At 35.4% G+C, this 129803-nt stretch overlaps 3 protein-coding genes across 6 annotated transcripts; 1 reads left to right on the top strand and 2 right to left on the bottom strand.

Moving 5' to 3' along the window:
- Positions 1 to 911: 911 nt before the first annotated feature.
- On the bottom strand, positions 912 to 1598 carry LOC144978167 (uncharacterized). Its single transcript, XM_078923911.1, has one exon. The coding sequence runs from the start codon at positions 1596 to 1598 to the stop codon at positions 912 to 914; it is 687 nt and encodes a 228-aa protein (XP_078780037.1).
- A 6754-nt stretch (positions 1599 to 8352) lies between these two features.
- LOC144980308 (pecanex-like protein 1) lies at positions 8353 to 91883 on the bottom strand. 4 transcript variants are annotated; one of them, XM_078927967.1, is made up of 41 exons: positions 91551 to 91864; positions 82915 to 83099; positions 81251 to 81423; positions 79482 to 79577; positions 76255 to 76774; positions 69585 to 69913; positions 68194 to 68394; positions 67713 to 67835; positions 60831 to 60887; positions 60470 to 60638; positions 60091 to 60221; positions 57719 to 57830; positions 56161 to 56499; positions 55585 to 55738; positions 53865 to 53897; positions 52888 to 53059; positions 52479 to 52589; positions 51109 to 51200; positions 50247 to 50386; positions 49176 to 49296; positions 44402 to 44500; positions 43836 to 43916; positions 42823 to 42973; positions 42401 to 42536; positions 40568 to 40745; positions 39512 to 39620; positions 38160 to 38289; positions 36958 to 37016; positions 36270 to 36485; positions 36055 to 36114; positions 35456 to 35649; positions 33526 to 33756; positions 33064 to 33164; positions 32372 to 32395; positions 27968 to 28115; positions 27258 to 27409; positions 26906 to 26984; positions 26476 to 26756; positions 23927 to 24027; positions 17050 to 17228; positions 13395 to 14588 (listed from the first exon to the last, which is right to left on the bottom strand). In XM_078927967.1, the coding sequence occupies exons 1-41, from the start codon at positions 91701 to 91703 to the stop codon at positions 14304 to 14306; spliced, it is 6405 nt and encodes a 2134-aa protein (XP_078784093.1). In that variant the 5' UTR covers positions 91704 to 91864; the 3' UTR covers positions 13395 to 14303. The 4 variants fall into 4 exon arrangements, with proteins under 4 accessions (XP_078784107.1, XP_078784093.1, XP_078784099.1 ...); XM_078927973.1 differs by lacking the exon at positions 43836 to 43916 and having other exon boundaries at positions 91551 to 91883; XM_078927981.1 differs by lacking the exons at positions 32372 to 32395; positions 43836 to 43916 and having other exon boundaries at positions 8353 to 14588; positions 91551 to 91883.
- LOC144980340 (mitogen-activated protein kinase kinase kinase 11-like) lies at positions 91825 to 113289 on the top strand. Its single transcript, XM_078928011.1, has 8 exons — positions 91825 to 93229; positions 100951 to 101131; positions 102045 to 102193; positions 103221 to 103396; positions 105811 to 106051; positions 107873 to 108013; positions 108592 to 108777; positions 110965 to 113289. Exons 1-8 carry the CDS (start codon positions 92503 to 92505, stop codon positions 112197 to 112199), a joined length of 3036 nt encoding a protein of 1011 aa, XP_078784137.1. The 5' UTR covers positions 91825 to 92502; the 3' UTR covers positions 112200 to 113289.
- The last annotated feature ends 16514 nt before the right edge of the window (positions 113290 to 129803 follow it).

Here is a 129803-nt window from a genome sequence, read left to right as displayed (position 1 = left end):
CTTCTGTGTTATCATCTTTCATTGATTATTATTGGGCTGCCATAACATAACCTCAACAATGATTGCTGTCTTGGGGATGTCCTGCGCGTGGACTGGGATCTGATGGTAACCGCGAATGAGGTCGACTTTTGAGAAGATTTTGCAACCTGATAGTCTTGCTGAGAGGTCTTGTATGTGAGGAATCGGGTAGAGATCTGGAGTAGTAGAACCGTTTAACCTGCGGTAGTCTCCACATGGTGTCCAACCTCCGTTGGGTTTAGGTGCCACATGTAGAGGCGATGCCCACGGACTGTTGGAACGACGTACGATTCCTAGAGCCTCCATGTTGTCAAACTCCGATTTTGCTACTGCTAGTTTGTCTGGTGCCAGACGGCGTGCTTTTGAGTGTACCGGAGGGCCCGTTGTGGTTATATGATGTTCCACAGAATGCTTTGTTGTGGGACATGAAAACGTGGGTGAAGTGAGTGCTGACCGTATAGATAACAGCTGAGTGAACTGATTCTCATCGTCAGTTGTGATGATTGAGATGTGTGGGGCTGTATGCTGTGAAGTCATGAGTGAGACTGAAGCATAGGTGCCGCTGTGCATTAGGCGATTGCCCTTCAGATCGACGAGTAGTGAATGAGCCCGAAGGAAATCTGCCCCCAAAATTGGTCTGTTGACAGCTGCCAGTGTAAATGTCCATTCATACTGGTGTGATCCTATGTGTAAGGACAGTTTACGTTGTCCATATGATTTGATGAGTGTACCATTGGCAGCTGCTAACGGGAACCCGTGTTGTCCGCGGCGAAGGTCGTTTGTTGAAGCCGGTAACACACTGATCTCAGCTCCTGTATCGATCAGAAAGTTGCGGCCAGATTGTTTATCATATGCAAACAGAAGGTTGTCCTTGGAGCCGGCCACCATATTGCTTATAGGTGGCCGGCTGTCCAGTTTTCCGACAATTTGCAAGGAGTGGTGCATTTTGTAGCCTGTTTGCCGAATTTTTGGTGGTACCAACACAAATCCGGGTCGGGTGTCTTACTGTGTTGATGGCGTGGTCCATCTCGTTTGTTGTGTTTGCCTCCTTTCATTGTTGCATTAATGGTAGCTCCGGTGGACATAAAGTGTTTGTCTGCCGCTTTGGCCAGGTCCCGGAGGGTCGGATAATCCTGTTGAGTTACCAAGGATTGGACTTCTGCTGGTAGTTGGCGTAGAAAAACTTCCTTAAAAAGGAATCCTGGTTCTTGTCCTGGAGGGACTCTGGCAAGCATTTTGTCCAATAGTTCGCTTGGTTTGGAATCACCTAGACCACCAATGTCTAAGATGCGAGATGCGGCTTCTCTTTCAGAAAGTTTGTAATTGTCAATGAGTCTTTGTTTGAGGGTTTCATATTTGTTAGTGCTTGGTGGGTTGGTCAGGATGTCGAGAACTCTGGTGGCAGTGTCTTGGTCGAGGGATGCTGTGACATAACTGTATTTAGTTACGTCAGCTGTGATTCCTTTAATTGTGAATTGTGCCTCGGCCTGAACGAACCAAATTTGAGCTCTTTGGGGCCAAAAGGTTGGTAGTTTGATGGACACTGCGTTGGCTTCATGGGTATCCTGATTGGTTGGCATGTTGAAGGAAGGGTGTGTTCAATCCTGACGTCGGGGTCACCACTGTAACTTTATTCAGTTGACAAAATTACTTTTAGGGTAACAACTGCAAAATAACAATAAATAACAAAATGTTACTAAAGCTCGCAACACAACATATTAACAATGTATAACACTAATAATAATATTAAGCTTTTATATAGCGCAATATCCACTTAACGTGCTCAAAGCGCTTTACAAGGGGTCCCTGGTCAACAGCAACATTTAACATGTAGGACGAGACATGACGCCTGTTAGGCGATATTACAATTTTTCGGACAAAGACAACGCTGTTAACGGCCAGGTACTCATTTTACACCTGAGTACGGTGAGAGAATGTGAATAAAGAGTCTTTTCCAAGGACTCAACTATGCGTCGAGCGAGGCTCGAACCCAGGACCTTCCGATCCGAAAGCGAGTGTCATACTACTAGACCACATAGCCGCACTACATAATAATACATAACAGAGAGATGATTTACAAGGAAAAAATATAATCTCCCAAAACAATAACTATGCATTGGACTTTTTCCCTCCCAGCTTGGATTCCGGCCAGTGCCAGGACAAAACCAAGTAATCTCATTCCGAGACAAAGACAGAAAGCATGTTGGCAAACAGGGGGATAGAAGTCACAGTATGTACCTCACTGCCCGCTATGGAAGGTCAGGATCCACACCCAGTGTTTTTACTTTATGACCAAGACAAAAAGAACCAGACGAGAAAACAAAGGGAAATAAAAATCCAATTGCTTCACCGTCCATCACCACGGTCTCCACCAATTCGCACAAACATATATAATATATAAACAAAACATAATACAGCGCATAAGAGAGAGATGATTTACAAGACAAAAAATATAATCTCTCCAAAACTCTAACTATACTTTTGACTGTTTCCCTCCCAGTTATTGTTTGTTTTTAAGGGTTTTACGGCGCTTGCAACACATCAAGGTCATATCAGCGCCAGTAAAAAGGAAGGAAATGGGATAGTAAAAAGTTCTAGAATTACAATTAAAGCACAAAAGAAAAGGTGAGACAAAGGGGAATTGGTTCAAATAGGGAACAGATGTAGATTCCAAGAACACACCGTCAAAGTACTTAGTTTGAGATCACCTAAAAGTCTCACCCAGACACAAGCACAGGTCCCAACTAAGAGGAATACACTCAAATGTTTACAAATCATATAACACAATATGTAAACTAAACATAATACAATGCATAACAGAGAGATGATTTACAAGGAAAAAAATATCTCCCAAAATCATAACTATATATTCGACTGTCTCCCTCCCAGCCAAGGAACTCCGGCCAGGGTCAGGACAAAACTAAGTAATCTCATTCCAAGACAACGACAGGAAACAATTGGAAAAAGGGTATGGGGGGATAGAACCCTCTCAGTTAGGGTATCCGGCCAGGGTCAGGGCAAAACCAAGTAATCTCATTCCAAGACAAAGAGGGACAGCTTGTTGGAAAACAGATGTAGGTGGATAGAAGACAATAAGTGCCTCCCTGCCCACTATGGGAGGTCGGGAGTGAATTTAAAAAAAAAAAAAATGAACTATACAAATAATGTTTCCTGATATTGGTATTAAATTTATTTTCTTTTATTTACATCAGTGTGGTAATGAATATATATTCATAAATATATATCATATGCAATACAATGGAAAAAATTACAAGAAAATTATATGGAAATAATAATAAAGATGATGGTGATGATCATAATGATATGCTGGCAAAGCACATGTGTAAGAGACAGTTGTAATATATAAAAAGAAAGAAAAAAGCATTGATAAGTATTTTGGGACAACATGATTGTAAAATCTACAAGTTGATTTGTAATTTATTTGAACAAGAATGCCTTAATTCTTCGATGAGCAAATTTTCAATCAAATGAAAATACTGAAATTATTGTAAGAGAACTTCATTGACGCATTACGCAATACATAATTGTAATTTGCCTAAACAAAACGCCCTAATGGTACAAGAATGGGAAAGCTTATACCAATTGCAAGAAGAGTCTTCAGCCATTTTATAAACTAGGCTTGTCCAATTCTCAGATCTCTCATTGCTGTTTACTTTGTGAGTTTTACAGTGCTTGTGATCCTTTAAATATCATTTCAACACCAGTATACAGGAAGGTGATGGGAAAGTCAGAGGTTTATGGACTAAAAGAGAAAAAGTAGACTTATTAAAAGCAATTTATCCGTGTGTCTGTTTTGTTTTTAATGGTTTTACGGCACTTGCCACACATAGGTCATTTCAGCGCTAGTAAAAAGGAAGAAAATGGTTTTTGTTTTTAAGGGTTTTACGGCGCTTGCAACACATTTAGGTTATATCAGCGCCAGTAAAAAGGAAGAAAATGGGATAGTATAGTAAAAAGTTCTAGAATTTAGACCTGCATGTGTGCCGACAATTGTCGGTTTTCCGACAATCACGGTCGTTGCGATCTCCCGGATCACTTATTTTTTTATTTCTTAAGTTATCTGATTGCGAATGACGTCAATTGTCGGAGTGTCGGCGATCCCCAACTCGACCAGCGGCGAGCAGTCAAGTGCCGACGAATGGGCGTCGGATTGCCGACAATATTGTCGGCACTCTCAAGCGCTCGTTCGGCAATTATCGGGAAACTTCGCTAGTCTCCGATTTGACCGCAACTCTTCACTGTCTGAAAAACGAGAAGTGTGTCGATATAATCGAGCTTGCGCAGTTCGTTAACTTTCGTTTTCATACTTTCGATATTCCATTCAAGTAACTTTTGTTTTTCAATTGAACCTTGCTACATTTCAATTTTATTCGCTCTATCTATCAACTTTCTGGATTTGTCGTTGTATATTTTACATTATTTTTTTGTTATCATGCCTGAACAAGTACGTGAGAAAGCCAGTGGATTAAAGTCTAATGAATCGGATGGTTATTGCTCTTTAGAGATAAGATCAATTATTCCAGGTTAAAAACTACTGTGGGGGGTCCGATTACGGTGGCAAAGGAAAATCATTCATGTCATAAAGAGGCATTCTCAAAGTCAAAGTCAAAGTGAGTAACACAAGAGAAAAAAAAAAAACAACTCAGTCGTTGCGGCTGTTTTCACTGCTGAGACAGAGACTCGTCCTCTCTCCAAGCTTCACAAGATTTCTTAACTCACTCAACCTTAGCCCTAACTGAAACTGATTCCAGTCTGTAGGTAGACAGGTGCCGATTAGCCATTGGACAAGTGAAGCGCAACTTTGGGTTAAATTTTGAATAACACAATTTCAAATAATTATAATCACTGTTGCCGTTGCATTATTTTTCACAGTATATGAACGGCTCTGGTATCATTTTAAAGGGCAGAGATCAAGATTTCTTTTGATGTGATAGAAATCAATGTTGACATATTGTATCAAAAATTATAATTTGATAAAAATAACGTCATTTTAAAACTTTTGATTTCTTTTTCAAAATTGAGATAGAAAATAATAAAAGAGAAGGCATCTAGATAATTAATTTGTCTGTGTCTATATCAAATTTCATAAAGATTGAAGAAGATGTTTAATGTTGACCACAAGTGACCAACCCTCTTTTCTCTCTGCTAAAATCCCGTTTTATTCAGTAGTCATCTTATCGAGAGGCTGTCCAGTGGGGGAATTCTCAATCAATTTTGAGCTTTTTGTAAGTGTAAATATAGAGTAGTATAATCATCATAACTTTGGAACCGTTTATCCTAGATCCAAAAATAAGGTATCTTATTAAATGGTTTTTAAAGGCCTATCTGTCTATGTAAAAAAAAAAAAGAATTATAAATTTTTATTTTTGAAAAAATATCGAACTACCACTCTACCTCCATGCTGTCCCTTCTCCTTATAAATTTTTGGTACTTTTTAACATTTTAAAATAAATATATTCGGTAGGACAATCCAAAAGAAAATGTATATGACTAAGTACTGAGTTACAAAATAAAAGATCCGGTAAGGCGATATGTGTGAAAAAGTTCAGACAATTTGGTCAGGACTCACATGCAGGTCTAAGAATTAAAAATAAAGCACCCAAGAAAAAGTAAGACATAGAGGTACTGGGAACAAATAGGAATCAGATGTAGATTCCAAGAGCACACTATCTTAGTTTGAGACCACCTATAAGTCTCATCCGGACACAGGCACAAAATCCAACAAAGAGGAATACACTTGAATGCTTACATTATAAATTCAAAATAACAAATATAATAAAAACATAACAGAGAGATAATTTACAAGGAAAAAAATATCTCCCAAAACAATAACTATGCATTTGACTGTTTCCCTCCCAGCTAGGACTCAGGCCAGGGCCAGGACAAAACCAAGTAATAACATTCCAAGACAAAGACAGAAAGCATGTTGGAAAACAGATATAAGGGGATAGAAGACACAGTATGTACCCCCCTGCCCACTATGGGAGGAAGGAAATGGGATCGTTGAAAAGGTTATCGTTTTACAATTGAAAGCACACAGGAAAAGTATGAAAAGGGGAATGGTTCAAATAATGAACAACTGAAGATTCCAAGAGCATACTATCATTGTGCATAGTTTGAGATCACCTAAGTCTAATCCTGACACAAGCACAGGCCCCCACTAAGAGGAATACACTCAAATATTTACAAATCATACGTTAAAAAAAAAAATACAGTACACAACAGAGAGATGATTTACAAGGAAAAAAATCTCCCAAAACTATAACTATACATTTGACTGTTTCCCTCCCAGCCAAAGACTTTGGCCAGCGTCAGGACAAAACTAAGGAATCCCATTCCAAGACAAAGATAGAAAGCAATTGGAAAACAAATGCAGGGGCAGGGGGATAGAAGACGCAGAAAGTACCTCCCTGCCCACTATGGGAGGTCAGGAACCCCACCCAGTGTGTGTCTGTCAGAGATCACATGTTTTTAAAAAAACTAAAATATTCAAAATCCAACACCTGCACTTACAAGTGCTTAAGAAATAGTCTGAGACAACTTAAACGGTCTAAAGCAGTTACAGGTACATCAGACTTGCAGGGATACACTCAAATGTTTACAACAGACGTATCAACTAACCTTGTCATACTTCAGGCAGATATTTTACAAGAAGGAAAAAAAGACACACTGAAATCTCATCCGCCCCACAGAAAAATAATTTTGGACATTAATGATGTCACTGTTCCCAGTGATGTTGTTTTTAATGTTTGTTTTTAAGGGTTTGACGTCGCTTGCAACACATTAAGGTCATATCAGCGCCAGTAAAAAGGAAGAAAATGGGAAAGTTTATTTTTTTTGTTTTTAAGGGTTTTACGGCGCATGCAACACATTTAGGTTATATCAGCACCAGTAAAAAGGAAGAAAATTGGATAGTAAAAACTAGAATTACAATTAAAGCACCCAAGAAAAAGTAAGACAAAGGGGAACTGAGAACGAATAGGGATCAGATGTAGATTCCAAGAGCATACCACCAATGTACTTAGTTTGAAATCACCTACAAGTCTCATCCAGACACAAGCACAAAATCCAACAAAGAGGAACACACTCAAATGCTTACATTATACATTCAAAATAAAAAATAATAATACATAACAGAGAGATGATTTACAAGGAAAAAATATAATCTCCCAAAACAATAACTATGCATTGGACTTTTTCCCTCCCAGCTTGGATTCCGGCCAGTGCCAGGACAAAACCAAGTAATCTCATTCCGAGACAAAGACAGAAAGCATGTTGGAAAACAGACATAAGATAGAAGACAGTATGTACCCCCCTGCCCACTATGGGAGGTCAGGAACCCCACCCAGAAAATGGGAAAGTAAAAAGTTATAGAAATACAATTAAAGCACCCAAGAATAGGGAAAACAAAAGGGGAATTGGTTCAAATAGGAAACAGATGTAGATTCCAAGAGCACACTATCAAAGTACTTAGTTTGAGATCACCTAAAAGTCTCATCCAGATACAAGCACAGGTCTCCACTAATTTTTTGTTTTGTTTGTTTGTTGCTTTAGGTCTCTTCCAACACAATTGAGGTTATATGAGAGACCGCTGAAACAAAAAAACAAGCAATCTAACAAAAATAGTACAAATGTCAATCAAAATCATAACCTAAAGATATCATAAGCTAAATTATAAATAACCAAGAACAAACAGGCAGAGGATTTACAGGAAAAAAAATATCCCCTGTCAAAAATACAATCACAAACCAAAGAAGCAGGATAAGGTAGTAAAGAGAAGAAGAAACGACATCACTATCGGATCGTACACCCATGCGAACATCATAGGTATATGATTCAAGGGTGATGCTCCCATCCAACCACCCGCGGTCCCCACTAAGAGGAATACACTCAAATGTTTACAAATCATATATAATATGTATACAAAACATAATACGGTGCATAAGGGAGAGATGATTTACAAGGAAAAAATATCATCCCCCAAAACTAACTAGACATTTGACTGTCTCCCTCTCAGCCAGGATATCCGGCCAGGGGTAGGACAAAACCAAGTAATCTCATTCCAAGACAAAGACAGAAAGCAAGCTGAAAAACAGATATAGGGGGATAGAAGACACAGTATGTACCTCCCTGCCCACTATGGGAGGTCAGGAACCCTGTCAGTAATTCAAGCTGTAGAATGAAAAGCCATTATGATGTTAAGAGGCAAATCTTCTTGAGTAAGATTTAACGCATTCTCAACTTTGGCATAATAACATTTTAAGAAAGATATTTTTCATTCTACACTTTTCACTATAAAGAATGGAAACACGTTTGATTTACCATTTTCTTTCATTATACTCAGCACAATACTTAAACAGAACTCAAACGTAGATATAAATAACATGGAAATAACATTTCATCGTGAAATAACATTTCATCGTGTCAATGGAGAGAATGTGAAATATACAGCAATTAAAGCATCATTCATTTCCAATATAAAGTATTTTGGTAACAATTTTACAATAAAATCATACAAAGCATGACAAACATATTGATAGATGAATGCTTTTTGTTTTTGTTTTTAAGGGTTTTATAGTGCTTGCGACAAATTTAGGTCATATCAGCGCCAGTAAAAAGGAAGAGAATGTGATAGTATAAAAGTTCTAGAATTACAATTAAAGCACCCTAGAAAAATTAAGACAAAGGGAGACACAGTAAGTGCCACCATGGGAGGTCAGGAACCCCACCCAGGCAGATAACGTTAAATAAGCAACCAATACTTAAAACAAAGTCTCCGTAGCATCCACGCCGACCTGCCTACTTGAAATTGGAAAAAAATCATAGTTTTTAGTGATAATGACATAGTAGACGATTATTACTACCTTTAAAAATCACCAATTTTAATTTGTCCTTTATATGTTAATGCAATGCTATTACTCCTTTTTATATTGACTCTAGCACCAGAACTTCGTTTTCAAGAAACTTTATTGAATTTAAGACATTAATATAGTTCTAATGTTGGAGCCTAAAATTCCTAGTTTGACGAAATTTTCGTAATAGTATGCAGGTCTGCTCAGATTTCAGCAACTAAGACTATATTACAATTTGAAAAAATGAGAAGTATTCAGCAATCAATTTTTAACATTATCCCTCGTAAATGTCACAAGGGTATCTGAAATAAAAACCAATAGTAACAATATAACAGTGTTTCAACAAGACAAAATCAATATTGAATTTTGTTCACATAAATAAATCATTCGGTCAAAATCAAATCAATACAATACTATATTGATGAGTCATATATGATTCATTTAGAGCTAGGTCCTATTTTAAAACATTAAAAATTTTTTTTGGGAAAGGACAGTGTCAGGGAAATAAGATGTTGTTAAGAATATCTACAAACATTTTCATGAATTCTATGCTATATGCGGCTCAAAATGCTTCATTTATTACCCCCAGCAGGCCTTTGGGATTTCCATTTTATGTACTAATCACCTGTATTAGCAATTGTACTCAAATTATCCATTACTGACTTAAGTAAGGTATAATGTGTAAAGTGCCTTTCCAAAACACACAATGACACGATCAGAGTTATGCGAAAATTGTCACCTATCCAGTCACTAACCACAGTCAACATCACTTGAATGTAGCTATAAAATGGGACATCATAGTACTGAGCTATAATTTCATGTTTTAATTTTAGCTTATGTGCACTTGCAACATCCATGTGAACAAAGGGACAAAACTCACAACACATGACTTTGAAGTATCAGATTTTTTGACAAGTTGAGGGTCATCTTAATTCGAAGCATTAGAAGTAATAAAATGAAAAAAAGATTTTTGTAACTGTATGGCAGAACGCATTGACCTTGCTGTTTAATCTTCGTTTTGTAACTTATTGTTTAGATGAAAATGTTTGTTTTTCAGGGTTTTGCAGTACTTGCAACACATTTAGGTCATATCAAGCCAATAAAAAGGAAGCAAATGGGAAAGTAAAAAAAAATTCTAGAATTACAATTAAAGCACCCACGAAAAAGTAAGACAAAAGGGAATAGGTTCAAATAGGGAACAGATGCAGATTCCAAGAGCACACTATCAATGTGCTTAGTTTGAGATCACCTAGAAGTCTCATCCAAACACCAGCATAGGATCCCAATAAGAGGAATGCACTCAAATGCCCAAAATAACAAATATAACATTACACTAGAGAGATGACTTACGAGAAAAAAATATCTCTCAAAACTAGAACTATACATTTGACTATTTCCCTCCCAGTCAGGGACTCAGACCAAGGCTAGGACAAAACTAAGTAATCCCATTCCAAGACAAAGACAGAAAGCAACTCAGAAAACAGACATAGGGGATAGGAGACACAGCGTGACCTCATGCCCACCATGGGACGTCAATGACCCCACCAGGATGCAAATGTAATGCCAAAAATGAAACTTGAACTTTAAAAAATGAAACATTTTAAATTCCTGATTTAAAAAGCTGCACCACTAATTTAGTATTGGATATATGACAATTATTTGTTTAAGTAGTTTGTGAATAGATTACAAGAAATGACATGAGACTTAACAATATGAAAACACAATTTATTTGTTTTGGGAAGTTAAATGGAGCTTGCCACACACATCAGTAATTTAAGTAGCAGGAAAGATGATAGGCTTAAATAGAGGGGAGAAGAGGGGTAGATGGTAGATGAAATGAACCTTTGTACCTAGTCTGATACAAAAATCAATTCCTCAACTGGATCTTTGTCGAAAATGAAAATAATTTGTTGTTTGTTTTGTTTTTAAGGGTTTTACGGCGCTTGAAACACATTTAGGTTATATCAGCGCCAGTAAAAAGGAAGAAAATAGGATAGTAAAAAGTTCTAGAATTACAATTAAAGCACCAAAGAGAAAGTAAGACAAAAAGGGGAACTGGGAATAAATAGGGATCAGATGTAGATTCCAAGAGTATACCACCAATGTACTTAGTTTGAGATAACCTATAAGTCTCATCCGGACACTAGCACAAAATCCAACAGAGGAATACACTCAAATGGTTACATTATACATAATACAAAAATAACAAATATAAAAATATCATTTCACAAAACAATAACTATGCATTTGACGGTTTCCCTCCCAACCAGGAGTAATCTCATTCCAAGACAAAAACAGAAAGCATGTTGGAAAACAGATATAGGGGGATAGAAGACACAGTGAGACAGTATGTAATCCCTGCCCACTATGGGAGGCCAGGAACCCCACCCAGCCAGATAATTTGTTGTCTTTACTAACAAAATCTTTAGAACAAGCATACCAAAATTTGATAAATAAATACAAAAAACTTCTAACAGAGAGATGATTAACAAGAAAAAAAAAAAGAAGATTGTCTCTCATAAAAATGTATTACAACAGTGGCCATACCCAAATAACATGTTAAGGTCCCCAAACCGGGATGTTTTACTATCCAATGTGTACAAGAGTATTCATTCCATCTAAATGAAAAATACAGCGTTGAACCCTTTTAATGAGCATGACAAAATAGGAGGGAAAAAAAGTAGAGGAAGACACAGGATGACACTTGTTAGAAGTCTAAATATGTAGATGGCAAATGGACAGATGAGATATTTGGATTATTTAAAGAAAGAGGTATGATGTCAGAAAATATTGGAGAGGCCTGCAACAAATCTTGACATATTGATTGTTGGACCTTTTTTAGTGCAATTGAAAGGGCCAAAAGTTTAGATGCATTATCTATCATGGAGCTGAGAAGAAAATCACAATTGGCTCATTTTTAAAATCAAAAAGCCATTCAAACCCTCATTTAATCTATGATGTTTTCAAGACTAGATTATTGTTTTTTTTATGTTTTTAAGGGTTTTACGGCGCATGCAACACATTTAGGTTATATCAGCGCCAGTAAAAAGGAAGAAAATGGGATAGTAAAAAGTTCTAGAATTACAATTAAAGCACCCAAGAAAAAGTAAGACAAAGGGGAATTGAGAACAAATAGGGATCAGATGTAGATTCCAAGAGCATACCACCAATGTACTTAGTTTGAAATCACCTACAAGTCTCATCCAGACACAAGCACAAAATCCAACAAAGAGGAACACACTCAAATGCTTACATTATAATTATACATTCAAAATAAAAATAATAATAGATAACAGAGAGATGATTTACAAGGAAAAAAATATCATCTCCCAAAACAATAACTATGCATTTGACTGTTTCCCTCCCAGCTAGGATTCCGGCCAGTGCCAGGACAAAACCAAGTAATCTCATTCCGAGACAAAGACAGAAAGCATGTTGGATAACAGATATAAGGGGATAGAAGACACAGTATTGTATGTACCTCCCTGCCCGCTATGGGAGGTCAGGATCCCCACCCAGAGACTAGATTATTGTAACATAACGTAATAATATTAATAATAATAATAACAACAACAACAGCAATAACAACACATTATGTTAATGATGATGATGATGATGATGATGATGATAAAATTTATTTATATAACACTTTTTCTCGTCACAGAGTTTAACACTCAATAACATGCACATTAAGTTTTATATAAATAAACAGAGTATAATATGATTTAATAAATCTTAGAAGCATAATTTTCAAAATCTTAATAAGATTCTGAAGCTAATCAATACAAGCAAAAACGGTAAGCTATCCATGTGATCTATTCCATAAGGGAGACACTCAGGTGGTTTTTATAATATTAATGCACAATCACTCAGATAAAAGATTTATGAGAAATAAATATATCTTTCCAAATAACACACATACTAATATCAGACTGCCTCCCTCACAGGTAAGGACTCTTTTCAGAGTTTGGGCAAAACCAAGTTACCTCGTTCTGCAACAAGAAAGAGTGCAACTAAAAGGGGCAACAGATATAGGGAGATAAAACCCTGATGGTAACAACAGCACTCATTTATTTCCCTTGATCTACGATAGCATTAGTTACCTGGGACATAAAGGACCTCTGAGCCAACCACTACCACATCTAATACAGTCTTCTTCAAATAAATTACTTGTACATATGACAACCAAAAATGTATTGCATATAATCGGCCAACTTTACCAAGCAACAATTTCGAAACCAAATTAAATTAAAATAAGAGATCTGAAAAACATTTGAAATATGCTGTATCATTATTTGAAATTGAGTTTGGTTAGGTTGTCAGGAAAATAAACTTATGTCCTCTTTAATTAGTTTTTGGCCTAAGACTGCTAGGAATAAGAATCTTTTTACCATTCTGTGGTTTCAACAATATAATATGAGGTAGACTTGCAGAATACGAAATAGTAGGACAACAATTTCATATAGACATGTTATTTGTGATGGTCAACAGCTATCATTGATATTTAAAAAAAAAAACCCAAAACAACAAACCCAACAATAACCAAAAAAAAACAACCCCCCCCCCCCCCACACACACACACACAATCACCAGTCCACTCATTTGATCTTAAATCACTCAATAACCACAAATATGTAATTTGTACAGTGTTTATAATAAGAGCCTGTGGTAGAGTTCATAAACATTATTAATAAGCTTTATCAAAATACTTAGGTGAAATATGTAAACTTTGACAAATTAGTTTCATTACTTTGCTAAAATATTGTGTTGCTTCTTCATAACTTAAAAACAAAACTAAAAACCCCCAAAAAATTGATATCGTATGGAATGTAATGATAGCGTACCTATGTATGAAAGATGACATGTTGAAGTTCGGGCTTGTTTTGAATCTGGTTTATTGAGTGCAATGACAATGACAATGATTATTATATTTATACACTGAGATCCATGAATATAAATTAGTAAATGATACCAGCTTACAAGAACATTTAACAGAACTGGTACAGGAAATGTTTCACTGAGTTATGAACATCAATTGGCGACTTCCTATGAGCACTACTTTTGTATGTTTATCAAAAAAAAAAAAAAAAGCACACACTATATGGTCATGAAATAAGTTCATAAATATTCCATATCATCACTGTCTGACATCAAATCTCCACTAAAACGGACAATGTCGCACAGATTTGAAAATGAACTAAAAAAATTATTTAATTAATTAATTATTTCATTAAAGGCAATAAACAAAAAAATCCTATTGTTGAATTGTAGTTGAGTCTTTCCCATATCAAAATGTGGTTTTAAATTATGTAGAAAATGATTGTTTGAATAAATAATCGGAAATAAGTCCTTTCACTCTTCAATCCTGAAAGAGATTTCTAAATATCAACTAAGACAAAACACAGAGGCTCATCATACCTCAGCACCAAGATCAAAGACACCAGTCTCTGCAATAGGCACATAGTGGTCCTTGACCTGAATTAAAACTATGGTTTTGTCAACATGTGACCGTTTTGCTGGGTCTGGGTGCCCAGGGCTCCACCGATGAACTACTGTGCCTTCCATTCCTTTCTTGGGAGCCCAACCTTGCCATCCAGTTTTCCCTCCAGCTTTCCTCCATTCATCATTGGGCCACTGGACCTCCAAGTTACGGCGTCCATGATTTATTGATTCAAATACTTGGCTTGGGTCTACAATCTAAAATAAACCAACAAAAAAAACAATTTTTAAATAACACATTGGCCAATTATGAAAGTGGTATAGTCTTCTTGTTGTTTACTGCAATGATAGGATTAGATTACTAAGGTCAGAGGTCAAAACTACGTACTACAAAACGTGGCCACTATAGGGACTAATTCCACTATCCGGATGTCTCTATAACCCGGACAAAATGCTGGAACAGAGGTGTTTGGATTATGGAGATGACACTTACTGTGATCATGAAACTAGCACTTATCATGGCTTTCAATGATTTCATCTTGTTTGTCACTCAATGACAATTAATCTAACTCTCTGTGAAAGCAGTCTGTGTGAACTTATTAATTACTCTTACAAGAATTCTGTTCCACTAAAATAGTTGGTTAACAGGTGGTGATCATTTTATACTGCATTTTGATTGATTAATGAAAAGACTGGAAAAATCACTCTAAGATTGACTGCTTGAAGTCCATTTGAACTGGTAACATCTATGTGATTGTTTTGTTTTGTTTTTGAGGGTTTTACGGCGCTTGCAACACATTAAGGTCATATCAGCGCCAGTAAAGAGGGAAAAAATGGGATAGTAAAAAGTTCTAGAATTACAATTAAAGCACCCAAGAATAAGGCAGACAAAGGGGAATTGGTTCAAAAGAGAACAGATGTAGATTCCAAGAGCACACTATCAGTGTACTTAAATTGAGATCACCTAAAAGTCTCATCCAGACACAAGCACAGGTCCCAACTCAGAGGAATACACTCAAATGTTTACAAATCATATATACGAGGGCTCTTTCAGAAATAACCGAAAAATGCCCATTTCTCAGCAACCAGTGGAGATTTTTAAATTCTGTAAACGACAATGTATTCCTTATTTCCTTATGGATATTCCCAGAAATTATGAAGTGCATCATTTTGCACAATGAATTTCTAGACGATTTTAAAGATGGCGGCCCACCTTAAAACTTGGTCAAAGGAGGAAATCAGAGCTGTCATACGTTTTTTGAACGCCAAAAGTCTGAATCCTACCGAAATTCATAAAGAACTTCAGAGTGTATACGGTGAGCATGTTATAAGCCGTACACAAGTCTATCACTGGTGTAATTTGTTTGAAGCCGGCCATTCCGACTTGACAGACAGGGAAGGGAGAGGGCGTTCGATAACTGCGACGTCAGAAGACAATGTGAAGCGAGTTGATGAGCTTATTCGTCAAGACAGGAGGTTGAAACTTCATGAAATCGCAAGCAGTCTTGAAATTTCGGAAACTTCTGCCAATAGAATTGTATTTGATGAACTTGGCTACAGAAAAGTCAGCGACTGATGGGTTCCTAAGCAATTGACAGACAATCATAAAGAACAAAGATTGGACATCTGCAGGGAACTTTTGAGAAGAAGCAAGAGCTCACGCAGGGTTCACGGGCATACTGCCAACGCCGGCGGAGACTTTCTAGGGTACGATGTGACTTTTCTTGACCGCATAGTCACCGGTGATGAGACTTGGTTGCACCATTGCACCCCAGAAACAAAGCAAGATTCGATGACATGGAAACATCCATCCTCACCTGTCGCGAAGAAATTCAAAGTCATGCGGTCAGCAAAGAAAATAATGGGAACTGTTTTCTGGGACAGTCGTGGTGTTATTCTGTTCGAAACCTTACAACCTGGAGAAACAATCAATGCTGCAAGGTACTGCCAAACTCTTGACAAGCTTAGGGAGGCCATTCGCAGAAAGCGCCCAGGGCAGTTGACCAACGGGGTCATTTTGCAACACGACAACGCTACACCCCACACAGCACGAGTGACGCAAGGTTGGCTAGAGAAATATGGATGGGAGATTTTGCCAACCCACCACACAGTCCAGACCTCGCACCATCTGATTATCACCTCTTTGGGCCACTGAAACGTGAGCTGGCAGGAAAGCGCTTTGATGTCGATGAAGAGCTTGTTGACCATGTGCGGAAATGGCTACAAAACCTTGACGGAAATTTCTTCCGAGAGGGTATCTATTCCATGGTGCGGCGTTGGCAGAAGTGTGTCGACAGACTTGGCTGTTACATAGAGAAATGAAGGACGAGTCAAGGTATGAACACGTGCAAGAATTTTGTTGATAGCATAAAAAACGCGGATTTTACAGGCATTTTTCGGTTAATTATGAAAGAGCCCTCGTAATACATAAATAAAACATAATAGAGTGCATAACAGAGAGATGATTTACAAGGAAAAAAATAACATCCTCCAAAACTAACTATACATTTGACTGTTTCCCTCCTAGCCAAGGTATCCGGCCGGGGCCAGGACAAAACCAAGTAATCTCATTCCAAGACAAAGACAGACAGCATGTTGGAAAACAGACATAGGGGGATAGAAGACATAGTATGTACCTCCCTGCCCGCTATGGGAGGTCAGGATCCCCACCCAGAACATCTATGTGAGACAGATGATGGAGTATATAAAATCTGCTTACCCTGACTCTGTGGGGCCAGTTGTCCTTAACAGTGGAGTCGCTGATGAGGTTGGCAAGGGATGCTAAAGTGTTGATCTTGCTGGCAGATGAAGCAGTAGAGATGAGGCTTCCACGATTTCCCAAGGGCTGCAATGGAATATCCATTGTTTGACCCGTCAAACCTTGACGAGGTGTAGAGCCTGTTTAAAAACAAAATTCTTTCAAATGAAATATATAAAGTACGATATCCTCTAAATGTGCTCCGAGCACTTAACAAGGGGTCCCGAGCCAACATCAACACTTAACATGATGCCTGTAATTACAATTTTAAAATATTTTGTTGAATAATAATAATAATAATAATAATAATAATAATAATAATAATAATAATAATAATAATAATAATAATAATAATAATAATAATAATAATAATAATAATAATAACAATAATAATAATAATAATAATTATGAGGACGCCCTGAAATACAACCAGACCATTGGTTTCTTCAGCGCCAACCATACAGATACAGACAGATAATAATAATAATAATAATAATAATAATAATAATAATAATAATAATAATAATAATAATAATACTTTATTGCATCCCAAAAAGGAATTTTTTGTACAGACGTGTTATAATTTACACAGTATGATAAATAGATAATAGAAATATGATGTATATATGTATATAAATAAGAAGCGGTTTCACACCCACCAAATTCGCGACAAAATATGGGACGAAGCCGTTCCGTACATGTTATTTTAAAAAATTAATTACGACGCTGTTTATCAATGAATATGACTGAAAGGTGGCACACAGTTAGAAAAGAGGTCATTTTAGATTATGTCAAGCGACAAAACTCGTACGATTACCAGAAGACCGTTAAAAATAGATTTTTACTCTTTGGAGTACAATATTTCTAAAACTACAAAGAGGAGAGATTTTGTCGCTCATAAGGTTATATATGCACATTTATTCTATTTATATTTCAAATTTCATTGGATTATGATAAGTACTTTTCCTGTATTCTTACAAAACATCAACCCAATTTGCATTTCAATGAGTGAAAATAGGAAGACGGCCATTTTGCTCCCCCGTCGCGCGACACGAAAATGACATGAGCGAGGCAAGGCTGCCAGGTGGCCAGACTTTAACCAGACCAAATTCGACTTCAAAAGTGGCTAAATAGAAAATCATATGGCTTTCACTATTAAGACTGGCCCACTTAAAATGAACTAAATTTTAACAAACAGAAAATTGAATGGACTAGGATAAATGTCACTGGGACAAAAATAGATGAATAAAATTTAATAAAAGAAGCAAAATTATATATTTGGCCACACACGTGGCCATCTGGCAACTTGTTCGCGGTGACTGACGACACAAATCTCGCGCGCTTTTTAAAAATTAAGGCATTGTTTCATTGTTATGTCATAGGGATAGTAGATTAACTCTCTCTCTCTCTCTTTGTCTCTCTCTCTCTCTCTCTCTCTCTCAAATAAATACTAGAAATAACATAAGCCATGGTCTCACGGGACTGATTGATAATAATTTAGCAGGCATTTTTCGTTTGATTTGTATGTGTTGTAGACACAAAATTACACTTCAGAAAAGTTCAAAATGATCAATATTATGTATATTTTAAAACAAAATTATAGTTGACCCTAGCCATACAGCTCTAAAACTATTCAAGTTAGAACTTTTCTGATGTCTTCATCATATTTTCTGATAATTTTGCCATAAAATTGCCAAGTTTTAATATCTAGACCTGTAAATGAGCTCTAAAAAAATTGACTGAAACTCTTCGACAAACTGAAGATTCAATTATTTTTTTTTAAATAAGGCATCATTGGAGAGGAGAGTGATAAATACAATATATCAAAATTGTGGGTGTTATTTCTTACTGGAAGTATGACTGCCATAATTTGATGTAGAAGGAATGCTAAATAAGCATGTCATTCATATAGGTAAAGATGACCTCATCAAAGTCATATTCCTGCCTCTGGAATTTTTTTGACATAGAAAAATAATCACCATTATCATCTTTAACTTCTAGCCATGACCAATTGAATTTATTCCTCACGGGACTCACATCTTTATCGATGCTCGACAAGTCTGAATTGCGATCCACGAACAGCTCAGCCATTGTGAGAACATTAGAATAATGTAGCAATGAGCAAACTTGATTTTCAATCAGTAAATGACAGAGAAAAAAAAACTTAAATATGACTTCAGGCCAATACACTGAATTATTAAGTAGAAGTGTGAATTATCAAGAAGAAACTTCGGCAGGCGTAGCGGTAGCGGAAAAATTCAAAGAATCGAAATGAAGGTAAATCGCCGCAAAACAGCACGCTCGCTTGGGCTTGGGCAAAACAATGCCAGAAAACGTCCTGATTTGCACGGGAATTAATTAGGCTACTTACCATTGTTCCTTATGATCAGGTACTCAATCAGTGAAGAAACGGTCAACCAGTTTGTTTACAACGTGAGGCAATCGAAATGTGCTTGTAGCAATCTATCCTAACTTTCGATTTGAAGATGTCTACATAACGGACTTGCGGCATTCGCAATTTACTTTATCATAGTTTTGAGACTCCCCAGGTAAATGTGGTCAATTTTGGCTTAGATGAAACAGTGAAATTTATAGCTCGGTGGCTCAGTTAAAATTGGCTACAGTTGGGATCATGACGGTTTGGAAAGTGAAAAAATAATTTAACGAAGGATGTGTGAAAATACCCAAGGAAGTGTTCAGACACGCCTTTTATAAAAAGCGTCGCTTAGTCTTGGCAATATATACATCGTTAAAATAAACGGTCCCCATGAGCTATGCGTAGCGCTGTGGAACACTCCTAATTATTTTACGGTCATTCGACTACGATTTGTGAATTCTTTCTTTTTTTATTTCTTTCTTTCTTTCTTTCCTTTTTTAAATATTTGAATTTGACAAATTGACTGATTTCAGTTAATTGACTGAGAATTTACAGGTCTAAATATCTTATTCCACGTATTAAGCGAGATACAGCCACAAACCAGAATAAAACGCAGAAAAAGCGTCCCATATTTTCCGTATTTTTTTCTCTTTGTGAGTCATCCAAATAAATGACATCTTTGAAACTGCATAACTTTGTTATATATTAATGGATTTCCAAAATTCAAAAAGATTTTTACTCAGTGGAGATAGGGCTTTGATTTAAAAGGAGAATTTCCTACAAAGATAGAAAACAAAAATTTTCATAGTCATTGCTACTTCATATATGAATAATTTCAACACTGAAAAATAGTTAAAATTGTCAGTATAAATTGAAAATTGAAAAGATTGCTAAAATAAAAAAATTAATATTTACATTATTTGGAAGTAAAAAAGCGAAAATAATTATATAAAAGGATTATTGCTTGTTATTATAAAGACTAATACTGGACGGCAGAAAAGATTTTCGGTGTCTCTATGTTTTTGTTGAAATAGAGAAAGGGCGATCACTCCTTCCTGACATAATTACTGATGATCTTAGTGGACGATGCTGGTCATTTAATATTTTAGTTATTTTACTCATACAGAATTTCTCATATAAAAGATCTACATTGTCAACATCATTTAAATATCATTTAATACTTGAATTTAACACATTCGATTAGTGCTTTATCTATTCTAAGTCTGAATATAAAACAAGTATATAATTGGATGCTCAAATTTCTTACGGAGAGAGCACAGTATGTTCAATTAGGACAAAAATGTGTCTTCCTGTATAACTACAAATATTGGTGCTCTTCAGGGTTGTGTATTGTCCCCTGTATTATTCATGATATACACAAAAATGACTGTTGAAGTCAAAACCTGAGTGTACCTATAAGAAAGTTTGCATATGAAAATAAATCTCCATCAATGTCCCGAAAAGACAAAGGCACAAGCATATATTCAACTTGTGAGACCTATTTTGGAGTTATGCTTGTACTGCATGGGATCCCTACAAAATTAAGGACAAAAAAGCTATTGAAAACATTCAGAGATCAGCTGCAAGATTTGCCACAAATTGCCACAAGATGGAACCGGGGTGTGTAACAGCAACACTTAAACACACTAAGATGGCTAACACTCCAGTCTCGTAAAGAGAACGTGCGCATACATCTATTTCACCAAACAGTCAAAAGAAAACAGCCATAAACATTCCAATTTACATTAACAATTAAAAAAACAGATAGGGCAAGGTGGGGAATTTCACACCCAACTTTTTCAGTTTATTGTCATAAAGTTTCTATTGATGAGGTGAACACACAAACAGAATACAAATATCCCACAACCATTCACACTTGGATTCTGTACATATTACATGTTTAAAAAAGGAACGACACTTCATAAATTTTTTTTTTCTCTTTATTCACATATCAACATTTTGAGGCTATTCCACATCCATCATGACAAGCATACAAAAATGAGAATGAAACAATCAGGAACAATAATCAACGTCTGAAATTAACACAACATCTTTGTAGATTATGAAATGAGACCAATAGGCCTAGGCGGGGGACCCGATAGCTCAGTTGGTAGAGCACTCGATTCAAAATCAAAGAGACGGAGATCGATCCCGGGTACAGTCTCGCGATATAAGTAAGCAGTAAGTATCTTCTCCTATTTTACTTTATCGTTTCTTGACATGGTAACGGATGTTCCTCAGTTTAGGTTGTATAATTTGGCAGCACATTTGCAGCCCATCCCACCACGAGATCGACCGCTTTCGCCATATCTGCATTGTCAAACGACACCGTCTTTTCTTGTATTCAATCAACATGATTAGCCAATCTCTATAGAAAAATGAGAAAAACATGAACAGAAATCCCTTCTGAATCCAGCTCTAAAGCATGGGCATTCAGAAGTAACATCATCTGGGCTCACAATAAGGCTTATTATTCAAACAGGATTAATAAGCTACACACACCCAAGACTTTTGGATTATGTGATTTTCTAATACAAACAATAGTAAACTATGTCGGGGTAATTCCACACCCGCTTTATAACTATTTACTTGAAATGATAGCTGGGGTCTTTCTTTGTAAAATAAAACCATTGACGTAGGATTTTAATTAAATATTTTCACACAAAAATTCACTAGAAATTCGAAACCTGTAGGGTGTGAAATTTAGCTGGGGTCTTTCTTTGTAAAATAAAACCATTGACGTAGGATTTTAATTAAATATTTTCACACAAAAATTCACTAGAAATTCGAAACCTGTAGGGTGTGAAATTTAGCTGGGGCCTCTCTTTGTAAAATAAAACAATTGACATAGGATGTTGATTAAATATTTTAACACAAAAACGTCAATAGAAATTCGAAACCCGTAGGGTGTGAAATTTAGCTGGGGCCTCTCTTTGTAAAATAAAACAATTGACATAGGATGTTGATTAAATATTTTCACACAAAAATTCACTAGAAATTCGAAACCTGTAGGGTGTGAAATTTAGCTGGGGCCTCTCTTTGTAAAATAAAACAATTGACATAGGATGTTGATTAAATATTTTCACACAAAAATTCACTAGAAATTCGAAACCTGTAGGGTGGAATTTCTCTGACATTTTTGAATCTAAAATAGGCACAGCAACTCACCTAAGGCATCTAGAACAGGTTTGGGGGAAAGTTTTACATATCCGATGGATGATTAAACATTTCTAGCTTGAGCTTCAAAGTTGAAGAAAAGTTAACAACATTTTGCCATATTTGAAAACAATGAATGTTGCACTTACCTTCAATGGGCTTGTAAAAACTTGAAAAATTGTCAGAATTTAACAGTAACAAAAGTTGGTGCTTTTTGTGTTCAACCAGGAAATAGAAATAAAAAGCATTTAAAACTTTGAACAGTCGATTGGGTCTTTATGAATTCTTTCTGCGAAGAACTAGATATGTAATGAATGTGGGTGTGTAATTACCCCGGTGTGTAATTCCCCCACCTTACCCTACTCGACCAGGCTTCATCACACCGACAAATTCTACGTTTTTGTTTTTAAAAAAATGTTTTTAAGGGTTTTACGGCGCTTGCAACACATTAAGGTCATATCAGCGCCAGTAAAAAGGAAGAAAATGGGATAGTAAAAAGTTCTAGAATTACAATTTAAGCACCCAAGGAAAGGGAAGACAAAGGGGAATTGGTTCAAATAAGAAACAGATGTAGATTCCAAGAGCACACTATCAAAATACTTAGATTGAGATCGCCTAAAAGTCTCTTCCAGACACAAGCACAGGTCCCAACTAAGAGGAACACACTCAAATGTTTACAAATCATATAATATAATATGTAAACTAAACATAATACAATGCATAACAGAGAGATGATTTACAAGGAAAAAAATATCATCTCCCAAAAATATAACTATACATTTGACTGCTTCCCTCTCAGTCAAGGACTCCGGCCAGGGTCAGGACAAAAGCAAGTAATCTCATTCCAAGACAAAGACAGAAAGCAATTGGAAAACAGATACAGGGTGATAGAAGACACAGCATGTACCTCCCTGCCCGCTATGGGAGGTCAGGATCCCCACCCAAGACAAATTCTACCAGCCATTTGCAAGAACAAACACATACAAATACAGATTTTTCCCTCGAACAATACGTGAATGGAACAAACTACCACATGACATAATAGATATCACCAACCCAACATCATTTCAACGCGTTTTCCACACATACAAAAACACTGGGAGGATTTAATGATTTGAGTGACAAGATTAATGCGGTATGATCGGTTACATTTATGAGTATAAGATTTGCGGTGATGGGCACAGTGTGCATTTTGCATCTTAAGGTCTTGAACTTTAACTTGAAAACAAGAAAAAAAAAAAAAAATTGCATTGAAAAAAAAAGCCAGGTTACAAATAAAAAAGATGGGACACAATAAAAACAAACCTATTGTAGCAGCAGCCACTTGGTGACTCACAGAGTAGGGAAGATCATGGTCAAATGAGGCACTACCACCAGCACATGTGGCATCACAATGAGATCGTATTCTGCAGATAAATTAGGTTAAAACACACTGAAGAGAAAAATGCCAGTAGTAAATTTTCCATTTATGATTCTGTGTAGTTAATACAACAACACGCATTCCTCAACAAATACAGTGTAAATATTTTATTTCATCAGTACTTTTTTCCAGATATTTTCATGAATTTAACATCAATGTTTAAACCTCACTCCTAACTTTGTTACAATAAATAAATATCCTATATTCAAGGCTTTAATAAATTTGGTGGTTTTAAAGTCATGTATGTCATTGCCGTAAATTCTACCAAAAATAAAAAAAAGTTGACATATTTATCTGGATCTATCATCCTCTGAAATTTTCAATAATTGAATTTTACAAGAATCAGCCGATCTCATCACAGAACTCAATTTTTGTCTTGCCCACGTAGGGGGCAACACTCTAGATTGTATTATAGAACCACAAAGCAACAACTGGATCTTAAATGCAGTCGCACAAAATAAACTGTTTTCAGATCAATTTTGGATTGTATGTAAACTTGATATTCAAAAACCGCCACTCACCATACAAGAAACTTGAAAAACATCTATATGACAGCTATTTGCTCTGATATTAAAAATAATATCCAACCAATAAAAGATATCAGTTTCAATCAATTTGATGAAGAATGCATAAAAATAATCAACTCACACGCACCTGTTATAGAAAGAAAGTTAACCAAATACATGAATGCCGCCTGGTTTGACAGCAAGGTTAAACATGCAAAAAGAGATAAAAAGAAAGCAGAAGAAAACAAGCCAGCTGCAACACAAAATGGAGTATAAATAAAAAAATAATTCAGCTACGACATGTCTGTAACAACACAAAAAGATATTTTTATAATGAAAAACTTGAAAAAGTCACCAACTGTAAGCAACTTTTCCAGACCACAAATGAATTGCTAGGAAAGCAAAAATCAGACACCATCCCGAAATATTTGGAAACAAAGCAACTCCCACAAACGTTTCTTGAATTTTTAAAAAATAAGATAAAATCAATCAGAAGTAAATTCTCAGTACAAGACGCTTTTTCTCGAGGCGACACTGAAAATGATCAGACTCGTGTTCCCTTGTTCTCAAGATTAAAGCCAGTCACCAAAATTATCTCAGAATCTTCTTCAAAAACATGCGAGCTTGACACTATTCCCATAGCCCTCCTCAAAAAATGCCTGAATGAGCTCTTGCCATCAATAACCTCAATCTTAAACCACTCTCTGTCTTCCGGAATGGTCCATCAAAATTTTAAAAAGCAATTGTCCGACCCCGATTCAAAAAGCAGAATCTCGACCAGAATGACTTGAAGAACTATCGGTCAGTTTCAAATTGATCATTTTTGTCTAAAATACTGGAAAAAATTATTCTTGAAGAACACTTCAGCAGAAACACCATGGGCGAAAAGTTTCAATCTGCCTATAAATCATTTCACTCCATGGAAACTGCCCTCCTCAGAGTTTTTAACAATATCTTAAGATGTAACGACGAAGGCAAAATCGTTTTTCTCAACATGCTCGACCTAAGTTCAGCCTTTGATACCATCGACCACGAAATTCTACTCCACAGGATGAAAACACGTTTTGGTCTATTTTGTTTGTTTTGTTTGTTTGTTTGTTGCTTTAGGTCTCTTCCAACACAATTGAGGTTATATGAGAGACCGCTGAAACAAAAAAACCATAACCTAAAGATATCATAAGCTAAATTATAAATAACCAAGAACAAACAGGCAGAAGATTTACAGAAAAAAAAATATCCCCTGTCAAAAAAACAATCACAAACCAAAGAAGCAGGATAGGCTAGTAAAGAGAAGAAAAAACGACATCACTATCGGATCGTACACCCATGCGAACATCATAGGTATATGATTCAAGGGTGATGCTCCCATCCAACCACCCGCCGTTTTGGTCTATCAGGAACCGTACTAGACTGGTTCGAGTCTTATCTAAAAGGACGTAAACAATGTGTAAAAATAAGCGACTACACTTAGAGGAGAAAGAACTGCCATATGGCGTGCCAAAGGGCTCGGTCCTTGGACCCATTCTCTTCAGCCTTTACATGGAGCCATTATCCTATATTATTGCTTCCCATAACTTCCTGTACTGCTTCTATACTATTGTCCATTTCACGCTATAGAAACTGGGATAAACTCCGGCTCTTATGGTTCTGATGGCCTACTTAATTATGATAAATATGATGTGACTGAGGAAAGGGTTTGAGAATAAACTATTCTCGTTGTAAATTTTCTTCATTTAATATGCTATGCTCATTTTTGTTTAATTATTAACAATATATTAACAATATCAAAGAATCATAAATGAATACATAATTTGAATTCCAGAGAAAGTAAAATTTCTGTCATCTGCCTACAATTCTTAACATATCAATTTCATTAAACCCCAATGAATATCAAATAATAAAATACATAAATCAGAGAGACTGTCTACCTGTTCCATATTGTCGTGAAGAAAGACCGGACAGCACTAAATCTAAATTCTGAACCAAGTCCTGGGATGCTGGATAGTTGGTCATGGGTGGTGGCAAAGGAAGCAGTAAGGGGTGAAACATAGATAGGGTATCCGATTGGTTGGTCACATGATGAATTTATCATATTGCGCAGAGCCTGTTTAGCATTTTGGATACTTCCTCTTTCTGGATTCCGATTCCGCAGAAAGATTAATTCTTGTTGCTGTCCTGCCCACAATCCTCTGACACACTCTCTATTTACCTTTGTTAAGAAAGGATGAAATGATAAAAATATTTGAAACAGATCTTATCATTGAATTCAAAATATTTATATTCCTCTTTTTAATATCTTAAGGAAAAATTTTGAAATCTCTAATAAATAAAATAAAACAATGACTAAGAGATTCTTACCTTTACAACTCTGAAATTCAGGTAGCGTTTATTGAGCATAATAATCTTGTACTCATCTGTTCCCTCATCAAAGACATGTCTGGATTTGAAATATTTAAAGCGTATTAGTCTCTCATATTTTGAAATCTGAGCAGAGATTCATACATATGTAAATGACTATTTTACAGCACTTGCACTAATAGAACTTAAGAGCAAAAAAAGTAAATTAAGAAATGCATTCTTGTGCGTTGAACATTTGTAAAATTATATTATTGGTACTGAATTACAAGTATTATTTTTTACACGTGTCACCCAAAATTATTTTTTTTAATTCAATGAATGAAATCCTTGAAAAGTGTAGAAAAATGCCTACCTCAAAGCTAGGAGAGATGGAACATTAGAAAGCACAGCATTTCTCCAGGCAGGATCAGCCTCATGGGCAATCACCATGGTTCTTTCATGTTCTGTGATGGCTTGGTACAGCAGCTTGGGATCCATGTATTCATCAGGGCATTGGAAATGGTCCTGGAGTTACAAACATAACTATTTAATGTGACACAGGTAATAGGTTATTTGATTTTATCGAGACATTTCAAAATATTATCTTAAAATTTAAATACTTGACTCCAAGGCAAATTTCTCGTAACTTGTGACAAATCCAAAGTTATCCCTTTATAAGTAAATGTTTTATTCTCCTTATCATCAAAGTGATATGAGAAATAAGAATTGTAATATATTCACAATGGAGAGAGGAGAAAAAAAAATGAAAAGGAATTGCACACCAGCACTCCTTGTATGTGTTGGGTAAAGATCAAGAAAGATAGCCCTTGTTGTGAAAACAAAAAATCCCCTAAAAATCAATGCAAACTCACTCTAGTTCAAAATTAAACCAATACACTCATACACTTTTAAACCCCTTAATAACTAATTTATCCATTCATAAGTACACAGTCCAACACTATTTTTTTCAAGTACATGTAATGTACTGTAATTTTGAGATGTATAATTTTCTATCAAAATGACCATAGATAGTGCTATGGTAAATTTATTTGAGGTTTAAAATAGAGAAAATAAAGGGTCCACCTGGTGTAATTTGAGAGACATTCTGACAGCTGGTGCTACAACACGACGTATCATGTCCATATCGGCAAATACCCATTCATCTTTGGGAGACTGAATTCGGAAATCACCCTTGAACAAAGCGTGTAGTCCATACAGAAAAAAGTCCACACTGAGAGGGGAAATAAAACATAAAACAAACTTTCCAATAAATTATTATCTCCTTTTAAAAACTCAAATTTCTGCAAGAAAAATGGTATTGAATTTATAATATGATTTGAATTGCCCAATAAAGGTAAATCGAACTATTTATTTGCCTAGGAAATTTCATGTATGCTAAAAACAGACTAATGTATTATTTTCAATATACCTAAATACACCCATCCCCCAAATATGGATGAATAAATTTTGAAATCTTAGAAAAAATAATTAAAAACCAACGAAAAACAAAACAAAACAATACAAAACAACAACATCAACAACACATCTACACATTTGTCTGTGCTAACAATTAGAAAAACAATGTGAAACGATATGTTTCATTAAACCATTATCACGATAAAATTTACAAAATGTACATAGTAAAAGCACAAAGATGGGAAAAACTACCTAACTTAGGGAACTGAAAAACACTACTATGACCACATTAGCATGCCATTAATTTTTTTTTTTTTTTAATTAAAAAAAAATAATAGAGAATAAAATTTGAAATGACATGAACCCCCCCCCCCCCCCCCCCAACCTCCAAAAAAAAAAAAAAATACAAAACAAAAAAAAAACCCAAAACATTAACAAAAATCCCCAAAAACCTTCCCCTCCCCAAAGAAAAAAAAACCCATCAAAATAAAAAATAAAAAAATAAAAAACTAATAAAAATAAAACAAGAACTAAAGTTCAGACTTCCTAAATGTCAAGGAATCAATTAAGAAGAATTTTCGGTTTTCAAAATGTGACAAACATGTCCATATTACAGATAAATATGTTCAAATAAGAGAAATCTAATATCAGTGGATACAACATCAGAACCCGAAAATAGGATTATTCACATGCTATGTTAAGGCCTGGGCAGCATTGCGAGACAGGTGCTGGAATGGAACCAGAAGGGAAAAAGGAAGAGAGGTTACTCTGCAATAATGCGGCATAAGATACTGGTGGGAGAGAGTTGATGACCTACAAACTGCCCTTGCCTGAAGTGAAAGGGACAGGAAATAAAAGCCCTTTGCAATTAAGTTTCTTTTAACTGAATCCTTTAAAATATAAAGAAAAAGAAAAAAAAAAAAAAAAAAAAAAAAAAAAACCACAACACAGTATAGTCTCATAGAAACCAAAGTGAAAAACATTTTAAAAAAAAAAACAAAAAAAAACAAAACAACCTTTTAAACCTAAATCCGCAACATCATCTTGCAAACACTATTTAAAACCTGAAGGAATAGTATGGCAATATAATCAATGATATGAAATTGTGTACAAAATTGCAAAGTCATCATGCTGGAATGATAAAAAAATTAAACATCTATAAATAGTAAAGGGCAAATAATATGAAAAATAATAAAATAATTTCATAATGGATTTCAGATGAAGTGGGGAATCATACCACCCCTTTGTGTCAAATGGGCATGACCCAACAATTATATTATTTGAAAGGCGCGTGTAATAGCATTACTTATATTTGTGCTTGTGGAAGTTCCCTTGCAGCAATGAAACATCTCAGTAATCTTCTCTTAATATATTTGATGCACAATTCAGATGTGTAGTTCTAACCCCTTTTATATGTCCAAGAAGGATGCAGATCCAAATTGAACTAGATAAATCTTTAAAGCTACATTTGCTTTTCAAAGCGGTCCAATCTTTGTTACTGTAATAAATAATTCATTTTGCCAGAAAATTTATCTTTGAATTTACCCAACACAATGGGAAGAATGAGTAATGGACTGATTAACATTTATGAGAGATTATCAATTTCACATAAATCTGCCAATGGTGGTTTAGTTTTTAATTCTTGACCTTACGAGATAGTATTCTGTATCAGCATGACCCCCCACCCCCCACTCCATTCTTTCTTAAGCTATCAGAATAACATGACTCGACAAATTTGAACATTCATCCTAACATTTTCGTGTCAACAAAACAACACATTACAATATAATAAACCATGCTTCTTTCAAGATTACACAAGAAAATAAAAATTAATTTCTCAAATAAAGGGAGGTCTCAAACCTTATCATTGTTTATCTAATTAAGTACTTTCACACATATACTGAAATTGGAGAGGTAAGAAAAAATTTCAATTCGATCTGTAGGATATTCATTAACTCAAAATCCTTTGATTAATAATTCTATTGTTCAGTGGACACCATTTTCAAAAAATGTTCATTTCCTCAACAAAGTAAATTAAAATAAGATAATAGTATATCTCCCAGTTTAAAATGAAAAATAAATCCTGGCATTATTAAGCCCAAAGGTCTCTCACTAACCAGGTATCTCAACTATAATTTTAAAATAAATTCTGAAGCTTAATCCAAACGGAAACAAAAACCTTTTTCTTTTACCAATTAACTACCAAACTCTAGAAAGACGTATTAAAAAATTTGGCCAGAAAACTCGTCATTCAAATATCGATCAATTTAAATGAACCTCATCTTGGCAAAAACTCTAAAACCTTGGACTAGAATTGATATTTGAAGGAGTTTTCTGGCTAAATTTTTTAATATGTGCCTTTCCAGAGAACAGCAATTAATTTGTTAACAAAGAACAGTATATATGATTGAATGACACTCTTGTGTCATAAATAAATTAAAAGTTTTAAAAGGTTATTACAAAAATTGCATTTCAAAGACATATTCAGGGTGTGTTACGACTAATCCAATCATCATAATCAAACAATTTTCAATGGCTTTAAAAACCTGAACTATTTTCTGCAACATCCATCTGGGATTTTAAACATAAATAGATCCTCACAATGACATTAAACTTGCCATTCCATCAATAAATATTTTCCAAGTTAATTAAAAAACCGACTCTTGAGTCATAGTAGTCATAGGATCATCATTTATGTTATCAATCATTCTCTGTATTTGACTTCATTCAGGAATAGATCGTGAAGTTTGAATACAGCAATGATAGGGTCATCCTTAACTTAAACTGCTAAAACGGAATAGAATAGAATGTGCAAAATTGATTCTGTTATTAATCTAGTAATTCAAATTGGTCTCTGCAGAGTGCTTTGAGACCTTATTACTATTACTAGTATCATTATTATTGTTATCATCACCATCATCATCATCATCGTTACTATTATTTTTCTAGTTATTATCTTAGCAGCTACAAATAGGTAGATATATAAATTAAGCGCTGATATAATCATAATTATGGGTGTTGCCAAGTTCTTATAAAAACCAAACATACAAAGAAGAAAGAAAACACAGTTTAACTCCTTAAAGCTAACAGTAATTGACTCCTAGAAAGAAAAAACAATAAACAACACCGTTTAACCCCTGAAAACAAAGAGTGTTCAACTCCTGAAAACAAACAAACAAACAAAAAAATATATAGATCAATGAGATACATAATGAATCAGGCAATATATACAAAGTGGGGGTTGTTTCTCAGTGTCCAATTCAACAGTGACAAGGCAGTATCAGGGATAGAACAAAGTCTCACACCAACTATGGTCTGCACCAACCAAAATGAAACTATAGTCTTTTATATTTTTCCATTTGTCATACACTGCTTCTAAATTGCAATGGTAGTTACATTCTCCACCAAGTTTCCTATACAGGATTTCAGATGAACATTATTACTTTCAATAATAGAACTGAATATATATTCATTATTTTGTTAACTTAAAAACATTTTCAATAATTTTTAGAAATATAATTTTTTTCAAAATGTTAAGCAATAAACAAACATCTCTACCATTTCGTAAGTGATAAAATTTTCAGCAAAGTTAACAGCTATATCATCATCATTATGATAACCATCATCAAAACCCTTAGTAAAAAGTAACAAAAAAGATGTTAAATTCTGATCTACAATAAACAAAACGTTTTAATGTCAGCTGCTCATAAGATAATCCAAATTATTAGCCAGCATTTATAAATTGAGAGTATAATTCAAATCATTATCTACCAAAAATATATCAGGAACATTATGCGACCGTCAAGATGAGGAATGATAACAAAAGGAGGCTTTTAAGAAAAAAAACATGCATTCAGCATTTATAACTATGGAATATAAAAATTCCCTTGATAGATATTGATTATAAACTAACATGACGATAATCATTTGTTTGGATTGAGATATCAATATACTAAATGATCAATCAATTGTTGGCATATTTTTAAAAAGGTAAATAAACTTGAATTTTTCATTTTGGTTGGTTTGGACAATGTAGCAATTTTTTTGGTAAAAGTACTGATGACAACTTACTTCATCATGTACTTTTGGTGAGGTCTGAGGATAGATGTAGGACTATTTGACAGGTGGTGACAGAGAAAATAAACACCTTTCGCTCCTTCTATTTTCATCTATATATCTTTCTATCCATCAATTCGTCCCCCACCCCCTTCATTAGTAATTCAAAATCATTTTCATGACCCTAGTTTCGTCACTCACACTCTTAACATTTTTGCCATATGTGTTAAATATGTATTTTGACAATAAAAGCATTGACATAAGTACTGATTTCTATGCTGTAGCAAATGTGCAGAAAGAAATACTTCTTGTGCTGCAACATTTTAGGAGAAATTACATTCAACATGAGGAAACCAGAACCAAATCATTGACTTGAGAATAAAGATTCAAGAATCAACTTTAAAAATAAGATTTTTTATTGTAGATTTGAACATTTTAAATGGTTGCTTGCAAAACAATCTAAAATTGTAAAATAATACGGTAATTGCACTTGAATAAATTTTTTATTGAATTAGGATAATAAAACATTTAATCGAATCTCTTAAAACAATGTATCTACCATTGTGATAAAATAATCTTTTTTGTCTTTTGCACTGAACCAAACAAACAAACAAACAAACAAAAAGCATAACATATTAAAAATTAGCATTATCATGATGTCTTTGAGCTTCATACAAAAGACTTTTTAAAACAATGAAATAGTTTACCTGGCTGAGTTCTGGGATGCAGCACTCAAAGCTCTCCTTCCCATTAGACTGAGAGCAAAGCAAAGGGACACTAGCCTGGATGATTTGCTGCAGTCCACAGACTGGGGGATAACAAAAAAATATGTTGATAAAAGTATGCTGTGAGTTTTTTACTAATTGACTGGTCCTATGATGGATATTTATATCAGCATACACAAAATAAAAACAAACAAAAAATACCCAAAACAAAACCAAACCACAGGAGGTATTTAAAGACATAAATATCAACATTACGCTTTAACATGACTTAATTTTACGGTATTGGTGCTTTATATAATTTCTTGCAGGTTTTATAAGCAATAAATATAACCTACTTAAACAAAAGTAAAAGTGAAATTAATATAAATAAATGATTCCTCTAAGTAAGATTAAGTTCTCTCTCAGAACAAAATATTGTTTCGGATTGTTATTAATGTTTCTCACCTTGTCCCTCCTATGTGCACAGCACTGAATCCAGCGCAGGTAAGTCTGACAGAAACTGGAGCGAGAGATACACTTGAGTCTAGCATCATAGTCTTCATCTATGTGGTAGTTGAAGGTAGGGTCCAAGTCTACATAACTGTCTTTCTCCATCCCCTCCAATGCCTGCTTCACTGTGGCATTGTTAAGCCAATTCTCCAAGTTTGGTGCACGCACAGTGTAATATATTATGCTCTGCCAAATTTTAAAGAGAGATATAAAATGTAGATTGCTAAATTGAAGATAATGACTAACAAAAAAAGAGAGATGAATTAAGCAACAAATTATTGGAAATGAAAATAAAATGATGTAATACTCTAGTGATCGCCTAAAAGAAAACAAATAAGAAAGAGTTTCACTGTACCATATAAGGTCAAGAATTAATTCATCCCCTGTCTGCGAGTGTCTTATATAACTTCTAACAAAACTATGCCAATTTACTATCAATTCAATCCACACTTTCTCCACCCTCACTAGCAGTCTCATCCTATTTCCCTAAAACTGCTTTCTTTTCATGAAATGTCCACTCAGCTTCTTACAATTATCCCCTTCCAGTTGGTTGTTGAAAATGGACAATTTGAATTGTCCAGCAAGCCGGTCAACAGCAAAGTAAGTTGAGAAGGCTCCCATTCAAATTACACATATCCATATGATGGGCCTTGTGACCCATTCCATAAGGTATCACAGCCTGTGATCTTTTCTCAAGCCCCAGTGCCTCCATGCCCTGGATCATGCTATGGTTGAGGTGTGAATCATGGCGACAAAGTTCTCATTGAATGGTGTATCATTGTCAAATTTACAGTTCAATTTCATTAAAAAAATCACGAGAGCTTAAACTGAGCAGGAATTAAGGATTGATTCGCATTACAATGTTGCATAAATGTGTTGTATGTGCACAAACATTTGCTTTGTGCATGTGTCAGAAACATAGGCCTAGTACTTTCCAAAAGTTCTAACGCATTCAGCTACACATTCACTAATCGGTTTACAGCAGGTTAAAAAAAATCTATAAACTTCATCCGAAATTGATCCCATCCCCTTTGCGTATGAAGCAAGTGCTCTACTAAGCTTGTGTGTATGTGTGTGTGTTGAGAGTGCATTATATGAGACTGTACCAAAAGGTTGTTTTCATACAATTTGTCAGAAAATATTTCAATACTAAGATATTTGGAAAAACCAGGGAAGATATTCATTACCACCAGTTTCCCTGGGTTAAATAATGAAAAAAAAACCCCAAAAAATCTAGCATCTAAATTATGGTAGTAATTACATTTTAAAATGTCGAAAAAGCGTTGACGAAGTATACATTTTATCCAGACTTTTTTAAATCTTTGAGAAAGGATTTCTGCCTAACTTTTGTTGCTAGATTGCCAATTTTGGTTTATCTTACAATACTTAACCCAGAGAAAATGGTGATAACAATATCTTCCTTAGTTTTTCCAGATAACTTAGTATTGGGGTAATTTTATGACAAATCTTACAAATACCACCAATTGGCACAGGCTCATATATATTTTGCAAATATTTTCATTCTTGGAATGACCGCACCAGCAGCAATATCATGTCTGTATAAATTTCAGTTGTAGAGTAATACATTATATTGTCTTGTATCATAGTCAAGCAATATTGAACATAGTCAATGACTGGGCGAGTAAACATGATCGGAAAACTCTGCACAGGAGATGTGAATGAGTAGGTAGCTAGCTTTGGACAATGACAGGCATCAACAAATCAATTTCAATTATTCATTATTTAAAAATCATGTATTACAGTCTAAATTCAGAAACCTGACATCTTTTAGCAAGTCTTAAAAATTAGGACTTAGACAAAAAGAGAATCAACAGACCATAAATATAGAGATATAAAGTGATAGATTTATCCATCCTCCACTTACTTTGATATAATAGGTGATTAGAGCTTTTCGTAACTCAAAGACTTGCAGTATTGTAGCAGCACTGTTGTCTGTGATACTGTAACCCTCAAGAATATACTTGGCTACAACCACCTCCCATGCAAGCCAGCGCTGACTGAATGCAGCTTTCAGTGACAGACAGTGAGGTAAGTGACCTCTCTCAAAGCAACAACATCCTGAAGATAGAATAAGGGTTATGGTTATGTTTATGACTACTTTCTAAATTCAAGCATACTCATTACTTAAAGGTCTGATGAGCACTGTTGTTTGTAACAATGATTTTTAACAAACTAAGTGATGCTATAATCTGTAGCAAGTTAGTTTTAAAAAATACAGCAGTACTCTGGGCCATTTACTGGTTCATTTCAGCAACATGATTATCTTTTTATAATAAATGCTGTAGTTCTTAACAAATCATTTACAAATGAGCACCTAGAAAAGATCCCCACATTCCATATACTAAAATATTTCTAGCTCAGTCTCTATCAAAACACTTTTATCTCAGTCATTTGAAACTTAAGCATAAATATCTACATCTTCCATCAATCAAATAACACTGTAATTGACCAATCAGTGCTTACCTTGATTGTCATCAATGCCTTCAGTTATAGCTTCAACCTCACGCTGCTGACAGTAGGTGCCTGAGAACAAATTAAACAGTAAAGTGAATATAGGATGCTATGCAGAAAAAAATAAAAATTAAAAGAATATTTACAGCAAAAAGAAAAGAATTGTCAACCCCCCCCCCCCAAAAAAAAAAAAAAAAAAAAAAACACTTTAAGAATAGAATTATTACCTCTGAATTCCAGGCCCCGGAGTTGGAAGGTAACTAGTCCATTGCCCACTTCAATGATATGCACCAAAGCATTGAGATAATCAGAAGCCATGATGAAGCAATCCCCCTGTGTGTAATTGCCCCACCTCCCCAACATGAGATCACCACACAGGCTGTGTTGAAGGGAGCGAGTCAGATGCTCATAGAAGATGGAATTAAGATTATTGTCATCAGCACCTGGAAATAAAATTTAAAAGAGCATGCTTGAACAGTACACGTCTACAAAATAATAATAATAATAATAATAATAATAATAATAATAATAATAATAATAATAATAATAATAATAATAATAATAATAATAATAATAATAATTACAAAAAATGAAAGAAATTTCAATAGCCTTCGCAATATTAAAAAAATCAACATATCTACAAAAAATGTCTTTCTGATCATTGGACATAAATATTTTTATCAAATGCATTGGAACTGCCCAAAAATAAAACCATGGAGGTAAACTATCAACATCAAGATAAAAGAAAAGGTTTCATGATTAAGAGAAAGTAATCATATATGCATTTTATGTTGGGATGTGCTATTAATTATTAAAACTTGTGCTATGCTAGACAAAAAATTAAATGCTTTCCATTTCTCTATATACATGTCAATACCACCATGGTGTCACTGGACACCAATAACAATCACATACCAGGATTGCGCTCTAGCTGAGATGCGAGCCTTGTATTGGTATGGTCCACTCTCCTTGTACTGAAATTGAAACAAGTTATAAAATAGTCGATCAACTCATTTGTCTTAAAATCACCAGTGCTGATGGTGACAAAATGTGAAAAAGGAGGAAAATTTTTAACGATTTCTCATAAACCCATTTTTTACTGCATTAACCCTCACCTTTGGGTGTTAAATTATCATTGATACTCAAGCTACCCTCTGGAGAGTGGGAAACTGCACCTGTTTGTTCCACCACACATCAACTCTCTCACTGCCAAAACAACATTGATTAGGGGAGGGGGGGGGGGGGGGGGGGGGGGGGAGAGAAGGAAGAAGAGGAAGTTCCTCTTTTGACTCCAAAATCGCAGATTTTCGTAAATCTGAGGAAAACCATCAGCACTAAATCATATTAAGTAAAACTTCAAAAAGTTGTATTTAACTCTGCTTGAAAGACCTACAGGCATTATTCTTGCCAGGATAAAGAAAATATAGAACAATCAAACACTGTAAATTTATAAGTGTATTCATATTTTCTTTGTCTACAGCTACCAAAAGTATGTCAAACGGCCATTTTTCATTAATCAACAGATCCCAGAGTAATCTATTTGTTTAGCCTGAAACTACTTAAAAAGTCACGTCCACGAGCAGGCATATAAACTCTGCCTAATTTACAAATGAAGAGATGCCATATCACCGATGGGCTCTCGATAACTCAGAGGATTGTGTCACAAATGATCTGAAAAATATTGATCTTTGATTCAGTCCAGCAAGCAATGATTGAGTAGCTGGGTTTGCAAGATATGGCAAAAGTACTTTGTGATCAACTAGTGCTTTATACAAAGGGTTACGACTTTGAGGGACTACACAACACATAAAAGAATTACCAGGAAAATACTTTTTAAGCAAAAAAAGAGCCTGAGTTAAACCATATAGTCTCATTCCAAAATAAAGACGAATCACAAAGAAGGGGACAACATATATAGGATAAAAGAGACTGAATAATTTAGAATCCCTTAGTATTATCAAACCATCTGCCAGGAAAGATCCAGTCATCCAACAAATATTTGATATCATTAAAAGTAATAAATACTAAGTTAAATATTCAGAATTCTCTGCAAGCTTTTTATAAATTTCATAATCTTTTTTTTTTTTAAAATCAAAAAATCAAAAATATTTACTTACTTGTAGTCTCTTTCCCAGAATTTCACCGGTCGTACATAAGAAGTCATAAATATAGCACTGCCCAAAAAAGGGCTGAGGGGTGTCGAAAATATCGCAGACACGCTGGCTTGTAGAAATAACATGGCACTATCTTAATGTGGAGTCAAGGAAACTATATAATATTATACAAGTTGGTTATGGCCCACTAAAAGAGATACAGCATTAAAAAAATACTGACTTTCTGACTTGTTGACATACGAAGTGTGTTTCAGAATAAGTTTACATTTTCTATAACTTCACTAGTAAATAACCTATAACTACCAAAACTTGAGACAATATGACGTCATATCTAAGAGACCTTGATAACAATTTCAAGTCTATTGGTTGTCGTGTCATGGCAAGTTTGTTGTACTTTTGCTTCTTGTCTATAACTTCACTAGTAAATAACCTATAACTACCAAAACTTGAGACAATATGACGTCATATCTAAGAAACCTTGATAACAATTTCAAGTCTATTGGTTTTCGTGTCATGGCAAGTTTGTTGTACTTTTGCTTCTTGTCCAAGTGTATTCAAAAGAAAATGGTAGAGCAAAGCACTGATGTAACCTTTTCACACTACGATGTTCGGGTTGTCATCAAATTTTCAACTCTCTCGGCAAGAAAGTGATGCACATCCGTTTGACACACATGGCCTGTCACACAACTTGTCAACTGTTAACTGAAACTATTACAGATTCATTTTTAAAGACAATCTGAGACCAGTGACACAAAAAAAAAGACCCACTTTGCTTGAAGGAGGCATCATTCTGCATCATGTCAATGCACCTGTTGTGAACGAGCTTCTCGAAGGCAACTCCTGGGTATTGTTGGAACACCAGCCCTTTTCACCTGATCTTGCTGCTCTGTGCAATTTCCATCTCTTCCCTAAGGTGAAAGAAATGCTGCGAGGTCAACAATTTGAAGATAAGGATCAGATTGAAGAGGTGATGAGGAATGCAATCATGGCCTATGACAAACAGTCACTGGTCACCATCTTTGAGTATTGAGTACACCAAATACGGAAGTGTGTGGAACTTAAAGTTTCTTTTGTTGAATAGCTAATTGATTAAAGTTTCATTTGATACTAAATACAAGGTTATTCATATCATGTGAGTATAGTGCAACAGGGAAACTAATTCTGAAACATACATTGTATGCTTATTTAGTACCTGCATATTTAACTAAGAGCAAGTTAATCTTAATCAATTGTATTGAATTGTGTTCCTAAAAAATACAATAGGCGACCAAGTCCATTCCACTGATAAAGTCCAATCACTTGCCAATGGATTGATCTATAAACACGTTACATGCATACCAGACTTTAAAGGATACGAGGAACACTAAGGGGTTGGGCAACAGCATGGAAGGCAGAACCCCATGTAATCTGCCATGGGGCAATGTAGGTGATAATGAAGTTCAGTTTGAGAAGGAAATCACAGAACTGGTGACACAAAAAGAAAAGTTAATAAAAAATGAGATATTGTAAAGATTTAAATTACATTTCATATTATAATGTATTGATAACGACCAAAAAAGGAGTTGAAAAGTGCTTTAAAATTGCTTTCTTTATGATCCTCAAACCTCAAGGAGACACAGACATAAAATAAGGTCAAATAGTTTAGGATTTCACTGCAACCTCCCCTCTCCCCCCCCCCCCCCCCAATTCTAGTGGGAGAACTTTTTAAACCCCATTCATATGAATAGATAGACCATAAGTCTACCGAGTTGGGAGGGTTCTTAATCCATTTACGAAATAAAAATGTTGTTTATCTTTCACCATCAAGAAAAAAAACCCCAAAAAACATATGCTTGGTATTGTGCAATACTTCTTTCATAAATAATGCTGCTAGGTAACAAAAAAAATAAATATTCGTGAGACATATACATGGATCATATAGAGTGCTCGACAATCAAGGAGCGCGAATTATCTTTATTATCTCATCTTTTTAAAAAAATTATCACCATCAAATTTGTTTCAGCTGGTGAAATGGCTTCTTCCATATATTAATTTAATATATATCTATATATATAAATATGGAGCTCGGATTATATCTATTATCTCACCTTTTAAAAAATATTTCTTAACTACAAATCTGTTTTAGCCAATGGCTTCTTCAGGGCAGCGAAAGGTATATATAAAATATCTCAAGTATAATTATGATCAACTTCTACAATATTGTTTCAAGCATTCGCTCTCAGGAAGTGAAAGTGAAAGTAGATTGTTGTGTAAAAGTAAGTACCATTGCTGATTTGAATTCTTTGAAGTAAAAAAGTGAGTAAAAATCCAAAACAAAACCAGATTATAAAACTAAAAGAAAACAGCCCCCAAATAATATACATTTTTTGAGGAAGAAAAAGAAAAAGAAAGGACTGTTACTTTTGACTCACCTTACAAAACAAAATGGAGACAAAGAAATAATCTATGAGGAACGTTTCTGATGACCATTGGAAATCAAATTTAAAGAATAAGTAAGTGAATGCAATGATGAGATATTGTCTTGGACTGTCTGAGAACGCTGACCTCAACAGTTTCATGCTACATATCAATACAATCAGAGGGCCACCACTGAAAAAAAAAATATAATTAAAAACATAACATTAGTTTTTGGCCTTACTAGAAAGCAGTCACCAAACCACAAAATCAATTTTTAAATCTTTAACCCATTGCGGCCCAAATCGGCCGCTCAAAAAACATCTCAAACAGTTCAAATCGCCTGATATCGCCCGCCAGGTACCCAGCATCTTTGAACCCGTAAACTAAAAACGTGTGTAGAACCACTTCTTTTTATTTAGAAAACGAAAGTAGAGAAAGAGTGAAAGTGAAACTAGAAATTTCCGATCGTTTTTATCTCAATTCGTTTGTCTGCTGTGATTTTTTAAAGTTTGTCGACCAAATCGGTTGTGGTAACGTCCTTTTTTTTAAATTTTTTTTAATTTTTTTTTTTTTGCTGGAATGGCGTTTGAATTCCTCAATTCTCGGGCGTGATCAACATTTTTTATTGGATAGTGACGATGATAGTGCTCATTCAGACACTGAATCAGACAATGAGGTTGAGTTGGATGCGTATTTTGATGACATTGATAATGGATTTCATGTGTTTTAATATTATTACATATTTTTCAACTTTAACATTTCTTTTTCAAATCAAAATATAAATCAATAGTCCAAAACAATACATCAAATTAAAGGCCATTCATTCTTCTTTCCAAAACAGCTTTTATTTTGTTTCTAGCATGCCTCACATGCTTGCAATGAATTTTTTAATGAAGTGTACGATGCAATTTGGAAGAGTTATCTCCCCTTGCGTGGTCTGCAAGAGACATTTTTTCAGATTATACCCGGCCAGCAATGGGTTAATATATAATTTCTTATTGAAACAATGTCGGATATGGGCTTATGAAGAATTCATTTCTTCTCAATTTAAGTTAAAAGTAAAACTATGTATTAGGAAAAAAACAAAAAGAAAGAAAGGAAAGTAAAGTATAAAATTTAAAAAAAAAACCCAACAAAATAATAATATGAGTGAGAAATTAAAGAAACAAATTACGAAAGAAAGAAAAAAAAGCAGTAAAGGAAGAATAGATACAAACTAGCTCAGTGTGGTTGATGGCAGAGCAGTCTTTTTCACTTAGCACATATAAAGGGTGCTGCGCTAAGTTCTGGATAAGAGAAGAGTGCTATAGCTTAATTAAAAGTAAAGACTACACCACAGTAAGTGTGAAATAAAATCAATGATATTGACTTATTTGAAACTTAACACTTCTGGAGTCCACATAGCTCAAATCATAGTGCAGTTGTTCTCAGAGAAGTTTTATCTTCCTCTCAGCCAAGTTGACATGGGTTTAACTCCTATCTATCGCAGTATTTATTTTTTCCTTTCTTCTATCACTTCTTTATTTTTATAATCATAGAATTAAGAGCAAGCTCCATCCCCTTTTCTGAACTATGACAACCCAGGTGAGTTGAGACAGATCAGATCTGAGAAGATAAAGTGTTGTAAATTTGTTTAAATCTAATGCTTTAGACCATTTTATCATAACTGATAAGCATTTCAAAAAATTGGAACCAGATTTTTAAATATTATAGAACAATTATTTGTATTTTCTATGACAAAACAACGACATACTATTGAGGTCTGCTGTCACTTTTTACATGAAATCTGTGACATTGTCATCAACAATAATAACTATGCCATTTGCACATATTTAGCAACTACTCACAAATTTCCAAACTTGCAAACAATGGTCGGGGTAGAAGTTGTTGCTGCACACATACAAATCACAGGGTAAATCATATTTCTTTCTATAAAACGAAGAATTAAGTACACACGTTCAAGCCACATCACTTTGGGGGCATCTAAGAAGTGAAAAAAACAAAACAATTCAAGTATCAATGTCTTAGGTTGTATCAGAGAAGTATATCAGATAAGCTTTGCACATTCATCTATGACATTATTGTACTTTTCTATGACAACTTAATGACAGAAAATTCTTAATGAGGACCTTCCATTCAGAGCAATGTCAAATGTAATCTTTATAAAAATATCTTTAAAAATATTCTATTTCTGTACTTTTTATCAGGATTAAATTCCACAAAGGTAAATAAGAAGAGAATTCTATATATTCAAATAATACTATTATACCTCTAACTTCAAAATCCATCCACTCTTTGCTGCGAATCAATGGATGGGAGCAGCACAGCCAAGGCATTTCTTTTCTAGTCTGTGGAATGATGTAGTGGACCAGAAAACCAAAGCTGGCAGCAACCAGATAAAGGACATCACTCAGGACAGGCTGCCAAGCAAACAGAGAATGACATAATTTGTTCATAATTTATCACAGAAAAATATGAAGAATTAACCATGTGATTCGTTTTCGCTTGTAGATCATTAAATATATGCCTTTTCATAAAACACATACATTGAACAAGCAGCTTCAGCTTAATTGAAAAAGGTGACCAAAAAGAAAGAAAAAAGACGAGATAATAACATTATTTTTTTTTTCAGATGATTTATCACAAAATATATCATTTTCAAAATCCCAAACACTACATTCTACTACAGCAACAATTTAGACTACATAATTGAAGATTGATACAATTTTTCCTCGAAAGGGAAAAAAAATTATGATCTTCAGTCATTTAAACATTGTCAACAATTTTTTTAAAACAACAAAAACAATAAGAACCCCCCCCCCCCCACCCCCCCCCCCCCCCAAAAAAAAAATCAACAACAAAAAACAAAATACAAAAAAAAAAAAAACAGAAACAAAAACAAAAAAAAAGTTTAAAGCCAGGAAAGCAATTCTGGAAAACAAAGGTTACGGGGTTATGGAGTATTTCAATTGCAAATGTAAGCAAAGCTATAAATGTTTAAAGATTTGCAAATCCAGTTTCACATCAATAATATTTTGCTTGCTTCTGGAAGTCATTAAAATTGTGATGAAACACTTTGGCAATTTATTTTCCCAAGTTTACATCTATTCAAGTGTAAAGTTTCATCTCATAAGACAAATATGTGATTTAAAAAAACTTATATTAAAGATAACTACATTCTGGAGTAATGGCAATCAGCTTTAGATTGACATTGCCAAGCTTTAGAACAAAAAGTATTGCAAAGCATTAAAAGCAGTTGGGTTAAAAAAAAAAAAGATCTACGTTTAAAAGGCATTTTCCTTCAACAATTAAATCATTTTCATCATGTTGATAACAGCTTTGGTTCACTTCAATAACAGATCTCTGAAATGCACAATTTATGGAAAAAAAATAATTCACAAGTATTTAACGACAAGTCAATAAACGATGGTCGCATTCTTTAGCTCATTGCTGAGATATAACAAATAATATTATGATATTTAAAAACAACATACAGCTAGCTGCCCATATCTCTGTAGTAGAATGAGTACAATCCAATGAATTATAAACGATGCTGCTGTTTTATTAAATTCAACACTTGCACAATATTGCTTTTGATGTAATTCTTTAGTTTCAGTGCATATTTATATAGCATAATTGATGCTTTGACATTGGAGGGAGATAAAAGACAACAAAGCTATTTGCTAAAAAGCTAAAAATAAGGAAAGAAGATTGAAAACAGTCAAACCACTTGTCAGAAAAAAACATAAAAAGGAAAAAAAACAAAAAATAAACAAAACAAAATGAATGAAATTGATGAGAAAAGTCTGATAAAGTTACTAGTAATAAATCACCATTAACAAAATTACCTGCAATGCTGGACTGGTGAAGGCCGTGCTTACATGTACAGCAAAGACCAAAATGGCTACTACAATCGACACAATTACATCAGACTGGAGCCGTTGTTTCTAAAGAAAGTAAATGCGAAGTACGACATTGATTTTGATATAAACAAATCCAAAAGATGTCAAATTACGTCAAGAGATCTTTTAAAGACAACTGTCTGTTTTTAAAGTTGGCATTAAATTTTAGCATTGGTTGTGCTTGTTGTCCCAACAGCAAGAAGAGGCACTGAAAAAGCTCATTGCTCTAGATTCTCTAGTCTGAAATCAGTTTGAATACCTATTTAAACTTGCATCTTTTGAAGACAATGTAAAATTAAAAAATTATACGAGTCTTACCTTGGGAAGACGAAGTATGATGATAATTATTCCGTCTCTTAATGCTGAAGGAGTCAATTGGAGGAAGCGCTGCGTCACGTGATCACTATTTAACTCCGAAAAAGCTGCCCACAACAAGTGTGTAGTAATGATAATACACAACTAAACTAAGTACTCTATGAACTTATCCCGCGATAGGTTACACATGTGTAATATATAGCACAATTTCACCGAAAAACAACAATAATACTCAATATAGAATTATAATCATATTAATAGTAAGGGCAAGGGAGGGAAGGGCAATTGACTCCTTCAGCATTAAGAGACGGAATAATTATCATCATACTTCGTCTTCCCAAGGTAAGACTCGTATAATTTTTTAATTATTCCGTCTACTTTAATGCTGATAGGAGCCACTTGGAGATTTCAAAGCAGGGCAGGTTTTGAGGATAGTACTGAATTTGCAAAAGATTCCGAATGAGATTCAATGGGCTTTTTATAGAATCGAGCAAAGGTAGACTCCCTTTTCCATCCTGCCGTATTAAGTACATGCCATATATCTACACCCTTAGCTGCTGAAGAACAAGATGCTGATCGTGTGCTGTGTGCTTTAAATATGTTAGTATCCACTCCTGACTTGGTTAGGATAAGTCTAATCCAACGTGACAGTGTATCCTTGGAGACTCCTAAGTGAGGGCTAAGGGTGCTAATAAACAATTTATTAGAAGATCGAAGTGGTCTAGTCCGTTTCAAGTATGCTCGTAGATATGTCATAACACAAATCCGCCTGTCCTCATTAAATGCATGGAGTGTAATAATTGTTTGAGGATTAGAAGGCGAGTTATGTTTAAGCAATTTACTAATATGGAATATAGCTTTGCTATCATGAATAGATAAACAAGATGATTCAATAGTCATGGCATGAAATGATTGGCACCTATGTCCCGTAACAAGAGCACATAGCATAAGAAGTTTGGCTCCTAACATAAAAAGGTTAAGATCACGAGCAGGGGAAAGTGATCTTAAATAATTTAACACAGTAGATATGTCCCAAACAGTAGTGTAACGGGCACGAGTGGGTCGAGAATGAAATACACCTTCATTTAACTGAATGGGTTCCCCCCATGTTATTAATGTAAGAAACAGCTGTCATATTATCTACTTCTACCCGAATGTGACAATTGGAAATATCTTTGCACAAAGATTGAAGTCCTAAATAATCTGCTTTTATTTCTAGAACGTTGATGTGATCCATCTGCTCTTCTTCCGTCCACATACCCTGTGTGGCAACATCATTCATAATTGCTCCATAGCCATGACCTGAAGCATCAGTTCTCATCACAAAAGAAGGGTTATCTATATGTAATCGTTTCTTACTGTGGACGCCTTCAGACTTCCACCATTCTAATTCAATAAAAGATTGAACTGAAACTTTAATATATCTATCAAAGTTATATACTTGTTTGAGAGCCTCAATTTTTTGACACTCAAGACTTCTATAGAATAAAGGTCCATATTCAACAGCAGGGAAAGAGGCGACTAACATGCCGATAATCTTAGCTAAAAATCTAACTGAGATGGAAGAAGGAAGGTTCTCAATCATACAAATAATCTGATCTTTCTTTTTATCACTTAAAGTCACTGACATATCCAAGGAACTGAGTACAAACCCTAAGTGCTCCATTTCTTGAGATGGGGTTAAGTTAGACTTATCTGATATTTCAAATCCTAACGAACGCACAATATTGGTCGTGTACTTCAAATTATGTTCGCATTCCTCATAAGAAGGGCCCTGAATATAAAAATCATCAATATACAAACTGCATATAATTCCCTTAAGATGCAGATGAGCAACAATAGGTTTCATGATTTTAGTGAAGATTCTAGGACTATCACGGAACCCCTGCGGAAGAACAAGGTATTGGTATAACGATTCATTATGAACAAATTTAAGAAATTTCGTAAAATCTGGGTGCATGGGCAAAGAATGGTATGCATTAGATAAATCTAGCGAAACCATGAAACATTTAGGTTCTATAAGTTGTAAACAAGAATGTAAAGTGTCCATTTTAAAATGGCGATAACGCACAAAGGAGTTGAGATGTTTTACATTTAATATCATTCGATACTTTTTCCTCTGCTCACCGGGTATAGCACGTTTCTCCCTAAGGAAAACATTATTAACAAAATCACCCTCCTCCGGTGTACATTTCTGGATAACACCATCCCTTTCATATTGTATTATCATCTCCTGTAAAGCTAACTTTTCATCCTGTTTAAATTGGATAGTATGAGCTGGTTTCATTTGAACAGGAGGGGACAAAAAATCAATTGCACATCCAGAAATACATTGAATAATAAAAGGATCAGAGGTATACATTTTCCAAGTAGATATAAATAATTTAGTTCTGCCCCCATGCAAATGGGTTACCTTATCCTTTAATTCCTCCTTTTGAATGTGTGTTGCTTGTGGTGTTGTTTGTGGTTGTTCCATGTCCTTGTATTCCCCCGAAAGGTGTTTGTCCCCCCTCCTTGACCTTTCCATGGTTGACCTTTGCCTAAAAAAGGAAACCTTTTCTGGCCATGGGACGGGTACGGGGAAAATCTCCTTGTGGTTTTTGCCACTCGAATAGAATCGTTCATGTCTTTAATCTTATCTTTAATGTTGCTCCCAAATAACTTGTCACTAACAGGATAGGAAGCGGTACAGAGAGCGTTGAGGTCATCTCTAATTTCACCGCGAAGTGACTGTCTTCTATAAATATCCAAACTATGAGAGGCATTGGTGAGCAAAGCGACTCCATCCGAAATATTTTCCAGTACTTCTTTGTTATCTCCTTTCACCATCTCCATAGCCCTGCAAACAGCAGTAATGCCTTTCATAAGCGATACCTGCACTTTCTGCAAGGATGCGTCCCTCATTCTAGAGGCAGGGGATATCTGTTTAAAAACCTCCTCATTGCATTGGACAACCTCTAGTCTAGAGCAATTTGCTGGCACTGGATATTTTTCAGAGAGAGCAGTAATCGTATCCTTGGGCAGACCGTCACATAAAACCTGTGTAACACCAGTTGAAACATTCTCTGCCAGCACCTTCCCTTTCACTTCTGTCCTGCCTACCACATTCTCGAAATATGAGAATGCCTGCTCCATCATCCCTGCATCTCTACTACTGCCTGGCACCATATCAACTGACCGCGAAAGGTCAGCATTACATTCTACATCTTTACTGCCTGACCGCGAAAGGTCAGCATTACTTACATCTTTACTGCCTGATCGCGAAAGATCAGACTCAATGTCATCATTACATATTGGCCGCGAAAGGCCAATATTGACATTAGCATCTTCCTCCTCCATTTCATTAAAACGGTCAAAGGCCTCCTTCATTTGGCTCACCACTGGCACCAATCCCATCAACACACTGAGTTGCTGTTTTATTTCATTAAAGTCCAGTTCACTGCTACCAACGCTACTACTACCAGCACCGTAACTGCTCCCCTCCGTTTTCTTTCCTTTACCTTTCCCCTTCACACCTCTTACACTTCCTTTCCCAACACATTCCTTCTCGCTCGCCCCGTCTTTCACTTCACCACCTCCTTTCCCTTTCTTATCGTCCGCTCGGCTACTCTCGATTGTTTCTTTCTCCATCACTGACTCGGAACCAAAAATGGCGTTCATTGTTTGTAAACAAAGGGACCGAGATGGCAGGCGATAAATAGGTGTTAAACTATTGTTTAAAATTGCACAAGTTTTACGAATATATACACTATCCAGATGAATGAATTCACAACATATAAATTGAACACAATTCCGTTTGAAAATATAGAATAATAATAATATAGAATTTAAATCAAATTGAAGTTGGTGGGCTCCAGTGATCAACGCTAAAGCAACGCTAAAAAGTGATCACGTGACGCAGCGCTTCCTCCAAGTGGCTCCTATCAGCATTAAAGTAGACGGAATAATATACATTGAGTGGGTGTGAAGATTCGGGGATAATTCTAAAAATGGCTGGTTAGGAGAGTGTTAAGCACCAGTAAAAGTAAGACAACAGATTTATATAAAAGAGAGAACAGGAGTAGATGATAGAAGACATGCACATATGTACCTGGTCTGAAACAAAATCATCACCTGACCTGGATCTTTGCAAAAAATGAAAATACACATGCATTATCACTAACAATACGTAACTAATACAAACATGATATAGATTAGCACATAAACATAATACATTGACAAATAATAATCTCATAAAAAATGCATGACAACAGTTGCCATAACCCAATGGCATGTTGTAATTCCTATCACCCTTTGTGTACATGAGCACTAAGTCCATTTAGATGCAAAATCATTGCAGATAAAACATGTGATAATAAAAAAATACATCATTGACAATTTTTATGACAATGCTGAAGACACTTACCAGGCAATTCTTAAGTTTTTCTGGAAGAGGATCTACCAGCTCTGTTGTAGTTTCAGAATTCGGTTCCTCTGGTTCTTTACTTTTAGTTTTTCCTTCTACAACTAGATCTTTCACCAACATCCTGGAGATTAAAAAATATGCCATTTACTATTCATGAAAGTCTTGTCTACTTTGAATCATCAAAAATGAGCTAGTTTCAATTCAATTCAAAAATTAGATAGATTTCACAACTTGAAAGAATCTTGAATATCTGATACCCCACAAAAATAAGACACTGTAATAAGACCCCGATCTATTCAAATCCTAAAAGCAGGATGGCAAATTTTTGGACATATACTCAGAATAGATGAAAATATACCGGCTAATAATACCTTCTTTACTCCATCTGGAGAGAAAAAGGTAGACCACTCGCATCAATTCACACCTGCTTAAATAGATACCTCCAAACACCTCTTATAGGTGTGCCACTGCTTTGCATTCTACTATCTTCATCATTATCTACATCATGATCACTAACCATAATATTACTTTTAGTTTCTAACTCACTTTCTTTGTTACCAGTATCTAAGTTGAGATCACCATCATCAGAATCATGTTCAATTTATTTCAAAACTGGTAAGAAAAACTCATCTGATTGCATCAATTTATTACAAAACACACAATAACAAAAAAATATCCCTGAAATTCATCCTCAAGTTGTAAAATGAACAGCTAGTTTCAGTTACAGTTGAAGTTACAGGAAGCAATACAGAGTTTATAATTGTATGTGTGCACATTAAGAAGTCAGTAGGCTCGATTCCCTAAAATTGATATAGCGCTTTAAGAATTGTCCTGAAATATTGGATTATGGCTTCAAAGGATTAAACTTTTCATAGTATTTTACATTCACTTTGAACAAAGAGAAAAAGAAAGAAGAAAGAAGAAAGAAAAAAAAAAAAGAGAAAAAGAGAGAGAGAGAGAGAGGAGAGAGAGAGGGGAGAGAGAGAGAGAGAGAGAGGGGGGGGGGGGAGAATAAAAAAAATTGCCAAAAGGGTAGGCAGCTCAGAATAAAATCCCCATGACAATAATCACCATAATACTCCAGGGTCAGCTGCTGAGCGGCTGAGGTGGTAGGATGCTGATACAATAAGACCACAAAGGATGGACATGGCCACTGTCTGAGCTGCCTCATTTAAATCTCCATCACATTTGTATACCCCTTTTCTGATATCCTGTGAAAGAAACATATTAACGAGTTATGGAATAAGGTTTCAGATCATTAAAAAAAAAAAAAAGACGCAAACAACACAAACATAGAACAAACACAAAACAAAACAAACTGTAGCCACATTATTTTGGGTCATGCCCAAAAAAATGCAGAAAAAAGGAACCACAAGATTTTCAAAATACAGACCTGCCAACCCTTTACATTCCAAAAGTGGAATCAGAACGTCAGAAAATAGGAATTTGAGATAAAAAATAGGAATCTGTCACCAATGGATAATTCCCTATAAAAATTACCACCAACCTTGTCACCAAACACATTATTCTGGAACAGCTGGCAAAACTACACATCAGATTGTTAGGCAATGGCATGGGGAAGGGGGAGCAATTAATTTTCCTACTGAGCTCCCTTTTGGCAATCATCAAAAAAAAAAAAAAATCACCTTTTTACCCTCCTCCCCTTCCATTTTTTTTTCATCATTTTTGAAAATCAAAATTTTAGAGACAATGGTGGAAGAGTGAAAATAAGAATGATTCCACAAGCAGAAAGGTTGGCAGGTATGAAAATACTAAAACTAACTATGGGTTATCCAATTTTAAAATTTCCTTTGATAAAGTACTGACACCATCTGGCAATTAGAATAGCACTTCTTGGCAGTAAATGTTTGATGCAATTAGGCAACTGATTGGAAGACATGAATTAAACTCAATTCCCCACAATGCTACTGACCTTGAGTGCAGCATAGGCAAAGCCATACAAGAGCACTACTGAAAGACAGCTGCGGCAAACACAATAGAATGATGATAGAAGACTAGTAGTTGCTGAAATTGAAATAAAAAATCATATACATATTTGCAGAATTATATATGAATTTTCTTTGGCATTAAAAAGTAATATTCTCTTCTGATTCATCAAAGAACATATGTGGAATTTATACTGTTTCTATGGCTTAAAATTAATTATGTGGGGCAATGAGATCTGTCGAGAAAAAAAATTATGATAGGCTAGAATCTCCAAAGGGTGACAAATAATTTTTAAAATCCATTGGATGACTTGGATATACTCTTGACACAATAAACCCGGAAAATATTTCATCCATATACCCATCACTGTGACACGCTTCAACAGTCGTAACATCACTTCCCTCGTAATGATGCATGGTAACTTAGTAACTGGCTCTAAACTATCGGAACAATGAAGGACGCCCTTATGAAATATTTCTCAGACGAGCATAAGAGCATATCCAGAGAAAAAAAAATAAATTATAAATCGGATTTTACACATTCTGATCACGAGACATATGAAAAGTTCTAGCCAGCATGAAGAATAAAAAGAACCGATTTTCTTTGTTTAGAACCACGATGGCCGCCGTTGCTGGGCAACGTGACATCAGACTATTGAATCCAATTACAATAATAGTTAAATCCTATCAAAAAAAGAATGAAATACACACCTATGAGCATGCACATACACACACATATCATGTTTGTTTTGTTTATTTGTTTTTAAGGGTTTTATGGCACTTGCAACACATTTAGGTCATAACAGCGTCAGTGAAAAGGAGGAAAATGGGATAAAAAGTTATAGAATTACAACTAAAGCACCTAAGAAAAATTAAGACAAAGGGGAATTAGTTCAAATAGGGAATAGGTGGTGTAGATTCCAAGAGCACACTATCAGTGTACTTAGTTTGAGTTCACCTAAATGTCTCATCTGACACAAGCACAGACTCCCCACTAACAGGATCACTGACACTAGTCTATTATCATCTACTTTCCCCATAAAAAACAAAACAAAACCCAGTTTATTTGCAGACGAGTTGCATAAAATATTACTCAAAGCTGCAAAACCCTCTAAAAACATTTATTTTTAACGTAAGAAATATCTAGTTTTTGATAAATAGGCCAGTCCTATTATATTACAAAAAAAAAAAAAAAATCACAAGAAAAATCAAAACAAAAAAAAACAGTCCTGATAAAAGCTGATAAAACAACAAGTTTGACAATTCATCTTTCATTTCTTGTTTTAAGCATGAAATGCTATCTTCAAACCATCAATGACAAAATAATAGAGTTCTTAATACAATGAAGACCACTTACCGTTTCCTCCAAAAACATGCATATCGATCTGTTCTAACAAATACATCAAAAATGTATTAACTTGAGGCAGGAGTCCCAAAGTGAAGAGAAGTGGGAAGCAGAGAATAAATACTGTTTTGAGAGGAGAAATATAAAGCACAATTTAAAATAAACTTTAAATGGGACTATGATATACATAATTAAGAGAACTATATTACTCCAATTATTTGTTGCACAAAAAAATGAGAAAGAAAGAAAGATAGAAAGACATAGAAAGAATGAAGGAAAGAAAGAAAAAAAGAAAAAAATAATAAAGAAAAAAAGGCCAAAAGTTTATACAACAACAAAAATCTTTTAAGAACGCAGAAATTTCCATGAAGGCAAATGACAAACAGATCAATGATAGTCAGGATGGATTACAACTACTTACTTGTAAGAAAGTTCCTAATGGATGTGAGAGCGGATGTTATAGTGAATGGAATGCCATACAAGTATATGGGGTCATTGTGTTCTGACTGGGTGCCCAGGTCCAGCAACAAAACCACAGAACAACATACACAAAAATAAAAAGGACGACTGAATACAATTATCCTGTTGTAACCCTGTAATAAAGAGAAAAAAAAAGAGGGAAAATAAAAAAAAAACAAAATCATGAGAACTTGGCTTTTTAATGGCTTTCTTAAAAAAAAACAAAAGAGATAAATTTCAAAATGTTTGTCAAAATCTGAAACTGAAGTCACTCTCATTGCACAATTTATATCTATTTGCACTGGGATTGAGAAAGGATTGGCTTTCGATTTCTTTCCCTTGCCCTTACCAAAAAATGTACCAAAAAAAAAAAAAAATAAAAAAAAACCAAAAAAATTGAGCTCTTAGAAAGGGCAAAATCCACTAAACATGCTCAAAGCGCTTTAGCTTTACAAGGAGTCTCTGACCAACAGCAACATGTAGAACGAGACATGACGCCCGTTAGGCAATATTACAATTTTTTCCCTGACAAAGACAGCACTGTCAATGACCAGGTACTCATTTTACACCTGAGTAAGGTGAGAGATAGTGAGTAAAGAGCCTTTTCCAAGGACTCAACTATGCGCAGAGTGAGGCTCGAACCCAGGACCTTCCGATCTGAGAGTGAGGGTCGTACCACAAGACCACATAGCCGCACACGAATTGATTCCAACCATAAAAGTGGTGTGGTCAAGTCAAACAACACTGTGGCCAAATAGTAATAATAATAATAATAATGATGATGATTATGATGATATTAATAATAATAATAATAATAATAATAATGATGATGATGATCACAACATTAATAATAACAATAATGATGATGATGATCAAATAAGAGTAAAAATAAAACTTTCCTCCTCTGGCAAATGGAAACATAACTTATTTGATACTTACATGCATGGGAGATGCTGCATCTGGCTGGACACTCTGTAAAAAAATGTTTAAATGTACAAATTTACAAAATAATGAAAAATTCACACATATTTAAAGTTTCACAGCAATCAACTTCCTCCACAATGCTTCAATTATTGCCATGTTGAATTACATGAAACCAAAATAATCATTTCAAACACTGCGGGTTGCTAGTTAGAAATACATTTAAACAGCACTTTTTTATTATTTACATTTTCCACCAATGATGACGACCGATCAGGTACATGAATATCTACACATTCAAAAGTGGACTAAGCATGTAAATTACCTTAATGACAATGTTAATAATAATAATAATAATATTAATGATAATAATAATAATAATAATAATAATAATAATAATAATAATAATATAATAATAATAATAATAATAATAATAATAATAATAATAATAATAATAATAATAATAATAAAAACAACAAAAATAATTAAAAAAAATAAAAACTCTTTATGTTGAAACCTCTAATATGGTACATGATTCCACATTAACCAAAACAAACACATGCAAGCGAAAAATGATGCATGTATGTCTCCTTGAGACCGGAATAGGAAAGAAGTTCCAGATGGATTGTTTTGGCAAACGACTATAACCATAATATTATTTTACTTTTGTTTGTCATCTTGCTTGAAGTTTAAGATCCAAAAATCTCAGTACTCTTGTTAGCGTTTATGAATTTAAGGGCAGGATTGCCAATTCAGGAGGCAAAAATTTACTGAACTTTTAGGCAAACACATGGCCGACCCTTTTCTGAGTGCTGAACTCCGTAAAAAGACATAATGTACTGACTTCATTTGAATTAGCAGGTGATTGGAAATATACTGAGAGTTTATAACTTCCATAAATATATTGAAAATTGGCAACCATGTATGGGACAATGGTTTTTCATAACAAAATAGGTCAATTTTGTATTCAACATCAAAAACAGATTGAAAAAAAATATTTGATAAAATAGCTTGTGAAAAGTATGGTATGCTAAAATAACTTCTTAATTGTCAGTTGTCACCTTTAAAAGAAAAATGTATGTATCGATTTGTTTTAATTTTGTCTTTTAGGGTTTTACGGCGGTTGTAACACATTTAGGTTATATCAACGCCATAAAAAAGGAAGAAAACGGGATAGTAAAAAGTTATAGAATTACAATTAAAACACCCAAGAAAAATTAAGAAACAGGGGAATTAGTTTAAATAGGGAACAGGTGTAGATTCCAAAGCACACTATCAGTGTACTTAGTTTGAGATCACCTAAATGTCTCATCCAGACAAAATATATGTCCTCACTAAGAGGAAGACACTCAAATGTTTATAAATCATATAAATGTAAGAGAAAAAATAATACAATACATAACAGTGAGAAGATTTACAAGGAAAAAAATATCATCTCCCAAAACTAACTAAACATTAAAATGCTTTCCTCCCAGACAAGGTATCCGGCCAGGGTCAGGACAAAGCCAAGTAATCTCATTCCTAGACAAAGACAGAAAGCAATTTGGAAAACTGCTATAAGGGGACAGAGGATGCAGTAAGTACCTCCCTGCCCACTATAGGAGGTCAGGACCCCACCCAGTCTGCATCAATGTACATATCAGTTGAATCATGTGAGAAATAACAGAATTGATCAGATTTATAATTACTCCTTGCAAGTTGTGACGAAGTGCGATGCTTACAAAAATATAAAACTTACCTTGAGCAGACTATACTGGCAACCAGCCATGATAAAACAGAAAAGAAGTAAGCACAGGTCGTGGTAAAAATTGGAACAAATCATCAACGCCCCAAGAGCTCCAACACACATGGCCAGTAAAACAGAGACGATATTTTCTATCACAGATATATTTCTGCGAAGTTGGAAGATGAAAAAAAATATTTTAAATGTGATAATTGAGGACATTGTGTAAATGATTTAGTGTATTAAAATTAATAACTGAACAGGGTGAAGGGGGGGGGGAGAGAGAGAGAGAGAGAGAGAGAGAGAGAGAGAGAGAGAAGAGAGAGAGAGAGAGAGAGAGAGAGAGAGAGAGAGAGAGAGAGAGAGAGAGAGAGAGAGAGAGAGAATGAAATTTAAATAAAATAGATATTGCACACTATAGTAAAAAAAAAAAAAGTAGATATTCATTATTATTGTTGGAATCATTTGCATTTAGCAAGATACAAAGGAATAAAGTTAAAAGTGTAAATTAATGATAAGCGTGATAAGATCACAGTAAATAAAAGGAGGGGATAAGGGCAACAAATAGAAAAAACAAATCTCCTTCTTTACCTGTCTAATGCTGCTAACAGAGCAAGACGGTCAAATCGAATTTTGACAAACTTTTTAAGAGGCCATAACCAAAACTTGTAGAAATGTTTTGATTTCGAACCCTTGTGAGCATTTCCATGAGTGGCATCACTATCTGTTGATGAATGAGATGCTTGATTTCTCCTTAGCAGAGCCTGGAAGTACGAATGAAGAGTGTCTTCATGCAGTTGAAACCTTCCCATACCAGATGTCAACTCCCACTCGAGATCGGCTTGTGAAGATGGATCAGCATTTAGCTGTTCTTCAATAACAACTGTTGAATTAGATGCAATGGATGGAAGAGATCCACTACGAAAAAGGCTGTTGAAAATCAAATAAGTATGTTTTAATGACGAGAAACCCCCCCCCCCCCTCCCCCCAAAAAAAACAAAAAAAAAAACAATATACCAAATATGTAGCAGTAATCCTTCCTAGCTTTATCGAGCAAATTTTATTCTGGTTTCTGAACAGTGATAATTTCTTGCTACCATTTAGATAGGACGTGTTTACACTAGATCTAATAGACCCAGATACCCAACCACTGATGCGTGAACAAGAGGTCAGAAAAAAAAAGTCAACTCAACTGAGATTGAACCCTGTTCTTTTGCTTGTCATGCAAATGCTCTTCGATAGACTGAGCTATGGGGACTTCCTGCATTCTATAGGTAGAAATTTCTAGGTAAAATGACAACTAAGGACTAATCTTGAGTGAAGGATAAGAAAGGAGAAACGTACTGACAGGTGTATCTTTTTAAATTTAAATTGAAGCAAAATAACTAATAACGGTCATACTCTGAATTCCCAAGGAAAAGGAAAAGTAGTCCTTCAGAGCCACCAGGCATCATGGAGTCGGAGTTTACTCCAATATCTATGGTGTGAAACAGACAATAGCAATTGCTTGCTACCCTTTGAATAGGACACTAGTTTATCACAAAGTACTTTCCATCAGATCTAATGGACCCAGCTACCCAATCAATCAATGCTGGGAGGACAGGGGGGTCAGAAAAAAATCTCAACTGCACCCGGGATCGATCTCAGTCCCTTTGCTTGTGAAGCAAGTGCTCCACCAACTGAGCTATCGGGATCCCCACTGAGCTATCAGGACCCCCAAGGATAGTAAATGATTATTATAGTACCATCTGATCTGCACCTGATTAAAAATCATGAATGCATCTGAGCTACATCTGGGTGATGGGGAAATATCCCCCTTGTTGTTTTAAATGCCTCAACCCTATCAAGGTAAATGAAAATTGAACAAATTTGATTGCCCATTCATGTGAACACGAAAGAGTTATATAACTGATGGAATTATTTCAATACATCTGAGCTATCAAATAAATTCCCAGTGTACAATCATGTCATATGAAAATTATTAAATGACTATGATTATCTTTCAAATCACATATAGATATAACTTTAAAACTTTCCGACTTGAAATATTTCAAGGGCTGATAGCAAAGAGTGGATATTTCTTAAAAAACTGGAGATATCCACTTGTCACTATCAGCCCTCAATTTTTATTCCAATTGCATATTCTTACCTATCATGTTCAAAATTTTTTCTGGAATCCCCGCCTGCATTCATGTTCATATCAGGGACACTGTTGGCTGCACCACTGCTGTTTTCACCAAATGTGTATGACATCCAATTTCCTGATTAACAAAAATAAAACATGTAAATTAGTTGAAATATAATTCTTCAGTGCCTTTTTGTTTTCTGGGGTCTTTTTGGTTTAAAAAAAAAAAAAAATTAATATTGTAATCCATCAGAGTCAGAAGGTTGGAATTCATTTTGGTTTGTTGTGTTAAATTTTATTGCTAAGTATTTTCCATCAGATCTAATTAACCCAGCTACCTAATCTCAACTGGGTTGTCACAACCTTAAGATTCAATCCAGGATTGAAGCTGGTCCCCTTGAATGTTTGTTTTACAACGCTTGCGACACATCTAGGTCACAAAAATTGTAGAATTACAATTAAGTACACAAGTAAAAGAGAGAGAAAGGGGAAATGTAAATATAGTGAACAGATTCAGATTCCAAAAGCACACTATCAGTATTCTTAGTTTGAGATCACTTTTAAAAGTCTCATCCTGACACCAGCACAGGATCCCACGAATACACTCAAATGTTTACAGAATATACCAAAGCAGAAAACATAACTAACAGTGTATAACAGAGAGATATTTTACAAGAAAAAAAATCACCTCCCAAAACTAACACTATATATTTGACTGTTTCCCTTTTAGCCAAGGGCTCCGGCAAGGGCCAGGGCAAAATCAAGTAATCCCATTCCAAGACGAAGACAGAAAGCAACATAGAAAACAGATATAGGGGGATAGAACACAGAAAGTGCCTCCCTGCCCACTATGGGAGGTCAGGAACCCCACCCAGCCCTTGAATGTGAGTTGATTACTCTACTAAAGACCCCCATAACACCAGTCCTTCAAAACCATAAAAACCATGGAGCTAGATTTATCCCATTTTCTGACGAGCTAATAAAAAAAAAGAAAAGTGTATTTCCACTGATATAACAAACCCAATGCCCTTCACAATGTTACATTTATTCTCCAAGCAAGCTCTATGGAACCACATCTCCATCACATAGGGTACCAGCTGCTGGTCAGGTCTTCTTTTTAAACTGACTCTCTTACAATATTAGTCACTGCCTATAGCCAGGTACTCATTCAAACCTAAGTCGAGTGAGGTAATGTGTGTAAAGTGCCTTAATGAAGGACACAACCTTGGGACCAGAATTTTCCATTACTACTGTCATCCATCCAGCCACTGTCTGTGCTAACATTGCTTGACTTTTGTGACAAGACGAGACACTATACTGCTGAACAACTCAGACAGCAATAAATTCTTGGTACCCTTAGGACAGGATGCTAGTCTACCACAAAGAACTGTCCCCAAATCAAATAGACCAAGAATCCTGATCACATTTTACACAATCTGGGATCAAAGCCTGACCAGGTAATTGTGTAAAGTGCCTTAATGAAGGACACAACCTTGGACCAGAATTTTCCATTACTATTGTCATCCATCCAGTCACTGACTGTGCTAACATTGCTTGATTTTGTGACAAGACAGACACTATACTGCTGAACAACTCAGACAGCAATAAATTCTTGGTACCCTTAGGACAGGATGCTAGTCTACCACAAAGAACTGTCCCCAAATCAAATAGACCAAGAATCCTGATCACATTTTACACAATCTGGGATCAAAGCCTGACCAGGTAATGTGTGTAAAGTGCCTTAATGAAGGACACAACCTTGGGACCAGAATTTTCCATTACTACTGTCATCCATCCAGTCACTGACTGTGCTAACATTGCTTGATTTTTGTGACAAGACGAGACACTATACTGCTGAACAACTCAGACAGCAATAAATTCTTGGTACCCTTAGGACAGGATGCTAGTCTACCACAAAGAACTGTCCCCAAATCAAATAGACCAAGAATCCTGATCACATTTTACACAATCTGGGATCAAAGCCTGACCAGGTCATGCACTCTGCCGTTAATCATAAAATCGAGATTTGGACCAATCTATTTTCCCTCACTATGCCATTACTCTCCGACTACCAAATACACATATGTGACCCTCACGCCTGGAAGCGGTTTTAAGTCAGGATTTGGAAAACTAAAAAAATTGGTTTTAAAGTGAAAATGGTCAAAATGATCAAATTTCAGTTTTTGGTTTTTGATAGTTTCAGAAACTATAATCATTTTTCTATATAAAAACATAAGAATTCAATATAAATAAGAAGGTTTGGACAAAAATAATGTACTTTTGATGTTCCTCTCAAAAGAAAAATAACAAAAACAAACAACAAAAAGCAAAGGAAAGACAGTTATACTTGGATGCATGAATATCAAATCACTGTTGCTAAACAGTTAATCCCTGACCTTGCTCATCTTGAAACCAATGCACAGCACCATCCGTTGTGTCATCATGGGAAGTGGCTAAATGACCATCTTCTCCAACAATGCGATTTAGAAGCTCTGCCCGCACATGTTGTGGTCTTGCCCTACGCCGCCTGTTATTGAAAAAATATTGGAAAAGAAATATAGCTTGGTTAGTATGCAGCTCTGCAATAATTCCACTATAATAAGATTAGAAAAAAATAATCTTAACTTAAAAACAAAGATTTTATTTTCCACAGCTAAAAGCTAAAATTTAATTTAACACTTTTGGATAGATTATTTTATAAGAGCCATAAAATTTTATGAAATTTTATCAAATTTCAATTTTTATTTTATGATAGTTTCATTAATCAATATTTACCTTGCTCTTCTATTAGTCGGACGTATTAACTGTGGATTGACAGGTAAAAGAGCAGAGAATTCTGTAGGAGTGGTTGATTTTCTTTCTTCCTCATGAGCAGAAAGTCGATGGGGTGACTTCTCTGAGCTGTCCTCATCCACTTTCAATTTCAAGGCATCTGGTTTATCTCCTGGAATAAGATGGATGGTTTGTTTTACTACACCATCACTATATCACAGAATAAATACGTGTCACTCCACCCTTACACTAATATGAATCTGATATAAAAATGATTTCATATAAGATGCAGTTTCGAACAATAAATGGAGTTTTATTGGGCATATGATAAAAATATATTTTTTAAAATTTAGTACTTTAATACCTGAGGCTGAATTGTCTTTGGTAGAATACGATAATTCTGGGTCATTGGATCTTGACTCTGGATTGTAAAATACAAATTGGAAGGCATGCAATCAATGCTGTATTGTGTTGATAAAACGAAAATATATAAAGAGAAATTTTAAAAAAATCAAAATTTCACAAACTTGATAATACAGTCCACTCTGAAACACCTAGGAATCAGAGAAAAAAATGTTACGATTAACATGTTGCAATTAACTGAAGTTGAGTTTCCTGTCCACTATTGCAAAATTTTCACTCTGGGTTTACATTCCTTTGTTCTCAAAATCTGTAAGAGTCGAAAGAGATTAGTCATGATGAGAGACAATGAGCTCTCACCAAACCCATTGGTCACAATGCACAGTTGTAAATCTCAAAATAAAGGAAACCACTCAGTCTTTCTTTACAACTGTCATTGTCTACCTGTTGTCTAGACTATGCCCAACCCCTTCGCCTTCTATCTAATAATCACAGATGACCTCATAAACCCATACGGCAAAGCCCCGTCCTCTTTTTTCTCAAATAGAGTGGTGACATTGTTCATTGTCTACCTGTTGCCCAGCCCTCTCACCCCCTATCTAATGGTCACAGATGACCGCACAAACCCATACTGCAAAGCCCCACCCTCTTTTGTCTCAAATATTGTGGTGACACAATCCTGTAATATTAAACCCCACCCACTCTTGATTCTTAAACATGTCATGGTTTCACATTTAATAAAATTTAATGGTGATATTTTGTTTGATTGATTTCTTTAATTAATTTGTTGCGATTAACCAAAGTTTGTTGCAATTAACCTTTTATATAGAATTAATTCAGTTTCTTGGGAAATATTGCAATTAACCGAAAGTTACGATTAACTGTGTTGCGATTATCCGGAGTGGACTGTACAAACAACTACAGATACAACCTTAGCATGTTTGCATGTTAATTTTCAATTTTCTTAACTTACCAACAGATAAAAAAGAAAAACAATTAATGCAAACAAAACCATACCTAGGTGAATAATTTGAACGCGATGTTCACAGTGCGTTTTAGACTGTGGTTGACAGAATTATGATCAATATCCAATCAAGACAGTTTTGGCACAGTGTCAATAATATGCTACACAAGTCAACACATTTTCTGAAGGATTATTTTCCAATTAAGAAGATTAAAATCTCAAATTATTATAGGTTTTCAAATTAGATTATTATCACGAAAAGTAACATTTGAAACATAATTCCCTTTTTTCAGATAATTTTGCATAATTATCAGAAAATAGATGAAAAGGTACATGACATGCATGTTACATTAAGCTAAAGATCTGATTCAGGCATGCCTACCCTCAGTTTCAAACTTCAGGAACATTTTACAAATAAAACTCAAGATGATGATTATGACGATGATAATGGTTATGACGATGTTGACGAAGATGGTGATGATGATGATTGTGGTGTTTTTGGTGGTGGCAGTGGAGCTGATGTTAAACGTGTTGACGGTGGTGGTGATGGTGAGAGCCGTTGATTGGTGGAGTGAGAATTCTTTTTTTCTGATTAGATTAATTGTGCTACAGACCAGTGATATATCAGGTGTGTACATTTGTAAAAAATTCAGTGACACACCAAACAGTTGACACGATGTCATATGGAAGACTTACAATCTTTAACCACTCAATTCGTTAAGATTTCTTATTTAAAGGTGGGCTGGACCAATAAAGTTGTTTACATGTTATTGTGACATTTGGATGTATTGAACAGCGGGCTGGGCCGATAATTGTTTACATAATAATGTGAAACTTGCGTGTGCCTGGCGTAGACTGGGGGAAAAAAAGACATTTTTTTTTTTGCTCAGTTCAAATACGGACATATCAAAACAACCAACGCCCAAACATTTTAAACCTTGATCTTGATTAAGAGACATTTGGACGTATCAGCTGGGCTGATAAAATTGTTTACATAATATTGTGACCCTTTGACGTGCCTGGCGTACAATGGGGAAAAAACATGTTTGTTTTTTTAATTTTTTATTTTGCCTTGTTCAATCCAAATACAGCTAAATCAAACAACCAACGCCCAAACATTTAAACCATAATCTTGCTTAAGAGATTTTTGGAACATAATGGAGGTTATCTTAATTTATCAATACAGTGGAATCCTGATATTGGAGTTGAATTTTAGAGTGTTGATTATATACGGATTCTTCTGTATCATTTAGCTTAAAGTTGGTTCTTTTTTAAAAATCCTGGTCAAAATGAAAATAATCTGTTTTCCCAGTATACTACACCTATGATATTTACCAAAAGTGCAGAGGAAATTTCAAAAACTGCAAAGGCCCATTGACATTATTACTCTACTCATCACGCAAAACCCCCCATTTAAATTGCATTTTGATTTTGATTTTCTTCCATCCTCACCAGTTCTAATCTATTGCTGTGATTGCTCTTTTGATAAGTGAAAGGCAAGTAGATAAAATTGTATGAATTAAGGAAGGAATTGTGACAAAAAGCAACAATAATATACTACCTATAAAGGGTTGATAAACACACACACACACACAAGTCATGGGGAATGAGTTGCTCCATGCATTCCCTCATCAGGGCAAATTGGACCAATTTTCATGTCATACCTTACAAGTTCACTGGTAGGTTTCCTTTTTATTGCTAGGACTCTGCGAGGCACTCGTATACATCTGAGTCAAGTAGGGCATTGCATGTAAAGCAGCTTATCAAAGGACACAATGCCGGGCCATAGTTTTGCGGTCAATGTAACCCTTTCCATCACTAACCAACATAAGCCGACGACACTGGGACATATTATATATTGACACAATTGATATAATTATAATAATGCTGAAAACTTATATAGCGCTATAACTCTGAGAACCAGACTCTGAGCTATATGAGACATGTAACGATCACACAGTGTTGTTTGTTAACAAGCAAATGTCAAGCACATCTGCCCAGATTGAAATGTGTAGTACGACTAACCCAAACACACAATGAATTGAATTGCCGTCTTACCTAAAGTAAGTATGAGGTTATGATTAACACCTATTGTATATTTTGATATAAAAAACGTGCTACGCCATATCATATGTTGTAGTGGTGGTAAGGATGATGTGGTGGTGGTAGGAATGATGACAGTTGTGGTAGTACTGGTGGTTCAGATAAAAGGCAGAAATACCATAATTTCAAATTTCAGGGACATTTTACGGATAAAACCTCAAATTTTAGGAACAATACATTGCACAATAGTAATGACTTCAAAAACAGTCACACATCTGATATCATGAGAATAATATGGTTACAATGGTGCTAGAAGTTATTATAAGTATATGTAGTTACTAATCTGCTTGCAACAACAGGGGTATCCTCACTCACTGTTTTAATATTATATTACTATTACTTGGATAACTCATCAAGATAACACGACCACAGGTGAGAATGACTGACCACAAAAAGGATATTTTTCTCCAACCATTGTGAGAGAGAATAGCTAACCAATTTCCGAATTATATGGTTTGTTGATGGCTGATGATTTTGTGGTGGGGGTGGTTGTAGTAGTGGTGGTAGGGGTGATGGTGTGGCGGTGGTGAAAGTTGTGGTAGTTGTTGCAGTAATGGGGTGGTAGGGAAGATGATGTGGTAGCAGTAGTTGTAGTAGTAGTGGTGGTAGGGATGATGAGTTATTGTAGTAATGGTGGTAGAAATGATGATGTGGTGGTAGTATTAGTTGTGGTAAAGATAATGATGTGGTGGTGGTAATTGTAGTAGTTGTGGTAGGGATGATGATTTGCTGATAGCTGTTGTAGCACTGTTGGTAGGAATGATGATGTGGTGGTAGTTGTTGTAGTAGTGGTGGTAGGGATGATGATGTGGCTGTAGTTGTAGTCGTGATAGTGGGGATGATGATGTGGCGTTGTAGTGGTGGTAGGGATGATTATGTGGTGGTAGTATAATGGTAATTTTTTAAATTTCCGGGACAAAAAGTATTTTCTGTATTTTCTGGAACAGCCATTATTTTTTTTACAAATTTTGGGACAAATCCGGAAATTCCAGGATGGTAGGCATGCCTGCTGATTGCGTGTTGTTAATTTGATGTTTTCAATTACACAGATTAAATGACTGCCTTCAAGTAGACTGATTAAAAAATACCCACACATCAAAGTTTGAAAAATTCAAGGAAATATGAGAAGAAAAAGTCCTGAATTTCGTTTGTCTAGAAGCAAGTATCTACTTTCCAATAATTAGGAAGGAACATGAAACAAATAGAAAATTCAGTTCATTGTGTTGAATGACAATGAGCTGAAGGTCATAAATATGATTTCTGAGGGTCAAACAAAAGAGAGATTGTACTGAAAGGAAACCCTCATCCTCTCTCCCCCCCCCCCCCCCCCCCCCCCATAGATAAAAAATACAACAAAAAACAAAAACAACAAAAAACAAAACAACAAAAAACAACAATAACAAACAAACCAACCAACACAGGACCTATATTTCTATTGAAAGAGGCATGAGAGAAGAGGCTTGAAATTCATATCAAGGAGTATAATGGGAAAAAAATTCCAAAAACAACAAAAAAAAAAAAAAACAAGAAAAAAAAACAAAATTAATTACAACCATTGCTTCGTCCCCGAAAGGTACAGAGTTTGATCACCCGCCGCTGCGCTGTGTGGCCTTGAGCAAGTCACTCACCCTAACTCAACTTGCACGCTGTACTGCGACTGACGCCAGGGTTATTCCAGTCTTTCCTTGGAATAGACCCTAGATAAAAATTTCCCCTATGGGATGAATAAAGGGAATTTTATTTATCTATTTAAAGAGAACTATTTTTATTTCATAGCCCTAACTAGTGCGGGGCTGTCATTGGCAAGCTTAAGGACCACGGTCCTACGGTCCCTGGGAAATGAAAACTGCAAGGACCGGTCCTAGGACCGGCGGTCCTTTTCGACATTGAACATTCCTGAGAGACCGTTTTGACCTTTGGGACCATGGGATCGTTCATTCTTGAACCGTTAAAGACCGCTACACGATGAAAACCGTGGTCTACAGGAGTAAAACACACGGAGTAGTCACACTCATTTCAAATTGTAACCTAATTAGAGAAGAGGGGTGATGCCTTCTTTATTTGCTCACAGTACTTCATTGTTACTTCGATAATTTAGCGTGAATAAAATTTGAAATTTATCCCCGTTAACGGAGATAATGGAATCACCCAAGGCGTTGATCGAGTTGTTCGTGGCGTTTATACACACACGCAACTCCTACCCCCCCCCACACACACACACATGAAAGGGCAGCGAGCATTGAAGAGTAAGAGAGAGACGTGAAGTTATAATAAGAGGGGGTGGATGCGGTAATAAGTAATAAGTAATAAGTGGGGTCGATGGTGACTTTTCGCCAGATCTAACAAACCCAGCTACCCATTCACTGCTGAGTAGACAGGGATTCAGAAAAAACTCGACTGCACCCGGGATCGATCTCTGGCCCTTTGCGTATAAAGAGAGTGCTCTATCAACTGAGCTATCGGGGTCCCCAAATATTCTATTGGACCTTTTAAAAATACAGACGTTATAACTGGTTTTTTTTGGACGGAAGAAACTAATGAAACTCATATTACTTGATTAGTTAAAACACCAAACGAAATTTTAATATTATTGTATTATTTTAAATGACAACAATGCGATAGAAAGGAGTGGCGACAAGAGATGGACAAAAGAAAACAAAAAATCAGACTTGCAACTTGCTAGGTTCGACACACACACACACACACACACACACACACACACACACATCTTTAATAGTCACATACATTTCAAACAATAACCCATTAGAGAAGAGGGGTCATGCCTTCATCATAGATCATTGTCATTGCGATCATTATGGTGTAGTAAATTTTGAAATTTACCCCGTATAATGGAATCGTCCAAGGCGTGCGCCTCCTGTTCCCCCCATCTCACACACGAAAGGGCGGTTTGCGGAGTGGAGGGAGGTGGTCGTCTGCCTCTATGGTCGTCTGTGTCGTTTAGTGTATGGCAAAGGGGGTGGGTGCGATTAATTAAGTGGGATGGGTGGTGATTGGTGGAAGATAGGCAAAGGACCGAGGCAACGAATCGCTGGGGAAGTAGTATGGCGCGAGACCGTTGAAAGGTGATAAGAAGTGAGGACCGCCGGCGGTCTTCCTCTTTGGGACTGGACCACGGTTCACAGCTAAAAGACCGTGGGACCGGTCCTCGGTCCGGTCCTCAGCGCGGCACTAGCCCTAACCCTTGAATTTTGGCTTTAAAAATATGTTAATGCAGAGGCCCCTAACTGAAGGTCTAGGTTGGAGGAATTAAGATACCAAAACAGAAGAATTTCTGGTCAAAAAGAGGAATCAACTTACCATTCTTGTAATAAAGGCTGTAGCAATTATTCCTTTGAAGTGAGTGATTACAGATATGGCAATTATAATAGACAATGTAATTTAACAATTACAAAAAATGAAGATGCTATTCTATTTACACTATGTGCAAAGGCCATATCACAATTATTGTATAAATAACATGTCAAAACTCAGTGTATGCACTCTTAACCTTCCTAACAAGAGATGGGGGGAAATTTTGCTTGTAGCAAACACACAAACATTCTCTTGACGGTCTATTACCCTCTCTATGAATAGTAATATGCAGAATTTTACAGTAAAGGGCAGAATCGTGGAAATCCTTCTGAAAAAGAGGAATGATTCTGTGAAAAGAGGAATGGTAAAATAAATTTTAAAGATAAAATAAAATTTTTACCTAGGGTCTATTCCAAGGTACGGGCCGCTGCCAATGCTGGATATCAAAAGATTTAAAAAGCTACATGTAATTTTCTTATTCATGATAATAAAAGATTGTTTCTTTACTTTTCACAAACTGTTGCAGCTCCCGCAGCTTTTCAGAGTGCTGTGGTTCCAGAAGGATTTCAATGAGTCGTTGACGAATTTCTTCTGGGTCAGACAAATCTGTGGACCCTGGACTTGTTGACTCTGCAAATCAAATAAAATAAAATGATTGGAAATGACATTTCTATGGGCAAGGACTTACAATTTTTTTTTTTAAATCATTTAAAAACATAAGTTGATATTTAGCCTCAGTCTCCTCCTCTCAAATCAGATCATGATTCCCCCCTTCTTAAATGTATCAGTTATTAAATACAAAAATTTGTATAGAGAAAACTGATACTATCATATCTCCATTATCATTGTGGTTTAGTGGTAAATTGTAAGGGCATCTCTTGTCCTGTATGACATATCTAGTGTTGCTGTTGGTCTGAGACCCCTTGTACAACGCAATTTCTGTTATCATCTAAAAACAAACATCACAAAGTTTCAAACGTCAACTTACCTTTAGGGTTTCCATTGATTCCATTCCCCCCTACCATGACCTTTTTTGGAATGGCACCCTGACTGCGCATCACATCTAGATCCTCTGCTGATGGACTGCTTGGTGTTGTCAAATCAAGTTCCTTCACTTTAAGACACACGATATTTGGATCCAAATTCACTGAACTGCTTGTATCTGTTGAATGTGATGCAGAGTCAACACCTGAATACCAAAATAAAAAGTTCACAAAAAGTTCATAATACAGAGAGATACAACAAGACTTGTAAAGAAAAAATATTGATGGAAAATGCACACCAAAAACCAAATCTGTCCCCTTCTCAAATATTTCTTTCTATTTTAAAAAAAAACAAATGATCAGGTACAGTCATGTCCAGTCAGAACATGGCCTGTATTTAATGAACATTTTAGCCTTGATTCTTCAGCAGATGTCAAGATAAGACACTTGTTGAGCTTTAGTAGATGTTGATTTACCCAGGAAACCTAGCTCTATAGATTCAACAGACTTGGGGAAAGTCATGAACATGTCAAGGTCTTGTTTTCAATGAACAACAAGATTTATTTGGGGATTAGATAAGGACTACATAACAATGTAGAAGGCATAACTATTTTTCCTCATATCCACATGAACGCTTTAAATACTATAGCAGCGGGATATGGCTCTGTTTATATCCTATGATATGTAATGTAATTCCAAGGGTCTTTAATAATAAAATTTCTGATCAACCTTTTGACCACATTGTGTCAGTCTGGGTGGGGATCCTGACCTCCCATAGCGGGCAGGGATGAGATTACTTGGTTTTGTCCTGGCACTGGCCGGAATCCTAACTGGGAGGGAAACAGTCAAATGCATAGTTATTGTTTTGGGAGATGATAATTTTTTCCTTGTAAATCATCTCTCTGTTATGTATTATTATGTTTGTTATTATTAATGTATAATGTAAGGATTTGAGTGTGTTCCTCTTTGTTGGATTTTGTGCTTGTGTCTGGATGAGACTTGTTGGTGATTTCAAACTAAGTACATTGGTGGTATGCTCTTGGAATCTACATCTGATCCCTATTTGTTCTCAGTTCCCCTTTGTCTTACTTTTTCTTGGGTGCTTTAATTGTAATTCTAGAACTTTTTACTATCCCATTTTCTTCCTTTTTACTGGCACTGATATAACCTAAATGTGTTGCAAGCGCCGTAAAACCCTTAAAAACAAACAACATTGTGTCAGTAGTGTCTAAGTTCAATAAGCATGTTGCAAATTACGGAATTAGGTCATTCATTAAGTGGGAACTATTGCTATTTACTTGATTTTCGATCTTACGAAAATTGACTTAAATTTTACAGTTGTAAATACCCTTGAAAAATAGCTGACAATGTCTTTTGCTGAAATAACAATATTTACCCGATGTTAGTGAATCAGTGTCTGGATCTCCTTGGCTATGCGACCACATGCTGTGGACAAATGGAGGAGGCTTTGAGGATTCCTTTTTACAAACTCTAGCAGAAGGAGATGAAGTTTTGGTTTGATTTATGGCAAGAGGCATGAATACTGGACTGTCCGGTCTTCCAAACTGGCTATGGGAGCTGCTGGTAGCCACAAGAGTAGACCCTGATGATTCTCCTACACTAGATGCCATCATTGTTTTATTATTTAATGATATGTACATGTCCTGTTCATCTGTACATGATGAAGCGTCAGGTATCTCAACTTCTCCAAAACTTGCATCTGACCTACAAGGATAACAGAAAACAATAATCAGAAATATTTAAAGGAATAAAGAAACAGTTTTGTCATTTGAAAAATTGATAACTCATGGTAAAAAAAAGGTTTTATTGCGTGAAAATAAAAATTTTAAATGCCATTTACAAAAACATGATTACAGATAGAAAGTGGATGATAAAAAAAAATAGATATCTTGTCAATATAATAATAATAATAATATAATAAAATAATCTTTATTGTCCAAATAAAAGGCAATTCATGTGAGGTAAACGATGCTCAAACAGTTTGTTCTTGGTATGAACATCAACACATTTAAAGTACAAACACAGACATACACAAACATACACGAAAGCACATTGTTTCTACACATGAATACAAAAGATATGAGCGTACATACATACATACGTACAGACATACATACATACATACATATACATACACACAAACAGACAGACAGAACGATACGATTTATTTGCTGGGACAGCAGATAACCATATTATAAATATTATGTCATTTTACTTGTATTGTGTAATGATAATGATGATGATTACGAAATGATGATGATGACGATGATGATGATAATGACGGCGACAATCGACACGATGATGATTCATGCCACTCAGCTCGTTATTTTCATTGGTTGTCTCATTTTTCCACAGAAGATTTGTTAATTTTATGGCGATTGGAATGAAGGTTGCCTTATGTCGATTTGTCCTACATTTTGCTTCTAGATACCGTCTTCCGGAGCGTAGAAGTTGGAATTTTTCGCTCAGTGGATGTATCTTTTTGTTGATAATGTTAAAAGCTTTCTTCTCAACTGCATTAATATAAGTTGTGTCAAGGCTTCTAAGGTCGGTGTTATTTTTGAAGCCTCTGAGGGTTCTATGTAGTTTGGATTTTTCTTTTGTTCCACAGCTGCCATACCACGTTGTGATGCCAAACGAAACGATACTCAATATTACACAGCGTACACAACGACAACAGTTTAGTTGAGACGGGATCCCGTTCCTGACACCTGCTGACCCGGTCACGGTGAGCGGTCAATCACCGAGAGGAATTTACCTAACGGGGATTGCCGTTTCACTCAATTTAACAATGTTTTGTTTTATTGTCTGTTAGACACCCATATTGAATGAGTTGAAATATCACTACTTGGTATAAAAGTTTATATTTTCTACTTTTACTGTGTTTTTTTATTTTTTCATAGTATTACTAGATTTCTCAATATAAGTTATCAATGAACGGTAACAAATTACACAAAAAATATAGCGGGTGCAACATTTCAAAAATTAGAGAAAAAAAAACGTTGCTATGGATTTGTCTGAATTTTATGTATTATAAAGAGAAGATGTAAATACTTCTCCTCACAAAAAACATATTTTTCCTCAACACAAATATATCCGCTACGAGCATTCAAACTCGTCAGTGTAGTTTGGGGCTGGTCTTTAACTGAATTGCGTTGATGACAAATCGCATTTTATTCATATCATTGATAATGCCGGATGCTCTTTTTTTTCCAATTTTGCTGTTGTTTGGTGACAGGTCTCTGTGCCTTGTTCTCCAAAAAGTCTAAGTCCAAACTTATATTGAGTGATGTGTGGTATGCACTGGTACTCAAGGAGGTGTTGTTTTGGGATTATTTTGTTTGGAAAATATTTTCTGTATGTATCCGTGTAATGTTTTATTGCACTTTGAATATATTGGATCGTGTCTGCTTTGATCGATTTTGTGTGTGAAATAAAGTTGTGCACATGACTATAGGCCTTGTTTATATTGTCGAAAATTAATCCAATACTGCAAGCGTCGTCAATGATGAGTGGGTCGTGGGTGCAGTTCTTTGTTTGTTGGATAATTGTAAGTGTAGACTTTTTCTTGTTAGTATTTGTGGCAGTGGTTGCCAATGAATGATCTGCTGTGGTAAGCCTGTTGTGTAATGTGGTATTCTGTCCAATTCAGAGGCAATAAGACCATCCCTGAGGGTGAGTGGCTCGTGCATGAGATTTGAAAGTCTCTCCTGCGTTTTGGAGTTTGTTGTTATATTCTACTCTGTCGATATCAAACATGCAAGTGCAACCCGTTTCAAGGTTGATTTATTTATTATTAGCGTCTTGGCAATGAGAAAATACAAAGAAGCTAATGAGTCGTGTGTTCAATGTGCTTTATAATGTGTACTTTTTACACATAAATTATGAGTGTGCTCCTTGCTTGTCCAATGCCGTGTCAGTCCCATAGACTAAAAGAATGTTATTAGAATAATTTGAACATTTAAATGGTTTCTTGCGGGCACGTTTCTATTTCTGTGTTAAACAAAGCATACCACGACATGTCCTACATAATGAATTCACTGCTTGGTTATGACTTGCAATTGTGTGGTCCATGCTGTAAGAGAAAATTCAAAATTGACTGAGCGATGTAAGCAATGATATAGTGAATTAATGAATAAAATGAGTTTTAAAACACTCTGTATTACTTCTCATATCCATGCATACATAACAGCGTACATAAAATTTGGAAAAAGAAAAACCAAATACTTCACCCAATTTGGTGAAAGAAAGGGGGGGGGGGGGGGGGGGCAGGAAAATTCTAACAAGCAGTTGAGCTAAGTTGAGGCCCAACACACAATGTCATTTAAAATTAAACATGAGCAAGATAATTCAAATTATGCAATTTAAAAATCAAATTAACTCATCATTGAAAAAAATAAAAAATAAAAATACAATTAACAATAAAACCGCAGCGAAATATTACGTTTCAATAACAAGGCTAAAGAGGTAATATCATTATTACCTGACCTACCGCGGAAGAATAATCATTACAAAATAATGAAAACTGAAGAGTAAATGAAACTTACCTCATTTCGTAGTAAAACTTGTGCCTTGTGAATCACACCAAAAAAAATTTGAAGTTTATAGCAACGTTTTTTTAGAATCCTGAGGTAATTACAAGTAATTTTATTTAAATGTTATAGAAAAATATGTGAATTTGAATCACGGCTTGTGGAATAAGTACTGGAGATATTGAAATAAAAATTGGACCGATGGAAAGAGGAGGTCTGCGAGAATTCTTTGCATTTGGGTGGAATTGCATAGTCACGAAGATCGTGAGGTTAATTGGTACGGAAATCATCCATTGGTATCACCCAATGCACGTCAAATCTACGTTCTGGGAATTGATATCGGCTGACCGCTGTTGACCCCGGTTACCTGTCGGGTGAGGTTACGTCGGCGCTCGGAACAGCGGGAAACTAAACGGTCAGATTTATAGTGCAGATTAGACGCCGTGATTAGTGACTTGTAGATTTGTATCATGGTCTTTCTGTTCACATTGAAAGACCTTAATTTTCTGAGTATGTACAAGTGCTGGTTACACTTTTTGATGACATTGTTGGTGTGTGTGACGAGCGATTTTCTTTCACTGCGTGATTTCTTTATCATTCGTCAGCGTCTCGTTTCAAAACCACTTCAAACCTAGTGGACGAGACATATAATTGATTATCTCCTCCAGTAAGATAACCAAACATGGACAGTCTTTCTCCAATAAAGCTCCAAATCTTTCTAACAGAAATTTTGGTCGTTAGGTGGTAAACATTTCCATTGTATAACGGAACACTCACTTTCAGCTTAAGGCTTATTTACCTGTTCAAATTGTCTGCCCATTGTATTCATGCCACCTGCTAATTACCTTTCCCAAACAAGTCTCCAACGTCCCTAGGCCCTGGGGTCTCGTCTCGTTCAAGAGTAGCTAAAATTACAATTAAGGTCTAGCTGTCCGGTAATTATCCGTTATTCTTTCTTACCAACGCATCTGGATATCATTGGCTATCTAAAACAGGAAATTCTTCTGATTGGCTATTCCCATAATTCAGACGCTCTTTTCCATTTCATAAAACCAAATTCATCTATGAATCTTATCACACACACGCTAAGAAGCCCAAAAGAAAAGAGCTATCTCTCCAATTTCAAACTTGTAAAAGTTTGTCTATCTCGGCTGGAGGTAAAATGAATTATTGGTTAACATTCAAAGTGGAACGAGATATTACTGTGAATTCAATTTAATCTAGCATTACTATTATAGTTTGTGTATATATTTTAATTGTGCTATTCCATGGATGTTCGTAAGTTGGAATACCTGTACAAAACTATATCTATATGTATCTTATTTTATAGTTAACAGTTGTTTATGATCTATGTTATTATTTCATTTATATTCAATATGCATATTGCTTGAATGTCTGTACCCCACCGCCAATCGCCGGCCACACATCATAACCTCAATTATAATTAATAAAAATAAATAAAGAAATACCAGGAACACATCCCTGTTAAATTCTCATCATGTAAGATAGCTCGACTGTCAGTTGATGATTAAAACATATACTAACTCCCATTATCATGAAGTTACTGCTTCTCCTTGCCTTTGTCGGCAAATAAAGGCTATTATGATGTGTCGCTCAAGGACGATTCGGTGGCGAAAGACAAACTCGATTGGCTCTAAGACCTTGTTGTTTCAACTCTTAAATTGAAGGTCCTTGTCCTGATCCTGAGTCCTGGCCATTTTCCTGGTCCCTTTCCGTGTCGTTGGAGCACCCAGTTGTGCCGAATCCCTGCATCCCAGTCCTTGAACAGCGGTAAACCCCTGATGTCAGCCTAACTACAACACACTGTTGTGATGTCCAGAAAACTCTGCAAAGCAGGCGCCAACCCTGGAACTAGCTGATACATTTGCCTCAGTCAAGCAAGCCGACGGGATAAAGATAAGCCAAACGGGCTTATACCATTTTCAAATGTATTTTCCACAGACACATATGATTATATCAAAGTAAACAAATAAATATATAATAGATTAGATCCACTCAATTAGAGCTATTCTTCCTGATATTAAATAAATACTTATTCTTTCTATCTTTTCCTGTAACAATCTAATTAAACTTTATGTATAGAATTGTTATTATTGCATTTGGGCGTTACTATTGTCTTGACTCACTTGTTATTAATACAATTAAGTTATAAGGGACCCTAAGGCAATTCTTAATCACCCCTAGATCAAACCTGAGCCGTTTGTGATATAGGTTGAGTGGTGCGGCTAGTAACGAGAGCCATAGCGCGCATACTAGTTCGAATCCAGACCATTGAGCTATCGGTTGGACTCGATCCCACAAAATTAACACGCAAGCCGCCACAGTGTGCGATTCAAATCTTAGACTGTTCTCTATAGTTACACCAAGGTATTTAAACGTTTCCACAATGTCAACCGCCTGATTGTTAATTTTTGTTGTTTGACTTGCTCTTTTTCCTACTTTTCTGTGATCAAACAGTTGCTCCTTTGTTTTTGTTACATTGAGCTCTAGACAGTTATCGGCACACCATTTGCTGAATTTACTAACTTGCTCAGTGTATTTAAATTCGGAAACGGAATCATTGAGCAGGCAGAGTCTTGCGGTGTCATCAGCATACTTGATGAGTTGGCAGTTATCAAAGCTAGCCACACAATCGGTTGTATAGAGGATGTAAAGTAGAGGTGAGCTTACACACCCTTGTGGGCATCCGTTTGAAAGAGTTTTTACTTCCACACTAAGATTTTGTTGGTAGGCAAACTGATATGGATCAAGTATGTGTTGGTCATATATAAATTGCAGCAGCTCTCTTTTCAGAATTTTTTCCAGACATTTCATAATAATTGATGTTAAAGCTACAGGTCTAAAATCGTTCAACTGAGTTGGTGGATTCTTTTTGGGTACTGGAATTATAGTTGATGTTTTCCATATAATTGGGATTTTCTGTTCATTTATTGAACGTTGGAAAATAGGCATGAAAGGGACAGCTAGTTGGTTGTTACAATTTGAAATGAGTTCTCCATTAAGTCCATCTGGACCTGGTGCTTTTTTCTTTTTACACAATTTTAGAATATTGATGACCGCCTCTTCTTCGATTTCTGGCAGAGGAGACGTATTTTTTGTTATGATATCAATTTTTGGAAGTACATTGTCAGTGGTGTCGAATCGACAGTAAAAGTTATTCAATTCCTCGATATTCATATGTGTGTCATTGTTAATATAAATTTGAATTAATTGACCCATCTTAAATTGAAAAGAAAGGTAAATGTTCTTCATACAGATGGGCTTAATCCAGATGATTTAGTATTCTTAATTTCCAAATTTCTTAGTTTTATTCTTATTCACCCAGAGAAACTCTTTTGCAATGTACCATGTTAGAGGTGATCAAACAAAAGCCATAATCTTTCTAATGATAATGAAATATTGTTTAGACAATTTGATTTAAGCATAAGTTTTAATTTTCACGACAATAAGTTTGATTCATAAACCACATTTTTAAATGATCATACATCTTACCAGTCACTGTTACTAGAAGTTGAGTGATTGAGTGTAGGCAGCCTTGGCCTTGGACTTGCTGGCATGTTGAGTGACTGTGATGACAACTTTTCTCGACAAGGATTCGACTTTGGTTTATTCCACTCCTGTGTACTTTTACTACGTCGGACAGCTCTCCGTTCCCGCCGCATTCTCATTTTAGGTTTCCAATCTTCACAGGACTCTTCTTTTACCTCAGAAACATTTTTCTTCTCATTTGTTACCTCATCTTCATAACTGCTATTTGCCTCATTGTCAGATGTATTGGCTTTCTTAGCTGTCTGACTAGTCATACATGATTTAGAATGAGATCCAGTTTCTTCAACCATATTAGCAACAGTAACTCCTAAAGGATCTTTATCATATTGTTGATTTGTTGAAGTGTCATCTGTTTTATCCACAACATCTGTGGACGACTTTGGTGTGAGTTCAATATCCGCTGTTGTGATTATAGTACAGGGGACATCTTCATCAACATCAGGAGAATCTTCCTCTTCTTCATCTGTGAAAACAAATTCCAAGCAATAATTACTTCAGTGATGATAATGGCAATTTGTCAAAAAGGAAAAAATGCATCGTCTATCAGTCAAACTCAAACAAAATCATTACATATAAATATCAGTTCCGTATATTACAACTTCTAGTGTCCATCTATTTTTAACAGTAAAGATATAACTTACTCTATGTAAATTTGTAATGAAGTGTCCTTTTCTAAAAATATCTTATATTCAAGAAATTTAAAATTAACTTTTGGTCAAAAGGCCTGAAAATATTTGTTTTTACACACAGAGAGAGAGAGAGAGAGAGAGAGAGAGAGAGAGAGAGAGAGAGAGAGAGAGAGAGAGGGAGACTTAGTTTAATTGATGGGGCTTTTTTAAAATCTAATTAAGGGGGAGTTAAAATACTTATCTTGTTAAACGGACCTGTACTGTACTACCACTTTTGACCTACTTACAAATAAAATTTTTAATCATTTACCCGCCCCGCCCCCCCCCCCCCCCCTTTCTTTTCGACTGTCAATTGCCTTGTCTCACTTTTGACATCTGGCGCCAGTTTGTCTAGACTGACGCCATAAAAATGGGAGTGTCACCAAAATTCATGCGTATGACACAAGGCACGATGGTGATTTTTTTCATGGATCCATTACTTGACCTGAGCTTTTATCATTTGGCGCGGCAAAATAAACGGAAAATTTCTGAGGAAATCCCAAAATCCCGAAATTACTATCACTGATCTTTGTTTCTTGAAATAAAAGAAGTTTTGAAAATTTAAGATAACAATCATATTTGTAGATGCAGAACTTATGTTACATTAACCGAACCTTAATTGTAAAATATAACACCTAATGTAAGTTTGCAAATTAACTTGATGGGTCACACACAGCTTTTCCATGAATTTTCCAGAACTTACAAACTGATTACATCACAATTAAAAATAACTTGAAAATATCCTTACCAGATTACATAAGAGACTGATATCACAGACAAAAATAAATAAACAAATAAGTAAATAATCTTATTTGGAATTAGGGTAGTTTAGCATTTCAGCAATACTTTCACATTATTCCACATAACAGCATCTTCTTTGTGTAACATGACACATTTTCTTTTTAAAGTAATTTCCTCATCAAATTACAGAACATCAAAGTACTTTAAATAAATAAGGTATGAACTCAAAATTATATGAATATATATATATATAAAACATTTCAAGTATAATTATGATCAACTTCTACAATATTGTTTCGAGCATTAGCTCTAATCAGGAAGTGGAAGTGAAAGTAAATTGTAGTGTTTTTTCGTACTTTTCTAGCTTCGTGTTTATGGTGGTTCGTAATTACATAAAAGGTGTTTGTTTCTATGTCTGCATGAGGATGTTAGTTTGTTTCTTCTGTTGAGTGTTGCCATGTTCGGTTTTGTGATGATGAAGAATTTTTCTTCTAAGCAGAGGTTGCAAATCTTAGAAAAGGGGGAGTGCGAGTGTGCTCTGGAGATGATTTTCCATGTAACGCTATGTTGTATATATATATATATATATATATATATATATATATATATATATATATTATATATATATATATATATTATATATACGAGGGCTCTTTCATAATTAACTGAAAAATGCCTGTAAAATCCACGTTTTTTATGCTATCAACAAAATTCTTGCACGTGTTCATGCCTTGACTCGTCCTTCATTTCTCTACGTAACAGCCAAGTCTGTCGACACACTTCTGCCAAAACCGCACCATGGAATAGATACCCTCTCGGAAGAAATTTCCGTCAAGGTTTTCTAGCCATTTCCGCACATGGTCAACAAGCTCTTCATCGACATCAAAGCGCTTTCCTGCCAGCTCACGTTTCAGTGGCCCAAAGAGGTGATAATCAGATGGTGCGAGGTCTGGACTGTGTGGTGGGTGTGGCAAAATCTCCCATCCATATTTCTCTAGCCAACCTTGCATCACTCGTGCTGTGTGGGGTGTAGCGTTGTCGTGTTCCCTGCAGATGTCCAATCTTTGTTCTTTATGATTGTCTGTCAATTGCTTAGGAACCCATCTTGCGCTGACTTTTCTGTAGCCAAGTTCATCAAATACAATTCTATGGGCAGAAGTTTCCGAAATTTCAAGACTGCTTGCGATTTCATGAAGTTTCAACCTCCTGTCTTGACGAATAAGCTCATCAACTGGCTTCACATTGTCTTCTGACGTCGCAGTTATCGAACGCCCTCTCCCTTCCCTGTCTGTCAAGTCGGAATGGCCGGCTTCAAACAAATTACACCAGTGATAGACTTGTGTACGGCTTATAACATGCTCACCATACACACTCTGAAGTTCTTTATGAATTTCGGTAGGATTCAGACTTTTGGCATTCAAAAAACGTATGACAGCTCTGATTTCCTCCTTTGACCAAGTTTCAAGGTGGGCCGCCATCTTTAAAATCGTCTAGAAATTCATTGTGCAAAATGATGCACTTCATAATTTCTGGGAATATCCGTAAGGAAATAAGGAATATCATGTCGTTTACAGAATTAAAAAATCTCCACTGGTTGCTGAGCAATGGGCATTTTTCAGTTATTTCTGAAAGAGCCCTCGTAGATATATATATATATTGATTTACTCTCGATCAATTTTAAATATTGCATTGAAAGAAACTTTTGTATATTTGGATTTTAAAAAAAAAGCAAACATTTATTTTTAAATTGACAAACCGTACCATTGGCACTGCTTGAATTGAGTTGTTTAGACAGCTTGGCAGAACCACTTCCCGTTGTCACATCATCTCCCTCAACCTCAGCCAAAGGAGCTTTGCCTTGATTGAAAAGATTAAATTCGTCAAAAATAAATGAGAAAATTACCTCACAGATGATAAATAATTACAAGATCCAAATACATTTCTGAGAAAATAAGTCTGTGATTCAAAAGCTGACTTAACATATTAGTGCTGACTTCACATATGTAAATACTATAGCTGATAATAAGGGAGGGAATTCATCAATAATTGAAATTTCCAGATACATTTGGGAAGGTTGGCCAATCTGGGCTTGGATGGGACATCTACTAAATAAAAAATTATAAAAACTGCTGTACAAATGAGTATTCATTAAATTAACAGGACTACCTAGTTCAGAAAATCAAAATGAGGGACATTTTGGGGCAGAATAAGGGATGGAATAAAAGGTACACACACACACACACACACACACATATATATAAATACACACTGCCAAAATTAAATAGTAGCCGACAGTACAAAATAATACTACCAATTGGAGGTAGCATAAAACATCTCAGTTTTGTTTGTTTGTTGCTTTAGGTCTCTTCCAACACAATTGAGGTTATATGAGAGACCGCTGAAACAAAAAAAACAAGCAATCCAACAAAAATGGTACAAATGTAAATCAAAATCATAACCTAAAGATATCATAAGCTAAATTATAAATAACCAAGAACAAACAGGCAGAAGATTTACAGAAAAAAATGATCCCCTGTCAAAAATACAATCACAAACCAAAGAAGCAGGATAGGCTAGTAAAGAGAAGAAGAAACGACATCACTATCGGATCGTACACCCATGCGAACATCATAGGTATATGATTCAAGGGTGATGCTCCCATCCAACCACCCGCAAACATCTCAGTCATCGGCCCCATGTATTGGAGGCAACATATAATAAAACCCTGGTCATTGACCCTCCTAAAATAAAATATCTGATATCAACTTTATACACTTTGAAGGGACTAATCAGACACACAAAATGTGTATTGAATGGCCATGGAGGATGATAACCAAATAGAACACAACTTACACTTTAAAAAATTATTTTTCTCCCCATTTTGCACATTTCATCTGGTATTTCTGCCTGTGCATAAACGAGCAATTGCACACAAAAACATAAAGAAGTGTTCTATCACAGTCATATTTTCCTAATACTATCAACAACTGGGCTGAAAGGGACATGAGGCGGTGATGCGGGAGAACAGGACAGTCCCACATAATGCGGGACACTTGGCAGCCCTGAATTAACCCATGGGTGCAAGCAACTGGAGCTCAAAAAGCCTGCAAGTCTACTTATGACCAGAAATATAATCTGAAAAAGCCTGCAAGATTCACGGACCTACCTCGTCATTTGAAGTCTTGTTCTCAGCATCTAGTCTTCATAATCATAATAGTAGTCCACAATTGTTGTATGTTTAATCCAAAGGTTGTAATGCAGTAATTTGTTAAGTTTCTTGTCACAAGTTGCACAAAAAAATAAAAATAAAAATCAATCAAATCCAAATCACAAAAAGCCGGCGACGTTTTTTTCGGTAATCCAATCGGCCGGCACTCTTGCACCCATGTTAACCATAAAACGTGTCCACGCCATACTTTGTTGTAAATGGTATGTCACCAGATCAATATAAACTCTACCAACATAATCTCTTTATAAGAGTTTAATATACATAATCTTTATAAAATTTTAATATACATAATCTTTGATACCTGAGTTGGTCACTTTGCCTGAATGATTTGTCGGCAACGGTCCATCAGCATCTCCTCTGTCACATTCCAGTTGTAGATTTACGTGAGAAACATTGACAGTCTTTTCTTCTGCTGAGGTTGATGACCTCCCAAGGTTTGACATTTCAATATTTTCATTGCCTCCATCACCATCTCTATTAATTTTTTGAAAAAAAATGCAGCATAATTGAAAAATAAAAATAATAAAAAGAGAAAACAAAACAAAAACCAACCCTACCCCCCCCCCCCCCCCCCCAGCAGACAAAAACCCTTGTTTCTTTTGAATGTTCTTTTTAATAACAAAAACATGACTGTTATGCTCTGAAAATAAATAAAGGTATTTCACAAAATTCAAGTATCCTAGTATGTAATGCCACTAAATAATTGTTGAGTGCAGTTATACAAGAATTCAAATGTGGATGGCTCAAGTATATGATATGTCACCGATATGTGACATAGATTGACCCAATTGTACCCCCCCCCCCCCCCCCCCACCCTCTTAAAAAAAGAAGATAGTACTAGAAAATGGAGACTTATCACATTAACAGAAAACAAGCTATATAAACAAAAATAGTTTTGAGGTTTCAAAATATATTGATAACAAACGTTTTGGTTACATAAATAAACTCCCACTCGTAAGACTAAATAACAATGACAGATAAATGGAATGACAAAAGAAAAAGGTCTTCTTTCCCCTTATAATTGTAGTTAAATGTCTTCTTACTTATATAATAACAGAAGATAAAATTCAATCGCATATATTATTTCTTTCACAGTATCACCATCTTCATTTGCTGCTCTACACCCACAGATATTTAAAGCAATCTATATTCTCCTCCTGCCTCCTTCAAGAGCTTTATTGGTGACCCGTTGAAAAGCAAATAATTTATAAAATTGCTACCCTGTCTTATAAATCTTTACACAATGGCAATGGGTCCCTGTTGTATTTTATCAATATTTTAAAGGTATATACTCCAACAAGAACCTTAAGACAGAGTGATGACAAGCTCAAACTGGTGAGCTAATGATTCTTTGTAAGGTTGGCACTCAATCGTTTCAAGTTGCCACTGCTCAATGTTGGACTTTCTTACCAGCATCCCTTAGGCCATCCTCATCCCTTCAATGTTTTAAAACAAAACTAAAAACCCACTTGTATCAAGTGTAATCAATTAATGATCTGTTTGTTTATGTATTTGTATATTTCAATTGGTGTCAATGAAAAGCGCTCGGTGGTGCCTGGTTAGACGGGGTAAAGCGCCAAAATAAGTGCTATTTATTATTATTATTATTACAAAAAGATCATCTCTAAATGTGCTGAATAAAAACCCCCCAAAAAACCCAGAATGCATCTCATAATAATTAAGTCCATAACTTTTCTGTAAACAGAACTGTTAAAATTTATCATCTAAATATTTAATATTTATACTATTTACATATCTCAAAGGATTCTAATGACATACTTCATATAAAGTCCAGGATTTACTTGCATAGCAGCAGAGATGTGTATTTATTGCTTGCTTGTCTTTATGCATACTTCACTTTTCTTTTCTCTTATTTTTTGTTATTGTTGGAGCTTAAATATCAATGAGTGAAATTCCACCCTGTCCTGCCACATGCAAATAAAAACCCTTCATATATTTACATACCCTTTTGATTCTCCTTGCTTTTCTGTAGGACCATCACTGTTTCCCGTTTCAGATGGTTTCTCTTCCTCAGATTCACCGGTATCAAAGAGATGATGGAGCCGGTAATTGATGACTTTGACAACGGTGAAGAGAACACCAATAAGTCCACAATATATAGTCCATATCGCAACACTAGCATCAGTTGTCTATCAAATGAAATTATGCATAACAATTACATAAAACAAAATATTGAACATTCAAACACTTTTAATTTAAGGTGTCAACATCTATGCTTAATTGTAGTTTCATAAATACTTACTGCCACAAGAGCTTAATACTATAACTCATTAAAATTGCTTTTACAGTCACAATGAAAATAGTCAAAATGGATCATTTTCGAAGACGATGAATATAAACAATGTCAAATAGCTTAAAGAAAATAAAATACAGGCTGTATATTAAGTGAATGCAGTTATCACAGATTCTGTCCCTTAGTTGTAATCAACAAAGTGAATACATTTAAGGACAGCATACACGTGAACACTCTTTTTAGGGCTCGATGATTTCTATGAGTGAACAAAACTCACAAAATCACACAAATCATTTTAAAAACAAACCTTAAAACCAAGATACCAGTCCTGTGTTGAGAGGTCATTGTAATTTTTCTTTGTTCACAAACTAAGAGACTGAAATTGGTAGAAGGTGTCAACATCTATGCTTAATTGTAGTTTCATAAATACTTACTGCCACAAGAGCTTAATACTATAACTCAGTGTGGCTTAGACGACAGAATGAGGATAAGGTTAATTTAAACGGCAATGTAAGCTGGTGTAGGTGGGTGGGTGGGCGAGGATTAGGGGGAATGAATGAGATACTTGATACATACTATGATAATAATACTGTCATTCATCTTGGATGGGTACAGGGTGGGTAGGTGGGCAAATATGTGTGTGTGTATGTGTGTGTGTGTGAGTATGTGTGTGTGTGTGTGTTGCGTATGTGTGTGTCGGTATGTGTGAAGGATGGGGGTTGAAAGTGAGGACAATGACTACAGTGTTGAATTGGAGGGATGGGGCGGGATGGGAGAAAGGAAGGGTGTTAGATAGTAGGTGAGAATTGCATTAGGTATCATTTGTAATATAGCAGCAGCAGCAGCAGCATCAACTTTTTCTATACATTGTTTAATTTCTTCTTCAATCTTTATTACTTTATAATTGCCATGGATTTTACATTTGTTGATTTCGCTAAAGACTTTCCAAATGGAGTTGCTAATGTTTTGGTTGAAGAGGGGTTCGACAGTTTGGCAGCCCTTCTTTGTGCCACGGACAGCGATATTGGTGAATTAGATATTAAAAAAGGACACAAAGCCATTCTCAAGATGGCAGTCAAAAACTTGCAATGTCTTCACGGCAAGGGACCTATGTGTGCGTCATCGAATGATGATGGAGGCCTATCTAGCCTCCTTGGTGCTGTAAGAATCAAACCTTCTGAAGAGTCGAGTGTCTCAGGTAGGAGTACCTACTTTAAAATTGTTGATTTTATTTCTCCCTCGCTGGTTACCGACGAGGAAGTTAACATCACAGAGAGTGTTAGCCTTCGCATAAACGCGAAAGTGAAACTAGACAAGGTTTCGCCAGCCATGTGGATAGCAGCAAATGCAAGGATTTTGGCTAAGTTGATAGGATTATCGCCAAATTTTGATGTACATCAATACATCAAATACACAGAGATGGTGGGTGAACTTGCCATGAGATACACATGGCAGTCAGTTCTCATCTTCGACGACGAATATCGTCAGCGACAGTCAGTGGACAACTTCATATGGGGGACAGACGCCCCTCACCTGGCAACAGTAGTGCTTCGTGATCGCACTCCTCAAACGACAAAAAAACACTGGGAATCGTCTCGTGGACCCAATACCATTCAGTTCAACAACAAGGAGGTCTGTCGACAATTCAACAGAGGTGCCTGTACATATGGCACAACATGCCGATTTAACCACGTGTGTAGCTTGTGTGGCAGTCGAGAACATGGAGGCAGAGATCACCATGTGGGTGTCAATTCAGCATAGGATACACAGCAGCAGACAAATAGTAGTGAGGAAAGCCCATTAGCGTTAAGCCCCTTTCCTCCTATCAATCCCCACCAATGTGAATTTTTAGGTAATAAAGCATCCATTAGTAGTAAATTAAATTCCTGGAGGAAAATGTTAGAGTGTGATAAAGATAAAGATTTCATTTTAGACGGAGTAGAGCATGGATTTCGAATTATTGAAAAAGATAGTCAACTAAAAAATGTGACAGAAAATAACCATTATTCTTCCTTTCGTTTTAAAACATTAGTGGAGAAAGAATTAAAGAATCAAATAGCTCAAGGTCATTATGTTGTAGCATCTAAACAGCCAACAGTTACTAGTGCTCTTGCTGCAATCCCGAAAGAGGATGGAAATATTCGACTAATTCATGACGGCAGTAGACCAGTAGGAGAAGCTATGAATGATTATTCTCTACCAGAATGCACCAAATTTCAAACCGTTCGTGATGCATGCAAATTAGCCAAACCATTTTTCTACTGTGCAAAAATCGACCTCCAAGCAGCTTATAGATCAGTGCCTATCCATCCAGAAAATTACGTAGCCACTGGTATTCATTGGACGTTTGAGGGTGACAGTCACCCCACCTTCCTATTTGATTCTAGGTTACCATTTGGTAGCAATAAAGGTCCAGGACATTTTCACCGCTTATCTCAAGCTATTAAACAAATCATGAATCGTAAAGGATGCAATGGGGTTGTAGCTTACTTAGATGATTTCTTTATCACTACCCCAACGTATGAGGAATGTAAATATTGGATGCTTACACTTATGCAGCTACTTCGTGAACTTGGATTTTATATTAGTTATAATAAAGTTGTGGGACCGACCCAAAACATTCAGTTTCTTGGATTAACAATCAATACTTCTAACAGCACTGTCGAATTAGGCGAGGAAAAAATAATTCGTTTAAAGCAGCAGCTCAATGCATTCAAAAAGAAAAAACGTGCCAGCAAACAGCAGCTACAGAGTCTCGCAGGCTCATTGAACTACGCATGCCAGGCAATTCGTGGAGGGAGATTTTTCCTACGTCGTGTCCTGGACATAATTAAGCCTCTAAAGCAGCAGCAGCATAAAATAATTTTGTCATATTCATTTCATCTTGAATTACAATGGTGGATTTCATTTTTAAGTGTGTTTAATGGGATAGTATATTATAATGAATCAGCGCCTGAGCACGTCCATGTGGATGCAAGCAATATCGCCGCCGGTACCTTTTGGTCTGGCTCTTGGCGCTATTTAGTATTTGATTGCGACCAGCCTGCGGCATCATCGCTTCACATTAATTACAAGGAGATTTGTGCAGTAGTTAACTCATTTGACACGTGGGCGCATTTATGGGCTGGTAAAACAGTAGTGGTGCATACAGATAGCATGGTTACAAAATGTGTCTTAAACAGAGGCTGGTGTAGAAATAGTTATATTAATTCTTTACTTAGAAAATATGCCTTCAAATGTGCACGACTCAATATAACGGTTAGAGCGATACATGTATCTGGGAGTCTGAACCAAATACCTGATACAATATCTAGATTGCATGAACATGGTAAATGTTTGTTGTTATGTAAATTACTAAGTAACTGGCATCATGGTTTAATCCCTCCTTTGGTTATCACAAATCATATGTCATGGAATGCCTTCTTTTTTTCTTTTGTCTAGGTGCCTGTGCCTTAACCAATGACTTAACAAGTGAAGTTGACATGTACCGCGGACAGGCCTTTACAGCCAACACAAAGAAGACCTATCAAACACATTTACGGTCTTATATTTCTTTTTGTGAAAAAATGAGAATAGCGCCTGCACCTATTTCGCAAATAAATATTGCCAAATATGCAGCTTATTTGGCGCGGAAATTAAAACATAGTTCTGTTAAGCAATATATGAATATTATCCGTATTATCCATTTAGAATGTAATCTTCCCAATCCATGTGATGACTCATGGTATATTAAAACAACAATTAAGGGCATTGAGAAAGTTAAAGGAACTGATGTTCAGAGCAAGCCTCCGGTGACGCCTGAAATATTGTTAAAGTTAAAAAAACAACTTAAATTCTCTCATTTAGATGACTATGTATTCTGGGCATCATGCCTTACTATGTTTTTTGGCTTGTTAAGAAAATCCAACTTGTTTGGGACGGATGCAGGAGGTTTTGATAACAAAAAACAATTGACAAGGAATTGTGTATCTATGTCAGGGGGCTGTTCACAAATAACAATTAAAGTTGGTTGGTCAAAAAATAACCAAACGAAAGGTCGTATACAAGAAATTGCATTACATAGGTTAGCAAACCACCCACTATGTCCTGTTTCAGCGATGTACGATATGTTATGCATGACTGCACCTGCAATGCCAGACTCCCAGGCGTTCCTATGACTGGGTCTTTGTTTAACAAAAAATTGCGCTCTCTTTCCGCAGCATGTGGTTGTAACACTATATCCAGCCACAGTTTTCGTCGTGGTGGGGCTACTTGGGCCCTGTCTTCTGGCATACCAGGTGAAATAGTTAAGGCGATGGGAGACTGGCAGAGCACATGTTATTTATTATACCTCGACCAAATTCCCCAATATGTCATTAACCATTACCGAAATAAGATGGGAGAATGTCTACCCCCCACATCACAGTAACTCAACACAAACCAATATTAATGTGAACACAAGGTCGTTTGGGCAGGACGGTCTTTCAGACCTTTCCTTTGGGATTATGTGATATGAGTGTATGTATCGTTTTTCATTATTTTGTGAAATATCGTAATAAAATGATACCACTCCTTAAGGTTTCTGCCCAAACTTACAACTATTGTTCACGTTTTTTAATATCATTATATTTATATTGGTTGAAAGATGCGAGAATGGGAGTTTAAGTGTGGCTTAGACGACAGAATGAGGATAAGGTTAATTTAAACGGCAATGTAAGCTGGTGTAGGTGGGTGGGTGGGCGAGGATTAGGGGGAATGAATGAGATACTTGATACATACTATGATAATAATACTGTCATTCATCTTGGATGGGTACAGGGTGGGTAGGTGGGCAAATATGTGTGTGTGTATGTGTGGGTGTGAGTATGTGTGTGTGTGTGTGCGTATGTGTGTGTCGGTATGTGTGAAGGATGGGGGTTGAAAGTGAGGACAATGACTACAGTGTTGAATTGGAGGGATGGGGCGGGATGGGAGAAAGGAAGGGTGTTAGATAGTAGGTGAGAATTGCATTAGGTATCATTTGTAATATAGCAGCAGCATCAACTTTTTCTATACATTGTTTAATTTCTTCTTCAATCTTTATTACTTTATAATTGCCCCACCGCCAACCCCTGTCTCCGACCTATATTGTCTGCTGCGCAAAAAAAAAAAAAAAAAAAAAAAAAAAAAAAAAAAAAATCTATTGATATTTATAATAATTTTCCGTTATTTTTATTAAATTTAAATGTTCATATATTACACCTGACGTAATTGCTTTAATTGTATTCATACCATAAGGAGATCTTGTTGTATATGTGATGGAAATCGTATTGTATAATGTTATGTTGTTTATACAAGTAGTATTATGTGTTGTTTATATAATCAACTCCTTGTTTTTTTAAATATGACTATGATTACTGTTAAATTACTCTATATGATGTTTGTGGGATTATGTGATATAGTGTATGTATCGTTTTTCATTATTTTGTGAAATATCGTAATAAAATGATACCACTCCTTAAGGTTTCTGCCCAAACTTACAACTATTGTTCACGTTTTTTAATATCATTATATTTATATTGGTTGAAAGATGCGAAAATGGGAGTTTAATTAAAATTGCTTTTACAGTCACAATGAAAATAGTCAAAATGGATCATTTTCGAAGACGATGAATATAAACAATGTCAAATAGCTTAAAGAAAATAAAATACAGGCTGTATATTAAGTGAATGCAGTTATCACAGATTCTGTCCCTTAGTTGTAATCAACAAAGTGAATACATTTAAGGACAGCATACACGTGAAACACTCTTTTAGGGCTCGATGATTTCTATGAGTGAACAAAACTCACAAAATCACACAAATCATTTTAAAAACAAACCTTAAAACCAAGATACCAGTGTCCTGTGTTGAGAGGTCATTGTAATTTTTTCATTATTCCCACAAACTAAGAGACTGAAATTGGTAGATAATGCATTCACTCAATAGGTAAAATTTTTATCAGGCACCCAAGTAAAACCAAATGGTGTCAATCCAATACAAGGACAAATTTATCATATTGACAAGACAAATGAAGAAGGGCAATAGAGAAAATATAGCAAGGAGGGGAATTTTGCCCACCAAAATGTTATCTTAAACTCAACTTTACAGTATGAAGCTTTAAATTCCCAGTCATGTTTAATATTAACGTTAATTTTAAATGAATATTATATCTTGTCGAAAAATATGACAGACATTCTAAAATCCAAAACTCTACATTCTAACACAATATCAATATGGTTGAAACAAAATTAAAAATCAGTAGTTCCATCAGAGAAAGATAATTGAGAATCTGTATGGGATGACATTTTTCCTCATAAAAAAGAGAGAATAGCTGATAGCAAAAAAGGATTTTTTTTCTCCTAGCCTAGGTGATAAAGAACCTATGTGGATCATGACCTTTTTGAGCCACATAAACATGCATTTCATTATTATACATAACTGTCAGAGTTGCCAACACACACACACACACACACACACAAAAAGAAAATTTCAAATAAGAAACCCACATAAAAAATCATATATTGTTTATTTTTAAGTGTCTTATGGCTCCTGCTGCGACACGGTTAGGTCATTTTAGCGCCAGTAAAAAAGAAGATGATAGAGGGGTGTTGTAAACATGGAATTGAAAGCATTGAAGAAAAAGGAAGACAAAGGGGGCTGGTATAAATAGGGAACAGAAGATTACAGGATCAATCCACTGATGTGCCTTTTTTACAGAAATAAAATATCCCGCTATGAAGGATACACTCAAAGTACAAAGTACAATACACAGTATTAAAAATTATAATGATAGACATGAAAATGATTCATCTTATTAGATATTTGGCAAATTGGACTTCTAGTAACACTAAAGCTCTGAATCCACTGGACCAACTGTCACCAAATTTTGCATGAAGATGATTTGTGTGTATTTTGAGATTGATTAGACATCGTGATGATTTTATCGAAAAATCAAATTTGTTTGTCAAATCCCATTGAAAACTATCATTTTTTTATTGGAGATAGCGTGTATATAATGAGGTGGGAGTACTTGCATTTGAATCAATAACAATACCAGTTAGTAGGTACTAACGGGAAAATATACTTAAACCCTATTCCTCAGAACAGTTTCTGGTTTACATTCTCGAGATTTTTTTGGTTAGCACTTTGCGAGAGTTCAGCATCATCTTCCATCATTCTGCCAATCTAAGATGACTGGGAGGAAGCACGCTCCAGAACTAGATAATAATAGCCCCCGAAAAAGTAAACAAATTTTTGAAACAAAGAGAAAATTGAAGAACGAAAAAAGAAATTAAAATGAAAACTGAAACAATAAAGAAAATAAAAATAATTTTTGTGTTGGACGACTGACAACTTGCAATCTCTCTTCTGTCTTTTCTTAACAACAACAACAACAACAACAAAGAAAAATATTAAACAAACAATAAATAGAGATTTAAAAAACTGGCCCACTCAACATAAAGTAGGGCTATTCAGATTGGAGTCTATAACCATAACCTTATTTTACCGAGTATTCAGGAAAATAGAGTTCAGCATTATTTTGCGGAGCATTTGAGAATAAGATATCAAGTTTATCTCTCCGAGCGTTCTGAAAAATAGAAAGTTTTTAGCAAACCATTTTTATGAGTAGTCCTTGCCACCTCAACTTAACCATAACTTTATTTCGAGTATTCGGGAAAACAAAATTCAGCATTATTTTGACGATCATTCGAGAATTTAAATTAGAGTTTATTTCACCCAGTGTTCGGAGGAATAGAGTTCAAGTTTATTCTCCCAAACGTTCGGAGAAATAGAGTTCAAGTTTACTTTCCCGAAAGTTAGGAGAAATAGAGCCAGTCTAAAATTATACCCACAGCAATTGCCATGTTGTACAGTGAATATAAATATAACAAGTGGTCCTATTTCTCTGCAAACCCAAAGTTTTCCAATCGTCGATAGATGCTGGTTGGGCCTCTGTAAAACCGACTGACATTTTCAACAGAAAAATTGAATAACTCTGGAACCGTTCATTATCCTAGAGGAACAAATAAATCAAATTAAATTTTATTTCAAGCCCCATCCATCTCATCTGTCTGATTGGGTCAATCAAATTTAGATGTTTTGAGATTGAAAATTTTATTAGAGTGCCTAGTTAAGGTGGCAGGAGGAAGTGGCACTTTTTCACTCTGACTCTGACTATACCATTGCCAAAAAAAAAAAATAAAAACCCATAATAATTAGACATGGACTTATTCAGTAGTTTCTACTAAAATATTCTATATTAGAATAGTTTTTTGGTAAGTAAACAAAATAGCCTACTGAAGAATTTGCTCTTCATATACCAAGGGTTATAAGTATAAGTTACTTACGGCATACACGGCCAAAGGGAATGCCAATAAAATCATCCATAGATACAAATGAAACGTATTACAGAAGACCTGTTGTTGGGGATCGTAGAACCATCCTCCTGTCAAGGAAGCCCATATTCCCTGACGAAGGATATCTAAGATGTGAGATCCCATTAATTACAGACAAATATTTGATCCTGTCTCATGGCAGGATAAATTTTATATGGTAATCTACTCTGTGATCACATGTTTTACCGAGACGTAACGTTTCAGCTGTGAATAGTTCGATCAAGATTGTTATCAATGTAATCAGCCATTTTCACTTTTCAGACATTGAATTCACGTTTCTCACTCTCAGCTGACGTGAAATGGCGATACTAAAAGGAAGGGACAGTGACCGAGAGCGGAACGAGGGTCGCAGACATTGAAAGTGCTGGACGTTGTTTTTGTTTATTTACTTTTTCTGACCAAGGACCACCGGATTCTGTTAAAATTGATATGAGGATTTTACAAAGTTATGTAGTTTATCGGATATTTTCATTCTATGGTTAAACTTTTCAATATGGCGGATACATATTCTGAAGAATAGTAGGCCTTCGACTCAGTGATGATGATAAAAAACTGTGTCAAAACAATAAAAATCTAACGACAACACATGATAATCCAAAGCCAATTAAATCACTTCTGTTTAAAATTAAAACCCATTAAATCAATGGGGCTTCATTGAACCATGTGAAATTTTGTGTAGAAACACATCTACCATCAAACGGGAGGATAATATAGAGGAATGTATTTATTGCCACTTCCTCCCATCCAAAACAAGACGCACAACAACAACAACAGTACAGAGAAGGCCGAAAACTCAAATTTTGACTTCATGGATGGTCATCAAAACAATGCCTGGTTGAACTTAACGGAGACATTATGTTGATAAACACTTTTTGAAGAGGGTAAGCGACATAAGATCCATCGAATGCGACACAAGGCTGTGTCAACGTCTTTGATGGAACCTTCTCAGAATGTTGAACGTCGGCATCGGAAAGAGAAAGTGAATGACCTCAGTCCATTATGGACTGCAATCTTTGATTATGAAGCTGCAAGAGAGGATGAGTTAACTTTACGAAGAGGTACTCAAGTGCAGGTTCTTTCTGTGGATTCTGGAGATGATGGTTGGTGGATGGGAAAGGCTGAGGGAAAAGTTGGCATTTTCCCCAGCAATTTTGTTGCCAAAGATTCTCAACTCAATGTTAACAACTTACCACAAGATATTAAATCAAAAGATAGGCCTTTTGAAATAGACTTTGAAGAATTAGACTTAGAAGAGGTTATAGGTGTTGGAGGATTCGGTAAAGTATATAAAGGGAAATGGAGACATGAGACAGTGGCAATCAAAGCAGCACGTCAGGATCCAGATGAACCTTTGAGCACAAGAATTGAAAATGTAAGGAAAGAGGCAAAATTATTTTGGCTTTTAGATAATGTGAATATTGCACCGTTGCGGGGCGTGTGCCTCAACCCTCCAAATCTATGTCTTGTTATGGAATATGCTGCTGGCGGTTCCTTGAATCGAGTTTTGAATGGGCGAAGGATTCATCCAGAAATTCTTGTGAATTGGGCTTTGCAGATTGCCAATGGAATGTACTACCTACATGAAAATGCACCATTGACTTTAGTACATCGGGATCTTAAGTCCAGTAACAGTAAGTACAATTTTTATTTCATTTCTTTTGCTTTCATATCGTTATACTTATACCTATACACACCAGTTTAAATTAACACACCGATTTTACCTGTAGGGTTGATTGCCACACTTCAGAATGTTGATATGTGTGCTCGCAGCATTAAATGTTCCATATTTGAGTTTGAAGAAAATCACTCTCTCACTCAATCCTTTTCGGGGGCCTGCAGGCACTTGAGGGTATGCAAGGGATCTTCACCTGGTCTTGTCAGCTGCTATTTTTGGGACCACCTAGAGCAGACCTGCCTACTATGACTGCTATGAAAATTTCCTGGAACTACGAATTTTTTTGGTCATAATTGACACTTATATTTATATAAAGATTTTTAATTCAATAAACTTCTTTAAAACTAAGTGTTTTTTTTTTTTGCCAGAAAGAAAGGATTTTAAAGCATTCATTTAATTATGTATTTAAACACAAATTGATCATTTTAAAGGGTAATTCTAATGTCTACTCTGTTATGACCCCTGAAAACTATGAATCTTTCCAATTCCAAGTGGCTAGAGGTCTGCTAGAGGGACAGACCTCTCTGCTTTCAGTCCCTCGCTCTACTCTATGGTACATCTCCTTGGGGCAGCCTTGCTTCTTGTTTCCTTGGGATGTCCATCGCAAAGCCTTCCTTGTCAGTGTTCCATCAGGTCAGCAACAAACATGATGCCTCAATCATTGCCATCTTCTCCTTTTAATGAGACTCCCCAGAAACTCCACTCCCATAGTGGGCAGGGAGGTACATACTGTGTCTTCTATCCCTCTATATTTGTTTTCGAACTTGCTTTCTCTCTTTGTCGTGGAATGAGATTACTTGATTTTGTCCAGGCCCTTGCCGGATACCCTAGCTGGGACGGAAACAGTCAAATGTATAGTTAGTTTTGGGAGATGATATTTTTTTCCTTGTAAATCATCTCTCTGTTATGCACAGTATTATGTTTTGTTTACGTATTATATATGATTTGTGAACATTTGAGTGTATTCCTCTTAGTGAGGAGCCTGTGCTTGTGTCTGGATGAGACTTTAAGGTGATCTCAACTAAGTACTTTGATAGTGTGTTCTTGGAATCTACATCTGTATCCTATTTGAACCAATTCCCCTTTGTCTTACCTTTTCTTGGGTGCTTTAATTACAATTCTAAATCTTTTTACTATCCCATTTTCTTCCTTTTTACTGGCGCTGATATGACCTTAATGTGTTGCAAGCGCCATAAAACCCTTAAAAACAAACAAAGAAAACAGAAACTCCACCTCCACTCTAACTCTCAGGTCCTCATTTGAGATTGTATTCACCCAGATGATCTTGAAGATTTGTCGTAAATATTATTTTTTGGAATACCTCAAATTTCTGTAATCTTCCAACACTTTGATCCACAGAGCAAAATGCTTAGGATGTTACTCTTAAAATTCTTGATTTGAGTGCTGGAATTTAATCCCAGTGCTCTCCAAATTTAGTTTGACTTGACTTGACTTAGATGCCTTTCGCGTCTCGACCGAAAGATCGGGTCGCCTTGGCTGTTTCCAGTATTTCCTGTGTGAGGTGTCTCCAATATTGCCGGTCCTCTGCTAGGGTTCTCAGATTTTCAAGGTCCCCTCCCGTTACGAGACTAATGCTTTGTCCAAGTGTTGTGAGGTTTTTGTTTAGGATCACAGGGAGTGTTGTGATCGGTCTTCCTCTGAAAAGGTTCCCGTGTTTTTGGAAGTATCCCGACATGGCTTGGTTAGCTGGTATGTTTTTGTCCCTGCGTAGTATGTGACCAAAAAGTTGCCATCGTTGTAAAATGTCAAGGGAGATTGGTCTTTCTTTTGTGATCTTATAGAGTGATTCATTTGAGATCTTTTTTGGGTATTTGATGTCCAGTACCCTTCTTAGCTGTGTGCGATGGAAGGCATCCAGATGTTCTTCTTCGGATTTTGTCAACGCCCAAGTGCCGCAGTTATACAGAAGTACCGGTTTTACAAGAGCATGGTACAGTTTCAGTTTGGTTTTTCTCTTTATTTTGTCACCTCTAATCCATACATTGGTGAGTTTACTGAGTGCGGCGTTTGATAGCTGTTTTCTTCTTTGTACATCCTCGGTGTCTCCAATTAGTGAGCCGACTTTCTTTGTTCTTTTCCATTCCTCTTTGTTCCTCGATATTGTTGTAAATTCGGTTTTATTGGCATTGACTTGGAGGTTATATTTCATGAGGGTATTTTGTATGATGTCTATATTTGCTGGTGTTGATCCAATAAAATCGACATCATCTGCATAGGCGATTTCTCTAGGGATTGCATTCTCAATATGAGTCGTTGGTTTTGGAATGACTTTTCGAACTTCTTTCAGAGCGTGTTCTAAGTATATTGTGAACAGAATCGGGCTCAGACTATCTCCTTGGGGGGTCCCGATGTTACTTTCGAACTGCGTCTGTTTTGTGGCCCCGTATATCCTTGGTTGTATCTTTGTGTTGCTGAGGAGAAATCGGATTATTCGGAGCTCGTCTTCGTCTACTATTTCTGTTAATATCTCCAAAAGTTTTCCTCTGTCGATCGTATCCGGACAACATGGCTGACACCTGTTGACTTTGAGCTTCGGCTCAGTGGATAGTCTTATGTTTCCATTTATTCACTGTGTGGAATCTTTAATTTTTACCTGATGTGGACTAATCTTAATATTGGAACTTTTAACTTAAGATCTATTAAAAGTAACATTCGAAAGGAACAACTGTGTCAAGATTTAGAAAGTTATAAAATCGATGTGTTGTGTTTACAAGAGACGAAGATCCAAGATGGCGTCGACCAAACAATAAATGGTCACAGACTGCTGTGCTTTGCTTCCAGTTCACCTCACTATGGTGGTGGATTTCTCATAAATAAAAACTGCAGGGATTTGACTAGTGACGAATGGAATGTTTCGAACAGAATATATGTGTTCTTGAGCTTAAGTGTAAGATCAATTCAAGGAACCAGAATAACAATAACAAAGACGATCACGGTAAGAAGACGTTCACTATCTCAATCGTAAATGTTTACGCACCAACAAGTCAACGCGCAAAACAATACCCAGAGGAAACTGATAAATTTTACAAAGACCTAGACGATACACTGAACAAAATAGGAAACAAATCAATATTAATAATTGCTGGAGATTTTAATGCCAAAGTAGGAAAACGTCTCGACAGTGACACACTATGTTTAGGATCATACTCAAAAGGAAAACGTAACGATAACGGAGAAAAATTAGTCCAGTTCTGTGAACAGAGAAAACTTTTCATAACAAACAGTGCTTTCAACCACCCATCAAGACACCAGACAACATGGGTAGGACAAAGGAAAGACCAAACCCAAGACAAAATGATAACAATACACAACCAAATAGACTATATCATATGTCGACACCGCCATAAACACTACTCAACCAACTCGCGATCATACGGTGGTACACTGCTAACATCCGATCACAAACTTGTAAAAACGAATTTCAACATAAATGTGTACAGACAACGAAGACAGAAAGGTAAAACGGCAGTCAAAATAAACACGGCAAAAATAGTAAATGAGCGAGAATGTCGCATTCATTACCAATATGATCTTAACTCAAGTCTATGGAAAATAAAGCAAAACAGCAATCCAAACAATGAATGGAAAGAGACGCAAGCGGCAATGAAATATGCGGGGGAAGAAAGTGCAGGCTCTATTAATACAACTAAGAACAAACCAAATCGAACGCCTAACATCGCTATTAACGATCTATCGCGGCAACAAAAAGAACTTAGGATCAGGATACAAAACACGAAAGACTCGGAAGAAATAATAAACCTGAAAACGGAATGAAACAAAATACTGCATTCAATTCGATCACTTACAATAAAACACAGAAACGAGGAATTAGACAAAAAAGTGGAAGACATAGAAAAGTCCAAAAATAATGCATCGTCTATGTTCAAAGCGACGAAATATCTGAACCGAAAACCATTCGAGAACCCAAAACTACAGGATAAATTTGGCAAACAGACAACAAATCCCAACGATATCCTTGACATTGTAACTGACCACTTCCAGCAGAAATTTCACAAACAAGTCTCACAAATATCGCCCTTCTCAAGAAACCCTAGAGACCTAAACAACCGCATCACAACAACTGAAGTTAGAAATAGCATAAAGTGCCTAAACAATAACAGATCCCCAGGCGAAGATGAAATTCCCGCTGAATTGCTGAAATGCGGTACCCTCTCCCTGGATCTGAGCATTGCAAACATAATGAACAAAACATTCTCAACACACAAAGACTGTGACATAAACAGCGGTGTCCTAATTACAATACAAAAACCAGGAAAAACGAAAGGACCCGTAAACAACCTGCGCCCAATAACATTACTGAATACCATAAGAAAAACACTGTCAACTATTGTCCTCAACAGAATTAGACCGAAAATAGAAAAATATCTATCACATAGCCAAAGCGGGTTTCGCCAAGACCGAAGCACATCGGACGTTGTATGGACACATAAATGGTTGGCAGCAAAGGCACTCAAAGAAAACATATCCATAACAATAACCGGAATCGATATGTCCGCAGCCTTTGATACGATCGACAGAGGAAAATTTTTGTTTAAGGGAAGCAAATGTCAGTTTGCTGCCCAAGTAAGTGAATTCTTGAATATTTCCAGAGGATTTCCATCAGTGAGCACATTGTTTCACATGTTGATTCTTATGACTTGAGTCTTCTTGTTTTTTACTTTTAGTCCAATTGAACTAGCTGCCGTGTGCAAACTCTCAGTCTTCTGGCGTATATATCCTAAAATCTATGGGAGAATAGTCCAATATCATAAATAGTATAAATCCACGAGTGTTGTTGTAAGACCCCATTGTACTCCTAGTTTATGTCCTTGGGTAGCATTTCGTTTCAGCCTGTCATTGTTTTTTTTTTTTTGTTTTTTTTTTTTTTAATTGGGGGAGAGGATACAACCTTGTTTGACTCAGTGTTCATGGTGAATGGTTCTGTCAACGTCGGGGCTGAGAGTCTTGTGCCTAAAGGTGGATTTCCACTTAAATTGTGATTTATCTCCGCCCATCACCATCTCCTCAATTCCGCCTTTTTCAATTTTTTAAAATGAATAAAAAAGACTCATCACAACCACTACATCAACATCCCTAACACCACTACTTATTACAATCACCACCACATCATCATCCCTACCACCCCTACTACTACAACTGCACTACATCATCCCTACTACTACTACTACTACTACTACTACTACTACTATTACTACTACTACTACTACTAGACCTATCACTGTATCCCCATCCCTACCACTATTACTACTATCATCACCACACCATTATCCTTACCACGACTACTACAACCACGACAACATCCCTACTACCCCCTCTTCTACAACTACCACCACATCATCATTCATAATCTCTATCCCACAGCCACCACCACATCATCTTCCCTACTACTACTACAACCACTACCACATCATCATCCCTACCAGAACTACTACAACCACCACCACATCATCATCCATACCACCCCTACTACTACAACAACCACCACATCATCAACCCTACAACCACCACTACTACAACAGCCACTACCACCACATCATCATCCCTACCACCACTACTACTACAGCCACCATCACATCATCATCCCTACCACTACTACTACTACTACAACTGCCACCACATCATCATCCCTACCACAACTACTCCATCATCCTTAAGATCACTACTACTACAACAACCACCACCACATCATCATCCCTACCACCACCACTGCTAATACAACCACCACCCCGTCATCATCCATCCCTACCACAACCACTACCATAACATCATCCTTAAGAAGACTACTACTTCTACTACTACTACAACCACGACCACATCATCATCCCTACCACCCCTACTACTACAACAACCGTCACATCATTATCCCTACCACCACTTCTGCAATAACCACCACCACATCATCCCTAAGACCACTGCTACTATAAACACCACCACATTATCAACATCATCATTCTTACCACAACTACTACTACCACTACAATTACTATAATCACCATATGTTGTAATTATATATTACACTTTCAACTTTTGAAATTCCTCCGCTTTGTGTCAGAAATTGGTGTGAGATACATTGTGGATTGCATCTCAATAAATTTTTAATGAATTAAAATTTATAGGTTATAGTCAGACATATTGATCACGATCTACGTGCTGAAAAATGTTCTCCTTTTTTTTTGTGACCAGTCATTTTCACCCCCTGAACATACAGAAGGTTGTTTCACTCATTTGATTGTTCCAAAATTTGTCGGAGTATAAAAATGTGGTCTGTGCATATATATGATCTTCCTGTCTATTCTAATCTTGTCGCAAGCTGTCTACTGATACCAAAAGTCGTTTGAGTATGATGCGGCTAAATTCCTTACTGGTCAATGAGAGTAAAGTGATACCTCTCCAGTTATTAAAATTCCCAAGGTCTCTTTTCTTTGGTAGTTTAATAATTGTTCCTTTCCTCCAAGTGTTGGGTATTGATTCCTGCTCCCAGATATCTTGCAGTATATGTCAGAGGATGTGGGGTGTTTCTATGTCTTCTGTCTTCAACTTTTTGATTGCCTCCCTAATTTCTCCTACTGTAATGTCACCCTAATTAACTTCAAGATCCTCATCTGCCTCATTGATGTTAGGGAAGATGCTCGGTTCTAGTCTGTTAATGATTTTCTGGAAGTGCGCTTTCCATCTTTCTAATTTGCCATGATCCTCTGTGATTGATTATTGAGCCAACCTCAGCTTTTACTTTTACAATATTTTAACAATATGTTGTTATTGTTACCTCTATCTTCTCGAGGTTTCTTAACTATCATGTAGACAGTTTTCATTTCTTCTTTTTGATCTGCTGCTGCTTTTGCCTTCTCTGCAAGTTGGTCCACTATATTTCCGTTTGTCCTTCCTTGCCTATCTTTTTACATTTCTGTTTTTCTCTTTATATTGAGTTGAGTTGAAGAAAATAACAGCCATGCTATTGCATGCTAAAAATGTAATGAGAGCTTCAAATCTTATATTAGTTTGAAGCCTTCTTACTAGCTTGTATCCTGCAAGTTCCCATAGCATTTGAATCTCTATGATTACACTTTAATGAGAGAGTTGGACAGTGGAAAAACTGCAATTTTCTCTGTTATGACCTGTATCTGTTGGGATTTTTTTTTCTGATCTCTTGAAATTGATTGGTCGCCATGATGTCATATGCACCATTAAATTATTTTTTTGTATATGCAGCATATATAAGGAGCATTATAACATAAACTTAAAAGATATTATGTTGTCAAAAAGTTTTGGAAGGACATATGAAACTTTCATGACATACATTAACACTTTTGGTCATTGTTACTTCTCACTTTAAATTGGCACCTTTGACAGATCTTAATGTCTCCCTAAACCCAACAGTAATTGGTCAAAGTTGAATAAAAAAAGACTGCTGAGGTTATCAGGTTTGTAATTCTTGTGACTGTGACTGAAACAAGTTAGAAAGCCCTATCTGAATTCCAAATCTAAAATTTAAAATGTTGTGCGCTTTGTTTTGTTTATTTTTAAGAATGATTTTGCCTTTAAAAATTAAAATGGGCTAAGCAAGTGTGATCCTTGCCTTCCACAAGTTATTGTCATTTTGGTCTTATAATTTTGTATTACTTTTTAAAAATCCAGTTTTACTTATGGAGTCAGTAGATGGAGGTGACTTATATCATAAAACACTGAAGATCACAGATTTTGGCCTTGCAAGGGAAGTGGAAAAGACCACGAGAATGAGTGCAGCTGGCACGTATGCTTGGATGGCACCTGAAGTCATCAAGTCATCTCGGTTTTCCAAGAAGAGTGATGTTTGGAGGTATGTACAGTGCAGGATCTCTATAGTACAGCGACTTGTCCATGTCTCAATTTTTTTTCACGATTTATCATTTGTAAATTTATAATTTTTAAAAACCCCAAAAAAACTCCTGTGATAACACACATTTTAATTAAGTAATAACCCTGTATAGCAACATCAATTTGGCAATAATTGCTTGAAAACACTGGAACTCTTAACCAATGATATCCATCCTCTTCCGGGACTGTTGAGTGTTCCATAGGTGAGGTGAAGCAAGACTAAGAGCTAGCTTAGCTGGTACTTTGCACGGCACAAGTGCTTGCTCGCACCACATCGGTCAATCGGCCAGTAAACACTCACCAGGGGTACACGCTTCGTTTATAAGACACTGCACTACCGACCTATTATCTTGTTTGCTGACCACGCACGAATGAACACCATTCCACAGAGCATCTGAGAATCCAAATCATTGTCTGTTTTCAAGAAATCCTTGAAAACATCTCTTTTTTGATGTCATGTACTTTCTATATTGTTTTGTGTTGATGTAATTCAAAGTGCCAAGAGCCTCATTGTTGAGGATACCATGCGCTCTATAAGAGTATTATTATTATTATTATGATTATTCTTATTATTAATCATGAAATGATATCCACTCCCACTTCTACCAATTTGGAAAGAAAAGACTATACAATACTTTTGGCACACTAGAGAGTGCCACAGCAGTTGAATGCGTGCAACTAGCAGTGATACCTACGCAAGCTTCTTTTTGTCTTATTTTGGCTGCAATGTTTTAATGATTTAATGATTGTAGTGTCATATTCTAGGTGTGTCCTTTTGCTTTTTGTTGGTGTACATGTATTCAAGTGCTATATATTTAACTGATTAAATGTTCAAGTCAATTTGTTTCCATATTTTTATTTTCTTCTCATTGTAGTTATGGCGTTGTCCTTTGGGAATTGTTGACTGGAGAGATGCCTTACAAAGGGATTGATGCTTTAGGTGTGGCCTATGGCGTTGCTGTCAATAAACTTATCTTACCAATACCATCTACTTGTCCTGTTATGTTTTCACAACTCATGACAGGTAAGTCTCTTCATGGAAATACAAAATATTAAAATGATTTATCTTCTTTGACATATTTTATTTATTAGGTGGATGCCCATAATTTAGGACCTAAATCTTCTCATTGCATGGAGTCATCTTCAAACAGATGACCAGTTGACAAGCGACGAATTTTCTTGGTCTTTTTTTTTTCTAGATAGAGGAATCCCAGCCATTATCCCAACATTATCATACATACATCTGATGCGTTATTATGCTAGTGACATGCATCTCTCCACCAGCTCTGTGTTTATTGTGATATTTCATTTTATTTATATTTTATTTGAATTTATATGATGTATACTTGGACATTCCTTATTTTACCCTGAGTCTTGTGATATTTTACATTATTTTACCTGGAGTTTTACTGTTATCAAGAAATAATCAAATTTATTTTATAAACTTTTTAAATTCCCATAATTTTATGAAGCCATTTTATATTTAACTGTGTTCACCAGATTTTGGCCCATTGAGTTTTCATTCTTATCACCGTGGCATCTTAAATAACAGCAATGACCCAGGAAATAAACGACAACCATTCTAATTCATAATCAGTTTGTGAGCAGAGTCTCATGGATTGTCTGTCTCCTGATTTGATTAGTCGTCTTTTGTAGATCTTTATTGTGAAATATTAATTCTGGTTAAAATCCCCCTGTGACTTGTTTTGATTTTGTTTTCTTGAATCACCACTGTCACATCTTTATAAAACTTCTACATGTGTAGAGCTCATTTTGCTGGAAAAAAAAATTATGTATGTATAGCATGGACTGACTGCTTTTGTGGTTGAGTGAAAAAAGAGTATTTTTCTGTTGGTTTGGTTTTAAGTTTTAGGGGAACTCTTGATAATGGACGGTAAGAAGAGAGTTAAGACTAATGCATTTGCCACATTTTGACAATGAATCAGTTGTTAATACCAATTTCTAAATTTTTTGGTAAGACAAATTCTCAATTCACAATAATTTGAACAATGCCAATTGGTTACATACCTCATATTATTTACCTTGAATAGATTGTTGGCATCAAGAACCCCATGAGAGACCAACATTTCATGAAATATTGGACCGTCTCAAGGAGATTGCCACATCACCTTTCATTACCACCCATGATGATTCGTTTCACTCCATGCAAGATGACTGGCGTCTTGAAATAGAGCAAATGTTTGATGAATTGAGAAGCCGGGAAAAGGTAATATTACTCTTTTGAATAAGCATTTTTATTTATACACATTTTCATGGTTTCATCATGCTTAAAGCACCACATAAATAAACAAACAAAAATGGCCCTAGATAAATTAAGTCCATCAAATGAATTAATTAGTGGAAACCATCCATTTCGTGGAAGTGAGCAAGTTGTTAAGGGGGGAGGGGGGGGGGGGGGGGAAATATGTCTGCAGTATGGCTTGAATTTGGGGTTTTCCACGTTATAGCAGTGATGATAATCTTCTATGGATCCGCAGAATTCCAGGATTTTAGGAATTTCTCAGAAATCTTCAGCTGAATTTCCTGTGTCAAACATTTTCTTCAAAACCGTAATATCAATATTAGGTGTCTTATGCATAGCACACTAGAGAGTTGTGGTCTTATGTCATATTCCGACACCTGTGCTCAATTTAGTTAAATCTGGTGACAGTCCCATTATTATTACGTCAGGCCCGACAGAGTGGCGCCAGAAGTCACAATTGACACAGAAGACCAGTGGTGTTCCTTGACGGTTGGAAGGGGAGGGACAAATGGGTCTAGATTTTTTTCTCTCTGTTATCGGACCCTCTGTTTGGAGTGCCTTACCACAGAGCATTCGTGAAAAAGAATCTTTGTCTATTTTTAAATGTTCGTTTAACTCTCTCGAGTTCATATGCATGGAAAATCGAACAAATTTGTTAGATTTTCAATGAGGGTGAACTCGAGAAAGTTAAAAAATATCTGTGTCGATTTTAGTAGATGATATGAGAAGCAAAATAGCATCTGGTTTGTGTTGTATGTGTGCTTGTGTGCGTGTATGAGTATGTTTCAGCCAAAGTAATTTGTAATTTAAGCGCTTAGAGTCTGGGGTCTCAAAGTTATAGCACTGTATAAATTTTCAGTATTAATAATAATATTATTATTATTATTGACATTTTAATTTCTCTCTCTCTCTCTCTCTCTCTCTCTCTCTCTCTCTCTCTCTCTCTCTCTCTCTCTCTCCCTATTTCTCAACCTTCCATTGAATCATCTGGCTCTCTCTCTCTCTCTCTCTCTCTCTCTCTCTCTCTCTCTCTCTCTCTCTCTCTCTCTCTCTCTCTCTCTCTCTCTGTCCCTATTTCTCAACCTTCCATTGAATCATCTGGTTATACAGAGATAATATATTACAATAAAGCAATGGTGATTGGCTTAGTTTACTCTTTTACTCTTTTTTATACCTACAAGGTTTCAGTAATAAAAATATTGTGGTCTGCTTTATAAAGTTTTAAAATACCCTAAAAACAACACTTTATAGCCTTTTGTTATCGTCAAAAGTTTATCATATCTTGATGAAGCGAGCGATTTGAATATTATTGTAGGCCTTTAAAATTGTTTTGTGGAAAGGACAATTCATTAAATGTTTACAAAAAGTAAATTTATGTACTGGATGTACACTAGTAGTAGTAATATATTACATGGTACATGAACATGATAGTTCCTGTTATTTTTACATTTTGCTTGTGTTTTATTTATAGACTGAGACATTTTCCTCCTTTTTGACAAATTGCTATTTTCATCATTGATTGTAGTACAGTATCATATCCACTGGGCTACTTCCACCAGCCAGGTACAATGAGCTGATTTTCACTTCATGCAGTAGGTGTCATCCATAAAGCATCCTTGTTGTAATTGCATTCTTACAATTTCCATCACTGTTAGCCAGGTTCTCATTCCCACACGATATTAGTAGTATTTTGTGAAAATTGTTGGACCAGAGAGAACAACATGGGTTAGAATTTTGTAATCATTTTTGTCCTTTCTGTCTCCAAATATCCTCGATTTTGCTTGATTTTGTTACTAGACTGGGTATAATATCATCTTGGTTATTAGCATTTATGCTATTGTACCCTGCTATATGAAGTGATGCGCTGGAAGTTATGTACCATTTAATTTGATTTCCAGTGGTACCAATGAATATGCATCTCCTGCATCAAAGAAGCCTGCCACGTTATCAAGATAGTTTTTTAATATGTAAAAAGTCATTTACTTAATTTCAGCCCGGTGTATGTTGATAAGGATAATGATTGATAGTTATAAGAATAATAATAATTACATTTTTTATATTTTTCCTGGAGAGTTTTATTTTACATACATATCAAGTGTATTCAAATGGCATGCTGTTGACATAAAGTATTGCACATCAATGAATCATACATATAAAACATTCATTTTTCTATGTGAGAGAGAATTTTCACAAATTGTTTAAGACATTTGAAGACTTTTCTTCATTTGTAAATGGTTTAGTGTATATAATATGTCATCTTTCAAAATGGTACAATGAAATAAATCTGAAGCAGACTTGAACTTAGAAATTGGTGGACCTCACCAAATGTATCAAGTTGAAACATTTTTTTTCATTGTTACATCTCTTTTACTCTTTAGGAATTGAGGTCACGAGAGGAGGAGTTAACAAAAGCAGAATTGCAGCAGAAACTTCAGCAAGATCAACTGAAAAAGCGGGAACAAGATATTGCACAGAGGGAAATTGAGCTTTTAGAAAGAGAATTAAATGTTTTGATTCTTCAGCAAGTTATGCACAAACCTACGCCCAAGAAAAGAAAAAGTCGCAAAAGTCGTTTGAAAGCATTGAAGTATGGAGGGAGAAAAATTAGTGAACCTTCTGGTACATAATGTTTTTATCATTATTTATTTAATAGCCTTTTACCTTTATTGTCCTCTTTTTTCCTTTTTTTTTTCAGTCAAGGCCTTATCTCCAATGTGAAAAAAAAAAAAAAAAATTTGTTGTTTAATATAGCTTATTCAACCTTGGTTTTTTTTTTCTTTTTCAAAACAACAAATTGTTATGCTCATGGAAGAAAGCCTGTTTTAATCAAAGTGATCAAGTCATCAAGGACCAATTTAATTATATATATATATATATATATATATATATATATATATATATATATATATATATATATATATATATATATATATATATATATATTCTTAGTTCCACCCTAAAGGAATCATTGCCTCTATTCCTAAACTATGATAGTGTTATATATACATACAGTGCAGCCCATATATAACACACCCTACTATCTACAGTGACATGCAGTCCAAGTCCCGATTTTTTTCCTATATATCAATGAAAAAAATCACCATAAAAATTAGATTGTTTATGTAAATGACCCTTGCATGTCCCAGGATTATGCTTTTTTGACTAGCTAATCAAAACAAGGACCAGAAGAAGATCAAATCTAGATTATATCATTTAATTCAAATGTACTGGTTTTTTAGGTCATGGTGGTATGGTGCATTAGAGAGTCCCATTTTAGCTCTTTGAAAAATCGGCCACAACACATACAATTTAGTAAAAACCCTGAATCGACATGGATAAGGCAATAATTGCCATTTTCAAATTGACAGCCAATGCTTCATTGAATATTTTTTCAATTGAGGAAAGTTTTGTGTAATCTCTGTTATATCAATGTAGGTATCCTTTTTATATTGTGTGTGAGTGGCTGCAGAGTTTGTTGATGTAAAGTTGGTTTCTCATACTGTCTGAACGTGTCAGTTTGGAGGCAGAGGATTGTGTCCATCCAACATGTAGTAAAGGCTCTGAGGACTGTGAGAAAGAAGTTAAAACAAAATTTAGATTAGATCAATGATACTAATCAACCACTGAATTTGAGAAGCTTTGAGATTTTCTCTATCCAATTAGCAATTCTTTGAATGGCCTCATGATTTGAACAACTTACTGGGATCATACACATATAGTAATTGCAGTAGTAGTCAGATTTATGGAGACAGCATAATAAAGAGCTTTTTAGTTGCTTGGTGAAAATATTGCTTTGCGTTCTATAAAATAATAGTTAACATTAAGATTTGTGTTGCAATAATGACAGAGAATGACTGACCATCTAATGACCTCGTATTTTTCTGTATGGAACTGTCATTTCACTCATATTCCTTAGATGTTTTATATAAATAAAGACACATGAAATTCATGAAACCTTTGACAACCCTTAATATAATTTTAGCTAATGGGATTGCTCATCAACAACAAACAAGCATTTACATCATTACATATACGCCTTCTCATCAGTTATTCGTTGCTTCCCAAGATGCTCAATTTGTGAATCCAAGCAACCAAGATCAAAGGAAATGCATTGTAAAGGACTCAATAGTGCTATTGATCGTGACGTACAAAAAACCCCCCATCATTATTGCTCTAAAAAGAGACATATTAAAGGGTTAATTTTTAAAAAAATCAAAGTTTGATGAAACTCTGAAATAGTTTCAATTAACTGGCCATGTGTTTTGATTAACCAGTAGTAATTACATAGAAAATATTCTGTCACAGTCAGATTGTTCCAATTAGGTAGCTGTTGCAATAAAACAACATTTCAGTTACCGATTCGATTGTATATATGTTTGGTTTTTACTGTCCAAATATGAAATACATATAAATTTATTCATTTATTTGTTGTCCTCTTAGATTTTCGGCATAATATCACAGTCCAGAAGGAAGAAGGCATGTTATATGATCAGCATAATTACGGCAACTCTGATGCTCCTGAGACACCCCCTGCAACTCCAACCCGTGCTCCTCCCCCTCCTCGTTTCAGAGCCATTGCTTGTAAGGAATCAACACTATTGTAATAATTGAATATAAATCTGTTATGTGCTGATATTTTTTTAATTTTTAACATATGATTTGTAAACATTTGAGTGTTTTCCTCCTAGTGAGATCTTGTGCTGGTCTCTGGGTGAGACTTTTAGGTGATCTCAAACTAAGTGCACTGATAATGTGCTCTTGTAATCTACATCTGTTCCCTATTTGAACCATTTCCCCTTACTTTTTCCTCAAGTCTTTTTAATTTTACATCTAGAAAGTTTTTAATATCCCATTTCTTCCTTTTTACTGGCGCTGATATGACCTAAATTTGTTGCATGCATCGTAAAACCCTTAAAAACAAACAAAAACAACTTATCTATTACTTTTAGTTTGGAGTGGTTAACATGTAAATTTATATGTTTTTTTCTTGAAATTTTATTAAATGCCTTTTATCTTCCATATAATAAAAGTGTGGAAGTCAGAAATATAACAAAATGTACTGAGTGAAACTTTAAGCTTTATATAGAAGTTTGAATTTATAATTTGAGGAGATTGTTGCACCATTTAGATTGAGAATTCATGAGAAACTTTATTCACAGATCCTCCTTCAGTGGATGAAAGAAAAGGAAGAACATGGGGCCCTAGCTCTGTACAGAGAGACAGGCACCAAAGATCTTCCATCATCTTTGCTGATGGTCGATGGTCTAAAAGTGCCCCAAATCTTGAGAAATCCCTACGCCATCTCGGAGGTGCTCATGTTCATCATGGTCCCATCACTCATTTGTGTGAGTAATTCTACAATTAATTTACAATTCATTTTAATTGTGCTCTGCATTTTTCCAAAACAAATTTCAAGCCGAAGGAGTTGTGACATTTTTTTGGGTTTTAATGAGGGATGATTGAGTAAGGATGATGTGATACTATTTCTTTCTTCAAGAAATGTTTTATGCTAATGAAGCATTAATGATTCGGTCAGAGTAGAAATGGAAAACATGAAGTTACCATTTTTTCTGTATGATAGGTGTTTAGTACATATTTAAGTGATAGAGTACAGGAATAAGTTGGGTTGTTTTTTTGTTTGTTGTCATTGTTGTTTTGCTGATTAATGTATTTCTATTTTGGGTGATGATGGCGTTCTCATTCATGAGTTATCTCAGAAGCATACAATATTCGTCCTTCTACCTTACACCTTGTGTTAATTATTTTACCTTAAGATGGATATCAATTATTTATTGGCCACTTATGCAATCTTATTTCAGACATTTTATTTCTTTTGGATACATTCTTGTAGGACAGCACATTATTCTTTGTGAGTGCTTGGATCATAATATTTTGTCATCTAGATTTCATTCGTACAGATTATTTTCAGTTACCATAATTTTTATTTGGAGCCAAAATGTCTGTAGCTGTTGATATTAAAATATTTATGTTTGTCTCAATAAAAAGCAAAATAATTAATGCACTCAAATTTATATTGCAATACAATCGTCATTGGACATAAGCTTTAAGGAAGAAAAAGAGGAAAACATGAAACGAAAATAACAAAAGTATGTTTTTTACTTGGAAACAATTTTGAAAGCTCATGGCTTTGGGTGGATTGGATTTGATCTGCTTTGGTGAATTTCCTCTATCACACTTTTACTTTTGATAAACTGTGATAGTTACACGCTTATTTTACCTTTGACCGTTAATGAGCTTTAAAATTTTGGTCACCACACTTCAAAATTTTTGTGGTCATGTTCGCTGAGTTAAATGTTCCTTTTTTTTATTTCAAGGGAAATGGTAGGTTGGGAAAATCAGGCTCTTTGCTGATAGATGTTTTACCTAAATGACTGCTAAGCTATGTCTAAATAAATGCTACAGGATAGTAGTGAGTCCTTTCATGGATTGAAAGACACAGGATTCTGATAACAATGAATGGATTTGTAAAAATCTATAATATATGTAGCAATGACTATGAAAAATGTTTTTTTCTCTTTTTGATGAAATTTTTTGTCTAAAACCAAAGCCCTATCTCCACTGAGTAAAAATGTTTTTGAATTTTGAAAATCCATTCATAAATAAACAAGTTATGCAGTTTCAAAGGTGTCATTTATTTGGATGACCCGCAAAGAGGAAAAAAACGCGAAAATATGGGACGCTTTTTCGGCATTTTTTTTCGACCTTTGGTTGTATCTTGCGTAATAAGTGGATTAAAAGATTGAAACTTGAAGAGCAAATTAGGATGGTGTTTTGTAAAATACGGGAAAAGTACTCGTCATATTCATATGAAATTTTACAACCAAAAAGAAGAAATGTTCATGTATTACCTTGTCAGCGACAAAACCTCCACGTCCGGTAGTTTTAGAAATATTTTACAAAGAGTAAAAATCTATTTTTAACGGTCTTCTGGTAATCGCACGAGTTTTGTCGCTTGACATAATCTAAAATGACCTTTTTTCTAACTGTGTGCCAACTTTCAGTCATATTCATCGATAAACAGCGTCGTAATTAATTTTTTAAAATAGCATATACGAAACGGCTTCGTCCCATATTTTGACGCGAATTCGGGCACTTCGTGAGCGTAAAAGAGGCCCAAAGATTTGTGCGGGATAGTCATTGCTAATATATGTGACAAACATCTACAAAATCCGTGTTATTTAACTTGAGGAGCATGAAGCAGTCATCTAGAAATGCCTTTGGAATTCTTTGCTGTGGCTACAATTTGAAATTTACTGGCCTATTTAGGGTTCCAACATCTCTGTTCCCCTTCAGCCTCCAATCAAGGGTTGAATTGATGGGTGATCCTTCTTCTCATTATTTTTAAACTGCAGATGAAAAGAAAGTTAGCATTTGAACTGTTTAATAGTTGACTAAGGAAGATCACATTAATATAATTTGTTCAATATAAATATAATATTAGTTAGAAAATAAGGAACTAATTTGTCCTCTAAAGATTTAAATAAAGATATCTTATATTATTATCCCCACAGATGAACCAGAGGATATATTTCCTGGTGATTTATATGACTTGCCTCCAAAGTCTCGAAGCATTCCACACACATTAGCAGCCACTCCTACTTCCAGTCCTCTGGTGAGGGGGAAAAAGACAGACACCTGCCTTTACCACATGTCCACAATTTTAGCATCAGTGGCTATGGGTTTCGACATAGGCATTGCCAACACACGGGCCATCCATCCAAATTTGCATTCACCAGGTGCTGATGAGGATAGGGGTCCAAAAAAGAGAGATTCTTATATTAATAATCGAAGGGATGCATATCTGGCTGCTGTCAGGGATTCTTTCATCGAACCAGAAGGAGACTTTCGTTTTTATCAGGCCCCTCCTCCTGGTTATTGGCATACATATCATGGGGTAGGAGCTAGGCAAAGACCCGGTTTAAATATTATGGAAACTGATTCCCCTTCTGTGTTAGATTCTGATTTACAAGGAAGTGGTCAACCGAATTTCAATCCTCGTACAACATCACATCGGTCTTCTTATGCAGATAGTGAAGCATCAGGCTTTTCAGCTGCCACACCAACGACAGAGCGAACTGTGATCTACAACCGCCAGTTATCAAATGATAGTGAATTAGGTGAATTTACTTTAAAATCATCCATCAATGATGGTGCTGGTGCTCCTAATCCCCCCAGTAATAAACCAAATCGTCGGTCTGTGACGTTTGAGGATGATTTTATAGTCACAGACTACAACAATAAATACAATAATGGTGCAGCAGCGTCTCATCGCAGAACGCCTTCAAATACCTCAAATACTTCATTCACTGATCATCCAGAAGCTGTTAGGCATGGCTTCACTCCAGAAAATTATTCTCGCTCCCCTTACGGGGATATTAATTCATCATCATCACAACATCAAAGGGTTCCACCCCGTAGAAGACCAGGTGTGGAACCAGCCCAACGACCAACTACTCTTGATGTTAGCCCAGGCAATTATAGAACAGTACCAATCCAACTTAAATACCCCTCAAGCCCTGGGCATGGCTTTTCCAGTACACGCACAAGGGGATCTATTGGTGAAGAAATAGGACGGTCACATTTATCACCTGGAAATACGCCACCCCATATATCTCATCAAAAAACTCTGTTGGATATCGATGTAGAAGGCCAGACACAGGATGTAACTAGACCACTGGTTCAGAGCAAGGTAGATTCAGGAAAGTATCGTGTATCTGATTTAGAAAAAGAACTGCATGATGTTTGATTATGCTAAAGTAAAGGAAACAATAATTTTAAATAGGAAATATTTTTTTCTTTGATTTTCTTTAAAATAACTTATATTTTGGTGAAATAACTCGTATTTACTTGTCCTGTTTTGTTTCAAACGTTTGTTTTATGTCCAACATCTTCTGTGAAATGTCACACTGATTGCAAACTGTAAGGTTTCTTCAATTGCAAAGTAATATATCAAAATAATAACAATTTGATCCTGATCGTTCTTGCAAGTGTATCAAAATGATGTATTATGTTCATTTTATTTGCATTTATTGTATAGAATAACTAATTTCTCTCTTGAAAAGGCAAAGGACATATAAAAGCTTAGCTCATCATACTTTTTCTTTGTCATTGAATGGTCTAGATAAAGGGGTTTATATTCAATAAAAATTGTTTATTTTGTTTTGAAATTGATTGAGCCTGGTGGGAAAATTCTGTCTAATTTTTAATCCTTTAAATTAAAAAGATTAGAAGTTTTAATTATATGTGAAAATCCGAAAAGTCAAGCCCATGGGATGGAAAAATAATTTAATGAAATTATTGTTTTATACCAGTTTGATCATCTTATTTTATGGTTATTAAAGTGTAAGTATTTAAGTCATTTGAGTATTTCTAAGTTATGATATGACATTAATATTATATCAATTGTAGTATACTAACTATCTGGATCCATTCTTATTTTTATATTTTCTATACCGATAGCCTAATTTATTTATTTTCAGTGTAAAGAAAATATGTATTGTTATGAAAAAAAAAATATTGTTTTGGTTCCATGGTGATCATTTTTGTAAAACTGTTTTGTTCATTATAGCATTGTTTTGAAATTATGAGATACAATTTGTTTTGATGATCATGAGTTATCTTTTCAAACGAGTTGATAAGATTGAATGTATCATTTGCCTTGTGTTTTATATGGACCAGTGCAATTTTATTGGTAAGAAGGAATAGTTTATTTAAGGCAATGATTTTGCCCCGTGCTTCTGGTCACAAGTGACATAGGATTATAGAGTTGAGGAAAAAAACAATTGTGTTCAATTTACTTCTCACCCCCCCCCCCCCCCCCCTCCAAAAAAGAAAAAGAATTAATTTTAAAATCTATTCTTTTGCTATAATTCATTTGTGATTATTATTGCAGAACGGATGACTTGGATGTTGAAGCGGGAAGCAAATAATGTTACTCATCAATCTATATTCAATTATATCAACACTTTACATTTATTGATTCGTAGATGGGATTATCTGTTATTGTGAATTGAAACGCAATATGCCAACATCATTTCAAAATTTTGTTATGTCAACAAGTTAACCATACATATCATAATTTATCACTTTTCATTTTTTTGTTTTTGTTTTGTTTTTATTTGATTGTTGTTTTGTTTTGTTTTTTTGGCCACTGATCTTTCAATAATCAATATTTGTTTCTTCATTTCTTTAATATTAATTTTTAGATTTGGTAGTCTTTTTAATCGAATCTGCCTCTCATATTCTTATGATAACTTTTGGTGGGAAGACTTTCAAGCGAAATTAATTTTTAACAAATTTCATGAGATATGCCATGGAAAAAAAAAGTGAAACCAAATATGAAACAAAATATTTCACCCTTTTCTATCATCACGAAGTGGCATCTCTTATTTTCTCATATTAAGGAACGTTTGATAGTAGAGCATACACAAGATCATCAACTGGTATAAGTTATCAATCTAGATGGGGTTCTTGACCTCCCATAGTGGTTAGGGAGGTCGTTTGCTGTGTCTTCTATACCTGTATATCTGTTTTCCAACTTGCTTTTGTCTTTGTCTTGCAATGAGATTACTTGGTTTTGTGCTTTCCCTTGTGGAAGTCTTTGGGTTGGAGGGAAACAGTTAAATGCACAGTCAAATTTTTGGGAAATGACATATCTTTTCCTTGCAAATCATTTCTCTGTTATGTTGTGTGGTTTTTTGTTTATTTGTTTTTGTTTTTTTTTTTTGTATGTACTAAAATTTTTTTTTCAGCATTCATCACAACAGTAGAATATTTTTACATTATCTTTTTAATGGTGTTTATCCAATTCTTTTGGCACAATTGAAGATTATGAACAGTAACTGCTAATAATGACAAATCTATTACATTTAGGTCTTCGAAATGTGAAATCTGTACCTGAGACGGGTCTCGCCCATTTCCAATAGCGTCTCTTCAATCCACTTATGTGATCCTTTTATATTGTCCTATTGTTTCAGCTCTTGGAGACATAGCAACAGTTTAATTTAATTGCAGGTCTAAGAGGCAGCATTTGGCATTTTCTTATAGCTTAGATATGGAGACCAACCCTATTTCAATCATTGTTCTTCGTTAATAAGATAAACTAATTGTTATTTTTTGTTTTTTGTTTGTCTTTTGTAATTTGAAATGTAATATTTTTTACCGAAATTAGTTTCTTTATTTGTCATATTTCTCGGAATCAAAGTGTATTTTCTTATGCAACAAAATGATCACAGTCAGTTATATGATAAAAAATCCTGAATCAGAACATGCCATTTGGGTATTTTCACTCATGTCATGCTTCATTTTAGTGGAAATTTGACTGACATGTTTTATCTTCTTTATTCTGGTGTTGATATGACCTGGCTATAATCTTTCACAGTGCTAAACTAAAAATAAAAACTTGTGAAAATTGAATTTAAACCAATTGTTAAGCGAACACATCAACTGTGTGCACGCAATTTAGGATAAATAGTATTTTTCTGATCTGATTTTTAAAAAAATAATATGAAGGAATGGCACAATTGACATGCCCCATTTTCTTAGAAGTGGTCTCTTATTTTACGATTGTTTACCACAACAGGGAAAGTGAGTGAATTTGATGAGTGTCTTGTACTTTGGTTATCGAGAAACATCAAAATTGTTTGTTAAAACTTTCCTATATAATATTTTTCATTTTCCATTATTGCTAGTATGCACTATAGTATTTAAATCAATGTTACTTCCCTTTAATTAAAGAAGTCTAGTTATGTTATATATTAAAGAATCATTAAGTATGGACCAGTGCAGACAGAGCAAATGTCTGTCAAAATATTAAGCCTTGATTCAGTAAAGATTGTTCATATAATTCTTTAAAACTGCAACGATCTGATCCTATCCTCTTAATGTTTTCATTCCTAGCGATTAAACTTTTTTATAGCTGATATCTTACCTTCAATGAAGCCCTAGTTGCATCATTGTTACTGCTCTCTTGCTGAAAACAATTAAACAATTGGACAAGGTAAAATGAAATTAAACTCTACCTATAAAGGTATAATGACCTAGGAATTTCCCATCTTCTCTCTCACCCCCCCCCCCCCAAAAAAAAAAAATAAAAAAGAAAGAAAGAAAAAAAACCCCAAAACATCTCCCATATTTTATCAGCTGGAGCTACCTCAAATTATAGATGATTTTTTTTTAAAGCATCATTCCATAACATGAGAATTTATATGAATAAAGATAAAGAATTGTTGGTGAATGCTGATGTATTGTTACTTTTGTAAAGTTGAGACTGGAACACCACAGGGTAAATTAGAATCATAAAAGTTGACATTATTGATTACACTCATGCCTAGATTAAAGGGGGACAATTACTGCCTTACTGACAGTGGAAAGGAAGGATTGAATGCCCAATATTTTTCAGAGGTTCCTTATTTAATGATCGCATTGATCGTAATGCTATAATTTAAGAGAATATTTTGATTGATAATACTTCCATCTGACCAGCCTTCACTGCAAGTCCTTTATAAATTAACCCATACATGTCCATGGTCAGCGGCACATTCCATCCTTTTCTTATATATTGGTTCAATTTAATGGTTGGGTGAAATATACCTTGATTAGATTAACTAGATATTGTTATGCTGTTCAAAGGCCTTTCTTTACACTCTATAAGCAATATTGATTGTAATTCAACCTTGAATGGAGGTATTAGATTGAACATACACGTGCAAGTTATTCTATTGTGAACTTGATATCTATGTCTAAGCTAAGTGGTAACTTTTGAACAATCTGTTAAAAATTTTTACAATTTTTCTTCTGAAATTTTAACTCAAATGCTTTAATTTTTTTTTGGTCAGCTTTTGAATTGAAGACATGTTCTTGATGTTTTATATTTATTTTTTAAATTTTATGATCTTTATTTAATCGCACTTATATACCAAATTGAATTGTACAAAATGTAGATTTGATGAATAATAGAAGATGATATGTAGTATTTAATACACTCGTATTATCTCATGATCAAAATGTACAGATGTGGTCTATAATATTTCGCACTCTCATGCTTACCTGTTTCTGTTAATTGTGCCTTAATTTGGCCTTATACTTTATATTGCTCCATTTTTAGCATTGCTTAACTGTTGGCGTTCAAAAATTAAATCATTTCCTTATTTATTTATTCATTAAAAATTATTTAAGCCTTTAAATATTTTTCGATAAATTTTTAATTGAGGCTCCTCAATGCTATAGACAAAAAGATTTCTTCAGAGTCAAATTTCAATTTCAAAGCTATGCAAATGCTCTTATGGTAATGAATTAGTTATTCTTTTTCTTATTTAAGAGTAAGACGAATGCAATAAAACTTACCTATATTCTTGGCAGGATTGCATATTCCAAACAGCATTGATTTTTCTTTTAAGTCAACAGATCACTATCAACAATGTCAGAATAGTATTCGTTTACTATGACGATCACAGTTTAATAGTGGGCAATATTTTAAATTTCTGTACAATGTTTGACATCTACAAAGAAAATACAGTAAAATAGATGTTAACAAAATTGATCATAATACACGATAGGTGAACATTCCCTCATTGCAGAGGGGTTCTATTATCTGTTCACATTTGCTGTCTCTCCTATCAGTTATTTCATCTCTTCCATGTGGCTTTACATCTTTGTGAGATCGTTAATTTTGATTTGCCCAATGCCAAGTTCCTTTTTTAAAAAATGCAAATCTCCCTGCACCAGTCACTCATACTGAGCCAGCTTAAGGTGAAGTTAAGAAGAGGAATAGTTAAAGTGACATTCTTTTCATTGATGTTCCATACATGTTATTTGCTGTCGTCGTAATTTCATTGAATCAATTGCACAGCCTGGGTGGGGATCCTGACTTCCCATAGTGGGCAGGGAGGTACATACTGTGTCGTCTATCCCCTCATATCTATTTTCCAACATGCTTTCTGTCTTTGTCTTGGAATGAGATTACTTGGCCCTGTTCGGAGTCCTGGCTGGGAGGGAAACAGTCGAATGCATAGTTATTGTTTTGGGAGATGATATTTTTTTCCTTGTAAATCATCTCTCTGTTATGTATCATTATATTTATTTTTAATGTATAATGCAGTGATGATACTTTTCCGCGGATCCGCGGAAATCCGCGGTTTTCTTTCCTTTCCTCGGTTTTCCTCGATCCTCGGATATTTCCTTCATTTCCTCCTTTTACTTTTTTTTAATATTTAGACCTGCATGTGTGCCGACAATTGTCGGTTTTCCGACAATCACGGTAGTTGCGATCTCCCGGATCACTTATTTTTATTTTATTGCTAAAGTAATCTGATTGCGAGTGACGTCAATTGTCGGAGTGTCGGCGAGCCCCAACTCGACCGGCGGCGAGCAGTCAAGTGCCGACGAATGGGCGTCGGGTTGCCGACAATATTGTCGGCACTTTCAAGCCCTCGTTACGCTCGTTCGGCAATTATCGGGAAACTCCGCTAGTCTTCGATTCGACCGCAACTCTTCATTGTCTGAAAAACGAGTAGTGTGTCGATATAATCGAGCATGCGCAGTTCGTTAACTTTCGTTTTCATACTTTCGGTATTCCATTCAAGTAACTTTTGTTTGTTCAATTGAACGTTGCTACATTTCAATTTTATTCGCTCTATCAATAAACTTTCGGGATTTGTCGTTGTATATTTTGATCTATTACTCTTTTACATTATTTTTTGTTATCATGCCTGAACAATTCTTTGACCGTTCGTCGGATCTGAAGTCAGTTGAGAATGGTGTTCGAAATCTATTCAAATGGAATTGGCGATGATTTTCTTTTGGCGTACGTGAGAAAGCCAGCCCAGCCGGGTGCTGCATTTTGTATTTTTTTTTGCCAGTGGATTAAAGTCTAATGATTGGGATGGTTATTGCTCTTTAGAGTTAGAGATAAGATCAATTATTCCAGGTTAAAAACTACTGTGGGGGTCCGATTACGGTGGCAAAGGAAAATCATTCATAAAAAGGCATTCTCACAGACAGTCAAAGTCAAAGTGAGTAACACAAGAGAGAAAAAAGAAAAACACCTCAGTCGTTGACGGCTGTTTTCACTGCTGAGACAGAGACTCGTCCTCTCTCCAAGCTACACAAGATTTCTTAACTCACTCAATCCTCGCCCTAGCCCAGTCTGTGGGTAGACAGGTGCCGATTAGCCATTGGACAAGTGAAGCGCAACTTTATTTGTATAACACAATTTCATATAATTATAATCACTGTTGCATTATTTTTCACAGTATATGAACGGCTCTGGTATCATTTTAAAGGGCAGAGATCAAGATTTCTTTTGATGTGATAGTGATAGAAATCAATGTTGACATATTGTATCAAAAATTATAATTTGATAAAAATAACATTTTAAAACTTTTGAAATCTTTTTCAAAATTGAGATAGCAAAAAAAATAAAAGAGAAGGCATCTAGATAAATCATTTGTCTGTGTCTATATCAAATTTCATAAAGATTGAAGGCAGTGCAGTATGTTTAATGTTGACCACAAGTGACCAACCCTCTTTTCTCTATGCTAAGATCCCGTTTTAATCAGTAGTCACCTTATCGAGAGGCTTCCCAGTGGGGGAATTCTCAATCAATTTTGAGCTTTTTGTAAGACTAAATTTAGAGTAGTAAAATCATCATAACTTTGGAACCGTTTATCCTAGATCCAAAAGTAAGGTATCTTATTAAATGTTTTTTAAAGGCCTATCTGTCTATGTAAAAAATAATTATTAATTTTTATTTTTGAAAAAATATCAAACTACCACTCTACCTCCATGCTGTCCCTTGTCCCTATAAATGTTTGGTACTTTTTAACATTTTAAAATAAATATATTCGGTAGGACAATCCAAAAGAAAATGTATATGACTAAGTACTGAGTTACAAAATAAAAGATCCGGTAATGCGATATGTGTGAAAAAGTTCAGACAATTTGGTCAGGACTCACATGCAGGTCTATTAATATAATAAATCTTTAAAAATACCTCCTTTTAAAAAAAAAAATAAAATATATATATATAAAAATTTCCTCCTTTTACTGGACTCCGGGCGTTTTAAAATTGTACTCAAAAGAAGTCATCCTGCCTACTTTCCTGTGGTGCAAGAATGTTCTTGGTGAGTTTTCCGTTTTTCCGAGACTTTTCCTCCTTTTTGACTTTTTGTGAGTATCATCACTGATAATGTAAGCATTTGAGCGTTTTCCTCTTTCTTGGATTTTGTGCTTGTGTCCGGATGAGACTTATAGGTGATCTCAAACTAAGTACATTGGTGGTATGCTCTTGGATTCTACATCTGATCCCTATTTGTTCCTAGTTCCCCTTTTGTCTTACTTTTTCTTGGGTGCTTTAATTGTAATTCCAGAACTTTTTACTGGCGCTGATATAACCTAAATGTGTTGCAAGCGCCGTAAAACCCTTAAAAACAAACAAACAAACAATTGCACAGCGATGGATAACTAGTGGGTCTAATTCCATAGTGGGCAGGGGGGGGGGGGGTGTACATATTGTGTCTTCTATCCCCTTATATCTGTTTTCCAAAATGCTTTCAGTCTTCTTACTGTTATTGTTATTACTACTGCTGCTGCTACTACTACTACTACTACTACTACTACTACTACTACTACTACTACTACTACTACTACTACTACTACTACTACCATTTTTATTTTATAGTCATTATTGTTTTGTCATAATTTATTTTCTGTTGCTCATACTGCTTTGAAATCCATAGGCAAACCATAAATGAACTTCTAAAACTGTAACAGAGCTATCTATATTTTAAAGCTTTCGCCATTGTCTAATAAGTTTGGCTGATTATCAATAATATGAATTGGAGTAACTTTGGTTGAAGAATGTGCGCATTTCATTTTCCTGCTGACCAGGAACGGTGGTAATTTTTCTCTTAGTTTTATTCTTTTTCTTTCTTTCTTTCATTCATTTTTCTTTTCTCTCTTTTTTTAAAAATTTCCATCTTTATTTTCTTTTCTTTTTTTACCTTCCTTCATTTGTAAGGTTCCTTGGCTAACTTTCCTTGTTGTGAAATGGGGTGACTTGCTGTATCTTTTATCACCGTATTTCATAATCATATCATATTATATTATTATCAGTCCATATGGCTCTGTGTCTTCGTTCTGGTTTTGTCCGAGATCTTGCTTTTAATATTCCTGCCGACCTACCAGTTGTAGAGATTTCATTATTGTATATAGACTCTGTAAATTTAGCATTTATTCATCCAGATTCGGATTTTCTTTTGACAATTTTAAAGGGAGAAAATGTTCATATAGAAATGGATATTGACCAAATTGAAATAATCTGACTTAATCTTTAATATTTGAAAATGACTCTTCACAAATATGTGGGTTGAAATCAAACATTTTTGGGTTGATACAAGATTTTTTAAATTTTGAAAGTCTGATTTTACAGAGGAAATTTACACATTTCTTGTCTATTTTCCTTGGGTGGTCTTTTCCTGAGAGGGAGACAGTCAAATAGATATATCTTTTTGTGTGAGACGATATATGTGTGTGTGTGAATCATCTCTCTTTTAGTGGCATTTATGCGAGTTTTAGGTGGTCTCTGACTAGACATACGGATAGATGTCCTCAATTCTACTTCTGTTTCCTATTCAATCTTGTCACTTTATCTTACTTTTTTTTCTTAGTTGATTTTCTGCACATTTATAATCTTTGGCCCATTACTTCCTTTTTACTGGCTCTCTTTAGGGGGTCCTGATAGCTCAGTTGGTAGAGCACTCGCTTCACGCACAAAGGGACCGAGATTGATCCCAGGTGCATTCGAGATTTTTTTTTTTCTGACCTCCCTGTCCACCCAACAGTGATTGGGTTACTGAGTCTGTTAGATCTGGTGGAATAATTTTCAATAGACTAGAGTCCTATCCTAAGGATAGTAAGCAATTGCTATTGTCCGTTTCACGCTATAAAAACTGGGATAAACTCCGGCTCCACGGGCCGATTGGCTCTGAGGTTACTTTTTTTAAAATGCCCTTTAACTGTTGCAAGCGCCACAAAATCCCCATAAAGAAATAATTTATTTCATCCTTGTTGTTGTGCTTTAAAATGTGAAATGTTGTGCTTGTTATTATTTTAACTTATAAGATATTATGCAACAATATCATTTGAAGCTTTTGATTTAAGATGCTGGCTGTGTGAAATGTTTTTCCAGATGTGTTTTATGTCACTTTGGAAACCTTTCTCTGTTGATTTTACTACTGTAATATTTACCTTTTCCTGTACCTTATTTGTTTCTTTTACCGTTGTCATAATTTTTGGTGGTGCTTCCATTGTTTGAAATACACTAAACTGAAAGGAGAACAGTGCTTTGTGCCCTGATCAAATTTATTTTTATAAAGTTAAGTGATGCAAAACATTGTGATAAAACAGCTTTTTTTTTCTATCTCCATTCATATCCATAGATGGCCAGTCTTTAAAAGAGGTCAGCAAGATCTCTTGAGAAAAGGGCCACTTGTAAAGAAATCATTTCAGCATTTTTAAAAATTCCGTCATTTCACATATCATCATCATTTACTTAAAGAAAATATCACATTTAGAATATATAATAATGATAATAATTCTGTGCACTTTCAAATAATGTAATATTATGAGTTGATTAATAATATCATTATAATTATATTATTAATATTTTAATATTATTGTTGTAATTATTATTATTATTATTATTATTATTATTATTATTATTATTATTATTATTATTATTATTATTATTATTATCATCGCCATCATCATCATTATTGTTATAATTGTGAATTTTAAAAATTGACATCAGTTTGTACACGTGACTGATTACAATAAACGTATCTTATATAATACAATAATTTGGTATTTTAGAAATCGATTTTATTCATCTTGAATAATTGTGAACCTGTCTGGGGTGATCAGTTGCAGTTGCTGTGTATTCTATCCCCCTATATCTGTGTTCCAAACTGCTTTCTGTGTCTTATATTATTTTCTTTGTTTGTTTGTTTGTTTAGAATGAGATTTTTGAGTTTTGTCCTGGCCTTGTTCGGGTCCTTTGCTAAGAGGGAAACAAGTCAAATGCATGGTTATAGTTATAGTGATATTTTTAACCAGCTCTCTGTTCTCAACCATAATATTTATTGTTTTGAAAATATATAATGATATGTAAGCATTAGGGGGAACCTTCACGTGTCTGGATAAGACTTTTAGGTGGTCTCAAACTTAAGTACAGCTATGGTATTCTCTGGGCGCTGAAATAACCCATATATATTTTAGCTGCATCCATGGGTGTCAAAGAGAGGACGGCACATCTGCAGCACAACTAACATAAAATATAATGTTCCGCTGCCGGATAGACCCAAAATGAATGAATGAATACAAAATTCAGATATACCCTCTTTTCTTTGGATAGCAGATAATACGCCGCACTGTATTCTTCACTGGTGTCAAACTTAGGGACAATTAACTTAGGGTGGCGAACCTAAAACCCCCAGTGTCGAACTTAGAAACACTGTCAGGAAACAAAATATATATACACACCTCAGAAAATGCAAATTGCAAACGTCAATGGAAAGATAGAAAAATCGAGTATCTAATTGATGGTACAAACCGCACGTCGATAGCTTGGAAACAAAACGAGTGGTAATGTATAAAACGAAGCACTCAAGGCCAAACGGTGATGAACTTAGGGCACCCTATCCTACTAAAGTTTCCCAATTCCAATGTTCATCTTTGTCACAGTAAAGGTTGTTCACAATTATCTTATTAAATTTTTATTTTAATAAGAACTGAATTCATCCCACTCCAGTTATATTTCGGTAGGCTTAGAAAAACTTTACCTTCTAATATTAGATCATCTTTCCTTTAATAGCCTTCTATTTCTAATTAGTGAATATTTTTCGTTCTACATTCTGTCACGTAGCTACTTATTATAAAAGCTGATAGGTCTAACATTCTACACTCACTTCTCTCTACAATCTATGCCGGACGGCCAGCCGCTCCATTCCTCATACATTGATATATTTGAAGATTTTTATCTTTTGGTATTTGTGGATATTTTTATCTCCACCATCAAGACGCCGGAGCTTTTACCTTTGACAGTGCAGTCTTCGACACATCAAGGGTCAAACCTGAGCCCGCTGTCGAAGAAATAGATAATTCATCCCTTCTCAACTGCCTGGAAGTGGAACCTTACAAACCTAAGCCCACCGTTGGAGGAATAGATAATCCATCCCTTTCAACTGCCGGGAAGCGGAACCTTACAAACCTGATATTATATCATCATAAGTTACGTAATATCTTCACATTTCTATTTGTAACTGCCACAATCACTAATCATCTCATTGAATTAAATTTCATCTTTCTTTTTATTTCGTCTTAAACAAATTGTTATTTGTTCTTCATTTTAAAGTAACTAGTAAATTCTGGGGCCTTATTCTACATATCTTTATGCATAGTCGAGTAGCTCTTTACTCACTTGAGACCATGGCAATCTTTATCATTGTCATTTCTCTTGATCACAATCATAATTAATGTACTTAGTCCTCGGGGCACACGAGCGTTTTCCATTTTGTGCAAGCATAACTCGTGAGTATATTATGGCGATGCAAGTACCACTGTAAACCTTATAATTTTTTGGGTGATGCAAGGAGAGCACCAAATAGCCTTTCGTGACCAAGTAAAATGCCGAACGATGGCTCTCTGTGGCTTCGAAAAAATCATTTCCATTATAGACATATTTGAGATCATGTAAATTTCAAAACCGCAATATTCTACTCCTAAACAAAAGTTGAAAAAAGAAAAGCTTTGGTCATTTCGAGTTGGATGACTGTAGATGCTATTCGTTTGGTAAATTACTCACATTTGCACGTTTATCGTTAGTCATTTATATAGATGGAACGAAATTGACGCCAGTCAGCTCTTTGTTATTGTCTTTAGACAGCCATTTTGGTGATAAGTTCTCACTAAATCATATCGATCAAACTATAAACGTTCAAGGTTACACATAATTTAGTGTGTTGGTACATCATATCCGGCTGGAGGATATTGTGAATATTTAAACCAAACGCATATCAATAAACGTTCAAGGTTACATATAGTTTTGTTTGTTGGTACTTTTTATCCGGTTGGCGGATATAGTGGGTTTTACCTAAACGCACAACATTAATATTTTAGTGAGACCCAATACTCAACTCGCGATCTGAAATTAATAAAAAGAGCTGAATGGAGTCGACTTCGTTCCTTCTATACATTATATTGATAGGAAGAGAGAGGATGAGTGAGTAGAGTTCTTGGATATGAATATATTCATATCATTAATTTGTAATTGGTGTTAAATTTCGATCGCATCAAAACATAATGCTGTAAACTTTGAAGGATGTATGTACATTGCCCACGGCTGTGTTGCTTGGAATTCGATCAGACGATCTAGCGGAAAAGAGTTTGCAATAAACTAGTTTCCTATCCAAAGGGTAGCCGACAATTGTTAATGTTTAACGATACAGAAATAGGAGAAAACTGTCAGTCTTCATAGCCCTAAAGGACTAGATACCTCTGTCGTTTCGTTATTTTATCAAACGTCGCCAAAGTAATGCACAATACCAAAGTCAATAGTGAATAATAGGGGTGGTACAATGTAAGAATCTGAAGCGGAATGATGTATTATTAAGTGCCAGACAAAGCAACATATTTTAGATGTGATTGAGAGGGGATTTTAAAAAAGTGAATTCGATAAACGCTTTACTCTTTACTTTAAACCAAAAGCACAATAGGAGGAGATTAGAAATATTTGATATGTAACTATTCACCTATTGGTTTATGGATTCTCCCATTTCGTTGTGTGCGTTTGATTGCACTCTTGCGCACTGACCTATTACTACCTACTTTTATATAGCGCAATCAGGGTTTTAAATTTAAATTCCAGCGGCTCTTAACTAATTCTATGTTTCACTTTGTCCATGTAGTTGGTTTTGTGAAGTTTGATATCGCCACGTTGTGTGTGACATTTATTAACTGGGATCCTGGTTATAGTCTTTCCACTTTCCTATGTAAACAAGGATACTTGCATTCTTAGTTTGGTTGTGTCCCGGTCACACTGACCCTCGAAGCTCCGTACCATGTATTACATATGTTGATAGTACAAGAATACATTCGCTTAAATGCAACTGACCATACGGTTTCGCGAAAACCATTCGTAAAAAGCGGCTCCTGATAACGCGGTTAATAAGACAACTCGGTACTGTCCTTGAATTTGAACTTTCTAATCAGACTGTATAATATGATGAATCTACTGTTTCACACATAGATTAAATTACTTACACTTTAAAACGTGTTCTAAACGTTGGGCAAAAAGACTGCTATCATCAGCTGGGCAATATTTGCTATTGCATTACTAGAATTGAACTTAAGGATCAAGCGGAACACATTCAATCTTCATAGCTTGTATTTGCAAACCCACTTTTAGTCACTAAACGGCAATGTACATGCTACCGTCTTGGCCAGAAACAACAGTCAACCGTTTATTGATGCTGACTTTGCATTTACATAGGTTCCATCGCTTTCTATTATTGCTGGAAGTCGAGGCAATGAGAGTTCATAATATTTTATAGTTTCAACCAGGATCAGAGATTGCTGGTTCTATCAAACCTAGATGGAACCTTTTACCTGCTATCTAATCGTGCTGCTGTGATAATGACAGCAATTATTATCCTTAGATTCTGTGCAAGCCGCAATGTTATCAGTTGTGTTTTGTCTATCCTGTTTGTCAATTGGTGTTATATTTAATTTTGTAATTTCGCAGTACACATGGGGATTGCGTTTCTCGGTCAATTTTCGGAGATGTAAGGATGGAAGGCGGAGTGGTGGAATGTTGTCAGTAGTGACCCTTTGGTCTGCCGGACGAGTTAATGCTGATAACGTTGCCCAACTTTTCGAATCACTCATCGTTGCACATTGAAACAGCTTGCCACTTCGGGAAATAAGTTCCCGCATTTTAGGCGTCCAATAGCACCATTTTTTCTGGGTTTTCATTCAACCGAGGCATAGTAAAGTAAATAATCCAATATGTTGATTAATCACATCGCTTCATAAAACGTTAAAGATCAAATTAGGATAATTTAAAATATTTTGGAAACCACTGGTAGTAAATGAAAACACGGCGATTTTTCACGTGCAGTCTAAAAGGGCCGTTAAATGGAAGATGGGAATTTGTCAGTCTACCACTGACACATTTTTTTTTCTTCTGTTTTTATGAGATGTTACCATGTATATCTTAATATGATCGCATAAGGTCGTTTTGGCGTTATTTTCTCAATGAAAGCTAACAGCATCCAACTCAATCCAATCCATGTGGATGAAGTTACCGATTATGTTGGGTAAATTTGAAAATTGTTTTAAGTAAGCGGTTGTCCCAATAAAGTGTCGTTGCTAACTTACGACTTTCATTGTCAAATATTTATGCTGATAACAAAGTGTGTACAAATAATTTATCTACTATTTCCTTACTTCAGATTCTTGAAGTGATTGTGAGTTTTCAACAGGTCATTCTTTGGTTTAATAAACATTTCGAAAGTGAGTACAATATTATGTGTTATTTTAAAATGAAGTATATTATGTAAAGTAGGCGACATGCCCATTTCCTATTTTTAAAATGAATGATAGAATATAAATAGATAGAACATATATTAACACTTTACATCCGAGTCATTATAACCAGTAAATTTTCTTATCCCTATCAAGCAATGTTAAATATGGTCAAATAATGGATTCGGTGATAGATATAAGGAAAATGTAGGCCCCAGCGTTTTGAACTTAGGTCCGTCATTTTACATATTTAATGTTATGCGTTTGGTATGCTCACAACATCCGCCAGCCACATAAAACGGACCAACTCACTCACACACACACACACACACACACACACACAAACACTCACACAATTTTGTGTAACATTTAACCTTTATAGTCTGATTGACAGAATTTTGTGAAAAATAATCAGCCAACAGGCTGTATAAAATCAATAACAAAGAGCTGAGTGACGTCAACTTCGTTCCTTCTTTTGATAGAAACTTAGGTCTTTGTTATTGTTTTTAGCCAGTCACGTTTATGCGTAGTTCTCATTTAGCTGTATTAATCAGACTATAAATGTTCAAGATTATACATCCATAGTTTTGTGTGTTGGTACTTTATTTCCATCTGGCGAATGTTGTGAGCTTTTTGGCTAAGAGCAAAGCACCAATACTCAACTCGACTCGGATATAATAGAAGGGGCTAATTAAAAAAAAAAAAAACCCTAAGTGTCAAAAAGTTGTTTTAGAGAAAAAAAATGCGAAAAAACATATTTTTGGTCATTACTCACAAAGCTGCACAACCTTATATTCATTGTAATTGTTGAAGTATTTTGTGGTTTATGCTAACCGTGCAAAGATATAATATACCCAATAGTTTTATAAAAAAATGTTTTTTTTTTTCACTTAATAAAAATATGAGTTGGTGGCACTTAGGGGCTTTTTGAAAGATACAATGTGACATTAACAATTACGTCATTACACCCAGTGATTTTTTTTTTCTTTTAGATATATCGCTTGGACAGCATTTTGTCCTTGGGTCAGCATTTTACAAATATATCATCCGACTCGACTCAAATACGTTCAAATACATCGCTATACACTGTGACGGATTTTGAAAGAATGGTTGTACTTGTACTAAAAAGATCCAAATAGGGAATTTCGTTCTTTATGGCCTGCTGAGGGAATAAATGAAGCACCGAGGAGCACGTTGAACCCGTGGAAATGTCTTAACTAATTATATTCACTTTCATTTAAAAAAAATTGTATTGATTAATAAACAACGGGTTATTGGACCAAAAACAATTGGGTCTCAAATTCGTGACTTTTGTTCGTTATAAAATTAATTGGAATTTTATTTACACAAAACACAAAGGTTCCTATAGATTTAGCAAGTTTGAAAGATGAGAACAACTCGAAAAACTGGTTTAGAGAGATATGTAATAAAAGTACAACTTTTAGAAAAATACTCAAATTAATGTATTGGTGATCTCGTATGAACAAAAGGAAAATTAAAAACGATTCCCTCTTAACAAAATTAAAATGAAAGGAAAACACAAAACAAAAAAACAAACAAACCCAACCCCCCCCCCCCAAAAAAAAAAAACAACAACAAAAAACCAACAAAACAACAAAAACAAAACAAAAAACAAACAAACAAAAAAAAAAAAAACAACAACCAAACAACAAAAACAAAAACAAAACAAAACAAAAAAAAAGTAGAAAAATAAATATAAAATATATGAATAAATAAAAAGTCACACAAATGGGTATTAAGAATCGTTTAATGTACTCAGACGGGTTATAAGTGAACGACTTTGCCATCAGAGTGGTTCAGTCAAGCCCAAGTTAATAAAGAATGTATATATCAAACTGTTTCGATATATAACCTTTCATCAACTAAGTAGATCAAAGTTTTAATCATGAAGAATCAAAATCAACTATTTGGCTCGACATGAATACCAATGAATCTGCGGACTCTTCGAAAGCCCTTTCCAATTAGATTTAATATATCAGGTGTCTATACAGTGGTCTCCGTTTACAGTGATTTTCTCTGGAATCGAGCAGAGCGTAACGGGTCGTGTTTCTTAGCTGATTCGAACTTTTATCTAGGTCAAGGTCTCTTGGAACTAGGAGGCTTAAGTCAATCAAGTTAAATGCTCATATTACAGTAGTAAAAAAATTCATCTGAATTTCAAAATGTTTATATACATCGGGTTGCAGGCTTGGAACTGCACTTTTAGTGCTTTTTTTCTTTCTTATGTTTTAAATTGAAAATTTTAATGGTAGATAAACCTTTTTTTCATGCCACAATATGCGACATCATTACGTTGGTGTGTTGGGCGAGGTGTAAAGAAGCTTGTGATTGATGCTTGTTAGTCTTTTGATTCGATGCCAAACCTCTATTTCTTTGAACTAGTTCCGACTGTTTTGGCCATCGAGTCTGATGGTTTAATTTCTTGTAAAACCTTTGAGGTAGTTGGTGCAGAGTGCGGTTATGTAGCTGAAAATAGATTTGTTAACAGATGCTTGCGTGAAATCAAGGAAGTCATAATGAGTACACGTGCGAGCCTTGTCTTCATCCCCCATATAGTATGCCCACTCTGAAAATAAACCCTGGTTATCAAAATGACAGTCTTGATTGATGATTAATTAATTATGACCATATCTGGTGACAGTCTGAACCCCGCCTTCCGTTACCCTGCTTCAAGCACCGAGGCAATGTCACCATAAGAGAGAGAGAGAGAGAGAGAGAGAGAGAGAGAGAGAGAGAGGGAGAGAAAGAG

Source organism: Berghia stephanieae, chromosome 1, assembly GCF_034508935.2.
Source record: "Berghia stephanieae isolate SIO BIC M18660-M18661 chromosome 1, UCSD_Bste_1.3, whole genome shotgun sequence".
NCBI classification, from domain to species: Eukaryota; Metazoa; Mollusca; class Gastropoda; order Nudibranchia; family Aeolidiidae; genus Berghia; species Berghia stephanieae.
This window is presented reverse-complemented; position numbering and strand designations above follow the sequence as displayed.

Coding starts and splice junctions, on each gene's coding strand:
- LOC144978167 (XM_078923911.1), bottom strand. CDS start 1,598: ATGCCAACCAATCAGGATACCCATGAAGCCAACGCAGTGTCCATCAAA.
- LOC144980308 (XM_078927967.1), bottom strand. CDS start 91,703: ATGGGATCTCACATCTTAGATATCCTTCGTCAGGGAATATGGGCTTCC. Junction 44,501..49,175: donor AAAAACTTAAGAATTGCCTG/GTAAGTGTCTTC, acceptor TACTTTCTTTAG/AAACAACGGCTCCAGTCTGA. Junction 39,621..40,567: donor TCTCCATTTTGTTTTGTAAG/GTGAGTCAAAAG, acceptor TTGTGTCACCAG/TTCTGTGATTTCCTTCTCAA.
- LOC144980340 (XM_078928011.1), top strand. CDS start 92,503: ATGCGACACAAGGCTGTGTCAACGTCTTTGATGGAACCTTCTCAGAAT. Junction 93,230..100,950: donor GGATCTTAAGTCCAGTAACA/GTAAGTACAATT, acceptor TTAAAAATCCAG/TTTTACTTATGGAGTCAGTA. Junction 108,014..108,591: donor TCGTTTCAGAGCCATTGCTT/GTAAGGAATCAA, acceptor CTTTATTCACAG/ATCCTCCTTCAGTGGATGAA.